Source organism: Lactuca saligna, chromosome 4, assembly GCF_052625555.1.
Source record: "Lactuca saligna cultivar CGN05327 chromosome 4, ASM5262555v1, whole genome shotgun sequence".
Taxonomy (NCBI): domain Eukaryota; kingdom Viridiplantae; phylum Streptophyta; class Magnoliopsida; order Asterales; family Asteraceae; genus Lactuca; species Lactuca saligna.
In genome coordinates this window covers 311,403,030-311,547,208 of record NC_136420.1, presented here as the reverse complement: position 1 = coordinate 311,547,208, position 144,179 = coordinate 311,403,030, and the positions used below count along the sequence as shown (strand labels likewise).

At 34.1% G+C, this 144,179-nt stretch overlaps 4 protein-coding genes and 2 long non-coding RNA genes across 22 annotated transcripts; 2 read left to right on the top strand and 4 right to left on the bottom strand.

Moving 5' to 3' along the window:
* Positions 1-26,363: 26,363 nt before the first annotated feature.
* Positions 26,364-27,416, bottom strand: LOC145040862 (uncharacterized). Its single transcript, XM_078988751.1, has 2 exons — positions 27,246-27,416; positions 26,364-27,173 (listed from the first exon to the last, which is right to left on the bottom strand). The coding sequence occupies exons 1-2, from the start codon at positions 27,414-27,416 to the stop codon at positions 26,364-26,366; spliced, it is 981 nt and encodes a 326-aa protein (XP_078844877.1).
* Positions 27,417-31,551: 4,135 nt separating this feature from the next.
* Positions 31,552-32,907, top strand: RTNLB13 (Reticulan like protein B13). Its single transcript, XM_078987547.1, has 4 exons — positions 31,552-31,911; positions 31,993-32,206; positions 32,276-32,487; positions 32,572-32,907. The coding sequence occupies exons 1-4, from the start codon at positions 31,830-31,832 to the stop codon at positions 32,766-32,768; spliced, it is 705 nt and encodes a 234-aa protein (XP_078843673.1). The 5' UTR covers positions 31,552-31,829; the 3' UTR covers positions 32,769-32,907.
* Positions 32,908-45,605: 12,698 nt separating this feature from the next.
* On the bottom strand, positions 45,606-50,847 carry LOC145043960 (uncharacterized). Of its 12 annotated transcripts, none has more exons than XR_013681174.1 (10): positions 49,836-50,846; positions 49,670-49,733; positions 49,457-49,552; positions 49,065-49,142; positions 48,504-48,724; positions 48,284-48,349; positions 47,700-47,777; positions 46,781-46,839; positions 46,069-46,331; positions 45,606-45,864 (listed from the first exon to the last, which is right to left on the bottom strand). It is a non-coding gene; the product is annotated as an uncharacterized LOC145043960 (long non-coding RNA). The 12 variants fall into 12 exon arrangements; XR_013681179.1 differs by having other exon boundaries at positions 45,606-45,877; positions 46,235-46,331; positions 49,836-50,845; XR_013681181.1 differs by having other exon boundaries at positions 46,235-46,331; positions 49,836-50,845.
* A 16,219-nt stretch (positions 50,848-67,066) lies between these two features.
* Positions 67,067-68,830, bottom strand: LOC145039497 (uncharacterized). Its single transcript, XR_013679818.1, has 3 exons — positions 68,658-68,830; positions 68,484-68,567; positions 67,067-67,208 (listed from the first exon to the last, which is right to left on the bottom strand). It is a non-coding gene; the product is annotated as an uncharacterized LOC145039497 (long non-coding RNA).
* A 15,905-nt stretch (positions 68,831-84,735) lies between these two features.
* Positions 84,736-97,509, top strand: LOC145043959 (putative disease resistance protein At5g66900). Of its 5 annotated transcripts, none has more exons than XM_078992743.1 (8): positions 84,736-84,916; positions 85,905-86,538; positions 86,607-87,007; positions 87,099-87,460; positions 87,557-87,768; positions 95,753-95,977; positions 96,063-96,244; positions 97,317-97,509. In XM_078992743.1, the coding sequence occupies exons 1-8, from the start codon at positions 84,893-84,895 to the stop codon at positions 97,380-97,382; spliced, it is 2,106 nt and encodes a 701-aa protein (XP_078848869.1). In that variant the 5' UTR covers positions 84,736-84,892; the 3' UTR covers positions 97,383-97,509. The 5 variants fall into 5 exon arrangements, with proteins under 5 accessions (XP_078848869.1, XP_078848870.1, XP_078848868.1 ...); XM_078992744.1 differs by lacking the exon at positions 97,317-97,509 and adding an exon at positions 96,700-97,103; XM_078992742.1 differs by lacking the exon at positions 97,317-97,509 and having other exon boundaries at positions 96,063-96,627.
* Positions 97,510-103,074: 5,565 nt separating this feature from the next.
* Positions 103,075-106,590, bottom strand: LOC145043958 (serine/threonine-protein kinase SRK2E-like). 2 transcript variants are annotated; one of them, XM_078992738.1, is made up of 10 exons: positions 106,058-106,195; positions 105,635-105,678; positions 105,459-105,533; positions 105,266-105,367; positions 105,114-105,167; positions 104,537-104,629; positions 104,342-104,434; positions 103,848-103,952; positions 103,657-103,755; positions 103,075-103,575 (listed from the first exon to the last, which is right to left on the bottom strand). In XM_078992738.1, the coding sequence occupies exons 2-10, from the start codon at positions 105,650-105,652 to the stop codon at positions 103,300-103,302; spliced, it is 915 nt and encodes a 304-aa protein (XP_078848864.1). In that variant the 5' UTR covers positions 105,653-105,678; positions 106,058-106,195; the 3' UTR covers positions 103,075-103,299. The 2 variants fall into 2 exon arrangements, with proteins under 2 accessions (XP_078848864.1, XP_078848863.1); XM_078992737.1 differs by lacking the exon at positions 105,635-105,678 and having other exon boundaries at positions 106,058-106,590.
* Positions 106,591-144,179: the final 37,589 nt, after the last annotated feature.

Sequence of the window (144,179 nt, the reverse complement as noted above, 5' to 3'; positions counted from 1 at the left end):
CGTATTTCTGCTAACGCCTTCGGTGCTGACTGTTTCTCTATGGTTTTGATCAATTGAAAGGTTCCTTATGAATTTCCACCCTGGGTAACGATGTGTCTTGGGAATTGAACTCCTCAATTCCTAAACTCGTATCTGGATAACTTTGGGTAATACTTCTCTTATCGTATTTCTTCCGTGGTTTGTTGTAGCTGCTCTCCTTGGTTTCCTTCTTACTACGAGGGTAGATAAGTAAGTCATTTGTAATGACGATGATGAGTTGATCCTAGTAAGAAGGGTACATCATATTTATTACGTTCATGACTCCAACGAGTGGTTTGGTCCTATCTGAGGGTTATCACTACGAACTTTCAGCGTTCTCATCGAAATTGGAGGATTGTTCTTGGATATCCTTCTTCCATACTCGTGACTGGTGATATTCAGATCTCAGGCCCAATTCCTGAAGGGTACCTCGTTTCTTGAGGTTGGTCGGCCTATTCGTCAATGCGAGGCAGATAGTAAGGGTTTCTATTAGAGATGTTGTCGGGGCCTCTGAAATCGATGGAACTGTGAGCAAATTTGTCTCTCTAATTTGAAGAATAAGACGAGGGCTTTTCAGGGTGGGAAACTTGGTTCTTCAATTTCATTGTCGAGTAGTTCGACAGGTTTGACCTGACAGCTCTTGTAGCTCGGTAGGAAGTATGTGGGTTGGGTTTACGTGACTAGGCCTTTTTGAATGGTAGGACATTCACTCGTCCTTCTAGGCAACCTTAGCCCGAAGCTCATGGCAGGACTCGTACCATATCTGTCCCAAGCTTCTATGCTTGAATCTTGTCTGATACATGTGTGACATTCCCGAAGGTCTCCTGCAAATACAAGTGATAAGGCTTCGGGAAGTATGACACTCCTCTGGTGCGTGTTTTGGAGCTCCACAGTGAGAGGTGACCCAAAGGTCCGTGCTGGGTGTTTACGAGAGACGATAGTTTCGATAATCAGGGGTTAGGCGAAAAGCCCCTTTTTATAGTCGTTTACTCAAGAAGACGAGGGCAATATCAATCAAAATTGGAATACGACAACACTATCTTTTTAGATAGCAGGAGATAAGTTGTATTCGAAGGAAGAGATCACTAGAGTGATAGAGTGTCCTGTATTTCTTTTCTGTGTGTTCCGTTTTGTTTAATGTTATGATTATTGTAGATGATTCATACCACAGTGTCTAGCACTGGTAGCGGGTGTGTTTTCGATAGCCAGTAATGATACTTGATATCATGACTCCTGGAAGGTCTCCTTACGATCGAGCGGTATATGATTGTCGTATGAAAATTGACATCGTGAAATTTGTCGAGTGGGTGACCCCACTCAACCCTTAATACTAGACATGGAATCGGAGCCAGGATGGAATTATCTATTTCAAGACTTTAGTATTTTGATTTTAATTTAACCCCGATGTATGGACTAGGTCATTACAACTTACAGGTAATGCTCCTAAGGTCACATATGAATGTCTTTGGTTTGATTTGTATGAGAGAGAAAATATTTTAGCTACTTTTTAGAAAGAAGGTTACTTTAGTAAGTGTACCAAATTCATTACAAACATATAGTACTTAAACGTTTTATCGTTGGGAACATTACAAAAGTCCTAACATGGTTCCCTTGCTGCTCCTGTTGGTGTGTCCATCACATTCCTACTGTTCCTTCGTCGTTCTTCTCAGTTGGACATTCTCTCTTGAAGTGTCCCGTTTCACCGCATAGGTAGCATACTGGGCCTACCTTGGTGCAGTTGATTGAAGGGAGGTGATGGGCCGAGGCCCTACAGAAACGAACGGTATGCCCTTTCCTGTTGCAGTTTTTTACAGTGCATCTCCCGGCAAGCCCCATGGTGATGAAAACCACATTTGTTGCACTTTGGGAGTGATCCCTTATATGGTCTGGCAGGCATTTGGGTGGCAGACCCCGAGGCTAGTGTCGAGGCATTTGTCATGACTGTTGTTGTAATGGTAGAGGCGGCCTTAGGCTGTTGTCTTTTAGTGTATCCCTTTGATTGGTGGCGCTTTTTCATGTCCCAAAACTTTCTCTTCTTGTTCGAAGGTTCGTGGCCTGATGAATTTTTGATGGTAGGTACCCATTGGTGTCCCTGATTGTTACCACAATTTGTATTGTAAGTATCGCTTCCACCCTTGTTGATGTTGTTAGTATTGAAATGCACCATGACGGCTGCCACGGCTGCCGTGACTGCAGCTTGAAATGTAGCAGCGTCTATCTGAAGTGTTGGTGTCTTGCTAGTTGGTTTGTTGCCTCTTGGTGGAGACATAGCTCTGTTTCATGACGAAAAACGACTTCGTTAGTGGAAATGATTGTCTTAAGTGCATCTTTACAATTTATATTTACGCATATAAATTTTTGCACATTACTGTACTATCCTTAGTGTCTCTGCTAACGCTCCCGAGATAGAGTTATGGCAGTAGGTAGGAGTAGGTTTCATACAGACGTTAAGCTTTACTCCTCTTAGAATCATGTTCGTCCGAACACCTTGGCTGAGGAATTTCGATGGGATTCCGGTGCATTAGCGCTGGTATGATAGCACCCATAGGTCTATGAAGAAGAAACTTCTCAACTAATGTTTAAAGGGTGAGACGATAATGAGTTTATAGAATGGCTATATGTCGCGAGTTTTCTAACTAAGTTTATCTCATATCGATTTGTATCAAAGCTCGGTTGTTTAGGGTGTTCTGAAAACAATTATAATGAGATTCTTTGTATAATAAACTCATGTATTTTAGTAGTTCGGTATTCAAGTGAAACCTTATACTTGACCCAAGCTAAGTCCTTATCACGACCTATTGATGTGTGCTTAGTTATATAATTAAGGCTAGTTAGTCCTTCGAGTCTGATAGGTACATCCTAAGCCCATCTTGTTAATATGACTCTAGAAATCATGGTTTCAGTGAAAATTTTTGACCTCAATGCAGGTCTACTTCACATTCGTGCATGGGCGGGTTTTGATAGAGGATAGATTTCTCGATTAGAATGACCACTTAATTTGTTGTGTCGCGATTTCACTTACAATAGAGTAGCACCATCACATACTTATGAAGTTAATTTACCAGGTCTGGTGAGCGGTACGAACTCTACTTACGATGATCCATCCCTTGTGATGCCTGAGGCAAGGTCGATGTAGTTTTGTAGCTTTGCCAATCAGCGCTTGGCTACAATCATCCTTTCTTTGAATGCTGTGTGTCCTACCCTTTTTCTCTCTTTCCTCTTCACGGGTGGTGATAAGGTTCTGGAAAGAGAGTTGGTCTCGGGAATAGTAGTATAATTCTGAGTCACCGGTACATGAGATGGTGGGGTTTATAGTGGCGCGCAGTTTTCTGAACTCAGATTGTAGTCTTCCTGTTTTGATCCCCGATGATCGCGATCTGCCGGGTCTTTGCCGGGAGGGCTCTGTCCGTCAGTCCCCCGTGGTTGAGGTCATAGCACCCTCGTTGGTCTCCACATGGTGGTTGTTGTCATTGTTGTCGACATTCAACTCTCGATCACGATTTCCCAACGGGTCACAGGTTCATTATAGTCGAAACGGTTCACGGAACCCTTGCTATGCATGGAGGATTGATTACCTCCGGTCCCGCTTATGATTCTTCTCATAATCGTTCACCATTCCTCGAGTTTGGATTAGAAAAGTAAGGGTCGTCCGGTAAGTAGGATTTTGCTATGCCGTATTTGCGAGAATAGGAGGGGAGGAGATAAGTACTATGCGTCTAACTCTATTATCAATTACTTATAGGGGTGATCCTTATTAGTTACTTCTATAATGACGTAGTGCATACTAATTACATATAACAAGATACGATAGACCTTTGAATAAGTGATCCCACTCTAAGTCCACATCCAAACAAGGAAAAGGAAGTAAAGTAATGACCACAAATTCTATGTCTATAATTTCTAAGTTATATAACCTTAAAGTATCCACTTAGGGACTATAGACCTATTATTAAGGATCTATTTAGTTTTCATATAAGTTATGATATTACAAAATACTCCTATAGTGTTTTAAACTCATGTTCTGTTCTACTGTTCTTATTGTGGTAGTGTTGGTAAGTTTTTAGACTTGTCGACATATCACAACTATTCTTGGGCATGTGCTAATCACTCCTCGGACCAGCATAGTTGATCAGGCTATGCCACTCCCAAGACTGACCATACATCCCCGAGCTTACCTGTGATATTCGACAATCATTACTTTTGTTTTGTTCTAGAGTGGTGCTGACCTTAGTATGTATGTATGCATGTATACCTTTAATAAGAAACTTTTTGTTTCTAAAAGTATAGTTGTTTTGAAACTTTAAATCAGAGACTTAGTCCCAATGCATTTATAGTTTGTATATCTTATGTGGTTTGATATACTGAGTTCACTATAAACAATGCTCTGATACCAATCTGTCGCACCCCCAAACCAAGGATGGCGGAAACGTCCGGGGGTGGAGGACTTCATGTAGAGTATCACAACAATGAGTATAATAGTGCTCAAAGTAAATACAACCAACACAAATATAATTGAAAACGTTACATCAAAGCACATGTTTACATGATTCACATCAATTACATTATAATACAAAATGAATTGTTTGACGATTTATCGTCCCATCCTCAAAACGTTGTTGATTTCCTGTTTTCACTGAATTCCTGAGAATACAAGTAGTTTTGAAAAGTGTCAACACAAAGGTTGGTGAGTTCATAAGAGATTTCGTTAGAAAAGTAAATCGTTTTCCTTGTAAAAGCGTCAGAATATGTATCCAGAAAATCCTATATTTTCTTTAAAATCTGTGTAAGGTAGTCTTATGACTGAAGACCAAAATGTATAAGTAATCTTTCTTATTAATAGAAAATGTTATGTATTTAAATGGACATGGACATGTTTGAACTAAATGAAATTTCTATATGTTCTCAGGTTTGTTAATACATTATATATACGTAGTCCTAAATTAGAGGACCGAGTAATAACAAGTATTGACCATACTTAAAAGTATAAATGTGGTTTCAAATGATGTGTAGTCGTAACTACCAAAACCAAAAGTGTACAGTAATATCTGTACTCATAGAGATAAAAAGGTAATTTTAAATCGACATAAAACTCATTTAGGTTTTAAAAATAAAATCCCGTAAACTTATGGATTGTTCCCTATGTGAGCCGTTGTAATCATACTATGACTATGTGAACCTGCCACGACGTTCTCAGTGTCGCGAAAAATAAAATGACATTTGTCACCCGTAGACCTGCAGGTCCAACTGTAGCTAGCAGCAAGGTGTGGGGTGTCAATCCCAATATAGATCTATATACAAGTATCACGTTCTCCCTCAAGGAGATTCTGATTATAACTACCAGGAATTATATTCCCGCACTCGGACGTACGGGGAGAGAGAGAGAGAGAGAGAGAGAGAGAGAGAGAGAGAAATAGAGAAACTCACAATATAGGATAACAAGTTTACGTTAAATGTGTGTGAATATAAATATTTCTTGTATGAATGTACCCTTCTTGTACGAGTGCGCAGAGTGATGTATCATAAACTATACCTATTATAGTTTATCTAAAATGTATGTAATATGTATGAATCCTTTTATGGAAATGTATTAGTGTTGTGAATTTATCAAACCATAGATTAACTTACGTGAAATGTGTGCGAATAGAAATCTTTCTTATATGAATGTACACTTCTGGTACGAGTGCGTAGAGTGATGTATCATAAACTATACCTATTATAGTTTATCTAAAATGTGTATAATATGTATGAACCCTTTTATGGAAATGTATTAGTGTTATAAATATATTCAAACTATACTTTTTATAGTTAAATAATACGTGTTCCAAAATGAATGGATAATATTTAGTATGAATGTCTTAGTTTCAGTTCATAATGATAAACTAACTAGGAAACACATTCAAACATTAAAACTTATGATTATACACTTTGCTCAACATAATACAAAGTGTTATGATATTTACATGCTGTTGGTAAAATTTAGCAATTCTGCCCTGTTTCGGAAAAATCATAGAAAAATCATACAAAGTCGAAAACTAGATCCGTAAATTCTGAGAGTTCACAAAATGTGTCTAGTTTGCTCATAATTTTTATCACAATTTATAATGACCTCTAACTTGGGTGAAAAAGTCCATAATCACAGACTGGTCCGGATTGTTGTTTGAAGTGATAGGCAGTTTTGTAAAAATCGCCATAAATTGTAGAAAAATCGTATGGAGATGTGCAAGTAGCCATTTTAAAGCTAAAAACTTGAACTATTTGCACCTTGTACAGTTTTGAAAAAAAAAAAAATATTTAAGATGCCCAAAACAGTCCGTGAATGGAGTTGAACTTTTCTGATGAAGGCTGTTAGAGAAATTTAGTTATGTTCTTAGTGTTTTAACTTGTATTCTCCCCCTGAAAACTTGAGAAAACATGAAAACGTAGGGGTATGAACTCACCTTGAGTGATTTCAGTAGATGATTGTTGAAGAATGGAAGTGTTTAATTCAAGAACACTTGGAGATGCCTTGAAGGTTTTCGAGAATCTAACATCATAGTTAGGGAGTTTGTGTAAGCAACCAAAGATTTGAGTAGAATGAAGTGAAATAATAATAGGGAGGATGAATTTTTACTTACTAAGTGTGGAAGAACACTTGAATCCAGCCTTGGATCTCGAAAATTTGTGTAGAAGAGTTTGAGAGAAAAAGTGATGTTTGTTACTTAGTGGAATGAGAGAAAATGAGGAGTGTGGTTGATTGTTCCAGCTCAAAAACGTGGGAGTGAGTGAAATTTGAGTGTAAGGGAACATTGAAGTAACATAGGTAAGGTGGGGAGGTATGGCTGGTCATAGAGTGGGTGTGGGGTGGTTGCTTGTGACTTGAATTTTTTTTTTTTTTTTTTTTTTTTAACTTGCAAGGCACAATGGAATATATTACTCCTATAAAGGAAATTGACTCAATCAAGGACGATTTCACAATTAAAGTTCGGATCATACGTCTTTGGACTCAAAAGTCAAGAACAATGTCTTATAATTGTCTATATCCCATTTTTAGTAATTTATTCTCAAAGAACAATGCTATAATCTGTAATTTATCATCTTTTAGTTTAATTTTCTAAATATATGTGTGGTTGTCTATGTGTGTGTATCTCTTTAAAAATTCTGCAATTTCATCATTTTATGACCCCCATTTGCGAAGTTGAGTATTTATTTCCAAAAATGCGAAACTCCAGGGACAATATTTGAAATCTTCTGTTTTCTTCCCCAATTCGCATTCTACTGTGAAATACTTCGCATCTTCATTCTTACACCCTTCGCATCCCTTCGCATTAATCACCTTCGCATTTTAACCTAATTAATCAAATGCGATTCACAAAATTTTTCATTCCAGATGCGAACACAGTTTAGTTGTTGAACTCTAAACTTGCGAAATCAAAATTTTCATATGTTGAACCCATATGCGAATATTAACCCAATTGACTTCAAATTGATTCATAGATGCGAACACTCGATTGTTTTACTTTCGCAAAATGAGCATCAACAACTCCACAATCGAGTTTTTAAATTCTTGCAAACAACAATTTCATAGTCATTGACTTCGTGTTTTTCTTCACGAATCATCCCTCAATCATCAATCCAATTGCGAATCAAAAACTCATATGTTCTTGCTTTATCGATTCATCGACTACACTCATACAAATGCGAACAATACTCAATTTCAAAATCGATTGAAACTTATAGCAAAGCTAAATCCAACTTCGCATTAATCACCTTCGCATTTTAACCTAATTAATCAAATGCGATTCACAAAATTTTTCATTCCAAATGCGAACACAGTTTAGTTCTTGATTAGTACGAAGGCTTAGGAAATTTTTAACACAAACTTTTCTCCTGTGATGTTTTCCCATTAACATAGCAAGTTATACAATACGAACATAACACTAACCCTAATACACAAGGTTAGTTGAGCTGACCGGTTTGACTCGTTGACTTTATTTGACTTTGAATTGACCAGAATTTGACGGTTGTCACACTAAGCTTCCTCGTTATACGAATTATCAGTAGAATATTCAATGTGAACCCTTTCCAATCTACTCAAGGTTTATATTGACAATTTTGTCGTGGGTGTCGTGTTCAGGTTGACGTGTCACAGGTTGGCGGGTTTGGAACATAAACTCATATATGACCTGTCAACCCATTTATTTATACGGATTCACAAGTCGGCGGGTTTGTGGCTCGGATTTGAGTTCGTGGGTCAGATTTGAGTTCGTGGAACATAAACTCATCCCATTTATATATATATATATATATATATATATATATATATATATATATATATATATATATATATATATATATATATATATATATAAACTAAGGAAATGCATCTTGTAATTGGAGACAAAAGAACAACTTAAGAAACATACCAGAAGATTGTATTGGCGACTCACATTCAGGGCTTCACCGCTTCAACCTTCAGGCGTCAATGTCGTTTGTGATTTTGATACATGATTTGATTTTGATAATTGATTTCGATCACAGAGTAACAGATGGGAGAGTGGGATTGTAGGAGACTGGGAGATTGCAAGTCTGGAAGAGGGAGATACGCTCATACGCAATTTGATTTTGAGATTAATTATTTAGGACAAATGGGCAAAATGGTTACAGACTTAGCCTTACAGGTTACGACTTACGACCTTAGGCCATCCACCACAAGTCAAAATGCCAAAACAGTCTGAATCAATGGTATATATTATATAATACTTATTAAATATTAATATCTGATACATAAATACATTTGAAAATAATATATATATTTTTATTAAAAATATAAACGGGTTGGTGGGTCAACCTTTTTATTTTTTGAGAAACCCATATATGACCCATTTAATAAATGGGTTTGCAGGTTAGCAGGTTGACGATTGAAAAACTCAAAACAAACTCATTTATTTCGTGTCGTGTCGCGGGTTGTGTCGAAAATTACCAGCCCTAGTGGGATGTCAATGTAATATCCTTGTGCTAATGATTTACAAATTTTTAATATCCTTGTGCAAATGTAGAATCTAAGCTTATATTGTAGAATTTAGGTTAATTTATATTAGGGATTTTGTTGTAAAATCTGTTGGTGATTTGTTATCATCAATATTATTTAAATATTAAACAAGTAATGTGTGGAGTACACACTTGTTTAAGTTTGATCAAGTTTCAAAGTACATTGTCGTTTAGGGTCGAAGCCCCTAAACGAACAGGGGTCCGGAGGCAGCGCCCCTGGGAGCGGGGTCCAAGGAGCGGCAACTCCTAGCGGTGTCCAAGGGGCCGAGCCCCTGGCTTAACCCTTATATTAAAAATGTATCAGGAAATCGGGTTTTCAGAGAATTGACCATTGGTTTTACCCTTATCCAAACTTCTGTTTTTTATGGTTTTATGATAGTATGAAACTATCATATGACAGTTTTCAGACAAAGATCAAAAAGTTGGTTTTGGTCTCTATTTTTTGGTACATAAGAAACTATCATCAAAACATTCTCTGTTCTTGTCTCTCTGAGTCTTATCTGATTAAAGAATATTGAGAGTATCATCCAAATACTTTAATATGAAAGTGTTTAACACAATTCTTATAATTTCCTAAACTTTCTATACCCCAAATTCCTAACAGAATCCGAGTTTATGTTGGGGCTTTTGTCGTAGAAAATGGATTTATGTCGGGATTTGTTGTACAATCTTTGATTTTGGATTCACCTCACTTATGAAGATGCAAACCATTATAATTTGTTGACTGCAAAGCTTTTGATACCATTCTAAAGCAAAATTGCTCTATTCACTAGGTTCCATATGGATTTGCTCTTCGTGGAATTATTGTTGGCGTGCTAGAAGCTCTTGATGATGAAAATATTTAACTAAATCCTGTGAAGAAGGATGTGATTGGCTTTGCTCTTAGTGACTTCTACACCTTCATGATGTAGACATAGTGTGGGAATATGGTTGATTTGTCTTTTTTAAAATAATAATAATAGAAAGGAGAAAATTTGCAAATTCCATAAGAGTCGTTAAGTTATATGAAAAATTCGATTTGACGTTATGTACTTTTTTGTTTCAAATCAGACACTCTCTTTTTCAATTTGCTTCAATATAGACCATTTAGCAGGTCATTTGGGAGCAAATTGACGTGACAATCTTTGATAACATGACAACTAATATGATATGTTGATATGATATTTTTTTGGTGACACGGCATTCTATGTGTCGAAGTTATATATAAAAAAAAAACTAAAATATAATTATTTTTGTAATAGTTATCCAGAATATGGTGATTTTTGTGAAATTTACCATATAATAAAATGGATACTAATACAAACATGTTTGGTAATTAATGTCATTTGTGGGTTGGATAAAAAGTATTTATGTTCTTTGTATCTAATTAGAATAATAATTAGAATAAGATAATATTACCTTAAATTAAACTCTTTATAAAATTGTTATCATTTTCAAATCGTTAATGACTAGATTAATTTTTTTAAATGACTACGAAAATTAACAATATTTAATCTAAAAAGAATCATACACCGTGAAATATACTCTAAATATCATTAAAAAACTTAAGGGTGATCATATTACCATGTTAACAATGTCTTATAAAACATGATTTTTTTTTTAAAACCAAAGGATAGTGATTGTAAAACGTATTTACCAAGTGATAATAAAAATAGAGGATCCCAACTTTTATTGAAAAAAAAAAAAAACAAATAAATAACCACCCTTTTTCCATTTAAATCAATGGAAAGCCCGTTGACCCATACCATTGTCTTCCTCCACCCACCTTCTCCAATTTCAATTGATCATCTCTTATTTCTTCTCAGACTTCTATTGCTCATCCTCTCATTCTCGACGGTTTACGTTCTACCTCCTATGAAAACTCACTGGATCTCTAACAATGAGCTCGAAACGTTAAAGGGCTTATATTTATTAAACAATTAATTATACAACATGAGAATAATCCATCAACAAAAGAAAATACGCACAACATTAAATTCAAATGCTAGTTTGCTGTCTACTGATGAAAAACGGGGTGCCTCTCAAAGACTCACAACAAATAGTTTTTTTTTTTTATTTTTTTTTTTATTTATTTTTTATTTATTTTTTATTTTTTTTAATTTTTTTTATTTTTAATCACAATATTTCAAAGAGCAAGGTGTTTCAATATTTCCAATAGAGTCTAAAATGTCTTGATAACTACCACATCAAACCACCTTTTTTGCAAAGCATCAAGAGAAGTCATTTTTGGGCCAAGAGACAAGCTAGAAACCGAGTGCACCACGGGGCACGAGACATTCCACCAAACGCCAATATTACTCCATAAAGACATGATTGCATGATTTATACTCTCCCATATTCCCTAATAAAAGGGCAAAGAATATAAGGAATATCAATACATGACGCAGTGCATATTGAAGACCTAGTAGAAGCCTACATGAAGAAATAAAAGAATGACAAACGGGGCTAAAAGAGGTCTAACTTAAAACAAACGTAACTTTTGATCTGTAAAGAATTTGGGGGCATGCGATATATCAACGGAAAGGTCTCGACAGGTCGATTGTCGATCTCTAGATTCCACTGATTAGACCTCTAAATCAAAATTTCCCCAACTCAGATTCCAAAATTTTGGTGATCCCGTTTTAATGACATAATATGTCATTTCTTGTTTTTCTTTAAATTTTCCTTATTTATTTGAATGTTTAATTTTAAGAATTGTTGTTAATTTCGATATTCCGAATTTGGCCATACCTGTCAAAGTTAGCTCACCCTATATATAGGGCCTATTTGTAAACTTATGGAGATATCTTGATTTCCGGTGATAAAAACGTACTTTGAGTATTCCTTATTCTTGCTTTGGTTCTGCGTCAATACCTTTATTGAGAAGGTTTAACCGAATAGAATCTGATTTAAAGAAATGCACCAAAGTAGGACATTTACTCTAATGGGAACGAAATTGTTCCATCTAGTAGAACTCCATTAAGGAGGAGGGTACCGTGGCGGCTTGAGGGTGGTACAGAATGTACCACCGGTTAACTGTTCCATCTTGAGAGGATTCAACGGATTCATTGGTTTAAAGCATGGAACCGAGTTCACGAACCCACTTACTTTTGACTAAATTTATTGACAATTGAAATTAAATACATGTGAAATTGAATGCATGTGCAGTATGTTGCATTGGAATTTCAAGAAAACTTGAATATAAGTTTGCATTTAAATTTATTAACAATATAAGTGGTGGTTGTCAAGACCAACAAAATAAATACCCTAAATATTACACACTAAAATAGTATATAGTGGTAAAAAGATCGTATCCACGAAGATTGGTTCAATTTAAATCTCTATATATATTACTTGTTCAAGTATTTGTAAACCAAGAGTAAAATTAAATTTTGGGGGGGGGGGGGGGGGGGGGGGATTGAATGTTTAAGAAAATTAGACTTAAGCTGTAACAACGTGAATTTTCAAAACAAATTTTTTATTTTTCAAACAATATAAACCATCATATAATATTCTCAAATCTCATGTTTAGCAAATGTCACCATAATAAAAATACATCCCAAGATCATAAAATGAATCTTCCGTCAGTGTGTACAAATCACGCCGGCGCCTTCCCACGGTCCTCGCTAGTATTTGAAACACATAACACAACAACGGTAAGCATAAATGCTTAGTGAGTTCCCCAAAATACCACCTACACACGTACGCCCTTCCAGGCTATGACCTTCCGGTCCATGTGACTCAGGGGACTTCCGTCCTAATCCGGTAAACCTTTCAGTCCTACCCGTGTCGACCTTCCGGTCCACATCACAAAGCCTTTCGGCCCATAACATAATGCCTTCCGGCCCATATCAAACATAGCATACATAGCACATACAAAACGGGTAACTAATCACATACAATATATATATATCATATAGCATATCCGACCTTCCGATCATACATAGGTACCCTTCCAGGTACAATATAGTGAGAAGACTCACCTCTGATATCTCGGTAAATCACTGACTCGGTAGAAATACGATCTAGCCTCCGCTTAAACCATAAAACAAATACTCCCATAAATATAACTATACTCCAACCTTTCTTAACATCCTCAGAAGGGTAAAAGACCATTTTACCCCTCTTTTGCCTCAAAAGGCCTCACTGCTAACCACACCCTAAAAGTCAACCAAAGTCAACGGTCAAACTTTGACCCGACTCGGCGAGTGCACTTGGGCAACTCGGCGAGTCCACCTGTGTCCACTTAACTCCTTAGTCCCATTTAACACGTCGAGTCCCTCCCTTTACTCGAAGAGTCCCCAGACAAGAATCACGAGGCTACCTTGACTCAACTCGTTGAGTCCCAAGAACAACTCGACGAGTACATGCCATGCACAAGTTCTATTGACCTCCTGAGGTCAGATCCGTTCCTCAAATCCATAGATCTGACCTTCCCAAGCAATATAATCACGTAAAGCTCGAAACTTGATGCTTATATATATATATATCTATATCTATACCATCTTCTAATGCATGCATATCAAATGTCTTAAATACAACATTTAAAACATGTTGTACAACAAACTAAGCCTAATGTCTTAAAATTCAAGGGGTTGAAATCGTGACCCTCCATTCTTATTCCAATGGCTAAAGATGGTAATCCATTTGATCGAAAGTTAACCAATCAAAATCAAAGGAAAAAATATACAGTTTTTGAAGACCAATGTACAAAATTTTAAGCACAAAGAAACACATATTAACCAAATTTTTGTTTACACGCCTCTCTCTTTCTCAAACCTTAAAGCGTCGCTCTCTTCTTCTACCTCCCCAAATCTCGATTCAAATTTTGAATTCAACACGCTCCTTTCCGGAAAAACCTAACGCAACGACATCACCTTTTTTCTTCACCACAATTGTCGATATTTTTTCACCCAAAGACCGACATATCCCAATTTTTGGGTTACCGGCATCCTGGCCTAATGCGGCTGCAATTCCGGTGGCTTGAGATCAGAATGGAAGTATCCAGACTGACAATTTTCACGGTTAGTGTTCTTCAAACTCTAAACACGTATATGATTGTCTGAGGTTTTTAGTGGTCACAAATCTCTATCAATCTCTCCCTTTCTCTCTTTTACAGAAACAGGGGACAAACACACTCATATTTGCCGAGAGGGGTTCGAAATGCGCAAAAACATGAAGTTTGTATGAAGCTTGAGAGGAAAGTTGGATCCAGTCATCGGGTATAGTTTTGATAACCTTTCTTCATCTTTTTGTCTCATTTTTTCTCCCTTTCTTTCTCTCCTCCTTCTTTAAACTTTGATGGCTAAAATATTAATGATGGAGCCGGTCTCTTGGTTCATGGGGTGGTTTGTTTTGAGCTAAAATCGTAAATGTAAAGTTTCAGAACTAATTTATGCTTCTGAATCTTGCAGTTTTTGGCACTCTCGCAGAAAACCCTAGAGCTTCAGAAATATGTTGATAAATTTCGTCCAGGTGAAACCTTTTTTGTTTTTTTTTAAAAAAAAATTACCTTTTGTATAAGAAGAATAATGCTCAGATCTTTGGCCATAAACAGCAAGAGAGGGATTCATGAAACTCCACAAACCATCAAACATCGACATACAAACCTTAGACCGCCATTTCATACAAACTCCATATCATTACACATCAGCCGACCTGGGTACAAGTATCCCACATATGTCCACCTGAAACCATAGCTACCGTAAACACCAACTCACGTATTCTATCAGTTGACCACCCATATCACTTCTAGCTGCTGGGGAAAACATAACTCTAAAAATCATAGCTGCCATGAATCAACCTGGATCCGCAATCACGCCTCTTCCATCGGCTCTCCAACCTCATCTCTTTTTTCCTTTTTTATTCATCTGGTTGTTTGAAATCCAAGGTTTCAGAGCAAGAAGACTTAACGGTGTGCAAAGGCTCGATTATGCATTCTCTTGATACCATTAGGCAATTATTAGTAACAAAGTAATTTGTGTTTATTTGTATATCAGTATGTACAAATCTATATAGAAACGTTTTTAAATATGTCTTTATGATATCCTATTTGCATATATGATATATTGGTCGTGGTGTTGGTTATATCATTTTGTTAAGATATATAATATTTTGGTCATGGCATTGTTTTTTGTTATCATCTTACTGTCGGGTTTTTTGGTAAAAGTAAAATGGCACTTATCATGTTGGTTGTTTGAAGGATTATAAAGAGTAATGAATATGTTGATTTTAATGGAGTATGTGGTGGCAAAACGCCTATATATTTTTGATAAAAGCACCACAACGGTTTCTATTTTATTGTTGAAGTACAATTTTACTGATATGTTGTATGATTTATATTTATGTTTTGTTGTTGAGATTCAATTTTACTTATTTGTTGTTTGGCTTATTTAAAATTTTGCTGTTTTTTTGTTTGTTTTATATGCGAGGATGAATTTTTGAAGAAGTGACAGATCTAATAGTCATACCACATGCAACACAAGAAACAAATAAAAAGCGGTTTAGGTATGCATTATGTTACCGGTTTTTGTATATGTTGTATGTTAAGATTGTTTATTTGTTATAATAATCATCCTAAAAATGAAAGTGAAAGTGTAGATGTTAAACATTTGCTTTGTTAATGAATGTGAAAATGTAAGTTGTCAAAAAATTGGTTTTTAACCGATTTTTTAGCTTTATTCTTAATTTGTAACATGTTCAGTATAACTCCCTAATGTTTTTGTTATTTAATTGATCAAAAACTTGGAAATAAAAACATTTTTGCATTTACCGGTTTTCATTTTTAAATCTTTATTATTTGTCAGATCAAGAGAGGTGATTATGACTAATCACAACAAATAATAAAGTTAGTGATACAGAACACAACTAAAAGTCTAAAACTTTTTAGTGAAATATAAATTGTTGATGATGTTAAAGAATATAATTTTTGAATAAATTCTTAATAGTGTTAGCACAGGTACTTTCAATTGCTATATAAATTGTTGATGATATTAAAGGAAATAATTTTTGAATAAATTGTTAATAGTGTTAGGAGTGACAAATAAGTACTTTCAATTGCTATCCCTATGGAAAGGACATCACAAGACTTAATAACTTTTCCAACAAAATCAATTTTCTTTGGAAACATAATCAATTTTATTGTTTACTTACGACACATTGTAAGTTTAACTACCCATCTATTTTTTATGACATGTATTATTTATTTAATAAGACCATATATAAACTACATCATCAAATATCCCAAAGAAAAAAAAAATATTGAACGAAACCAACAAATACAAACCACAAAATCAAAAACAAAAATTTTACTTTGAATTATATTTTACAACATGAATGTTTTCATATGACGTGTATATTTTTTTGCACTGTGTACTTTTTAGCATTTAACAAATACAACAATATAATTGTAAACCAAATGCCCTCAATCAAAACCATTTTTTTTCGTGAGAGTTACTACTATAATATTTGTGTGAATTAACATTTAATTGATAATAGACTTAATCATTACAAAAGAAAGAATGTATGATAATAGATTATTGTATAGTTCCAAGAATATATGTTGCAGGTAAAAGAATTAGATTTTTAGAGTTCCAAAAAAGAGGTAAGAGAAAAAAGATTAGACTACTCATCTCCACTATATAATCTAAACATGTACCATCTATCCTAAATATTAATTTTATATTATAAAAACTAATATTAATTACATTTAAATAATATAAAATTATAAATATAAATTTTAAATGTATATTTCATTTTTTTAACATTGCATTTTAACATAAACAATAAATTGGTAAACGTTAGTATATTGGATGTGATCATTTTTTAAATTAACAGATTGTTAACTACTATGTATAGAAATTGATATGTTAAAAACCGAAAACGTAAAAAAAAATATAGAAAACGAATATTTACATGTTTTTATCCATACGTGCAAAAAAAAATGGAAAATAAAATGGAAAGAAAAAGTTGTAACAACAAATTTATTAAGTAAAAACGGATAATATAGTTTGCTAAACTTGTTTTTCAATTATTGGTTGAATTATAATAGAAAAAATATTGTCAGCTTTCAAAACATTAGGTTGGAGGGAGTGGTACTGCACTCTCATTACTGCACTTCCAAAACTGCATGGAGGGGCGGTGTTTCAGTACCACATCAGCTGAAAACAACGTATATTTATTTTTCACCAAAATTATACTAATGTGTATATTATAGATATACTTGCCGATTCGTTACGTCCTTTTATATATTACATGATTTTAAATGAAAATAATAAATTATACATATGTATTCATTGACTTATTAATGTATGACGTAAGAAGAGTAATAGACGATAAATACTATTTGTTGTCCGTCAAAAGATAACTAATCGTCAAAAAGAGCAAATCGCTAGGATGAAACAAATGGAAATGAAACAAGTTGAAGCCAGTCGAAACCAAACTAATTTTCATCTAGAAATTAATCGTCGGAATAAAACAAATTGCCGCCGCTGCATCGCGCGGGTATCCCACTAGCATATATATATATATATATATATATATATATATATATATATATAAGGGCATCAAATGGTGATTTGGTCCCAAAAATGGCAACCTAAGTCCAATCACCCCACAAGGACTCATAAAGCTTAATGGATTGAAGTCTCTAGACCTCTTTAAGTCCGGATCCAAAGCATAGACTCGATAAGGGACCAATTGCTCCACATAAACATCCTCAAAAGAGGTTAGAAAACCCTAATCTCTAAGTTCAATACCAAAACTGAAGAAGGTCGAATGAATACCTCAAGTTGAAGTCTCTGGACTCTGAAACCACTTGAATCACACCTCCTTCAGCCTCCTCTTGCTCTTGATCACCTTCTTTTTGCCAAACCAAGGATAGAAAGATCAATTATGGCTTCTCCTTCCTCCCAAACGATATAGATCACTAAGGGTGCTCTCAAAGTGACTGGTAGCTGCAATGGAAGGCTAAGAGTGCCCTTAAATAGGCTCCAACCCCGGAGGATTAGGGTTTCATTAAACAACGTGGACTCGCCGAGTCCAATGCGAACCCGGATGCTCAACCACGACCTTACTCGGCGAGTCTACGCATCAACTCGCCGAGTTCCTTCACATAATCCAAAAATAAATATTTAAATAATATACCTGAGATTTCGGATGTTACATAAGCTAGAAGTTGATATGAAGAGTAAACAATTAGATGGTTTGATTAAATTCAATGAACTAAAGTTGGTTGATTTTGAAATACACCACATGGATGATATAGTTGACTTATCATTAGACTACATGGGACAACACTTGTAAATCAATTTAGCTTGGCCATAGCAATTCATAAGCACAAATTACCTCAACTCTTCTTTGTTATTAAAATGATTAGAGGAGCTCTTAACACATTTCATTAATTAAAGTCACAAAACCAATGGAGCATATAATCTTGTGAAAATCATTTAGCTTTAAGATTTAAGAGTTACCAAGCTCAAAAGATAATCAAATGCTTACATTTCATGATTTAAATGAAATGAAAACAAACATAGAAACCATTTGTTGCTTACTAATTTGAAGGTCCGTTACTTAACCAAGAAACTAGTCAACAAAATAAGTATTCATTCATCCAAGCTCATGATGAAAGATAAACAAACACAATAAGAATTTTGGCTAGAAATTTTTTTCATAAACTTCAAACACAAGATAGCATCAAGTCTTTAAAACAACCAATCATCCATGGGCTAAACCCTAATCAACCAAATATAAGTCTAGCCAAGCATGGCTAAAATAAAAGAAATACAATACAGTTTAGACGTACCAAACATGATTCAAGTTGCAAAATGAAATAAAGTTACTCTAATCTTCAAAATCTTCAAATTCCTCCAAAAAACCCTCTTGAGAGCAAAAAGTCTTGTTGTTCAATGTGTTCTCTTTTAGTTCTATTCAAAATCTCTATTAAAAAGAGGTCAATTTCCGGATTCAAAAGATGGCCAAAAGCACTCCACCAACCTTCCCAAAGAAAAGGTTCATGTCAAAAACCTGAGTCCTTCACAACACGATCCATGCGGATCGTTTGTGGATCCACGCAGACCACGTGGGTCTCGCTGAATGGGTCATTTGGCCCATTTAATTAGTATACCAACTCATTCTTCTCATAAATGATCCAGCCAATATGCACAAACTCTTGAGGGCCTAATTATACCCCCACAAGCCTTCAAAGGTGCTCTAATGCTCCTTTAATCTTCCATAGCTCGAGTCCTCGTCGTCTCGTCATCATTTTCGTCCAAAAGTTATGTCCAACTTGCTTTCTTGTTTATGTTGACACCAATCCCATCGCACCACTTCAAGTCCACAAGCAAAACGCAAGCCTCTAAAAGTCCAACACTCCTTTCCTACCTCCAATTAGGGTTGTGCAAAAGCCCGCACAAAACGCCTGCACCACATAATGCGGTTTAAAATTTCGTGGTGCGATTTGCGGTTCATCATTTTATCAAACCGCACTATGCGGTGTGGTTTGCGATTTGTATTTATAAAACTGTGGTTCAAACCACACCGCACCGCATGTTATATATATACTTTTTTTTCTTTACTTTGTTATAACTTCAAATCACGATTTAGAAACGATGTATATAAATATATTTCTTACAATAACCAAATATCTATAACGTAACATTAAATCACTATTAGATCAAGATCCTACGGTTTACAAGAATATAACATCTATAACGACAATATAAAGCAATAACAATGATACTTACAAAACTATAGTAGCATGAATCATAATTTATTAAAAACGATTTAACTCGAAAATTGTATTTGTTTTTATAAAATAAAAGCAATCAATTTTTTTTAACCTGGTCAGTTTTTTGGTTTTTTGATAGATTTAATGTTAAACAACTCATCAAATCGCACAAACAACGACCAAACCGCATAAACCGTCCGCATCAAACCGCACCGCATAACGCGATTATGAACATTTGTGGTGTGGTTGGCGGTTTCTAAAATATTCAAACCGCATATGTGATGCAGTTTGTGGTTTTGACTCTAAACCGCACCGCGCACACCCCTACCTCCAATGACGAAAAGTCTTCGGTAAATTTTGCAATTAAGCTTAAAATACTAGAAAGTACCCGATAAAAGTGAAAAATAACAAAAAAGGAAAATATACATAAATATTAACTAAAATAAGATGGAGTGAACTAAAAATAAACTAAGAAAAGAAGTAATAAAAGGAAACTATCAATAAGTTTGTATAAACTTGAATACTCATTTCACTCAGTTTTAGTTGTTTTTTGTAAAAAAAAAAAAGGAAATTATAATTTGCTCAATTTCTTCAGTTGCATTCAATAGATTCCCAGGGCAAATCTAAAAAAACTGGTTCTAGCTAAAAACGCAAATTCATATAAGGTGGTTCAAGTTAAGATATTCAATTTTTTCCTCCAAATCTTCAAAATCCAAACTATCAACAACACTAAAACTACTAACAAACCAAAACTACCAACAACAATATTTCCCGGTGCAACAATCTTACAACAAAAAATAGCACATGAATTGTGATATGTTGAAACCCACCACCAACTTCAGTTTGATCTTACTTATCACATTGAACATGTCTATATTCCAACTTTGGATAATAATTAGTTAATTTTAATTGTCATTTTAGGATTTAAATTACACTCCTTTATCGTGTATTTTTTTATTTGTAGTGTGGCTTTTTAGTTAAACGTTATTTTTAATATTATTTTAGATTTTTTTTTCTGTTTTGCATTAGCAAAATTTTATTTTTAAATGAAAAATGCGATGTTTTATTTTATTTTATATTTTCTAATTTAATTAAATAAAAAAGAATGATTTGAAAAGTGGGTTGAGTGAGTTGGGAAATATAAGGTTTTCATGTGTTGTGGGTTGGAAAAGATAGAAGAGATTAAAAAAAAAAAAAAAAAAAAACCGAGGTGGTAGTGGGTTTGAAGGGAAGGACTCCCTCCTCCCTTAGTGGTTAATTATCACCATCCAGGAAAAAGCATGGTGACACGTAAAAAACAACTGAAGTGTCCAAGTCCTAAACCAACTGTGTACTGCTCTATTGAAGCATTGTAATCACAATTTTGGGCAACTAACACTTTCCACTAGGTTACCTATAAACCTCCTCTCGACTCTTTCCACAACAACCCAAAAAAGCTAGTCATGATCCTTTTGTTCCAAGAGGAATAACCTCTCATCAAATTGTGACGACCCTTTTGTTCCAAGAGGAATAACCTCTCATCAGATTGTGACATTGTGAAGGGACTTTTGGCATATTAGCAAGCATATTCCATCTTAGCGTCCTCTGGCCCAACGTCTATACAAAGGATTGTGTATGGGCAATATTGAAACTGTCCTTTCCAGTAGTATTGGTGTTGTCTTTTTTGCAATATGGAAGCAATCTACAACGATGATGCCTTTATCCACATCTAGGGCATAGATTCTCGAAAGTTTGTCTTTAAGTGGAACATTTCCAAGCCATATCCATACAGAACTTAACATTCTTTCCATTGCAAACTTTGATGTTATATAAATCTTGTAGGTTTACCCCTTTTGAGTGAAGTTGTCTAATGGCTTGAACAAAGCCCTTGAGAATGCAAAGTAGCTTCAACTTGATAAAGTTATGCATTTGAGCCATGTATAGCTTCAGATCACACAAACCCAAAGAGTTTCTTCTGCTAAAATAATATCCACCTTCATGTTAACAAAAGAGCTCTATTGAACGAAAAAAAACTCCCACTCCAAAACCACCCACTTCTTACTCGACATAATCTTTTTCCGGTTAACCGAGTGAAATCGAGCCCTTAAGCACTCTAACAACTTCAAAACTGAGTTTGACACCTTAAAAATAGACATGTGGTAAATACTCAAACTTCCCAGCACCTCTTTCAATAAGGTAAGTCTCCCACGTACTGAAAGCATTTTTTTTTTCTTTCTAACAATTCAAAACAAATTTGTCCACAACCGGTTTCCATGAAGCAATATGATTCATGTTTTTACCCACCAGAACTCCAATGTAGATAAAGGGAGTCGCGTACCATTATAACCAATCATCCAAGCCACCTTATCCACTTGATTGTAAATGATCTAGGGCTGTAGACAAACTAAAGGAACATGAACAATGGTATGTTTATGTTCGTTTGTTTAAGTTAACGGAACAAGCGAACGAGTTTTCTTATTATTGTTCGTACGTTTAACAAATTATCTTGTTCCTGTTCTTTCGTTTATTTTTATGAACATACTAAACAAACAAAGATAAACAAACACAATTGAAAATACATGAACATAAATAAACATATAATATAGTAACGTCATAAAAAGACAATTGAACATTTATGAGCATAAATAAACTTAAACGAACATAAACGAATATAATAATTGAACATCAATGACCCTATAATATAGTAATGTCATCAAAACAATTGAACATATATGAACATAAATAAACTTAAATGAACAAACATAATAAATGAACATAAACGAACATATAATATAGCAACGTCATAAAAAACAATTGCATATATATATATGAACATAAATAAACTTAAACAAACGAACATAAACGAACGTTCACGAACATAAATAAATGAACGAAATCATTGTTCATGTTCGTTCATTTGAATAAACGAACGAAAAAAATGTATTAATGTTCGTTCATTTATTAAATAAACGTACATAAATAAACTTTTTTTTTTTTCAGTCCTTATTTAGGGTAGGGGTCAATTTAGGTCTGTAAATGAACCAACCGAACGTTCAACAAACTTTTTTTGTAAGTTAATTTTCAGTCCTTACGCCGAATGAAAACAAATGTTATTACGTAGGAATCGTCCCGCATTCTCCAAATTCTAATCACAAAGTGTCATAACGTCATCAGCGAGAGATTTCCAAATTAGAATCTCTTATATGAATCCCATGAAAAGCATTACCTAAAGTAGCATCTTGAATGCTACGTTCAACCCTTCCATGGCTATAATAAACGAAAAAGGAGGTAGCAGATCACCTTGGCAAAGACCTTGCTCAACAACAAACTCGTCGACTGTACACAGAAGCTCTAGAAGAAGATAGAACCGCTATGATCAATTTCTGAAGTTATGTTTTGGTTGGAACTTGGATATCAATTTATTTGTAAATTTTATATAATTAAATGGGTTTCTTACTGATTTATACATATATTAACTGATATTTTTTTGTAACGAATTCAAGCGTGTATGCATAAGTCAGTAAATGATCCACTATCTATCGTATAATTAAATGAAAACACTCATATTTATAAATAAGTCATTAACTTCGAAAAAAATAAAGGTTTCAAATCATATATAAGAAAAATAGAAGAATTGTCAAAACAAAATTATTGTGCACAACTACAACTTAAAGTTGTATAAATAAGTATAGTATTCTTATTAGACCGTAAGGTACTTTGGGTGAGAAGTTTCCCTCATTTTTTCCCTGTCATGTCATTTTTTTTCTTATTTTTCTTTCCCTCACTTAAACCCAAGAAATGTGTGGAAAGCTTTCCTTACTATTTGTTTTTTTTTTTTAAATAAAATTAATACATTTTTATGATTTATAATTTTTAAATTAATAATAAACATAAATTTTAATTTAAAAGTAAATGCATTTCATTAATTAAAATAAAAATTACAATAAACCTAAGATTTAAAAAATTAGAATATTAAAAAAGAAAACACAAACAAACCAACAACCACCTCTAGAAAATATTTTTTCAAAATTTTTTATCTTTTTTTTATCAAGAGCTCGAGAGCCGATCCCGAAAGATGGTCGATGTTTTCCATCAAGAACTTCATATCCTCTATTTATTGTCTCATCGTGCGCTCCTTCTTCTTTGCTTCTTATTCTTTGTCGAACGTCAAACATTTAACGAAATTAAGATTATATCGATCAAACGACGTTATTTTCCGCATTTCATCAAAGTCCATGTTGAAATCCAATGCACCCGAAGAAGTCCCTTTTCTCTTCCTCTTTGTTTTGTCCCTACCCATCGGTCGGACGATTTCTTCTAGCTCGAGTTCGTCCTCCTCATTTAAATATAGACCGAACCGAGCATCGGAGGAAGTTGTGTAACCACCACAAGAGCCCGTTTTCGTTTGCTTTGATTGTTGTATTCCAAAAATAAACTTTTGCTCGTATTTTTGCCACAGAGGACTTTTAATCAATATTTTCCAACAATCGTACCACTTGAATGGTTTTCCGATTTTCTCAAGGGAAAATTGCAAAGCTTTTTGGAGTATTTCTTCGTCGCATTGGCCGCTTCTTCGTTGGGTTTTTGGTTGTTATGCAACACGCTTATTTTTGAAACCCCCTTGCTATTTCTTGAAACTGCGAATTCATTTGGTGTTTCATATGGTAGTCGTCACCTTTTCCTTGCTCCTCCCGAAACCGATCTAAAATGCGAAGCCAAAAATGATCTCCTGGTTGTGCATTTCCCGTCTTCGAATCCTCATAAATGTCAACCCAAGCTTTTACCAAAACTAGCTCTTCTTGTGCAAACCATGGTATCAGCCTTTGTCTTCCTGGTTGTGCGGCACCCTTGTGAGCTTATTGTTTTCCTTTGCGTCGTTGTGGGGATGGTGTGGGTTGAGTTTCGCAAACCATCTCTTCTTCCTAGTCATCCAACTCACAAACAAGTTGGAATTTTTGTTGGGTTTGGGTTTGGGTTTGGGTTTGAGTTTGGGTTTGGGTTTGGGCTTTTAGGGTTAGGTTTGGATTTGAGGTTGATTTAGTAAATATTGATCGGCAAAAACAACAAAGTTTGAAAACATTTGCGGAGTAACAATTGGAACTTGGACCGGGTAATATTATCTAATATTTTGGTATTAAAATTGTAGTGGAGAGTGAATGTGAGTATTGAGTTGGGGACGATAAACTCCTTGTGATGAGAAATCGATATCAAAAATGTTTTGAGTAGGGGGTACTTGAACTCGAAACATGAGTTTTTTTTCCTTCTATCGGAGGTTGGGGTTTAATTGTTTTTTTTTTTTTTGAAGAAAATAGAAAAAAAATGATTGGAGGTAAATGGATATGAGTATTTATAGAGGTTGTAAAGGGGTAAAAAAATTACATTTTCAATGATACAGCCGTTGGAAATAAAAAAAGAAAAAAAAACAAATTTTATTGTTTTTTAACAGTTGTATTCAAAATAATAATAATAATAATACTACTACTACTACTACTAATAATAATAATAATAATAATAATAATCATTAATTAAATCTTCCTATCAAATCACTAGTGGAGCTAGAATGCGCCAACCCTTCCCCTTGGCTTCTTCCCGTGCAACGCTACCCGCAGCCACAAGGCGATGTTCGGCGGAACAGAACGCCCCGCGCCTCCTTCCCGCACCGACTCCTTCTGACCTTACTAGGGTAAAGTAATGTGCAGTTTCTCGCATAGTTTAACTTAGGGATGTGCGTTTGGACAGAATACCTGAACCGAAACCGAAACCCGGACCGGACCGACCCGAATTAGGACCGGATTATTTATTTGGGTCGGTTCTCAGGTATTTATTTGTCCCAATTCGGGTTTCGGGTTATTCGGTCCGGGTTACCCAAATAAAGAATTAATCGGGCCAAAAAGACCGGTCGAGAAAATGAATGGTCACTTAATCAGTTTGGTCGTGCGTATTGTGTATCAACTCATGTCAGTCGTGCAAATGCCGTATCTCGCTATCATCGGAGTTTCAAAAAAAAACTCCAGTTTGCCCTAGTCGATCAATCGATCATCATTCCCAGTTTCCACTTTTTCGATTAAGCAATTGAGTTCCATCGACTCATCGAGCGGCTTTGCAACACAAAAAAAAATAATAAAAAAATCCTCCACACCTACGATCGTTTACTGTGATCGATCACCAAAAAAAAATCAAGTCAAGCATTCAAGAAATCGACCTAAACTCAACTATCAAGAAATCGAATTCTAATCTTCATCTCCAAGGAATCATTCTAAATCATGAACAATTGGATTCCAAGTCAACAAACTCAAGGAAGCATCATTATCTTAATCTACTGTTATTCTTTTAATTGTTATTAAAGTTTTGAAAACAAGAATTCAAAACAAATAACCAAAATAACTCTTTGATTAATTGGAAAATCACTCAAAACAAATGTTTTTACAATCTGTTCTCATAATCATAAACTCGATTATGGACACGTATATATAGCCTAACATACCAACTTGTATTAGACTAGGAAACTTATGACCAACTTGTCATAAACTAAACTTTCCATAAATTAGATTGCTTGGACCCCAAGACTTAGGATTCCAATAATCACCCCGGAATCTCTAAGTCCTTCTAGAGAATTCTTCAACCCGATCCGTATTTAAAAAACGGATTCGTCACTATCGTCACGTTCCGAAAAATCACCGTCTTGTAATTTTTGGAGTCGTTCCGGACATTCAGAAGCAAAGTGACCCGGTTTGTCACACCGAAAACAAATCACCTTAGATCGATCCTTTTCCCTATTTTTCCGATTCTTGCCACAACAACAATTACAATTTTTGCAATCGGAATTAGAATTGGACAGTTTATTGGGCCGATTGCTTTGAGAAACCCTATTATTCCCTTTGGGCTCGCCTGACCCATATGACCCTCCAGACCCGGATCCACTCGACGCATTAGTCCCATTAAACTCATTCGCTTTATTAGACGCATTCGATCCTTTCCAGTTTCCCTTCGTTCCCGATGAGTTACCTCCACCAGTCGACGAGCTTCCTACTTCAGACGTCGATTTCACAAATAGCACCTTCGACTGATCTGCCTCGCTAATATCTTCTTCCCTTGTTCTTTCTTCGTATGCCTTTAATCGACCCACTACGTCTTCAAACCCTACCGATTTTAAATCTAGTACATGTTCAAGAGATGCAATGATGTGAATGAAGTTTCTGGGTAATGATTTGAGGAATTTCTTCACCAATTTTGATTCCTCAATCGTTTCTCCTAATGCCGACGATGTAGACGCGATTCCGGACAGCTTTCCGGTAAAGCTGTCGATTGTTTCTGACTCGAGCATCTTCAGGCGATCGAATTCCGACATCAAGGCTTGTAATCTCGCTTCTTTAACTCTATATGCGCCCACATTACGTGCTCTAATCGCATCCCACAATTTCTTGGCCGAATCCTGATCTCCAATCTATATTATGAGGTTTTCTGGTAGGGATTGATATAGCAAACCCATGGCAAGGCAGTCCTTTTCTTCATTGACATCGGTTCCTGGATCAATAACAGTCCAGGCTTTGTGGATGCGCAAGACAACCTTCATACGCATTGCCCACACGGTGTAGTTAGTGGATGTGAGCATCAGATGCGAAACTGAGGTTGTCCCAACCTCCTTCACTCTCACCAGAGCTTCTCCTTCTCCCCCTGTATTTGTCATGTTGACCTGAGTCGTCAACAAGTACAAATCGATCTCACAACTTCTCAACCTAAGCTCTGATACCAATTAAAGTTTTGAAAACAAGAATGCAAAACAAATAACCAAAATAACTCTTTGATTAATTGGAAAATTACTCAAAACCAATGTTTTTACTATCTGTTCTCATAATCATAAACTCGATTATGGACACGTATATATAGCCTAACATACCAACTTGTATTAGACTAGGAAACTTATGACCAACTTGTCATAAACTAAACTTTCCATAAATTAGATTGTTTGGACCCCAAGACTTAGGATTCCAACAGTTATGATGTTATTATTTCAAAGTGTTATCATTGATATTATATCATATTAAATATAATATGCTATGTTAATATTGTTAATCTATTTCAATGTATTATGTGATTATAAATCATTGTGTTATTGTAATTCAGATTAATGATTGTATTTCAATGATAAAGAACATATTTTTCTATTTGATGATATTAAAATCATTTTGTTATTGTGTTTTAGATTGATGATGAAGATGTTTTGGTTGATAACACTCAAATTGACAACAAAGACGGAAAATGTCAAACAACAAAGAAGAAGAAGAAATATGCCAAAACAACGGCTTGTTGGGCCGATTATGATGAACTTGAGGTTAACAACGTTCAACATAGCAAATGCAAATGGTGTGACACGTTGTTCAAAACCGAGTCCGACGAAAACGGTACATCTAGTATGATTAGACATACAAAAAGATGTAAACAAAACCCAAAAATTTTAGAAGAAAATTTAAAAAAACAAAGCACTTTAAATTTCAAAAAAAAAATGAAAATGAGGAGAATAGTATTGGCACTTGGAAGCATGATGAGAAAAGAATAAAAAAAGCTTTGTTAAACTTATTTGTAGTTGGAGAATTACCGTTTAAGTTTGTAGAGAATGAAACATTTATTGAGTATACCAATGCATTGAACGGGAAAGTGGTTTTGCCTTGTAGAACCACAGTTTCAAAAAGAGTTGTCGATTATTATGTTGAAGAAAAGGCAAAGTTGAATAAGTTCTTTAGTAATCCCCTACCGAATGTGCATTTGACCACCGATTGTTGGACAAGTTCATGTCAACGATCGAGCTATATGGTGGTCACGACCCACTTTATTGATAAAGATTGGGTCATGCACAAAAGAGTTATCAACTTTAAATCTTTAGATAGTCATAGGAGAGAAGATATTGGGCGCACGTTGTTGACTTATCTTGAAGAGTGGGGTATCAATAATGTAATGACCATAACCGTAGACAATGCTACTTCCAATGACAAAGCAATTGAATTTCTAATGAAAAAACTACCAAACTTATACGATGGGGGGAAACAATTACACGTAAGGTGTATGGCCCACATCCTAAACCTTATTGTTAATGATGAGTTTGATGAACACCAATCTAGTATTAAGTGCATGCAAAAGGCGGTTAGATATATTAGGAATTCCACTCAACGAATTCAAAGGTTCAAAGAATGCATGAAAGAGTTAAATATGAAATCCAAGAAGTTTTTGTGCAATGATTCCCCAACCCGATAGAACTCTACTTTGAACTGTCATATCTTCTTCATTATCTGTCCAATTTGCTGGATTTTTTTTCCAGCATGTAGATCACAATTTAACATTGAGTTTACACTATTTTTATGCTATTTTTGGTTGAATATTCAATGAGATATAGGCACTTAAACATGGGCTACTGAAGTCGTTTTTTGTGATTCAGCATGTATGCAGATTTTTATGTCCACTTTGAACTGCCATATCTTCTTCATCATCTGTCCAATTTGCTTGATTTTTTTCCAGCATGTAGATCACAATTCAACATTCAGTTTACAATATTTTTATGCTATTTTGGTTGAATATTCAATGAGATATAGGCACTCAAACATGGGGTATTGAAGCTGTTTTTTGTGATTCAGCATGTATGTAGATTTTTATGTCCACTTTGAACTGTCATATCTTCTTCATTATCTGTCTAATTTACCTGATTTTTTTTCCAGCATGTAGATCACAATTTAAGTATTTAACATTGAGTTTACACTATTTTTGTGCTATTTTTGGTTGTATATTCAATGAGATATAGGCTCTTAAACATGGGGTATCGAAGCTGTTTTTTGTGATTCAGCATGTTTGCTGATTTTTATGTCCACTTTGAACTGCCATATCTTCTTCATTATCTGTCCAATTTGCTTGATTTTTTTCCCAGCATGTAGATCACAATTTAACATTCATTTTACACTATTTTTATGCTATTTTGGTTGTATATTCAATGAGATATAGACTCTTAAACATGAGGGATGGAAGCTATGTTTTTTTTAACTAACACTTATTTTATTTTAATAGATCCTACATATGTTTGAGATGTTGTGTCCCCCGTAGAAGAAGATTTCAAAATTTGTAGAGCTATGATTGGATTTCTCGATAAATTCAATGTAATAACCGACATAATATCGACGTCAAAAAAACCTATGACACATCGGTTTTTTTTTTTTGGCAGAAATATGCGATGTGTACAACCACATTAGAGATTGGGTGTCAACTCCCCAATTTTGCTTGAACGGGATCAATATGATGCAGAAATATGAAAATTATTGGGGCGATCTTGAAAAATTAAATGACTTTTTGTACTTTATGATCGTATTAGATCCACGGTTGAAGTTTGAGTTTCTTCAACAAGCCTTTGAGAAGTTGATTAAGTTGAAGAATACTGGAGAACCTCCCATATTTAACTCGGAAAGTCACTTTGAAGGCTAAGGCCTTAATACGGGAAATGAAAAAATTTGAGAAATTTTTTAATTTTTACAAAGCAAAGTTCGACAATACCGAGTCTTCTCAAAGTCAAACATGTGCTCATGAAGATGCAATTATGCTTGATGACGAAAATGACTTTATGGGTGATTTAATAGTACAAGCGAATTACCCATCAGCATCTACAGAAACGGAGTTGACACAATACCTAAACGAGCGACCACTTAAATACAATAAAGATTTTGACATTCTACTTTGGTGTAAACAAAATGCATCTCTTTACCCTATTCTAGCTCGTATTGTGAAAGGTGTAACTTTATTTATTTGTATACTTTTTTTATAATTATATTTTAACACTTTCTTTCTTTATGTTGATAGATATTTTGGGATTAAAAATTTCTACTGTGGCGTCCGAGGCGGCTTTTAGTACAAGTGAGCGGATATTAGATCCATATCGAACAAATTTGTTCGCTAATATATTAGAGGCCTTGGTTTGCACCCAAGATTGGGTAAAGAAATCAAGAAATTCAGTTGTGGACAACATTGATGAAGTTTTGAAAGATGATGACGTCGCAAAAGGATTGGAAAACGCGATAAACAATGGAGGTGGAAAGGGAAAACAACCAATCAATATTCCCGAGGAATTAATTTGTATTTGGTCATTGTTATTTTGTAAAAAACTTAATATTCATATTTTAATTTGGGTGTTTAATGTTTAATGTTTAATCATGAATTATGGATTTTTGGACTATGAATTAGAGATTTTTGGACTATAATTATGAATTTTTGGAATATGAATTATCAATGTTTATTATTTATTTTCTTGACCAGAAATAGATTTTTTTTTATTTGGGTTATTCGTTATTTTGATCATTCCGGTTAATTTGGGTTATTTGGGTCAAAAATATAGTGTACATGTTTATTTGGGTTATTTCGGGTTAATAACCGAACCGAAACCTGTATTACCCGATCCGAACCGGTCTCGTATTAGTATAATCAATCCGGGTTTCGGTTCCCACTTTTCATCCAATTTGGGTTTTGGATTGTTTGGGTTCAGGTTGGTTCGGATCGGTCCGAAGCACATCCCTAGTTTAACTTTATAATCGTTCAAACAATTTAAATGTAATAGACTCATTATATACTTGAATCGAATCCATTCAATACTCGAAATCGATTTAATCTATTTCAAGTCGAGCTTAGCTTGCGCTCAAACTATTCGAATATATTATTGTTCGAAACTCAGATATTAAAATACTTGGTTCATGAAAACGTAACCTTAATAGACCTTAGTTAAATTATGTTTTTTTTTTTCTTTTCATTTATATGTATATAACTCTTTAGCTATGATTTGTGAATTTTCCAAATCCAACCAACCGTTTACAAAATAAAACCTCGTACCGAGCCCGGCCGATTTTGAAAGATAAGAACGAAAAAGAATAAAATCATCAGAAGAAGCATCGTCGGTGTGCATGAATGTCCTCCACGTATTACCCTATGTCTGCCACGTGTTATCTTCCTATGACACCTAGGCACTCTAGTTCTTCCCTTTTCATCTGCCTCTCTTCCATTCAGAATACAACCGAAGAAAGCTTCTATACCTTATACACCATACACAACTCAGAAATCGCTCCAACAATCTACGAAAATGGCAGAACCAACACACGATCCTCCTTCATCATCGGAAATGTCTGAAACAACAACTCACCCTCATTCTCATTCATCAACAGGTCTCTCTCTCTCTCTCTCTCTCTCTCTCTCTCTCTCTCTCTGTGTGTGTGTGTACATATCTAATCAATTAATTAATACAGACGAATTGCATCAAGATCATGGTAATTACTCCATGAAAGACGTAATAATGTGGAGGAAAAAGCGAGTTAGTTTAGGGGTGGTGACCACCGCGACGGTTTTATGGGTGGTGATGGAAGTTTACGGCTTCAATTTCATCACCGTCGCTTCATGGATTGGCATCTTTCTCGTGTCATCTCTTTTCACTTGGGCTAATGTTTATAAGCTCATTTACAAGTAAGTCATTTCATCGAACACTTGGCGTTCATGAATATCCCAGTTATAATTCTATTGGTTATTCCACAGAGAGGAGCCGAGTATGTCGGGGCTAGGGATATCGGAGAAGACAGTCACCGGAATTGCAAACTGGATAAGGGTTTCCGGCGAGGAGGCGATGAGGTGGGTGTTTAAAGTTGGTGCTCAAAGCGAGTGGTATGTTTTTGCGGCGGCGGTTGCTGGACTGTGGCTACTTTCCGTCATTGGCAGTTGTTCAGACCTACTTACTCTTCTATACATAGGTATGTAGCTATTTACCTTATGCCCACCAACTGTTTGATTTATTGTCGTTAGATGATGATGATATGAGTTGGTGTTGTGTGCAGGAACTATGGTGGGTATGAGTGCGCCTGTGATTTGGATGAAATATGATGATAAGATAAGGGAGCATGGGGAGAGGTTGCAGATGCAGAGTATGAAATTTTACAGTACGATGAAGAAGAATGTGCAGAATCTAATGGATAAAGTCAAAGACAAAGTCAACTCACCAGGAAAGGAGGCGAAGGAGAAGAAAGTTGAATAGATTAGAACTATTATGATTTATGACGATTGTCTAGTATGTTAAGTGTCGATGTTTTGCAATAATGTTGATGTGAATATATATAAAGTCCATATGCATGTCAATGAATTTGAGGTGTATTACGGATTACGTAACCAGGTAACCTGTAATATTTTGTCATTGAGGCATTTCATCGAACGGGTTGCTTGCGTCTTTGAGGAGTTCTTCACGCCCAGAAACAAAATCTCGGTCAGATATCCGATTTCTAACGATTTGTGTTGGGTTCTGTAGTTTAAATCCATCATATACAGTCGAATATAGACATGAATCCACACGAAATTCGACCAAAAGTTCAGGGTATTACCTCGGAAATTGCTTGAACTCAAAGTCGCTGCATCTCGAGGAACACCATTGACGAATCTTTGTGTTTATTAATCCTGGAAGAATTTGCGAAGTAAACTGATTGAAAAACCAAAGGTCCTTACTAGCGTGTGTACGCGGTAAAATGTAGTTCAGTTTCGTTGACAATTTTTGGTTTTGATTTTTATATTTTTAGAAAATGAAGTCTTTTTTTGTAATTATTTTTTCCCCGTTTAAATATAATTTCATACGACTTTTAAAATTTTAATTTTTGTTTTCATCTTATTCTTCTTTCTCTTATAAATAAAATAAATAAATAAATCTCCAAATAAATATTTTTAAAGAAAGTTTTCATTTTGATCCTTTTTAACTAGTCGGATCAGTTTACGAATTAGTCAAATTAATTTGTTTATCCTTATTTTGAAAATCAGAATATCGGAATTTGTTCTAAGAAAAACATGATAAATTTATCAAAGCATTTCCGAAGAAATGTATTTTATTGATGTCATTGTCAATACATAAATATAAGCATAAACTGACCTTACATTCATTTACAATATACGTTTCCTTAATCCCTTGGTGAATGTAGCTTCATATTGACATCTGCAATACAAATAAACTTGAGTGGGTTAAGTTGGGAAACCTGGTGAGTACATAGGGTTTTCAATAATATAATTATATTTAATCATTAAACAATCAACTCAGTTACATATCTTCATTATCTTCTTTATTTACTAAGGATCAACCCTAAGAATCATTTATCATTCGGTCCTAAGGATTGTCCTAAGGAGTAGGCACAAAGTCCATCGTTGCCAATGACACAGTTGTCAATATTATCTATTAAGCACAACTGTCAATATTATCATTTAGGCATAGCCGCCAGAATTGTGACATTCTCTATTAGGCGCAACTGCCGATATTGTCCTTTGGGCGCAACTGCCAGGGTTATAACGTTCTCTATTAGGCGCGAATGTCGATCAAAACATGTTAGGATGTTTAGAGTACATTGAAGATCAAAACATCTACAGGTTGTGGCACAGGTGCCAATGCTCATCTATAGGGTACTAAGTTCATTACTGTCATTGTTCACCTATAGAGCACTATGTCTATAACTGCCAATTTCCCTTTATATCAGCTTTCATTCCTTATCATTCATCTACTTATGTTTTACCCAACATATTTTGTAGATATAAAATACATATACAGTTTAAAGCATTTAAAACATGTATAAGATCGTACATCTATCATAGATATCAAGTAAACAGATAACATGCACACATAACATGTAATTTATATAGAATACTTCATATTTATGTGTAAGATGAAAGTAACTATGCATTCACTTGTGAAAGTGACGACTCGAAATTCAAGCAGCGCTTCGCTTCTTAACAATATGATTTCCTTCGACGAAACCTAGTATTATTACCACTAGATTTTAGTCTAATATTTATTGCGACCAATTATTACTCTAGATTCGTCATTAACGCAGAGTCTACTTCATGGTCTATCAAGTATGGAACAACCAGGTAGGATCATATCGGAGGTAGGGTCCGTTTGGTATATGAAGTATACTGTTTGGAAATCCCACTTTAAACACCTCACTAAATCACAACCTAGACATCATTCCTATAAGTAGATCAATCAGTATAATGACTTCGAATCGTTGATAAATCTTATTTATAGGTTCATAATAACGATATTATATTTAAACATAAGCTATATTTAAAGTAGGGTAGACATAACTCACTTATATTGGAGTCTAGCAAAGAACCGGGCTCTGCGCGGGCAGAACTTCTGAGCCGAAAGCTCTTCTTCCTAGGGCCTTTAGGCGCTTTGGGACTTGCTACTAACTCCTAAGAAAGGCTAGAGAAAAGCCTTGAGGCTTTGGGGATATTTGGGAGAGAATTTGAGAAAAGGTGTGGAGAAAAATGAGGAAAAACGCCTCTATTTATAGGCTGTCAGCGCCGAGTACGCTAAGCATACTCAAGAATTACGTTGAGCGTAATGGGCTTTTAAGGGTTACGCTAAACGTACTCAAAATTACGTTGGGCGTAATGTGCCATGTGTCGCGATCTCATGCAAATCCGTGAGGAAGAAGGTGCGGCTCAGATTGTGTCACGTGTCACTCACTGTTTACTCTAAAAACTAATTATCTTCTAAAATCCGTAATTTTGCATACGAGCTTCGTTTTTGACGTTCTTTATATCCACGCGTAGGTGAGACCATACTCTACAACTTTTATTAGACTCCGTTGGCTAATTTTGACTTTATTTTTAAAGTTATATTTTTAACAAGCCAGGACAGGAAAAGTCCATTAAAAATTCATAAGTTCTTCATCCAACATTCGTATACTAATATGCGAAATCTTAGAAAAATCATAACTTCCTCATACGAAGTCAGATTTTGACGTTCTTTTTATGCACACTCTCGGTTTAACATATAATACAATTTTCATTGAGATATGTAAGGCTAAAAAATATTTTATCAAAAATTTAGTTCTTACAATTCCCGGTGACGTGTCGGTTTTGCTGTAAAACTTCAACATGTCATAACTTCTGTGTTATAACTCGGATTTCGGTGTTCTTTATATGTACGGAAACTTTGTGACATATACTATAACTTGGTTAAGATTATTTATTCTAAATAATCTTCTATCAAAAATTCATTTTTGATGTTCATTGTCTCTAAATTGGCTAGCCCGAATTTGTAGGTGTTATAGTTATCTCCCCCTTAGGATGATTACGTCCTGGAATCATCAATAAAATAGGGCTTGTTATATGACTCCATATGTTATCTCTTAATACTAGGTGATAATCGTAACTTCTATGTTCCTTCGAATAAATATCTGTCTCTTGGACTTCTTATTACATACGGTGTTCAGTCTTACACCTGCTCTCTATCTCATGTTGGACTTTCAATCGTGACATTTAAGCCACAATCTCGATCCTTATTGGAGACTCCTTCTTCTTCTTAACAAACTTAAGATAATTTCTTTCCTTCGATTATTATAATAGACCGACAGGTCATGTTCTAATGACCTCTCATCGTATGATGCAACACTTAGACTCAGGTCTTTTAGAGTCCAATTCAAATATTAGAGTCCAATTCCCGTTCATCATATGAGGAAAAACGCCTCTATTTATAGGCTGTCAGCGCCGAGTAAACTAAGTGTACTCAAGAATTACGCTGAGCGTAATGGGTTTTTAAGGGTTACGTTAAGCGTACTTAAAATTAAGTTGGGCGTAATTCTCCATGTGTAGCGATCTCATGCAAAGTCATGGGGAAGAATGTGCGACTCAGATTGTGCCACGTGTTACTCGCTGGTTACTCTAAAAACTAATTATCTTCTAAATTTCAAAACTTTTGCATACGTGTTCAGTTTTTGACGTTCTTTATATCCACACGTAGGTGAGACCGTACTTTACAACTTTGATTTAGACTCCGTTGGCTAATCTTGACTTTATTTTTAAGTATATATTTTTAATAGGCCGGGACACGAAAAGTCCGTTAAAAATTCATAACTTCTTCATCCGACGTTCGTTTTCATCTGTCTTTTTACTGTTGAGTTACTATTAATGAGACCTTCGATTCTCGTGTAGGTTATTTCGGCTAAAAATCGTTCGATCTAATATTCGAATTTTAGTCTGTATACTGCTATGCGAAATCTTAGAATAATCATAACTTCCTCATACGAAGTCAGATTTTGACGTTCTTTTTATGCATGCTCTCGGTTTAACATATACTACAATTTTCATTCAGATATCTAAGGCTAAAAACATTTTATCAAAATTTCACTTTTTACGATTCTCGGTGCCTTGTTAGTTTTGCCGTAAAATTCAACAGGTCATAACTTCTTCGTTATAATTTAGATTTCGGCGTTCTTTATATGTACGGAAACTTTGTGACATATACTATAACTTGGTTAAGATTATTTATTCTAAATAATCTTCTATCAAAAAGTCATTTTTGACGCTCATGGTTTCTAAATTGACTAGCCCGAATTTGCGAGTTTACAAGACATTTATGCAAATAAAAATATTATGACTTTTCTATAAACAAAAATCTTATTATTATTAGGGTTAATGACCTATAAATGTAACGAACTTTGGTATTTGTCCACATTTAGGTAACCATATTTTTTTCGTTCACATTTGACCATTAAACTTGTTTGACCTGTTCAAAATAGGGTAATATGACCGATAATTAGTGGTAACATTACCCTATTATGAATATTAATAGGTCAAACAACTTTACTGGTCAAATTTGTACGAAAAAAACATACTTACCTAAATATGGACAAAAACCAAATTTCCTTACCTAGTTTAGTAATATTGGGTTCTGTTAAGTACAAGCTGAAACAACCCGTTATTTCAGGTCAATGTAATGTCTAAAAATCGAGTCTTGTAATCTCTTTGTGAAGTAATAAGAATGTCATCGAAAATGAAATGTTCAAAAAGCTCTGTTTGAGTACATTATGTGGTAGATATCGTGATAAGGTTTCCAAAAATATAAAGAACACTAAAATCCGAGTTATAACGCAGGAGTTATGACTAATCAAAGATTCATAACACTACCAGTAAAGCGTTGCTAAACATAAAACGAGAAATTTAAATAAAATACTTTTTAGCCTTAGATATCTAAATGAAAGTCGTAGATATCATTAAAACGTGAACATGCATAAAAAGAACGCCCAAATCTGACTTCGTATGAGGAAGTTATGAATTTTCGAAGTTTCTGACCTAGCAGTAGACAGCAAAAAACTCGAAATAGAGATTGAGTGGTCTTTATCCGACACAACCTAAACGAAAGTTGAAGACCCTGACAATAGGAGTACAATAGTAAAAAGTCTGACGAAAATAGACAACAGATGAAGGAGTTATGGGATTTAAACGGACTTTTCCAGGTCCGGCCTGTTGAAAATAATATGATAAAAATAAATTCAAATTAGCTGACAGATTCTAAACGAGAGTTGTAGAGCCTTTTCACACCTACGCGTACATATAAATAACGTCAAAATCGGAGCTCGTACGTGAAAGTTACAGATTTTACAAGTTCGGGACTCAAAACCCGAGGCTGACTCAGCCTCACGACGTGAGGGAACCATGCTCACGATGTGAGCTCGTGATTGATGGGTTCCAGAGTGTCAGACACATCAACTCGTCGAAAAGGATCATGCTGACTAAGCCTCATGACGTGAGAAATCCAAACTTAACGACGTGAGACCCCATATCAGCCCCTATAAATATAAGCCTAAGGGTGTTGGGTTTTGTGCTCACTTCTTTCCACCTAAGTATCGTTACTCTGCTTGATTACCTCGATAAGCCTTCCTGAAGCCCCAATTTTTCATACTCGAGTTCCGAAGGAAGTTCTACACTCCCGAGATCCCAGAGAATCCCGAGATTTCAACTCTCTCTTGTCGAAGTTCTGCTCAAGTCTTCTCTCGACTACTTCAAAACAACCACTTCAATCAAGTGAGTTCATACCCCTTTTATACATCTTCAAATACTTTATAATGTTCTTTAATAAATTTCGGGGGAGAATACAAGTGAACACCCGGTTAATCCCGAGTGAAAACGTGAAAACTCTTGTTATACCTTGCATGCATTAGATTTATACAAAATGCATAGTATCCAAAGTAGCCATCTTTGTTAAACCATTTTATGCACTCAATGAACTTATGATTTTATGCTTTGTCAAACATTGTGAAAGAGGATAAACATTGCATACAAAATTGTCACTTTAAATACAGACTTAATTGAGAATCCGTGAGACGATTACATATTCAATGCTACCTTTTTGTTAAAAGGTACTACTTAAAGTCCTGCCCATTATAACTAGAGTCTCCCGTTGGGAGAGCGTGTAAAATGTGTATAGATCTATACGGGACGTCATGATCTAGCGCCCTGACTGTTAGCTACAGTCCATTGGGTGACAGTTTTTCATAACGTTTCGACGCCTGATGTAACGACCCAAAATTTAAGACCAAAAATTTCTTTAATAAATCATTACTTAAAGTAAAGTCATCATTCCAAAACATAATATGAGTATAAGTTTTCAAAACACATGTTCGTTATCAGAGTAAACATTTCCAGGCTGTCTAATCTATGGTGTGTGCCATGCGATCACCCCGAACTCTTTCCTCCGCTACCGGAAGTACCTGAAACCAAAACTGAAAACCGTAAGCACGAAGCTTAGTGAGTTCCCCACCCTACCACATACCATGCAAAACCACATATTGCACATACTGGGCCACGCCCCCTATCTTGGGCCTCACCCCCTACCTCGGGCCTCGCCCGCTACAACGGCCCCGCCGCACCAGGCCCCGCCGCTCCAGGCCCCGCCTGGCTTCGAGCCCCGCTCGGATACATATCTGTTTTACTTAGGCCTCGCCTGTCACAGGGCCTCGCCCGTCAACAAATAATTACACATACACATTTCACAACACATAACTGACACATGCAACTAGTTCTATCCTAAGGCCTCGCCTATCCTGGGCCTCGCCCATGTCCTGCTACTGATGAGTCATGGAACCCCGTCCATGCTCCTAATGGTAGTGAGGTACGGGCCTAGACCACTCTCACTCCTGTTCTAGTTCGGGCCTCGCCCTTAATCTGCTACTAGTGAGATATGGAACCCCATCCACACTCTGCTATTGGTGAGATACGGGACCTCGCCCACACTCACCTCCCTACCAGGCACATACATGTATCACACAGACAACAAGTACAACTATCATATATAAACAATTCCTTGGGCACCCTCCCGCTATTACTGGACCTCGTCCTGCAAACAATACTAGCATACTATGCCTAGGGCTAACCCCCGGGTCTTCTACTCATAACTACATGGGCCGGCATTGTGGCCTTAGACCCATTCACACAAAGGGAAACTCACCTGCACTGGCTGAACTTGCTGATGCTCTCACTAGATGCTGCCCGAAAACTCACGGAACTCTTGCTCCTCTTGCTCCCCGAACTACCAATATCAATGCAACACTGAGTCTGACTGACCCCCGAAAGACAACCAAGTCCACCCTGGTCCAAAGTCAAATTCCTGGTCAAAGTCAACCTTCCAGGTCAACCCTACTCACCGAGTCACCCTACTGACTTGCTGAGTTCAAAATGGTCAGATTCCTTCCATTCCTGACTCGACTCGCCGAGTCAGTCCATGACTCGCCGAGTCTACCGATTTCTGAGTCCAAACCTGTCCAACTCACTGAGCCTCCACCCGACTCACTGATTCGAGTCTCAACTCGAAGGGTTTGGGGGTTTCGCGACCAGACTCGCCGAGTCCAAGGCAATCTTCATACGACTCGACGAGTTGCTCATCTCACTCGTCGAGTTTCTCCACAACTTCATGCTATTCGCCGAGTCCACTCAAAGGACTCGCCGAGTCCCTTCAGATCTCCTTACATGCAGAGGATTTTAGAGTCATGCATGGACTCCAAACTATAGATCCACCCTTCCCAAGCCTATTCCACACGTAAAGTTGCAAACTTTACGTGTAGAGAAGGAGATCTAGGCAAAATATGCCATAAACTAGGGTGTAAGGCCAAGGGGCTTCAAAATCGACTTAATGGCTGATACTTTATGCTTCCCCAGGCCCTAAAACACTTGGATCTGAAGTAGCAACTCCAGATCCGGCTTCTAACCCAAAATAATAACATTATGGCAAAAGAGCCTCAACAACCACACATAGATCTAGGTGCAAAAAGGGTCCAAGAACTAGTTTATTACCTCCAAGTGCTCAGAATGAACTCACAATCCCAGATCTATAGCTCCTTCTTGCTCCTCCAAGTTCCTTCTTCCTTATCCAAGATTTAATGCACCTTCCAAGGCTCAACTAGGAGATGTGACGGCTAGGGTTTGATATCCAGGGCTAAAGAGGCAGTAAGGAACCCTAGGAAGAAGATTAAGACATTTATATAGGCTCCAAGTCCCGAATTTAGGGTTTTCCACGCACAGACCAAACTCGGCGAGTCACCTTGACCGACTCGCCGAGTCGGTCGCTTACACCTCGACCCGGATCCCGCTCGGACTCGCCGAGTCGGCCCTTAATTTAGGGCTTTCCTTTCCTTTCATGGCCTTTGAAACTTTGGGTGTTACACCTAAAGACCGTCGCCACATGCATATTATGTTTAGTATGGTTATAAAACTCACCGGATAGACAATTATTATGGTAGTCTGATTTTATGAACGAGTAGCTATTAAAATTATTCTTCATCAAACGAGTGTGATCTTCTTATAGCTTTACTATATAAAACTATGCCTCAACCTTTAAGCATGTCAGTTGCTTGCGATTTTCAGTCTTGGACATTAGAGACTCCCTGTTACTTTAGGAAAATAAGGGATTTTCCTGTATCCAAAACAATCAACTAATAGGAAAATAAGGAATTTTCCTGGTGCAACTATTTACAATTCACAACACGAACATTCATACGCATTTCATACTTTATAAGGAAATAAGGGATTTTCTTGGAAAACGCACGCACTTTGGAATGGCATATATTTTTCTCAAAACCGCTTATGAACTCACCAACTTAATTGTTGACATTTTTTTTTCTTTGAAATAACTTGTATTCTCAGGGAACCGCTAAGCAGGTTTGGAAACCAACTTTTGGGGATTAACGCTCTGACGTTAATTACTGCTTTTGAAAGATGTTTATGTATTTATCTTTTGAGCATGTAACAAATACAATTATGTAAACATTTTGAAACCTTTATATGTATGGTGGTGTCTACTTTCCTTACTATGAACTGTTATGATACTGAATATGACGTCCTCCGCCCCCGAACGTTTCCGCCGTTCTGGTTTGGGGGTGTGACACAAGCAGTCATAAGATCCATTGATGTGAAATGAAATTAGGTTGTCCGGTCTTGTGTATGAGGAGAAGGTTAAGTCTTGGGCTAACCCAATTTAGGTCCAGCTAGTTAGGGGTTAGGTTGTATACGCTTAAAGATCTAGGTTGTATGTGTTTTAAAGACCGAGCAACACAGCTTAGCCCATGACTAATCGGGACTAAATTGGGTTATACCAAACCTAACCTAATTGTTCATTGATTGTTGGAGCCTGGTCCCAAGGCACACATTCCCTAAGACAGTTTTTGTCCAGTATTACCAAAACGGGAAAGAAACTTTCATTTTTGTCTGTATTTAGGTAACCATGTTTCTGCATACACATTTGACTAAGAAACTTGTTTGACATGTTCATAATAGGGTAATATTACCATAATTACAAGTTATATTACCCTATTTTGAACAGATCAAACAAGTTTAATGGTCAAACGTGAACGAAAAAAACATGATTACCTAAATGAGGACAAAGACAAAAATTTGTTACCTTTCTAGGTCATTAACCATTATATTATTATTATTATTATTATTATTATTATTATTATTATTGTTGTTGTTGTTGTTGTTGTTGTTGTTGTTAGTGGTGGTGGTGTTGTTGTTGTTGTTGTTGTTGTTATTATTACTATTATTATTATTATTATTATTATTATTATTATTATATTGTGTTTTTAATTTTCTTAATATTAATATTGTTAATAATATATATAAATACCTTAAATGAAAAAAAAATATTAAAGATATTTTTTTTAAGGATGGAAGTGGAAGGGATGGTGCTACTTTAAGCATTAAAATCATAAATGTTTGCTTGTGTATTCTCACTTTATATATTTCTATTTCATATTTGTTATTATTGTTTTTCAATTCAGAATATTAACATTTAACATTTTAAAATAAGTTACGTATTCGTAAAATTGTTTATATATAGTTTAAGGTAGAATGATTTCTCACTTTGTATACAAAATTGTTTAAGGTTGAAGGATTTCTTTTTAAATCCAACAGATTTAAAACAAACATCTACATAGGTAGCCTATATCAAAATTCAAAAGTATTAATTACAATATATTGTTTAATAAAAAATAATATGATATATTTTGCTTTATCACACTACATCTACTACGTTTTCAAAAAACCACATGAATAAAGTAATAAAAAAAAAACATGTTAGTAATTTAAATACTCATGCACACGATATATACCTATAGCTCACACTCACACACTAATACATGTGGTTGCAAACTCAATCATAATCTTGCATCGTTAAATATTAAACACACAACATATACACATAACACTGCTTATGAGCAATTTTAAAAATATACAACTTCTTTTAAATTGTTAAATATTAATATTCCTACTTAGACCGGAAGGAGTGGGAGGGAAGCTTCTCTCACTTTTGGTGGGTCATACCCCTCTTTCCCTCACTCTCCTTTCCCTCACCTAAAAGCCAAGGAGTGGGTGGGAAGCCCTTCCCTCACTTTTTTTTTTTTTTTTTTAAATAAAATTAATTTTTTTTGTTATGAATTATAATTTTTAAATTAATACTAAATATAAAACTTAATTAAAAATAAAAAGCATTTCATTAATTAAAATAAAACTTACATTAAACCTAAAATATAAAAAAGTAGAAAATTAAAAAAAACACACACACACACATAAACTAAAAATCAAACAAACCACCAACGACCTACGAAAAATATTTTTTCAAAATTTTTTTCCCTCTTCTTCATTACGAGCTCGAGAGACGGTCCTGAGAGATGATCGACGTTTTCCATCAAAAACTTCATGTCTTCCATTTTTTGTCTCTCCGCCCGCTCCTTTTTCCGTGTTTCTTCTTTTTCTTTGTTGAAAGCCAGACGTTCGGAGAAATTTAGATTATATCGATCAAACGACGATGTTATCTTCCGCATTTCGTCAATGTCCACACTGAAATCAGATGCACTCGAAGAAGTCTCTTTTCTCTTTCTCTTCGCTTTGTCCCTACCCATTGGGCGTTCAATTTCTTCTAGCTTGAGTTCGTCGTCCTGATTTAAATCTAGACTGACCCAAGTATCGGAGGAGGTTGTGTAACCACTAGAGCCCGTTTTTGTTCGCTTTGATTGTTGGACTCCAAAAATAAAATCCCGCTCGTATTTTTTCCACCTAGGACTTCGAACCAATAATTTCCAACAATCGTGCCACTTGAATGGTTTTCCGACTTCCTCAAGGTAAAACTGCAACACTTCTTGAAGTGTTTTTCGTCGCCTTGGCCACTTTTTCGTTGGGTTTTTAGGTTGGTGTACAACCCGTTAATTTTTGAAACCCCCTTTGCTATTTCTCGAAACTTCGAGTTAAGTTGATGTTTCGTACGGTAGTTGTCACATTTTCCTAACTCCTCTCGAAATCGTTCTAAAATGCGAAACCAAAAATGTTCTCCCGGTTGTGCGTTTCCCTTAATCAAATCTTCAGAAATATCAACCCAAGCTTTGACCAAAACTAGCTCTTCATGTGGAACCCATAGTGTCGACTTTTTTTCTTCCCAGCTGTGCGACACACTCGCGCACTTGTTTTTTCCCTTTAGCTCTTTGTGGTGGTGGTTGAGTTTCGGGAACCATATCTTCTTCTTCCGCATCATCCGATCGGGAACCATGTCTTCTTCTTCCGCATCATCCGATTCATCGACAAGTTGGTGGTGGTGTTGGGTTTGGGTTTGAGTTTCAGGTTGAGTTTGGGGTTGAGGTTGATTTGACGATTGTTGATCCAGAACTACAACAAAGTTTGAAAACATTTGCGACGGGACATTTGGAACTTGCATCGGGTAATATTGGCCAATATTTTGGTATTAGAATTGTAGTGGGGAATGAATGGGAGCATCGAGTTGGGGGTGGTAAACTCCTTGCTGGGATGAATCGATAGCAAAAAAGTTGCGAGTAAGGATATGTTTGCTTGTCGAACCATGACTTTTTTTCCGTCGATCGGAACTTGGTGTTTGCTTGTCGGGATTCCTTTTTTTTTTTGTTGATATAAAGTAGAAAGAATAGAGAATAGTGTGATATGTTTAAGAGTTATATGTATATATTTATACTAGTTGTAAAAGGATAAAAATAAATAAATAAATAATTAAAAAGAAAGTAGCCGTTATAGCCACCAAAAAAATCACTTTTTACCGTTAATCAACGATAGTTTTTCAAAAAAAAAAAAAAATAATAATAAGCCGATCACAGCAAGAGAGAGAGAGCGGGAGAGGCTCCCCTCTCTGTTTCCCGCACACACCTTCCCCGCGCCGACGGTGCGATGTTCCGCCGGGCGGAAAGCCTCCTGCTTCCTTTCTCCGCACCCGCTCCGTCCGGCCTTATCTTCTTACCAATGTGAAATAGTAACATGTGTCATATTTGAATAAGATTAATAATATTTTAGTGCACTTGTCATCAATTCAGATGGATAGGAAAATATATAGGAATAATAGTAGGAGGATAATTAATTTCTCTTCATTTAAATGTATTTATATGTATAATTAAAAATATTAATAATAACGAATTTAAAAAATAGTATATACTTATTTATAATAATAATAATAATAATAATAATAACTAGATGGTAACCCACGCGTTGCGCGGGACGGAAGGTGTTGGTTTTTTTTATAGCATTATACTTTTGAAGTACAATGTCATAGTTAGGAAAACTTTTAGTTATTTCAAAAAATATTTCATGCTTACAAAATGTTGAGTCGACGTGCTTTAAAATAACATTAGAAATGATTAGTCCCTAAAAAAACATAAATGACAACAATTTAAAAAAAAAGTTGCATAATAGTACAACAAAAAATCACCATACATCAATCTGGTGTATGCTGATTCCAACTTCAAATTTTGAATTCCTTCTGGTTTCCATCTTAATGAAATAAGGGAGTGATCATCGTATGAAATTGTGATCTGCAAAACCCAACTAAGAAATTTGAATGTATCAATATCAACAAAGGTCAGAAAAATAGCAAATTTTTAGTATTTTTAAAAAAATAAAAATCAATTTTTATAGTTTTAGGACTATATTCCCCTGAATAATGTTTTAATGTTAAAAAAAATTACATTTTTAGGACCATATTGCCCCTGCACACTTTTTATATTAATAAAATTAACCTGATTAATTTGATGTAACTTTTTTTTTGGAAAAAACTTCTGATTGCGTGTTCACAATTTTGTGATCATGACAGTCAACAATCTACTAATATTCTGCTCCTTTGTATCTAACCTACAACCAAATATTAAAATAAAATAATAAAACATGCACAAATCATTTTATTACTGATTGTTTGTTTTTGTAGAACCTTTCTTTTTTCCCTTTTGTTTATCATTCCTGAATCAGTTGTCGGGTACTCTTTATTCTCCGGTGGTGGCCACATCTAACAGATGACGAAAGAATCAAATAATTAACTATCAAACATTTAACATAAAGATAGTATATTAAAGCGAAATTTAGAAAAGAATCCAAAATATATAATAAAAAAGATATATGTTACCGGAATATGAAGAAAATATAAACATAATCAAATTTCATGAATATAGACAATGGATGAAAGTTGTTTGCAAATTGAAACAATATATACCCATGAAGTAACTGCAATATTTTCTTTTTCAGTAGTTCATATGAACGTTGGATTAAAAAATTGGTATTGTTGGTCGCACAAATCCAACTACATAAAGTGATTACCTGATAAAGTACACATGCAGATTTATTCCACATGAATGTATAATAAAATTTCTAACATAAGATCTCCATGTGAAAGAGGGTTCAAAACTAAATCATTCTAACCAAGAATAAGAACTAAGGTCCGACCAAGGAAATATTTACCTGATTAGATTAATGTAAGGAAATACACCATCGTTTGGAACCGACATCTACCTGAAAACCTATTCCAATAGAAAAATGTCGAAGGTAAAAAAAAAAATCCATAAACTGAAAAATTATATAAATGTGTTTGAATTGCAGTAATATATCAACATGCTTCCATTTATGTGGCATAAAAGAATTTTAAATAGATGAGCACCTTCCAGCACAGAAATATTATTAAAAATGTGTCGAAAAAGTTATTTTCGGTCAAAACTCTATGGTTTTCAAAAGTAAATCAAATCAGCTTGTAAGAAAAATTGGTTTCATTGTACATACACCTCTTTGAAATTGACAATGGTCAGCCTACAAAATGTGAAGATAATGTGTTAGATAATGTACAAAGAGCTTATGCAATTAATGAAACCATGTGTTCTGATGCTATTATGTTGGTGCGAACAAAAAAATCAATATTCATTGACCATTTTACCCTTGCATTCCGAAATAAAAAAATCCTTGAATTTCATCAATTATAAAGATACTTGTGATTTTTTTAGTGTGTGCAAAATGTTGGGTGAAAAAAAAGGCAAAGATAAAGGGTAAAATGGTCATTTCGTCTGATTAAGACCAGTTTATTATGGATTGAAATAGGAGATTATATTTACAACTTCCAGAATACATTGATCTCTAAATTCAAACATAATACGAACAATTTGATCTAAATTAAACAATTAATGCGAATATAAGCGGATTTCTACTACTTGGTTTTTAGAGTATGAAATTGACCCTGAAATTTATAATAAGAACATACATTCGTAATTAAATCAATTGTATTCCTCTCCATCTGTTGTGGAGGCTTTGAGAGCTCAAACTTTATAAGAAACCAGAAAATATATTTTTTTGGGGTTATAAAATAGAAGAAATCATATTGTGTGTTATATACCTGTAAATCCAGATAATAGTTACAACTGCTCCATATTTAGATCAATGCACGGGTTCTCGATGTGAATGCTTCCTTTTTCTGTGTGAAAAAATTAAAAACCGATGAGACATAATAGATAATTAACATTCAAGAAAATAATCAAAACGTACAACTATTCCAGTTCAAAGTTACGTCTAAAATTTAAGAAAAAAGGAAATAAGAAAAAGAAATTGGTGACAACTTTGTCATGAAATGATAATCAGAAGACCAATTTTTTTTTTTTTTTTTAACATGCCACACAATCTTGTGGGGAATGACTTTCACCCACTATAAAAAAATCTAATCTCAACAACACAACTTAGCAATGATGTCCAACTCCTTTAAATAATTTGTAAAAGCTTAAATATCCAATTTTCATCTTCTTCAAGTAAACATTATTAATAATTAATTTCTCTACATCAGTTATCGGTTCATACAAACCATACAGGAGTAAGTGGCAGCTGTTTACAAACCAATTAAATAAATTTAACGTATGTACTTTTACAAATTTTATAATTAAAAAAATAGTTACTTTTTTAGTGTTCAAATAAGTGCACGGGACTTACAAATTTGGTTAGAAGGGATCTGAATTCAAGATCTTCATCTGTTTCTTGTTAGGGAGTGTCTTGAAACTGTATCACCAATTATAATATATATATATTTTTTTTGTAAACAAACAGATACAATTTTCCATTAAATAAAATTTTTTAAAAAATCAAAAGAAAAGTAACGTGTAAACCCGGAAATAATAAAAAAGAAGATAATAACCACATATAATATTAATACCTTTCTATAACCTTTTGCTTGTGTAACTGAATTTGCATTTGGTTGATGACTCGTATCAAGAAACATGAACATTATTAAATCAACTGCATTTGATATGATAAATGAAAAGCCCATACCCAATCTGGAAGCTGATTAAAGGATAGAACTATGTATTCATGTAAACGACACTTTAACTCCTTATTGAAGTCGATTGAAATCGATCAAAGCGATAATCCATTTTTCTACAGGAGTAAATAAAGTAATTTAAATCAGACTCGGGAATCATGATGATATAAAGTTACTAATTAACAAACTTTAGCTGAGATAAAAGGTGAGAAGTTTCCGATAGACCCTTTAATGATGGTATAGATCTCCATTAAATTGGTTTTTTTTTTTTTTTTTTTAATTTGTGGCAAGATAAACAAATTTTTTAAAATATTGAAAAATAATATGTTAGTTAACTTTCCATTTTTTAAATTTAACAAAAATTGTATTATTGTTTTGTGAGATGACATCGTCGCATGAAATATTATGCAACTTTACTTACCATTATGTAGTGACAAATAAGTATTTGGTGCTAACCTTACCGATCTTTTAGCATCGTCAACAAATTCACTTAAGTTCTCACAGTGTACACGAAGATGGTCTCCAATCTCATATCTAAAAATTACACAAAAATAGTTTAATTTGGAATGATATAAGATAAAGTATAAACTATACGACTCTATGACAGTTTATGATGTACCTTATCTTAATTCGAAATTAAGATGATCAACAGATTTGAAGAGTTACGACTTAGGCAACGTCTGAGTTAGTCAAATCTTTATAATTAAAAAAACAAATATCGTTTATATAAACTCCATTTTTCTATTTATTAGATTCCATAATCCTTTAGGTTTCACTCAATCAAAAGCTATAAAGATAGTGAAACATCATACGAATATTGCGTACATTAGCTACAATCAGAAATATACCTACTTCTGTCTTCGATTCACTAATTCCACGACAGAGCTCAACATGTGATTTCTTCTTCATTCTGCCTTTCCCGATACACCAAAAAACGTGGTCTTCTATCACCAGGGACCAAAACAAAATAGGAAAGACATGAAAACCGAAATCATAAAATTCAGAATTCATCATATTTGAAGTAAAGTTAAAATTTGAAGTTTAAAACCTGAAAATCAAACCTTTTTGGGTATCTATTGGAATCCCGTAACCATTGGAGTACATCAGGAACACCTTTGTGGTAAGCTAGGACACAAAATGGAAACCGAGAAGCCCCTGGACAAATCAGGCGATGGAGGGGGAATCGGAGAGCAGGAACATATAGATAAAAAGGAGAAGTTGAAGTACCTGAATGGCCGGAGCTGGAGCAGTAAAGGTGTAGGTCGACACCTTTACTTCTATGGCGGAAGCGGGAGAGGTGTTGGCAACAGATACATAAAAGGAATACAATGAGAGATAGAGATATAGAGAGTAACATTTTGTGCAGGTTCGGTGTTGAAGAAGCAACTCATTTTGTTTGCGATCATCTTCTGTAAAAAAACAAAATGGTCAATTCAGAGAGAGAGAGAGTTATGAATAATCATAAAAGTGATAATATGATCATTTGTATTTACCTGTATAATGACCAAAAAAACCAACAAAACGATAAAAAAAAAAAAAAAAAAAAGTAGCTTATCTCAATCAAATGACCAATATCAAACATGGGTTCTTACAAATATTATGTTGATGATAAAACCTTATATCCATAAACCTATATCTAGAATCCAAGAAACCTGTAAAATTCATATTTTCATCAAAATCTAGATAGAGAGAGGCTGACCCTAGGGCTTTGACCAATACCTTTAAGTATCTCAAACCGATATAGTAATAAATAGTAGTTCTTCTGGTGATATCTGAATTAGAAAGACGAGAAAGGAAAAAAGACTTACATAAAAAGGAACACAAAAAAACCATTCACAAAATTTTTCTACATATGAGCACAAAACAAAACATATAAAACCGATGATAAATATAAATCAAAATAGGTAAAGCAACTTGTTTAAAAAAAAAAACCATTTTGCTAGGTCTCCCTAATCGATTTCTTGGATCTCACCTGAAAATCCAATTAAAATAGATTTCCATAGAAAATAGATTAGAAAAACCAAAAATGAATGGAACAACACAAAATAAGCACTAAAATAAATTGTATACTCATTTAGGGTTTAGCCAAAATTAATGTGTTGCAACAAATTCCGAGTATTCTTCTTCACTTGATGTTTCATATTTCATGGTCACAGATTTGGATTGAAGCATTAGAAACAGTAGTGATGCCAAAAGCTGGAAAACAAATTAGAGCTTCGAATAAGGGTGGTCATGGATGACGGAGAAGGTAGTAAGGGGGTACAATGATGTAGAGAGGTGACTTTTTTTTAAAAAATATTTGGGGATAATGACTTGAAAGGGTAACGAACTTTCGACTTTTGTCATATTTAGTCACTAAACTTTTTTTCGTTATCTATTTGCCATTGAACTATTGAAACTGTTCACATTTTACCCTTATGACCGGTTGTTGCCGGTCATAAGGGTAAAATGTGAACAGTTTCAATAGTTCAATGGCAAATAGATAACGAAAAAAAGTTTAGTGACTAAATATGAACAAAATCGAAAGTTTGTTTCCCACTAAAAAGTTCAATGACTAAATATGAACAAACTTCCTCTTGTATTATGTTTTAGCAAATTATTTATTTTTATTAAATTGTAACAACATTTGTTGATGAAGAAATCTATGAAATAGAAAAAAAACAAAAAAACAAAAAAACAAAACCCTGAAAATATATTTAAAAAAAACAAAAAACCAAAATCGAAATATAAAACCAATGGTTTGACATTTTCCAAAATAAAAAATCAAAATTTCCAATCTGATTTTGGTTTTACAAAAAAATGAACCATTCTCACTGATGTGAATTATAACCATTGGTTTGGCATGCGAAATTTGTGACATCCCATGAATATGTAGGTACAACATCGTCTGAACTCGTAATTCATAGTAAGGGGTTAGAGTATCATCGCATGAATACGTAGTTACAACATCGCCTGAACTCGTAATTCATCACCTACAGGTTATGGGCATGCTGGTGTTTCCATTGTGTTGTCTAGAATAGTCCGTGATCGCCATCTATACTTTGGTAGATGACTACATCGCCACATTGCTGATTAAGGTTATGGTATCTCCTTTCATCCTACATCACATATTCATCATCATCTATATACCTAATTATCATCACCTTTCTATCATCACATATCTCTAATCATTTTATTTCATCACACACCAACTATTTCATCTACTCATGTTTCATCCGCAACATATTTGTAGATATAAAATAAATATACCGTTTAAATCTTTTAAAACATGTATAAAATCATTCATCCAGCATGGACAGCAAGTATTCAAATAATATGCACACATAGCACGTAATTTATATAAAATACTTCATATCTATGTGTAAGATGAAAGTAACCATATCTACCATAAAAATCCCATAAATGCTTCCTAACTCCGAACCCCAAGGTTTACTCTACTAAAGCTTCATATTTTTGGCTCTCTGAACCTAGAAGGGTCCAGATCTATCACACCAAAAAGCTCAAGATAGCTCTTCCTCTCACTCTACACACTCAAGCTCGCTAGGGTTCTCACTTATGGGGAAGGTAGTGGCAATTGAAGGCCATAAGTGCCTTTAAATATGGCTCGGGCCCAAAGATTTAGGGTTTCTGCCGACAGCGCAGACTCGTCGAGTCGCCTCACCGACTTGTCGAGTCCATTCATTAATCTGAGTCATCAGTCGCGATCTTACTCAACGAGTTGAGGCGTCAACTCGCCGAGTCTCTCTTCTTAACTCAAAAGAAAAATACTTAAATTATGATACCTAGAAATCCGGATGTTGCATTTTGTTTTTTTATTTCATAGATTTCTTTATCAACAAATGTTGCTACAATTAAACAAAAATAAATAATTTTGCTAAAACATAATACAATAGGAAATTTGTTCACATTTAGTCATTGAACTTTTTAGAGGGAAACAAACTTTCGATTTTGTTTACATTTAGTCACTAAACTTTTTTTCGTTATCTATTTGCCACTAAACTATTGAAACTGTTAACATTTTACCCTTATGACCGGTAACAGCCGGTCATAAGGGTAAAATGTGAACAATTTCAATAGTTCAATGGCAAATATATAACGAAAAAAAGTTTAGTGACTAAATGTGACAAAAATCGAAAGTTCGTTACCCTTTTAAGTCATTATCCCAAAATATTTGTGTCGACAAATAGGGAAGATGAATGCTGCAGGAGCGAGATAATGGAAGATTGGGTCCGTGATTGGTGGTAGGATAAGAGTTAACATTTAAATTAATTGACGTTTTCTCTAAGCATTTATAAGAGTTACTATAAAAAATAATTGTCGTTTTCTCATAGCATTTTATCATTGTATTTGATGCTACATTAGTTGTACCTATTAAAATTTTCAAAAAACATCAAATATGCTTATATATATATATATATATATATATATATATATATATATATATATATATATATATATATATATATATATATATATATATAATAAGGTTTTAGTTTGCACAAAAATCATATATTTTTTTTACAAAATTTTTTTAATAATTTGGATCAATTTACGAAATAGTTTCAACTTAATTGGTTACCGGTTTCACCGGTCAAAAAGAAAACTTTTGCCGGCTTTTAAGGTTTTTCTATAAAAAAATTAATTTAAGATTAAAAGGTAATATGATCCAAAATTTTGAGACTTTAATGTAGATTTCCCGGAAAAAAAACTCATAAGTTTGCAAATGCTTTATGTCTCACCGCAATTATGTTTTTTTTTTCAATTTTAATTAATAATTTTCATGCAACTTAACTAATTACTGCGATGTATATACTATATCCTACCAAATTGATATTGTCATATTTATACATGCTTTTAGGATATATTTATTTATATTTTTATTAGTATTTTGGTTATTTGCATAGAATAATAATACTTATAAGCTTAATTTATATTTTTGTAGCCAAACAGAATCATTTTCGAATAAAGGGACCATAATTGTCAAAACATAGAACTTTGGAGGCTTGAAGAATGAAAGAATAAAAAACCCACGAAATCTGTTGTATTCACGTCGTGAATTGTCTACCTTCACGACGTGAGTTGGAGTATTCTAGAAGATAGGCACCCGGTGGAAGAGTCCTTGTTAAACACGTATATCTCGTATTCACATCGTGAGAGGTATTGGTTCACGACGTGGACTTTGAAAAATCAAAAACTATATATATATATATATATATATATATATATATATATATATATATATATATATATATATATATATATATATATATCCTTGTCCATTACGACTTGGAGGACTTTTGGCTGATTCAAGAGGCTCCAAGAGATGATTTTCAAAGAATAAGAAGGTCTGGAATAGGGTTTTCAACACAAAAGAAGAAGAAAGTATATAAATAGTTCAATAGTTTGGTACTTTTATCATGTATATTACTTTGATTTGTTTTAGTTTGATTTTGAGTATGAGTAGCTGAATTTAGTTACTCCTGTTTAGGTAGATGAAACTTCGACTTATAGTTTAGTTAATTTATTATGGATTTGATTAGTTGGTATTAAGCTTGTGTTTGATTGTTAATTCCTAGCATGTTACTATTCGATTCTTTAGTTACTTGAATTAATGTTCTGTGTAGCTTAGTGATAATTAAATTACATGAACTTGACACCTAGCGATTTAGTGAACATTAAATTGCTAGAGCTATGATCGACCAAATCTTAGGTAAGTAATCGAAGTAATTAAATTTAGTTGTGTTAGAGAACATATGTTATGACCATAATTATGTTTACCTAATAAATCTTACATAGCTTATTCATAATCATAACTAATTATGTGTTTGATTGTGTGTAACCATGCATAATTTTACATGAATAAGTTAAATATTGGTAAATTTAGATTTAAATCTACTATAATAAATAAAGGTTTTTTTGCCACATGTCATCTTCTTATTCATTTGGACACATAACATTTTCTAGAATTTTTAAATTTTCTATTTTCTACTTGTCTTTTTATTGTATTTTTCATTTTATTAAATTAAAATTCCACATTTAATGTGTAAGGTAATATATATGTAAGTATTTATTAGAAAAAGTTATATATATAATATATTCAATACATTAAAATCTCATTAATTTTAATTATTCAAAATTTTCTTATAATTCAAACTTTTTAAATTGTTAAAATTTTATATTTATTTTTTTTAATTAAACCCATTTAATACATGGATCTCACACCTAGTTACTAATATAATATAAAATTAGATAACCAATTTTGATAATCCATAATTGTTAGCTAACGAGAAAGAAGAAGTGGATTTGAACTAAATGGGAGTATTTTTAGTAATTGATTGAATTTGTGTTAAAGAGTTAAAGTTCATCTAAGCTTGCAAAATTAGATAAATTTCATTTCTTTGTTAATAATTAGGTTAATTTAGGAGTAGATAGATTAATTCGTCAAAACCATTCCCTGAGATCGACACCCGACTTACCCGATTATTCTATAATTTGATTAGGTACACTGCCTAGGTGCAATTTAGTTAGTTAAGTTAGTTAGGTTATAAATATAAAATTAGGTATAACTATTTGCACGCACCACAAATAAAAAAAAACTATATTTTTTATACCAAATCTTCTTTAATACAAATATTTACGGCATGATATTTTTATTTATAAAATATTCTCCTAAGAATTAAATTCCTATTCGGTTCTGTTTTATGTCACAAATTCATTTGATTTCTAGTAATTGACTATTTTATGAATTTAAATCATATATATTTATTAAAACCACATTAAAAGTTAATTGTTGTACAAATCAAGCCCAACCATTTAAAGAAAAAATACAAATTAAGACCTTCGGGAATTTCCCATCTCCCAAGCTCTATCAGATATTACCAAATTACTTTGAAAAAAAAAATCTTCGTTCTAGTCTTCTAGAGGAGATATTTGTTTATTTAGTAATTGACCATCTAACAATGGTACCAAATTACTTTCAATGAGAATCTTCTTCTGTAAGAACATGGGCGGACGCAGGAATAAGTAGTAGTAGGTGCACAAAAAACATTCCGATCAAATATAACAAAAAAAGTTACGAGTGCATTAAACAAAACAAATGTCTGTAAACAAACTTCGTGAAGAACAAACTGTTTTTTTCATGAGCAGGTTCCTGGTCCCGTGGAACTTGTTTCCGTTTTGGTCGTGGTCGTAAAAAGTTTTGAAGGCTTATTACCAAAATTTCATTCCGAATTAATGCATTTTTATAAGTTCAATTGTTTAGAGCAATATATATTATACAAATGCCAACTAATAAATGCATTTGTATAAGTTCGATACATTTTGCTTGACAAAACAAACAAATCAATTCAAAATGTAGAATGAGACATGAATTGAATTAACCTAAATTTTAATAATTATGAAGAGAAGCAGTTGTTTAGTTTAAAACATATGTAATGCATCTATACACATATGTGTGTAATGTGTATGAAACCTTACATAACATATTAAAATTACGTAGTTTCAATCCATGAATGTATCCACAAGTTAACGTTTTTTAAACATAAAACTATTCTCGCAAAATTTATCATATTATTGTATTATTGTTTTATCGAATTTTTTTTTATGTAAAAACTATTACGTCGAAATGAAATTAAATAGAAAATTATGAAAGGTCATGGGTCACAAAGAATTTGTATGCAGCTCTAACATATCCAATTGTGTGTAAAAATATATATTAAATATGAAGAATGTTGAAATGCTTTTGAGTTCTAGGGAGCATATGTTTGCTAATGAAAAAAAAATGATTTTTACTAGATGGTTGTCAAATTAATGAAAAAACAAACGATTAAGATATGAATTTTAAATGAGGAAAGTGATTTAATTGAGTTTTACTAAAAACGGCTTAAGTTTTAACAAGTTATATTCACCAACCCTTTTTGTTAGCTAGATATTTTTGGGGGCTAATAACAAATTCTTATATATATATATATATATATATATATATATATATATATATATATATATATATATATATATATATATATATATATATATATATATATATAAAAGGAGGATACTTTTTAGGAATAGTGAACTCGGCAAGTGTTTGGCAGAAATGGTCCCTTGATTATATTTTTTTCGTTTTGTTTTTTACCTGGGTATTTTATGTAAATATTTACATTCTTTTCTGCACGTGTCGATCATCGTTTGGGTTTATACGCTTCCGATCCTTCCCACCGCGTCCTTATCCAATATCTTCCGTTGAGGTTCTTGATTCTTCTGATTTTTCTGCTTCGTTCCCCCTACCCGCTTTCTCATCCACTAATATTCAGATGTGTTTCGCTTCCGTTTCAATAACAGAGAAGGACAAAGATGCCGCAACGATACCGCCAGCGTTTCTACCCTTCCCGACTCCACCGCATCATTACCGCCATAGCTTCTCTACCTCTGATCGGTGGCTTCCAACGGTGTCTTGATGTTCATTCTTCTTGAAGCTTCCACTGGACCAGAATCAACCATTGGTACACTGTGCGAGTTCATCAATCTATTTCAACCACATATAAAGTAGATGCTCACATCACACTTTCGGTCATCTGCCCTCACCTACTTCACTGATTTTGTTTCGTCCCTGCAACCTCTTTGTCCCAGTGGGTTTTTGAAGAGAAACATGCCTATAAGGTGTTCAATGAAATGTCTAATCCAGTTAAGGTATTCATTCCGGTTTACTTTAGCCCGATTCATTAGTTGATTATATTTGTTTGATCATTTTTTTTTCTTATTTTGTTCAGGTTTGCTTAGCGGGATACAATTACAACTTTTGACATGTAACCTAAGTTTGTTTCCCAGTTATTGGCAAATGAAAGAGTTATTCATTATAGCTATTAAAACTACTAACCTTTGAAAGGGGTAATATGATTTTGAGTATTTTAGTAATAAGATCAAGTAACCAGCTTAAACATGTTGTATGTGACGCTACTTGGCACCTAAATAGTCATATAGTCCGAAAAAAATTGATTTACCCATCCATTGAAGATTAATAAGAACAGCTTCATATTTTAGTTAACATTCATAAAAGTTACTCATTTTCATATTTAGAACCAATGCCAATTAAACTCAATTTTAATTCGTTTTTGTTGTTTCTGAGCAGATTGAAACACTCCAATTTTCATGTAAAGTGCATGTGTTATAACCTATCTTTTATTTCTCAACTCATGATAATTTGAAGTTGAAAAAGGTACTCTTTTTGATCTATTAGGAGTGTTCGGATGTACAATTGAAACAAATTTATATTTGTTTACAGGAACATATACATTATCTAGAAATGTTTTGGACCCAACTGCATTAAGTGAACCTATTCTAGAGTGCAAACAAGAAGAGGTACATAATAATGACAAGATTGTATATGTAATTTTTTTTAATATATAGTACCTTTTTTCCATTATAACAGTTGATGCAAAACAGACAAAAGTATGCAAAAAAAAAATGTGTTTAGCACACTTGCGGATTGCAGTAGATGTAAATACTTGCATCAGCAGATGCAAATACTTGTGGACAATTGATTTTTTTTTGTTTTCATACAAAAACACACACGTGAGAAAGCGAACTCATTAGGTCTGCTAAACACATTTTTTCATCACCGACTGCTCTTTTTACCATATCTAAACCGCTTCACTTGAATCTTATGGTTCAGGAGCTACTCATCGAGGTAAGCCTTAATTCTAATATGGCAATACTGATAAAGTACTTATCTTTTTTGCAGGGGAACCTTGCTCAGGTTTTCATGAGGTTAATCTGGTGAAAGAGGATGGTGTTTCTAATGAAATATGTAAATCTTTTCGTCGCTTCCAGGTTCAATATTTTCAAACTAACCAATTATCTCTCTTTTTCAGGATGTCTTCTTTAACATTAATCTAACATGTATACTAACCTTTCGTTCTGTCTTTAAGGTTCATCAATATTTAATCGATCGAAAGAATCCTAGGAAGTCAGCTAAATAAATCATACAACTCTCCCCTTTTCTCCCAAATATCACCATTAGGTACTACTTCTCTATTTGATTCCGAGTTTTTTAACTGGAATAGTCAATATAGTTCGCTTTTTCATGTGTGTGTTTTTGTATGAAAACAAAAAAAATCAATTGTTTGTTCAAACCTTGATTAATATATATTTTTCATTAAAATAGGCTGGAATATATGCAATTCCTGAAGGTTACACAAGGTATACATCTAATGTAGGTACCCATGAACTACGAACAACAATATGCAAGAAATTGAAGGGTAAGATCAAATGAAATTTGAATCCTTTTGAGTTTTCGGATATAAATGTTAATGATGATTCCTTAAATATTTTCCTTTTATTTCTTATAGAGGAGATTCATATTTGTTACACACCTGATGAAATTGTGGTCAGTAATGGGGCAAAACAAAGTTTACTATAAGCAGTTCTTGCTATTTGTTCCCGAGGAGACGAGGTCTGAGTATACATGTGTTTTGTTTTTTGTTTTTTATGAATTCTATAAGAGAAATTAAACATTTATTGGTTTACAAGTTATAATTCCAGCTCCATTTTTGGTAAGTTACCCTAAATTCCAACCCATGCAAACCAGGCTTAAATTTGTTAGTCAAAGTCTGTCAATAACCACCCGTTTGATCTTCACCAGCTTGCCTTTACAGGTTATAAGGACATCTCTCCTTTCGGTCATTCAGATTTTTCTTCCTCATTGAGTCAATAGAGTTCTACGTAGGTTAAAGTCGCTCCTTCTTCCTTCTGCAAGAGACCAATAGGAGTGTATGCAGTTCCAGATCAGACGTGGAACACCCGTTTGATCTTCACCAGCTTGCCTTTACTCTTTCACTTAATCAGATCCGACTAAAAGGAACAACTCTGAATTGTCTATATCTATTCCCGAGGTTCAACAAACATGGTAACTTTGTTAAATTATCAACTTCAATTTATGTTGGGAAGTGGGCAAGTTGGAATAGGCGACCCAAATTATGGAGCTAGCTACCAATTGATATTTGTTCTCTTTCTTCCTTCCCAGGTTCGAGTCTTATTTATTGATTTCATAGGTTCCAGTTTTTCCTATGTTGAATGGGTAAGCACCTTTCTATTCTAGATTAAATATGAATGTATGATGACATTGTAATTACCTAGTTTGAAAGGTTAATGTTTTCGACTTCAACATGTTTTTCTTTTTGAACAAATTTTCAATTAGATCCTTCTTCATTCTTCTTTTGAAAGTTAAAAATATTAATTTTAAGATTTTTGGATGAAACTGCCCCTGCATATTGTTTTAAACTTAAAAAAAATTGTTTGTAACAGTTTTAGACCAAACTGCCCCTGCATACTAATTTTATAGTTACTTTTTTTTTTTAATTTTAACAGTTTTGGATGAAAATACCCTTGCATAATGTTCTTGTACTTAAAAAAAAATTGAATTTAACAATTTTGGAGGACACAACTCTTGCATATCATTTTTATAGTTATTTTTTTTATTTCAACGATTTTGAACTCAGATTGATGTTGAATATATTTAAGTAGTAAATTGAGTAAATAGCGATATACTTTGCATTTTGTTTTTGTTCTTTTACCAAAAAACAAAGTACATTGTCATTTTTTGTTTTTCCATCTTTAGGTGCTAAATGCAATAAACAGCAACGAGCTTTGAATTCACACATTTTTTTCGTTTTTTTTTTTTTTTTTTTTTTTTTTTTTTTTGTAATTCTTTTTTCAAAAAACCAAACTACATTGCTTTTAGGTGCATTTTCCATTTTTACGAGTAAAATGACCCAAATGGCAACATACTTTCAGTTTATATGTACTTTTTTTTCCCCATTTTTACACGTGAAATGCCCCAAGTGCATTCTCATTTAGGAAAGAAGAACCATAGATAGACAAGCCTTCGGATTTAATCTCCGATTTCACAACTTCACCATTCTTTAAGGTAACTTCTATACCAGACGTATGCTATGTTTTTTTTTGTGTGTGAGATTATATTTTCTATTTATTTTTATTTTTTTATTGTTGCACACCAGCTGTTCGTTGGAATACCTACATGAATCTACATGTCAAGAATGAAGTTTTTTTTAGGTGAATTTGTCACCGCCATTTTTCGTTGATTTGTAGTATCACCATATAACTTTTGTTAATTTTTATGTTCCTTTTACTATGTTTAATATATAGATTGGTAATAAAATGAATGAACATTAATAGATCATGCATTTGGGAAATTGAATTTATGACAATATTTTTTTTTAAGGGGTAGTTGTTGCCTGGAAAGCTGCAAATGTGAAAACTGGAACTACAGTGGTCGTATTTGGACTAGGTGCAGTTGCGCAAATTGTATGATTCTTATGAACTTATATAAATTATTCTTATGAACTTATATAAAGATACAACTTTAAAATGGCCCATAACAGTAAAATGGGACGGTGTATGTTTTTTAAATTGACTTGCCCCATAACAATACTCAAAGTATAAACAAATAGTTAATCAAATGATATTTACAAAAAACAAACAACGGAAAAAATTATCGCATCCGATCCCCGCAACGCGGGGGTCCCCACCTAGTTGTACATCAAAGTAGAAGTAAATGTAAAAATAAATTAAAAAAAATTATGTGGGCAAGGAAAAGTGAATGAAATAATAAAAAAACACTTCTTTTGGGCAGGATTCGAACTTGAGCCATTTCACAAAGGACAACTTTAATCTGTGTTTTTGACCAACTGAGTTATCCTAACTTTTGATAATATGCATGAATTGCAATAGTAATAAACTTGTTTCTTTATAGGTGCATAATAATAAAAAAAGTTTTTTTTTTTATATTAATACGAAAAAATCTAGTAGTTGCCGATGCAACACCATGCACCATTATAGATCCGCCCCTGTGTAAGAAACATGTCTTATTTTAAGTAATGTCAATCATATACATTGTATTAGTTTTGACCATTGTTTTTATCATATACAATTATACATTGTGGTTATTATATACACTGTGTTAATTACCTAAAGTTGCATGAAAATTATGAGGTAAAACTTAAAAAATATATCTATGGGAAATCGTAAAAATTCTACAAACATAACAATATTTTTGGGAGTTTTACTTTAGGAAAATATATAAATTTGTAAAAAGGTAAATAAAGAAATATAAATTAAAAGCTTGCGTAAAATAGAAAATGTCAAATTTCAGAAAGAAAAATAGTATCCATTTAGAAAATGTCAAATTTCATTAAAAAAATCTCTTGCAATTATCCATATAAGAAATGTCAAATTTCAAGAAAAAAATATGTATTTTATGTGTATATATGATATATTTTGTAAATATTTTACAAAATTATTTAATAACTATTTGTATTATTTTAATTGTTATTTACTTATTAAAATAAGTTATTATCTAATAAATATTTGTATGGAAACGTTCAAGTCCGATCTGATGGATATAATCCAAATCAATTTATTATTTTACTATAAAAGGAATTTGTAATGAATTTTCAGATAAAAATAAAAATATTAAAAATAATTCTAAAATTTTTCCTTCATAGATGACATAAGCTTATTATTATTATTATTATTATTATTATTATTATTATTATTATTATTATTATAATAGCTTTAAAGGTCACATCATAAAGATTACTAGATTATATTATATTTCTATTTCGTTGTTGTCCACAATATTTAGGGTTAATGACCTAGAAAGGTAATGAACTTTGACTTTTGTCCATATTTAGGTAACCGTGTTTTTTTCGTTCACATTTAATCATTAAACTTGTTTGATTTATTCAAAATAGGGTAATATGACCGGTAATTAGCGGTAACATTACCCTATTATCAACAGGTCAAACAAGTTTACTGGTCAAATGTGTACAAAAAATACATGGTTACCTAAATATGGACAAAAACCAAAGTTCCTTACCTCTTTTGGTAATATTAGGTCCTTTATGTTAAGTACAAGTAGTCATAAGATTCATCGATGTGAAATGAAATTGGGTTGTCCGGTCTTGTGTATGAGGAGATGGTTAAGTCTTGGGCCAACCGAGTTTAAGCCAAACTAGTTAGGGGTTAGGTTGTATACGCTTAAGGGGATAGGTTGTATGTGTTTTAAAGACCGAGCAACACAACTTAGCCCATGACTAACCAGGACTAAACTGGGTTAGACCAAGTCTAACCCTAATTGTTCATTGATTGTCGGAGCCTGATCCCAGGGCACACATTCCCTAACACGGTTCTTGTCCAGTATTACAAAAACAGGAAAGAAACTTTGGTTTTTGTTCGTATTTAGGTAACCATGTTTTTTCGTACACATTTGACCAATAAACATGTTTGACATGTTCATAATATGGTAATATTACCGTAATTACCGATCATATTACCCTATTTTGAACAGGTCAAACGTGAACAAAAAAAACATGGTTACTTAAATGTGGACAAAGACAAAAATTCGTCATCTTACTAGGTCATTAACCCCAATATTTATGGTAAAGGTTGATCCCATATACCATAATAGATAAAAATACATTTCAAAATTATCTAGTACATCCATTCCATGCTTGCATTTGTTCTAGATTGTGATTTTAGACTAACATATTCTGGTTTATTAATCTTTATGTGGGTTTAGATTTTATCTTGATAATTTTAGTATTATCAACATATTTTGGTGTAACTAATATATATATATATATATATATATATATATATATATATATATATATATATATATATATATATATATGCTTAGGTTATTCTATTCAAACTAAGTATTGTGTTATTGTATGCATAATTGTGGCCCAATCATTTTACCTAATTTTGGAAAGTAAATAATACATATTATTAAATTAAATATAATTAAAAAATACCAACTAATTTCATTCTAAGAATATTTTAGTCAATTAACATAAATTTAAAAAAGGAAAACTACATATTTTAAGGAAAATAGATTCTATTGATTTTAAAAATCTGATTGTATGGATGATAATTCTCCTAATTCAAAAATTCTGATGGAATATGTTTATCAATATATTGAAAAATAACAATATGATTGAACCATACAATAATTACACATTCTGACATAATATATATTTGATTTAATGAACTTCTTGAAGAATAACAAAATTTTGGATACAAGTTAAAAAAAATTCATTACATTCTAAGAAAAGAATATATATATATATATATATATATATATATATATATATATATATATATATATATATATATATATATATATACTATTCTATTCGAATGTTACACTTATTAATGTCTCACCCCAAAACCGAGAACGGCGGAAACGTTCTAGGGCGGATGACGTCATGTAAAGTATCACAACACAGTAAAAGTAAACAAGCAAGCAACATCATCCATTGCATTAAATATATAATTTTAATACAAGCGTGTTCTTTACAGTTATAGACACCAAAATAATGTGAATCAAAATAATAAGATGAGTCTTGGATGTGCTCCATCTTCTCAAAAGCTGGCATCGGTACATGTCTACTGACGACTTGAGAATACAAGTTATTTTGAAAGAGTTTATCAGCATTAAGCTGGTAAGTTCATAAGTATTTTAGTGTCAATGTTTGTATCAAAACGTTTGAACATCGTTTTAAACATAAGTTGTAAGCATTGGTGATATAAGTATGTAAATGTTTGTACATGGTTGTAAACGTTTGAATCTCCTAGAAAAACCTATATTTTCTATTTAAAAGTAGCCTTCTACCAAGGCGTAACTGTTTTGTACATTTGTTTATCGTAAAAGTGTGTAATTTTACCAAGTGTAACTATCATTAACCAAATATAGTTTGTACATTTATGTTTAAGTGAAATGACCACTAAATGTATATAAAGGACAAATTATTGTAGTATTATAGTGTTGTATTATAGGAACTACTGCTGTACTAACTACCTTAAACCGGATTTATATTAAGGTATCATGTGATTAATTGCACTATACTATTGACTAGCAACAACGACATACAAATGGTCGTAAAACGGAATGACATTTGGCACCCGCAGACCTGCAGGTCCGGCTGTAGCTAGCAGCAAGGTGTAGGATAGTCAATCCAGTATAGATCTATACGCAAACTCATGCTCTCCCTCCAAGAGAATTCTGGCTACAACTCGGGCCATGACATTTAAGGCATGCTCCGATACAGTGGATCACAATTGTTAACGTATTCATGTATATGTAATGTAATTTTACTTGTTCTTGTATTGTTGTATATGTTCTCTTCCTAGTATAGTTGTATATGTTCTTCTCTAGTATAGTTGTATATGTTCTTCTCTACTATAGTTTTATATGTTCTTCTCTAGTATAATTGTATATGTTCTCATAGTAGTAAGTATTGACTCATGAATGAACTGACTCATTGATCTAGAAATTGTAGTAGTATGATCCTGTGTTACCCCGATGGTAACTTACTAATGATGTAACTAATACGCATGAATATGGAAGTACTTTTATGTCTATATATGTACACTTGATATATAATTAATATTAAAACAACCTTCGGACGGCTACCCGAAATCCCACCAGACCACATCTCAAGCGCGAAAAGGAAATAGGGTGGATGGCCTTCCTAAGCCCTTTAAACATTGCTTATATATCTATACATATATGGGCATGTAATTTATAAGGAGTATAACAAAGTTTAAATAAAAGCATTTGATAAGTAAAAGAGTTTGTAAAGCAGTTTGAAGTAAAACAATTTGAACAGTAATAAAATCATTGGTTTTATAGTTATTAATCACATGTGATTGATGTAATAACTATAAGTATTTAACTTGTATCCCCCCCCCCCCCCCCTAAAAGCATTCAAAACATTTAAAAGTATTTCAAAGGTTAATTAAAGGGGTATGAACTTACTTGTGGTGAGTGGATTGGATTGAAGTGTCGGATATTGTGCTAGGTGGCAAACGGAGACTTGTTCACACGCACGAGCCTAGTTATCATATAATGAGCATATATATATATATATATATATATATATATATATATATATATATATATATATATATATATAACTAATTAGCCAAATAATAACTAATGAAATAAGTTGGGACACTCTAGAACATGTAAACACTTTGTATAAGTGTTATAAGTCCTAAGGGTTGCTTCTAGGTTGTTGTGGGACAAGGCTAAAGGGGTTTAAAGTTTCCAAGGACCTTGTATATGTGTTTACTCCTCAATAAACTCCACACAAGGAGTTTACGGTCGTAAACCTTTGAGTTTATGGCCGTGAACTCCCAAACTTGATGGCATTTGGTGTTTTGAAGTGTTATTTGATTTCTAGAGTAAGTTCTACTTGTTGGTTTAGTTCTTTGGGTAGTTTAGGACATAGAAATACTCCTTTGAGGAGTTTACGGCCCCAAGGCCAATTCCCTTAGAGTTTACGGCCGTAGACTCTCATGGGATGGGTGTTTTTATGTTTTCAATCCCCAAGCACAAGTAGGATAGTTTCTAGGCATTTGTTTTAAGCTAATGAAGGTCCTAGGCACACTTTGGTGCCCTTGTTTTATGTTCACGGACCAAGAACATTACCAGGGCCGTAAACTCTCTTTGGGGATGTGTCTTTGATGTTTTAATGTCCACAAATTAGCTAGGATCAAATAGGGTTAAATGTCCAAGGCTTTAGGAGTGATTAACACACTCTTTGGCCCTTGATTTTGGAGTTCACCATAATCTTAGAACTTCTTGGGCCGTGAACACCCTAATCTTGGTGTTTTTGATTGTTTTCTAGTCCTAAATACACTTACAAATAAGCCTAAGTCCGTCACTTATCAAGGGGAAAAGACTAGGTAGCATTTAAGCCTTATTTTGGAGTTTACTCTCCAAGAACGTTCTTGGGTGGTAAACTCCCGAATCTCACAGATTTGATATGTAATCTATGTTATTAAGCACATAATAAGCATTATAAGACAACTAGAGAAGTGTACTCACGATTTGGGAAGAAAACCCGAAGATCCGTGAGAGAGAAAATGGCTTTTCTCTAGTTGGAAATGCGAATAATGAATGAATTTGGTTCAGAATTCTATTTATAGTCCTGAGATGTTTTCGACAGAAAATATTTTTATTCCTGAAATGATTTCTAATATAACAGAGTGTTAAAATAACAGTGTTGCACAAAACCATAGTGCATCCACTCTCCTGATATTTACTGAAGTGTAAACCCTGAATTACTCCAACTTATACGAAAGAGTCTGAAAATTGACTATGACTGTTATAACTTCTATTGAAGTGATATTGTTTGTAAAGAATGGAATTTTCGGATTGTCACAATTAATAACACAAAAAACACAATATATGAATCATTATACCAAAATATACTATTATATATATATATATATATATATATATATATATATATATATATATATATATATATATATATATATATTCATTATATTGTATATTATTCCGGTAGAATAATCCATGTGTAGTATCATAACAACAAGTATAATATTAATCAAAGCAAATACAACCATCATCAATATAATTGAAAAAGTTACATCATAGTATGTGATTACATGTTTCAACATCGATTACATTATGATGATAAAAATGAAAAGTTTGACTTCTTAACGTCCCATCCTCAAAAGCTGTTGATTACCTGTTTCACTGATTTCCTGAGAATACAAGTAGTTTAAAAAAAAATGCGTCAACAATTAAATTGGCGAGTTCATAAGCTTTTTTCTAGAGTTGAAAAGCCTTTGCTTGTAATAGTATTGTATAACCAAGAAAATCCAATATCTTCCTTAAAAAGTGTTATGTAGTCTTAAATCCCAAGACCGAATGTAAGTGTAAGTTTTGTCCTAGTAATGATATGTGTAGTTTTAAATAAATGAAACCCAGTTTCAATGTAGCATTTCCCCGTAAACTTTATGTTTCGTTAACTCCTCATGTGAGTCGTTATAACCATACTATGACTAACTGAACCTGTTACGACGTTTTTCAAGCGTCGGAAAGATATGACATTTGTCACTCCTGGCCTAGCGACCGGACTGTTGTGAACAACTGGAGTGTCGGGTGTCAGTCCCAATATAGATCTATACACAAACTTATCACGTTCTCCCTACAAGAGACTCTGGTTATAACTGTCAGAAATTTTAACTTGTACTCTAAGAGTACTATGAAGAATGTCTCACAATTTACGTTAACGCATTTACGTTTTGTGTGTGAATGTAAAACCTTTTTTGTGGAAATAAAACCTTCCGTGATATGTTTGTTGTATGAATGAAACATAAACTATTCCTATAATATCTTATCAAAAGCGTTTTGTTATGGTCAAAATCCTTTTTATAACTGATGCAAACCTTTATATTAAGATAAATGAGATGTAATATAAACAACATGTATTTATATATAATAATACACACCTTTCTCAACAAGTTACAAGGTGTAAATGAGTTATTAAAAATTTGCTAGTTTTATCATTTCTATTTTTGTTCTTGTAATAATTATAGAAAAATCATACGGAGACGAAAACTGAAACTGTATATTCTGAGAGTTTAGAAATTGTGTCTAGTTTGTTCATCATTTTTATTATGATTTTTAGTAACCTCTAACTTGTATGAAAATATCCATATTCACAGATTGGTCCGAAGTGTTTCTGAAATGATAGGCAGTTTTGTAAAAATCACCATAAATTGTAGAAAAATCTTATGGAGATGTGTAAGTAGTCATTTTAAAGGTATAAACCTGAACTCTTCGCATATAAAACAATTTTAAAAGATATTGAGTTTAAGATGATCAAAATAGTCCATGAATAGAACTCAACTTTTCTGTGAAAAGCTGATGAATATGTTTATCTTATGTTAAGGTGATTTAACTTGTATTCCCCCCCCCCCCCCCCCCCCCCTAAAACTTGAAGAGAACATGAAAAAGTAGGGGTATGAACTCACCTTGACTGATTTCTTGGGATGGATGATGAAGAAAAGAAGTTTCCAAGTCAAGAACACTTGGAAGATGTTTGAAGATTTGAAGATCTGGGAACAAATATGATGATATTTGTGTAAGAATACCATGATTTGGGTGAAAGATTATAGAATATTCAAGTGTAGGAGGAAGATACTTACCAAATGTGGAGGAAAAGCTCAAGATCAGCCTTGAAATCTCAAGTTTTGAGAGAGAGATATGTTTGCTTTTGGTGAAAGAGTGAATATCTTGGAGGAGAAGCTTGAAGTGAAGAAAATGAATAAAGGATAGGCCATTTTGGCCGTGAATTAGAAGGAAGGGGGAAAGAGGTTGGGTGGGGTGGGTGGAATGAGTTATGAGGGGTGATAATGGGGGAACATGATTTTAATTAAAGGTGTTCTACTTTTAGGGTTTGTATAAGTGCATAGATGTGTCTTGTTTATGTTGGAGGAACATAGTATTAACTAGTGATTTTCTATAAAAAAAGTCAACCCTTTATAATTTCTTGATATTTTTATAAAAATGGTGGTGTTTTATAAAATAAATATGGTATAAAGGATGTATAAAATATTTAATTTGAATTATAAATATTCAAACTATTATAACAAGCATTATCATCAAAATAATAATATATTATATGAAAGTTAGGTTGAATTTCCAAATTTTGGCTCGTTAAAAGTTTATGTTTGTAGCATTTGCTATGATTTTTGCCCCATAGTGTTAGGTTTATAAACCCTACTACATTGTGTTATGAGTATTATTTATTCTCAAATAGTATATAACTGAATTATCAAGTTTTACGTTACTAACCCTAACTAGGGTTTATATTTGATAATTGGTAAAAAAGATAGATACTTTGTATTATAACTGCAAGTTGTACATTAGGAACATTAAGAAAACATAGTGCTTATCCTAAAATCTTAATACTAGTTGTGTTGACTTGGTTGACTTGTTGACTTTGTTTGACACAAAGTTGACAATTGTCACACTCGGGTATATATTTCTATATATACTTAGGAGCTAACGGGAAATGTTGTCGTTTTTTTTTAAACGGTCAATCATGTAATACACATTCACATATGAGGTAAAGTATTCAAAAAATGGGTTTAGAAGCCTAACTTTGTGAATACTCTATCCGATTGAGCGGTTAAGGACTTAATTTATTTGGTGGTTTGATAGTTTGTAAAATTGTTAATGACTTAATACATTTACTTTGTAGGATCTAGATGTTAACGCTTTTCTCCAATACTCGGCGTTTGTGACGGCAATTAGAGATATTATCCGCTCATTTAAGAACCAAGTCAACAATGCAGACAATAATGACAAGGGAAACAACGACAGGGAAGACGAAGACACATAATATTTCTTGTTTTATGTTATGGATGATGTTATTTTGGATTTTATTAGATAGTTTATGGATGGTATATTTGATGTTTATTTTGGATTAGTTTATGTAATGTAGTATATTTGATATTTTATGTAATGTGGTATGTATTGATTTCTATAATTTTATAAAATCTGCATTTTATAATATATAAACTAATATCATATATAAAGTGTTAAAAAAAAAAAAGAATTAGTGGTGACAACTCATGACATGTACCAATTGCGATGACACATGTCTCCGGGAAGCTTTGCTAGAAAAAATTCCGACCGATGGCCTGAAAATTAATAGAGGCGACACTAATAGCGATGACACCTATTAGAGACGACACTAATTGGGACGACATTTGAGCATTAGCTACGTGGTAATCGTGGTGATCCTTTAGCGACGACATGTCGTCGCGAAAAGGTATTAGCGACGATTTTAGGCATCAATTGCGATGCTATTTGTCGTCGCTAAATGTGAGGTCTTTTGTTGTGAAGTTTATTATATTATGGACACCTTCATTCTGTATTTAAGACAAAGTTTCTCCATTCCCACTTTTGTTTTTACATTGTGAACGAAACATATAAGTTAGAGACAACATATCCACAACACCACAAGCTTTTCACCAAGTGGAGTGCGTGACAATAACTTAGAAATCTTGTTATCTTTATAAGTGCTTTTTGTATTATAGTACTATTAGAGACGGAACCCATGATAAATCTCGAAAGAAAAATTAGGGATCGTACAAATTTTTTAGATGTTGCACTATTAGAAAAAAAACCTTATTCCGTCAGTAGTTTCTGTCACAAAATTTGTTAAGTGTTCTCCCGATGGATTTATACTAAATTTACACTTATCGGATTTTCGATGGATTCATGACAGATTCTGACATGTTCCAACAGATGTGACGGATTCCGATGGATGTACACGTAATTTATATGGAAAATGTAAGCAGTTGCTCATACAAATATATAGTGGGTCCACCCATGGACAAAACAGATAAAACATCTTCAAAATTGTAAAAATAAACAGCACGAGTGCACCACAAGTATTTGTAAAAAGTTCGACATTTCTATAACGTTTTAAGAAAAAATCACAAAAAATATGGTTTCATCCACACTATTGAACAAAGATCAAATTACATCTGATATTTTATGTTCCATTGGGTCAAAAAAGTTGTTACAAGAGATAATGATCTCTTTAAGAACACGTCATAATTAATCATCATCAAAGGAAAACCAAGTCTTACGATATCTATGTCGTGCGATTAAGAGGTTTATGATTATGTCTATGTTTTATATTTGTTTAACAATTGACAGAAATTTCTTCTAATTGTCGTTTCTGACAAATCTAAAACATGCATTAAGATTTTAAAGATTTGTATGGTTTTTGACTTGGTCTATTTCGTATTATAAATGATCTTAGCAATTGAATGTGTAAAACATTATCCAGCTTTCCACCTTTTCCTTCAATTGACATTTCAGATTTTTCGTTGTATTTTAAAGACCATAGGACACAGTATTTAAAACTGATATAATTTTATAAGTCTTACAAATAGTCTAAAGTTGATGACTAGTTCCACCGAATAACATAACCTCTAATTATGCGTCTAATGTATAACATACGCTGCTTTATTATATTAAATCCACATTCCACATATCATTTGTGTTATGTCATATTGAGTATATTAATTATTAATTATATCTTAATTTCTTGTACGAAAAGAGAATTAGGATCATCAGTCTTTTATTATTAATTTTTACTTTCTTGTATGATAAGAAAACGATCTTACATTGCTTTGGAGATAGATATATACTGTCATACTGATGAGATCACATATCCATATGTTATTAATTATAGAGTTTTTCTCTCGAATTTCATCTACCAACTTGACTGCGTGAAGGCATGTCTACTGCTTTTAATTATAATGTATTTTGTTAAACCAAAAGTCGTAATAATTAACATTTTAATATTTAGTGGATTTGGTCTAGAATGTTGGAAACAAAATTAAATGATAATGTTTATTTAAACTTTAGTATTTACTCATGTTATTATGGAATTAAAAATTGTTGTGTTATTAATATTATTGGTGTCAAGTTGATGAATGTTTTATTATTTGAATGCGTTATTGTATTAGTGCAAAGAGAATTTATATATATATATATATATATATATATATATATATATATATATATATATATATATATATATATATATATATATATATATATATATATATATATATATATATATATATATATATATATATATATAAAAGAAGAAGAAGAAGTCAACTTTCATGTCCAAGAAGATGTTAGCTTTGCATGCATGCATATGGAATCTTATGAAGATTCTATTCCATCATTTTTAATGATCATGTTCACTAGTCCGAGAGACTTGCAACATCCTTTTTAAACAGATTAATGACGTGAACTTGTAAAAGATTCGATCAAAACAGAATTGTGACTTGAATTTCACTACAAGAAATATCGCTATTAGCGGTGACACCTTTAGCGGCAACATCTAATTGACGCGTTACATGTCGCCGCTAATAAGTGGTGTCGCCGCTAATGATGCTACAGCGTCGATCCGCGACAAATCAGCCATGTTCGTTCGATCTGCTTTTCATCCAACGGAGGAAAATGAGGAAAAAGGGCGTTGTGTTTTCCCTCTAGGGGTGTCGCCGCTAATAACCTATTGTCGCCGCTAAAACCCTGCGTCGCTGCTAATACTCGTTGCAGATAACCCCCCACTGCATCACTTTCCTGTTCATTCCGCTTCCTTTCACTCCTCCAACGATTATCGGCGACTGCACCTCCGACGATGACCTCGTTTGCGCCACAGGACTCGTCTCTGGCAGCCATTACCGCTGGCCACTAGTGAAGCTCCATTATTACCGGCGACCACACTCATTTCCGGCGACAAAAGTTCGATTTAAGGTCCGATTTCTTCCCTATTTTCTATTCAACTTCTGTTTTAGAGTTTTCTTTACTGGTTTTAAGTGTTTAATTTAATGTTTTTTGAACCCTTGTCGGAAAATCTACTTCTGCCAAATCTGTTGACGAAAAAACTGGATTTCTTACGGGAAAATCGCTAAATTACACTACCACAGGTTCCTTTTCATGACTTTTGAAATTATATATTTGATTTGTATGTTTTTGTATGTTATTTGTATGGTTATTATTTGGAATTTGGAATGAATTGTCACCAGAATTCTGTTTGTGTGTTATTTGTATGTTTTTGTGTGTGTTTTTTTAGGTTGCTATAATAAAAAAATAAGTATGATGCTATAATGAATATTTGTAGGAAAATGTTTATATGTATTTGTATGTATAGTGTGTGTATCTATGTATGTAATGTGTGAAAAACAAAGTGTGTATATTACAAAGAGTAATTTTCAAATCAAATTTAATATTTATGTGGTATTTTAGTTTTAAAATTATTCATAATCATAAATTGCTTTGTAAAACTATTAAATTAAATTTTCTATTATTAATTTAGATATTAAATATAGTTATAAGAAATATAGTTATTTATTATCATAAATTGTTTTGTAACTAACTTTTATTCATATTGTAGTTCTATATTGTACATCTTTTAATTTTACAGGTTACAAATAAGGTATACATGGACGATATTCTTTGTTATGATGGCCGATATTATGGGCCTTGGTCATGGAGGTGATGGAGCTGGGGATTCACCATCTCCAGGAGGCTTTGGTCGCGGGTGACATGAACAGGATGATAAGTTTTATTATGATATATTTATTAGCTATTTTAATTAATTTATTATAAGTTATCGTGACTAATATTTTTAATTGTATTATTTTAGTCGAGCTTCCAAAGAAAAGAAGGGGCTTGTCAAAGAAAATAGAGTTAGGAAAGTGGATAAGGGCAAACAAGGGAAAGACTGTGGATTTGAATTTTGACAAGGAGATCACATATTCCCCTGTCGGGAAGCCTGCCAATTGGTTCACACATGAAATTGGAAGGTATTTGTGGAATAACGCCCCTTTAAACGTATCTGGTTGGGACAATGTTTCCCCCGCGTTAAGGAATGCGACAGTTATGCATCTAAAGGTAACTTGAATAATATTTGAAGTTTCGTTGTGATTGTTATTTAATTAACTAACTTTTTAGTATTTGTAGAATAAGTTTGATTTGGATAAGGTTAACTTGGATCCGGAGCGTGCACAATTGTTGCGGAGCATTGATTTGAGTCTTGCAAAAGTTTACAGAGGCCGAAAAAGTAAAGCTCATTCTTATTTTAAGGATATCGGGGGCCTGCAGATATCCCAATGACACTAAACAACCACCCCAATGGTATGTCACCAGAAAATTGGGCGAATGCAGTCAAACATTTTTAATCGCCCGAATTTTTAAGTCGTTCGGTGTCAAACAAAGAAGTCCGCGCAAAACAACTAGTTGTAAACAGAGGGGGGTCGAGCTCGTGCAGTAATGCATGCTTCAAAGAAGTAAGTTATGATATATTTAAATGTTTATTTAAACTATAATAAATCTCTCTCTCTCTCTCTCTCTCTCTCTATATATATATATATATATATATATATATATATATATATATATATATATATATGTTAAATAGGATATCACTGGAATCGAAGCATTCTGTAAGGCTAATTCCAATCGCCAAGAGGTGTTTTATAGTCCTGCAGTCGAGCAAGAATACGTAAGTGATTAATTTGTATTTTCATATACGTGTTTATATCGTCATGGGTATTTAGTAATCTACTTTTATGATGTTTATCATTTTTTGAAAATACAAAATGCTATACTTCAGGAGATCAATCAACAAACCCAAGCTTCTTCTTCAGCAAGCGGTCTAACGCCAAGTGATACAAGAAAATGTTTTTAAAAAATATTGGGTGTTCGACACGGACATATTAGAGGCATTGGGCGTAAACCCCCTACCGTTGTGTCTATGTACGATCAAGAACAACCGATGACACAAGAACCACCACAATCACAGGTAATTGTTTGTTTAAGTTGAAAAGTATAATGCTATAATGCTATAATGATATGTTGGTAGTTTTTGAAAAATATAATACTATTATGATATATTGGTAATATATTTTGATTTCTTTGTAGATGGAAATGCTGCAAACGATACTGAAGGACCTGACATGTTATGCGGCATTAGAAGAATGGTTTCGTTCATTGTCACCACCAAATAATGAAGAAAATGATGGCGAGGAGTAGGAATTTTAGGATTTTATGAAATGTTTGTTTAGAAGAATACGTTAATTAGATTGTATAGACTAATATTTTTGATTGTGGATTAATATTTTATAATTGTTCTATTGTTTTTGGTTGTGTATGGGTTAAATATAACTGATTTTATAAAATTGTAGATTTATATTCCATAAAATTGTAACAAATAAAAAAATGAAAAGAGTCTTTTGCAGCGACGCTTTTAGCAACGATATATAAGTATTAGCAGCGACGGTTAAGTATTAACGACAGTTTTTTAGCAGTAACATGTAAGTATTAGCGGCGACAAGAAGGGCATTAGCGACGACGTATTTGCGGCGACGTGTCGCTGCTAATACTTTTAGCGACGACAAACCTACTCTTTTGCGGCGACGGCTGTCGCCGCTAATACCCGTATTTCTTGTAGTGCTTGTATATTTTGATGGTGAAGCTAGTATGGAATATAAATTAACGGATATGTTGTACAAGCTTTCAAAATGTAGTTATAGCTTTGTGGAGTTGTACATTAGGATGCAAAACTTCTAAAATATAAAAGTTCTAAGTTGAAATTAATGTATAACTAAGTAATGCACCTATAAATTAATTAGTATGTAATGGACGTCACAACGATATGCTTTGGTTCCGAATTAAAATAGTCAATATAAGTTCGGATTGATCGATGCAATATTGGGTTGAGCTTGCGTGATGTTACTGGTGCAAGTTTTGGAAAAGTGTCGCGAAAATAGGACCAACCCTCCCTGTTCAGAAAATCACCGCCTCAAATGTAATGTGAACTTGGAAATCGTATTTTACCTCATGTGAACGGTTGTGTTAGACGCGACAGTAGTGCATGGAGTTCATTGTCGAATTTAATGCCAAAGAAAAATTTGTATGTTGTGAACATATAACATATTGTGCCCTTACAAGACACTTAAGTTTGCATTAGTGAATCCTTCTGCCTTCTAAGGCAACATTATGTAAGATAATAGATTGATTGATTATTAGTGAATGTTAAACTTCATATAAACATGGATACATAAGGGCCTTTGGCTAACCTAAACCATAATCGTCTTGAACCTAAACCTTAAATACTAACATACTAACACCTTTTTCTTTCTGAAACTCAATGCTACGTCCGAAGTTCCTTTCAACAAGCATAACGGCTCCTTGACTCCTTCCCATTTCTCATTCCTTGGGTTTGACATAAATTTGCTAACAACTCTCACCGTATGAACAATGTATGGTCGAGTGCATATCATCACATACATTAGTATACGAATCGTTGAGGTGTAAGGAATTTGAGCCATTTGTTTTTTTTTATGTTCTTCCATCTTTTGGGATTGTATCTTTGATTATCTAAAGTGATTCACCGAAGGTGTGTTTCTGACCTTAACATATGTCATGCTAAACTTCTTTAAATATTTTTTGAATGTGATTTTGTTAGGAAAGTTTAGGAGTCCCTGCAAACTTCACTCAAACTATGCTCATGCCAAGAATCATCTTAGCAACTCCCAACTCCTTCATTCCGAACTCTTTGACCAACTGTTTCTTCAGCTTGTTGATTTCCAGTATGTCGGGTCTAGGTACTAACACGTCATCAACATATAACAAGAGGGTGACATAAGAGGATTTGAACCTTTTTAGGTTGCAATAATGATCAATCTCACTTCTCATGTACTCATTAATCTTCATCAAATCGTCACTTTAAGTACCTTTGTCTTGGAGAGTAATTCGATTTTATGTCCTATATGGGATAAGGAGGTGGAGAACATCATTAACTTGTTCTTTGAGTGTAGTGTGGTTTAGGATTTATTGTGTTTAATAGGCAGATGATGGAAGTTTTGAGTCCCTACTCTCCCAACTTCTCGAGACTAGATTGATTGGTTTGCTTCATTACGCATGGCTAACGTGTCAAAGAAGTTTCCTACACCTTGTAGTTGTCTATTTGGTGCTTTTGTAATTCATCTTCATTAGGATTTATTTTAAGATTATGTTATAAATGAAAATATTTTATTTTTATGTGAATGTAATGGTTTTTCATTTCATATTAATATATCATAAACATGCATTTCCCATAGATAAAGCCGCCATGCGTGATGAATTTAATGCAATTATTGCTAATGAGACTTGGGAAGTTGTATCTCGTCAACCTAATATGAATGTGATCAGATGTATGTGGATTCTTAAGCACAAGCTAACCTCCGACGGTCACCTTGAGTTGTACAAGGCCCGTTTTGTTTGTGATGGCAGGCCTAAATAGGTTGGCGTTGACTGTGGCGACACTTTTAGTTGGGTAGTTAAACCGGCTACTATACGGATTGTGCTCACTTTAGCCTTGGGTCATTATTGGTCTATCCATCAACTAGACGTCCAAAACTTTTCTTCATGGCACACTCGTAGAAATTGTTTACATGCATCAACCTTGTGGTTTTGGGGATCCTTCCCATCCGAATCTTGTGTTTCGTCTACGAAAGTCTTTATACGGTCTGAAACACCCCCCCCCCCCCCCCCCCCCCCCCGAGCATGGTATCAACACTTCACTGGCTTTATGTCTTATATGTGTTTCAATCACAACTAGTGTGATAACTCATTATTTAATTACTACAAAGGCGATGACATGGATTTCATTCTTGTATACGTTGACGACATCCTCCTCATCACATCATCTGGCATTCTTCGTTCAGCCATCATGCAACAAATATCCGAATAATTCGCAATGAAAGATCTCGGTCGCTTAAGTCATTTCCTCGACATCTCCGTCGCTCACACTCCAACCGACCTATTTTTCTCTCAACAAAAATAGGCTTCAGATATCCTTGAACGAGCTGACCTATAATCATGCAAGTCAACCCTCACCCTTATTGATGTTAATGGTAAACTAAGTGAAAACGACGGAGACCTCATGGACAACCCCACATTATATCACAACCTGACCGAGGGCCTCCAATACTTAACTTTCACTCGACCAGACGTAACCAATGTTGTTCCACAGGTTTGCATGTTCATGCACGCACCTCACATTCCCTACTTCAAGGCACCATCTCATTTGGTCTTCACATGACAAAACCTAGTATCATGTCTCTCATTGGCTACACGGACGCCGATTGGGCTGGTTGTCCAGACACACAAAGATCCACATTAGGTTATTGTCTATACTTTGGGGATAACCTCATATCATGGTCATCCAAAAAGCAAATCACCATATCCAGGACTAGTCCGGAAGCCGAGTACCGAGGGTAGCTAACATTGTCTCCGAGTTGTGTTGGGTTTGCAATCTGCTTCTAGAACTCCATCACCCTCCGCTTAAAGCCTCTATTGTTTACTGTGACAACTTTAGCGCTATCGATTTTTCCGACAACCCAATTGAACATCAGCGGACCAAACATGTTGAAATTGACATACATTTTATTCGGAAGAAAACCGCCAAGGACAAGTTTGTGTTTTACATGTTTCCTCTCGGTTCCAAATCGCATATATCTTTACAAAGGGGCTACCATACGTTCTGTTCGAGGATTTTAGGTTCGGTCTTAACCTTCGGCTACGACTGTGGGGGTGTATTAGATATCGCGTATTTCAACATGTATATCCTATAGAATCATTCAAATATTGTAAATATATTGTAGATTATATTTTCCTAATTTGTAGGCACTCTCCAATTGTATTTAGTAATAAGATAATGAGAGGATAAGCAATGATTCCAAAACCTCTTCTTTTATTAACAAACGTTTGTTTGTTTTGTTTTTTGTTTTTTTTTTTTTTTTTTTTTTTTTTTTTTTTAATAACTAGGGAACACATGTGAACCATATAAAGATGGACGATTTGGAGCATTTACCTTAGGGAATGGAGGTATTGATAATTGGCAACCCTGGGTTCTTTTAAATCTAACATTTATTTATAATACTTTTATCTATTTTTTGTTCGTTTTTTTAACCTTTATGTTTAGCAAATGTTGTCATTTGACTCATGCACCATGTAAAATTCTCCGAATCCTCCCCTTTATTTGTTTCTTAGGATTGACATTTAAAACAAAATAGTGGTACATAATGAAGAACCAAAGAAGTCTCTAAAGACTTATTAAAACCACTACATTGCTTGTGCAAACATGTTTACGAGTAAACATAAGAAAGTCTCAACCAAAATTTGTACACTACGAGTAAACTATGTTATCTTATAACTCAAATCCTAAAAAGAACATATGTCAAACAAACTATACATGACTTTATATGAAATAATAGTATATAACTATATATGAAATGGTATACAAATAGAAGTAGTCAAGGCGCTTGAATATAATATTGTCGATGCATGATGTGGCAATGAATTTTCTATCTTAGGTGTTGTTTGTTTTTTTTTTTAAAAAAAAATCTCTTCAGACTACTTTTTGCTGCGTGGCGTAGCATATGCGTAACATTTGGTTTGTTTTTTGGAAGACTTCAGAGTACAAAACTTCTATGCGTGTTCAGCACGATGCAACACTTGATTTGTCTTTTTAAACTTCTTCAACTTTCATTTTTTCCATATATATATATATATATATATATATATATATATATATATATATATATATATATATATATATATATATATATATATATATATATATATATATATATATATATATATATATATATATATAGATTTGATAAAATTTCTTTTTATAGTTTCCACATTTTTTTATAACTTGATTTAAAAAAAAAAAAAACTTTAATTTTTTTAATTTCTTTTTTACCTTTTTTGTTAATAATATTTTCAGTTTCGGTTGCAGCTTTTTTAACATGTGTAATTCTTTTACGAACTTTTTCTTAAATTTTTTATTATTTTTTTTATGTTTTTTAAAATTAGTTTTTTTCTAAAATAAAAATGATAGCTTCTTTTTTATGTTCTTTTTTGGAAATTTTATATTTTTATTTTTTCACATGTTTTTTTGGTGTTCTTTCAATGTTTTAACACTAAAATTATTAAAATTTCAATAAAAAATTATAAAATTAGTTTATTTAAATTTCAATTTATTACAGCAGTCAGTAAATGTTTGAAAACAAACATGTTTCTTATTACGGACTGCAACCGTTTGGTCTACCTCTTTACTGTAGAGCATTGCACAGGTGGTCCACAGATTTGCATGAATTTCCTTTTGGATTAAAAAAAAACACCACCTTAGTTATTTTCAACTCCAAGGTCTGTACTTTGTAGAAAGTCCAAAGTTCACCCAAAATGCAATAACATATGGTTACTGGAAAACGGAGGCGTGTAATTTAATATTAAAATTGCTAAAACAAATTAAACAATCACACCCGAGAAACGTTTTATGTCATTGAGGCATTTCATCGAATAGGTTATCGCCTCAACAAAAACAGCCATGATTTTTCATACGCAGATATCATTATATCGCAAGAGCGAGTATTCCTGGCTTGAATCTCACCAAGCAACTTACGCAGACATGTACGTGCTCACGTTTTCTGCTATATATGAGTGTTTCGTGGGTGTTTTAGTTCAAGTAAGTCCTCCATTATGGGTTATTCTTTTAAAGATTCATGGCAACTCATACTTAGAATTAGTTGACAAAATCACATTTTTACTCAGAATTCACTACATGTATATGATTAGCATGCAGAAACCCAAAACAAATCCCCAATGTTTTAAATCCCTAACCAATCAAAAGTCATGATTCTTACCTCAGCACTCAGAAGATGCCTGAATTCAAGTTGTTGGGAATGATGAAAAGCTCGTGATATTATTCGCTAAGATGCATGTGAGTGGGATTCGGTTTCAGAAATTACGAAGCAAAGCGATCGAAACCCGAAAGCAATAGTCGGATACAACCTTCTGATGTGAGTCCGCGTTAACGAGTTGTTATTTTGTCATTCAGGTCTTATTTGCAATTATTTATTTGTCCATTTTGGCCATTTATGTTTAGACATTATTGCCATTTGACCCTTGTAACAACTTTTTAACGACAAAATGTACTAATGCAGTTGTCTAATATCTACCATGTCAAAAAACAAGTTTGGTTGAGTTGAATATTTTCTTGTCTAAGTTTTATTATTAAGAATTTGTGTTTAATATAATAAAAGACCATATTATTAAAATAATAATATAAAATTTCTAACTAAAAGCTTTGGGATATTGTATGGAGTATATATCTAATCTGATCGTTAATCGATTTATTTATAAGTGAGTGAGTTTCAACTATTATGTCATATTTCTTGTAATTAACTTTGTCTACCTAAAGGATGGATCTAATAACTTTGCTTTAAAGTAAGCATAAATATGTTTCTTTCATTTGAATAAGTTAAAACAAGGTAAAATATCATAATTCCAATGCAAAACACAAGCAAGAAACAACCTAAAACAACATATGAATGGAAATATCGAAAGTCCAATATTAACACAGATATTGATAGTACATTTCAATTTTCTTCATAGATAGTTCTATTCTATTTTGACTATGAAACTTTTGTTTAATTTTTTATGGATCGCAGTTTAAGAATAGTATTTCGTATTTGAATATGTTCAACGATTTTTATTAGTTTTTATTTAAAATTTTGTATGACTATATCAAGCTGAAGAGTAACCATCACATATGTCCTTACTTTCAAGTAATGTCTCGTATACGAAATAACAAGTATACATTTAAAATAGTGACACTTTTCGCGTGAAGTGATAAGGTACCATAAATATATGTTACACCTAAATTGTGATAACGTGTTGATTCAAATTAGCATAAAGATAATTTAAAGTGTTAGAAATATCTCCGACATTAGAAGTTCATCTGAACTACACATCATCTTGAAGAATTGCGCTTGTTTATATATAAATTTTGTATAATCTTTCATGTATAATACTATATAAATTCATGAATTTATTATACAATACATAAATGAGAGCACTCAAATGTATCTTTGATATATGCATGAAATTATTAGTAGTTTATAACCAAGAAATCTCAAATGACTCCTTCTTTTTCATCCCAAATGTGATTTTTCAATATCTTAAACGTGTTTGGTTATGGTGTTTTTATCGAGTTTGGCATTGAGTCATTTTTATGTTTAGAAGTCCCCTCCTACTTCATATCATTCTATATATTACCTTTTTTTGTTAACCTTTTGCCCGAATCCAACCATTCCATAATTAGTTACAATTTCTTGACATTTTCACATGAATTTCTTCTATATTTAATTGCTTGCAAATTTAAGAAAATGATGGGACCTGATATTTAAATATTTGTACGAATATATGAAAAGTCCTTGTAGCAAATTTAAAAAGACTAGAAGAAGTTGAAGTGTATTTCGGTTTTAAACTATTCCTTGAAGTAATGTATCGTAAATTTCGATCTAAACATGAATATATTCCTTGGAATTCGGTAAGGAGTGAAACAAGTACATATGAACTATTTTAGCGAGTGGAATCAAATAATCTTTTATGACTTACTCGTCAAATCAAAATTTGTATAATGCATAACGATTTTTCTTTTCACAAAACACCATTTTTTTTAACAAAGTATTATCATAAGGTAAACAACCTCAACTTTTTGTTTGTAAAATATCCTTATTTTAATGGTTTTATGGTATATTGTGAACAAAATGTTCTCCTTGTTTTCCTTGTGGTGATACTTTTTAAAAACTTATTATTCATTTATAACATTAACACTTTGTTTTATGTTTATCTTACTTGTAAAGTTATGTTAAAGTACTTAGTCTAACGTTCACTTTTCTATGTATTAATTCTTCTTTTGATTAGGTGTCTACGTGTCGTATATGATAAGTGAGTCTTTTAATTAATACATATATTTATCTCTCAATATAGAATAATTATACAAATATAAATAAATACAAATAAATAAAATTGTTCAAGTAGTTTTCGATAAACATAAGAAAGTTTCAACCATTTAGAACGACTAGAGTCAGAGAGACAGATGCAACTGAAATTGCAGTTAAATTACAACAAATCTTGTGTGAAATATGAACATCGAAATTACAGTTAAATGACAATTTATACCACATGACACACTTCTTGGATTATTCATAATAATATCAAGTACAGATATAGAGTGTAAAGACTACAAGGGACATAATGTGTACGCTATAAAGTAAACTGTAAACAGTTTTACCAAATAACTAAAATTCTTAAAACACCTATGTCAACCAAATTACATGATTTTATGCAATGTTATTTCCTATGTGAAAGGGTATAATATTACAAATATATAAATATATCACTTTTGCATTTTTTTTTTTTTTTTTTTTTTTTTTTGAAAATTCAACAAGATAAAATATAAAGTGATTAAAGTCCACCCAAAATGCAATAAACGTTGGGTAGGCATGTAAATAAGAAACAAACTATTGCCAATCGCCACATAAAGAAAAAACATAATTAAATTTTCAATTTTTAAATTCAAATGTAATATGTCTGTATGAGACAGCTAAAAATTATCGAAATTATCACCCTCAAAAACATTGTTTCATTCGAATAGGTTGTTGCCTCAATAGAATCGCCATTATTTTTCACACCCAAAGATAGAGTATTATTTTTTTGCTTAAATATCACTGAACAACTTAGCATTCATGTAATCATATCCCTGCTCATTTTTTGAGCATGGGTTATTTTTTTAGAAACATTACATTGGTATTTCGGATTCAAATATGTTCTACATTAGTCGTTATATATTCTTGAAAAGATTTACGACAATTCATACTCTGAAATATATTTTGATGATCACAAGCTCAATCATTTGAAATTTGCATGCTTTTGCGTAGCATGCATATGCAAGACAACATTGCCTTCAATTCAGCTTGCAGGGATGATACTGATGATTAATCTCATGATTATTATTGGTCAAGATGTATTCAGCTTGTAGGTCTTTTTTTGTCTCAAAAAATGCAGCATGTGATGATGTGACTTAGCTTAAACTTCGATAAAGATGTTTATATGTTAGCTATGTATTCATTTTTGTATATAAGAACATCTAGCCGATTAAATTTGAGATCCGACCCCGTTACTACTTGAATACACAACAGACAAATGTTCACTTGTGTTGTGGGTAATATGGGATAGTCATAACTACAAATAAGAGCTCAAATAAATCGAGACAAGTGTATATATATTCACTCTATTTATAGACCAAAATAATTAAATACGTACACTTATGTTTACATTGTTAGCTTGCATTACATGAAAAAGTATGTTTGCATTGTTAGCTTGCGTTACATAGAAAAATTTGTTTACGTTGTTAACACAAACTACATATAAATGGTCCTTGTGGTTGTGGTATATATGGGGTAATAGACACTTCCAATATAAGTTAAAAAGTAGAAAAACTCAATTTTTGCGTATGGTCAATATCGAGGAGATGACATTTTCACATAATACTTCCGTTAAATTTGTATAAATGGCTTTTTTACCATTTGTTTTCTTTTTAATATTTTAATATTTTGTTATTATTTTCTTTTTAATATCCACATACCATAAGGATTGAGCTGTCCATTTTTTAAAATTGTACTAGAAGTGCCTACTACTCTATACCATAAGGACCATTTATGTAATTTTGTCATTTTATAATGAGTAATAATGAAAGTATGAAACGAAGACGTAGCCAGGTAGTCTCAATTGCTCCGCTCTATATATAGCTTCATATTCATAATGCAAATACCGAATTCTCAATAATATTCCAAGTTTGAACTAGCATTATAGTATTGTGAGAAACCTTTGCTATTTCGAGTGATTCGTTTTGTTTGAGTGATTAACAATAGAGGCAAACCACATTCGTTTTCTACCTCAAGAGTTAAACCTAAAGGTTATCGATTGAAGTTGTATCTATACAATGCCTGCACGATTCGAGCAAATGGTATGGATTGTATTTTTAATGTGTTTATGGTATGGACCTCTCACAATTTTCATTGTCAATCATAAGAGCATCCACCTTCATTACTAGCAATGTTGCTTGCCTCTTTTAGACATCCGAACAACTGCAAATACTTATTCTTTCTTAAAATTTATGGTGATCGATGTAAATCCTAATTATTTCTGGGGTTGGTTAAAAAACATCTTATTTTTTCATTTAGACATCATATTTGATTTTAAAGGTTTTTTTATTTGTTGAATATTCAAAGTGATACAACATAAAGTGATACAACATAGTTGACCTAAAAATTGTTTTTTCAATCGGGTTTTTTTTAGGTTTATAGATATTTTAAAGTAAATGTTTAATGATTTTGAGTATAAGTTTATATCAATAATGCCAGATTACTTTTCTGATAGCTATTTTTCTTATAATTACAATTTTAAGAATTATGACTCGGACCTCTTACTTTAAAATATATTTTTCATAATTAAAAAAAAAAAAATCGACATAAAAAATATTTTTTGTCATTTAAAAATAGATATATATATGGAAGAATTACTCGTCAAATTGTTAACAATTCCTTTTCACTTTCCAACAAATTAAAAAGCGGTTGAACGAACCGTCCTCCCATCATCCTCCCCGGCTCAGCAACGTTCCCTCCACCTCTATCGATGTTACAGAGGAAGACGTCGTGTTCTTACATCTGTTACAAGCTAGTGGTGAATCCACACGCATACGCGCTAATTGATTCTTAAATTTTATCAATTTCGAAGTGTCGAGGTATTTTCAATTTTGTGAATCTGTTCCTGTACTCTGTACTCGATGTTCTAATCAATAAATATTCTTCTCCTTGGAATTATAAACCCGCGGAGGATCATGAGTTTTTGCCGCTTTACATTATTGAATTTGAATTTAAGTCGAAATCTGATTGCTAGGGTTTTTATTTTACTTCGTTGTGTAAATTGTAAATTTGTAATTGTGGTTTTTACAGATGATTGCGCCAAACGCTAATGAAGCAGCTCTACGAACAGTAATGGTGGAGCTACTGAATACTGTGGTATTCGAAACCAAAAGAACTGCCAAATTCAGAACTCTACTCAAGCGCATCGAGAGAACATTAAAGAACATTGAACCGATTTTTTATGGATATGAGAGGTTGAGAAAAGTGTTGTATCGACCTGAAGACGAGACCAAAATGTTCATATATTATGTGGCAAATGGAAAAGAAGTAGTCATGGAGTGCTCAGAGATCAAATGCTGGAATGTATACAAGAAATTTCATCACGCCAACAAGCTGATTGGATTGGACAACATGCTTTTGAGTTTCTTTCAGAGTGAATTGCAGGATAATTTGAGCTCTAGCAGGAGGAGTTTGTTTGAGCTTTATGCTTTGGGAGACAAATTGGATCAAGTCCTAGCAGCTGTTACCAAACAGACAGGTGGATTTTCTGATTCTTGCAGTGTTCCAGGGCTTCCAGATGTCATCATTGGATTGGATTTTCATCTTCAAGAATTGAAACGAATGCTGCTCAAAGATGAAACCCAAATTGTAACAGTTTCAGCTCCTGGAGGATGTGGGAAGACTACATTAGTAAAGATGCTTTGTCATGATAATGAAATCAAAGGTACATAAACTATTGAGCTTTTCGTCTATCCATTTATTCATGATCTCATTGGTAACTGTTTTGTTCAGGGATTTTTGGGGACAACATCTTTTATGTTACTGTTTCTAGAACAACCTCCATTAAGACAATCATCCAGAAACTATTTGCACATTTTCATGTGAATCATTGTGAGTTACAAACTGATGAAGAGGCAAAGAACCAATTAGAGAACTTTATGAGACAAATGGGATCAAAGAACATATTGCTGGTGCTGGATGACGTGTGGTCAGAATCCGAATCACTAATTCAAGATCTTAAGTTTCCAATATCAGGATACAAAATCTTGGTGACATCAAGATTCTTGTTTTCAAGATTCGGTTCCACATATGAACTAACTTTGTTAAACGATCAAGATGCAAAGACCCTTTTTTGCTCTTCTGCATTTCATAACATGAATTCCGTAAATGTTCCAGATGATCTTGTGAACAAGGTAAAGTTTTTCTTAATCTTTTAGAATAATACCTTTTTTACATATGATTACACTGGAATTCAACTTTTTTTGTTCATGGTTATCATTTTAGATGGTTAAATACTGCAAGGGATTTCCATTGGCGCTTACTGTAATTGGTGCATCATTATGTGGTCAAAATGTGGTCAAATGGAGGTCAACCTTGAAGAAATGGTCAGAAGGTCAATCTATCTTTCATTCAAGCAGCCAATTGTTGCTTAGTCTTCAGTCAAGTGTTGATGCACTTGAAGATTTGCCAATATTGAAAGACTGTTTTCTAGATTTGGGTTTGTTTCCAGAAGATGAAAAAATTACAGCCTCTGCTTTAATGGACATGTGGGTAGAATCATATAACTTAGATGATGAAGGAATGTATACAAGTGAATACCTTCTTGAACTCTCTTCAAGAAACCTTCTCAATCTTGTTGTCACAAGGTAAAAGTTTGTTATATCAAATACTCATAATAATACACAAAGATTAATTTTGTTATTTCTCCAGTGATTAATCGATTTTTGTTTGATTTTTTTCAGGAAAGATGGTAGTGAACTCGAAGGGTATTGCAACGAGCACTATGTCACACAGCATGATTTGTTAAGAGATTTAGGCATCCATTTGAGTAGCCAAGATCCAATATCTCAAAGAACAAGATTGTTGATTGAAATTTACAAGAATCAAATACCCACATGGTGGATTCAACAAAAGCAAGAACCTATGGCTGCACGTCTCTTGTCTATCACAACAGGTTTCATTTCTTCCCATTCTCCTTTTCTTTATGTGCAAAAAATAGCAACATACTTTTGTGTATTAGTATCACAACATCCTATTTTCATTTCTTTCTATTATATTTTCTTTATCCCAAAATTTGATTATTTTTCTTAAATGGGTAGAATTTTCAAAGTAAATTGTTAAAATGGGAATGCATAAAAGTTATAAAAAAAAAATCGTGCCCTATCGATGGATCCATCATGTGGGTAAATTGCGGAGCGCCTTGTTCAAAAACCGTGGGTCTTCCTTTTGGAACTGTGCACATCAACCACTAGGCTCCAACTGTAATTCAAGTATGATGCTATAATAAACAAAGCAACAAAATTATGTTGCTATCTCTTGTAATTAACCTTTTCTTTAACAAAACCAATGTAAAATGTCCATTTTCTTTCTGCAGACGAATCATTCTCGTCGATTTGGTATGATCTAAACGCGCCAAACGTTGAAGTTTTGGTATTAAACATTCGAAGCCGAAAATACGAAATCCCCTCATTCATCAAAAAAATGAATAAATTAAAAGTTTTAATCATCACAAGTTATGGGACGTTTCCTTGCGAGTTACATGAACTTCAATTCGTTAGTTCTCTAACAAATCTAAAAAGAATAAGACTCGAACATCTCTCACTTTCTCACTCAATCCAATCCATTTTGGACTTGTACGAATTAAAGAAGCTTTCAATTATCATGTGTGAGATTGGTAGTGCATTAGCGAGTTGTAGAAATGTTACGCTTCCGAATCTCTTAGAGCTTGAAATCGACCGTTGTTATGATTTGATGGAAATACCCTCAGAATTTTGTAGTCTTAAAAATGTCAAGAAACTAAGCATTACAAATTGCCATGAGATTGACTCTCTTCCTAAAGAGTTGGGTAGTTTGTCGAGTTTGGAGGTTTTAAGGATTCATTCTTGTACGAGGTTAGTTCGATTGCCCGATTCGATTAGGTTCCTTAGTAATTTGGTGTTCCTTGATATATCGGATTGTTTGAGTATAAGTATGTTGCCTCATCAGATTGGGGAGTTGAATGGTCTTAGAGTGATTAAGATGAGTGGTTGTCGGGGATTAGAAGAGTTACCGGATTCGGTGATTGATTTGTGTTTGTTGGAGGATGTGATTTGTGATGAAGAGACTTCGTATTTATGGAGTTATTATGAAGAGGATCTTTGTGATTTGAATATAAATACAGTTGAAGATGACCGGTTTGCAAACTTCATGAAAATAGTTTCACATTAGTGGGTAGCAGGCTGATGGCCCGCTCTTGGTTGGAGTTAGTCTGCTCTTATTTGGAGCGGGCCTTTCTGCCTGGGCTAGCCCAGCCTCTTTCTCTGGTTGAATGATCAGCCAGAGTACCAAGTGTGGTAACTTTGGGTCTCAAAGCCTCTCTAGCCCAAGCCCAATTGATAGGGACAGTTATGATGGTTTCAAAATCCTTTTTAAAATATAATTCTACTATATGATGTATAAATAGTAAGTTTGTATCAATAAATGTATTGCATACTGTGTAAGTTGTAATGTTTTATGTCTACATACCTAAGATGTGTTTGACTTTTATTTTGGTGTTTTGGAAGTTTACGTTGTTATAAATAGTAAATTGTGTATGACATATAGCAAGAAAGAATACATAAAATATACATGGAAGCTTTTGATGGTTATCTAATGTTTGATCATCCAAAACACGATCACTTTGCTATACACAAACAATAAGAGTGTCTATAATGCATAGTTTAGTGGGATGGTTGAATGATGTAAACTTTGATTCGCATTTTATGGATTAAACTCAATCATAATGTGATGTCATATTTGCATTAAGTGGATATTAATTTCAATGACCATTGAATTGGTCAATAGGAAAAAGGAAACATTTTGATATAAAATGATCCCATTAGGTAAAGTTAAGGAAAATGTAATGTTGTATGTGTAAAGTGGCTGAACGGGGTAATAATATTTATATTAATAAATGTTATTGTCAAAGTTTGTTTCATTGTTTCCTAGTATCTTGTATTTTACATTACTCCTTATTTATTAGAGATAGATTCTAACATACGTTTTCTCGGTTAGTAATTTCAATTATTTAATATTTGAAAGCTGTTTAATTAAGGGGTTTTGGATGTGGCGGCGTGACTCATTAAGTGTCCCGGTGTGACCAGCTCGTGACACGCCATTGACGACTTTTAATGAAGTTTGTGGCATGAGGGGTCTGCTTGGCTAAACCTCAAAGGCCTCAATATTTGAGCCTATTTAATGGCTCTAACCCTTAGGTTGAGAGAACCCCTGAGCAACAAGGCTATTGTGTCATCAAATGGTGGCTTGTTTAATAACACGGTTGAACATGTCATCAAAATCAAGACCATGAAGTTGAGAGAACCCCTGAGCAACAAGGCGACCTTTGTAGCGGTTAAGGGTAGGGGTTGGGTGGTAAGAGGGTAGAGGGGTAGAGCCATATGACGAAGAGGTAGGAGAAGAGGAGTTGGGGATTTGACTGCTTGTTGTGGTAGAAATGGTTGAAGAGGGAATTACCGAAGGAGCGGGAGGAGGAATGCTATCATCAGTGAAGAGGGTGTCATCATTAGAGGCATATTGTGTTACATGGAAGTTAGAGAAGGGAGAATGGTCCTCATCAAAAATGACATGACGAAAGATGATGACATGTCGCGTTATGAGGTTATGACACTGGTAACTACGATGGTCAGAAGAAAGACCAAGATAAACACATGTAGAAGATCTGGACGCTAGTTTATGTTGACCTGTAGAATAGAGGTTTGGATATCAAATACATGAAGATGGTCATATGACATTAAGTGCCAAAAAGAAGCTCAAAAAGAGTTTGGAGGTCAAGAGTGGTGGTGGAAAGGAGATTGAGAGTGTGGACAACAATAAGACGAGCTTCAACCCAAAACTTGGGCGGAAGAGAAGCTTGGAATAAGATGTGAATGATATTATTTATTATCCGAATACCACGTTCAATGTTCCCATTTTGTTAAGACGTATAAGGGCATGAAAATTGTAACATCCCAAATTTCCAATAAATTTTTTCATTTTGTAAGTAACGAAATCATTTTCATAAAATATAAAATTCCAATCACATTTGTTTTCGAAATGCATAACATCAAACAATTTATTCATAATATCAGAGTGCCCCCAATAAAAACGGTAGAGAATGCATGTAACACCCAGAATTAGAAAGACCAAGAAAGGAAATGAAAACCCTAAGTCAAAGGGGGGTCAACTCGTCGAGTCCATAGGTGAACTTGACGAGTTGGAGCGGGATCCGGGTTATGGAATAAGTGACCGACTCGACGAGTCGGAAAGTGGACTCGGCAAGTCTGGTCTGATCGAGGAAAGCCCTAATCCGAGGGTTTGCACCTTATTTAAAGGACCTTAAGTCCTCTCCTTAGTCCCCCTTGTTAGCTAGAAGCTGCTATACACAATTCCAAAACCTAGTTGAGTGAGAGAAGGAAGGAAGTGGGTTTGGGGCTTTTGCAAGAGGAAGGTTTGGAGGATTTGACCACTAATAAGTTGGAGGATCCAACCCTTTTGTTGTGAGCATCAGTTTGAAGGTAACAATCTGTCACCTTGCCTTTGTTGCTTCTAGATCTTCTCATGGATGATGTTTTGGGGCCATTTTTGTATGATAAGGAGCCTTTTTGAGTTAGAAGTCCAGATCTGAGGTTGCTACTTCAGATCTAGGTGTGTCTTGGCCTAGAGATCCATAAAGTATCAGTTTTTGGTGTGTTGGTTAAGCATGTTTGCCCCAAACCCTAGCCCTAGAGTGTTTTAAGCCCATATCTCTTTGGTTTCACATAACGTTTGCAACTTTACGTGAGGAATAGACTTGGAAAGGGGTGATCGCATGGCACACATCATTGATTAGTCAGCCTGAGATGTTTTACTCTGATAATGGAATATGTTTTGGAATTAATACTCTGAATTTATGTTATGACTTATGATATGTTTTTATGAATATGGCTTTGAAAACGATTTAAAGAAAAATTGTTGGTACGGATTTTTGGGATGTTACAAGTTGGTATCAGAGCCTTGGTTTGAGGGATTCAGACATACTCTCGGGTGTGTCTGAACTCAAATTAAGGGATTGGTCTAAAAGTTTTCCAAATGAAAAGACAATTTTGTAAAAAGATTTTTTAGAAATGAAACAGTTTTAGAAAAGCGAAAAGAATTTAGAAAGAAAAAGAATTTTGATAAGAGAAAAGAGTGTGGTTCATGCAATCAGCCGAGCTCAAGTAAGTACCCCAAAATACCCATACAAGTTTATGTTATGATTATCAGTTAGTTGAGTAGCATGATAGATTAGAACTAAGGATCTAGGGAGGATGCCTTATGTGTTTGTTATATGTGCTTTGGGTGCATGATAGTGCCAATTAGATAGTAGTAGGATAGCTTGTTTAGGTTATGCCTGAGTTTATGAGCTTATGCCGCATGCTAGTGCAGATTCTTGATATGAGATTATGATTGTTGAGTATGTTATGGTTAGATATTTCCCTTGTCCGAATGTTGCTTGCTTTGTGCATTGTGGGATTCTGAGTGATGGGAGTTAGCCATTAGGTGAATATGTCACGTCACATGTGATCAGAGTTGAATAATCTCAGAGTGCTGGATTTGACCCTATTGTGTAGCTCTTGTCTGAGTCCAACCGTTCTAGGGACGAGTCTTCTACTCGAAGGATTATTTGAGCCTCGTCACATGTGATGGTACTCAGGTGATAGCTAATTAGCATCACAAGGAGGCCTTCGGCAGCTGGGGACTGGTTTGAGTTGAGTCAGAGGTTTCCCTAGGGTAAGCCTAGGATGAGATAATGTTGGGAGCAGTAGTAGTAGAAAAAGGGACCTGGTGGAGTCGAAGCAGTTCTTGAGGAAAGTGCGGATAGATGTGGAAGGTAGTATGGGCCCGTACTACTGAAAGCAGAGGATCCGTACTCGATTCGAGAAAGGCCGAGATGAGACCGTGAAACTTGTAGTGTGTGCGTATGATCCCTCAGCAGTGATGAGTATTCTGATAGTTATTGCGATATGTCTTCAGCATGGTGACATTGCGAGAGAGACCAATGGGCGGATCAGGCACCGGAGAGGGATCATGCTCGGGTTCAAGGGCCGAGCAACTCGAGGAGCGGATGAGGGAATTGATATCAGCGGAGGTTACGCACAGTATCCTAGATCAGACTCCTATAATCTTTGGCACGGTCAAGGAGGGTATATTGAAGATCTTGGATGAGAGGCTGGGAGCCTTTCGTACCAAGATAATGGCTTTGATAGGAGCACTTACTATGACATTCCGAGAGTTTAGAGCTTGCGGAGCGCCAGATTATCATGGGGCTAGGGACCCCATCGCTAGCAGCAGGTGGTTGGCCGATGTTGCGAACGCATTCCGTACGAGCCGGTGTCCCGAAGGGGGACAAGGTCAGACTCGCCTCCTGTCTTCTGAAGGATGGAGCGAGGGATTGGTGGGAGGAGGTTGATCATGCCATTGGTGACGATGCCGCATTGGACGCGATGACATGGAGCGATTTCTCGGCCAGGTTTAGGGCTGAGTTTTCACCGATTATTGAGGTGCAGCAGTTGGCACGAGAGTTTCAGGATTTGACACAAACTACTGAGACTGTGGCGGAGATCACCGCCAAGTTCAGGGAGAGGGCTCTCCTTGTTCCGTAATATGTCGCGGACGAGGAGATGAAGAAGGCCCAATATCACGAGATGTTGAGGGCTGACATTAGGGAGTTCGTGAGCAGGTCCGGCTGTAAGATGCTGGAAGATATGATTTCTTGAGCTAGAGAGAGAGAGATTGATTTGGAGCAAATCCGGAAGAGGAAGCCGGATGAGGTTCAAGTAGCCACATGTTCAGGCAAAAGGCCCAAGGGGTCAGATTCGAGATCGAGGGATTAGCATAGTCGCGGCCGATGCGGGAGGTGCGGCAGGATGCACGAGGGTGCGTGTCGGACTGGTCATCTTAGCAGGGGATGTACTGCTACCACCATACAGGGATCAGACTTGATATGTTTCCACTATAGTCAGCGGGGCCACAAAAAGGCCTAGTGCCCCAGTTTGTTTTCGGCAGGACGGGTGATAGCACCTGCCCCTGCAACTCTGAGGATCACAGACGGCCGTCAGGGCCGAGCAGAGGTGCCTGCAGTAGGAGGCAGGGCTTTTCAGATGACTACCATGGAGACGCGAGCAACGCCGGACGTCGCAGGTATGCGACTTCCGTTTTCAGTTTCCTTCATTCATGATTATATTGTTAAGGTTTTGCATCGTTATTGGTATAAGTATTTTAGAATTGTGTGGCTTGCTTGTGATTTAGTTATATGCCATCTACATACCTTGGGTATTAAAATGGTAGTTAGGGGTCGTTCCCTATGGAAGCAGGTTACTTAGGATCCAGTAACTATAGCATGCTTATGTGGGACTCAGTAGTGTCCCACTAGATTCAGGAAGGTGTCATCGAGTAATGGATCGGTTAGATCCCTAGCTATGGCAAACTTGGTTCTTCAGCAGATTGATTGCGGCATAGCAGAGAAGATTGAGAATTCTTCTCAAGCATTGAGCAGTGAGGTATAAGCAGGATCAAAGTGGAGGAGAACCCTCCGAGTACACAAGGGTAAGAGCACGCAGGTCTAGAATAATTATTTTTATAAAAAATACTAATATTTTTCAAAATTGTAAACAGTTGAACAAGTTCGTGTTGTCATTGAAAACTAAACCCCTGTTGTTTCCTGATCTTTGCACCCAACTATTTGAAGGGTCGACCTCAACTTGCTTTCAAAGTTGGGAGCCATCTTCTACACTCCCTCGTCCTGTAGAGGAGTTTAGTGCCCATGATTTTGATGATGATATTTCAATGGAAACCTCAACACAACACGTAGGTGCAAGTGAAGAATCTTCGGGACGTTCAAAAAATACGGAAGTTGGTGGAAACAAAAAAGTTGGTGGAAAAAAAGAGAGATGCAAGGGCATTAGAAGTTGAAGAGGAGATTGTCAAGCTTGCAAGGTCGTTAGTGGAAAAAAATGAAAGAATTGAAAAAAGTGAAATGGATAAGGATGTTGATGCGTGTATGGAGAAATTAAACAAAATGGAATGGGGAGAAGAAGATGAAAGACACAAAACTGCTCTTTTGCTATTTGGTGAAAGTGTCGATGTTAGGAAAGTTTGGTTACGACTTTCGCATACTAGTTGTGAGTCGTGGGTGATGGGTGCAGGTAGGAAGTATGGTTACCTTTGATGATGTTTACTATGTTTTTGTTGCATGACTTTTTGTTATTTGCATGACTTTTGAATCCTATGTTTGATGACTTTTTTGGATGTTACTTTGGATGATGTGTAATAGTTTTTTTTTGTTATGTGACTTTTGTTACTTTGGATGATATTTGGATAGTGAATATGACTTTTGTTATTTACTAGTTTTTTGTTATATGACGTTTATTATATGACTTTTGTTACTTTAACATGTTGCCTAATTGTTTGTTACTTTAACATGGTTTCTGATGGTGAAGTTGTAGCTTTTCTTTTACTTGTGTTTCATTGGTTGAGGTTAAACCGGTGTATTCTAATCAGAATTCATAGAATTAGAGATAACAATTCAAGCGGGTATGCGTATACGCAAGATTTGATGTATGGAGACCCTACACAATGTTTCGATATGATGTGTCTTACACAAGAAGCATTTGCTTTATTATGCAACCACTTTACCCTAAAAAATTGGTTGCAAGCTAGTAGGACAATAAGCATTAAAGAGAAGATGGCTATATTCTTACATGTTATAGGACATAATGAACATTTTCACGCCGTTAAGGGAACATTTCATAACTCCACACAAACGATTCATCAATGTTTTCATGAGGTCTTAACAACAGTGATGTGTTTTTCAAAAGAAATTATAGTACAAACAACTCCTAATCCAACAAGACATAACTCAGAACGACATAGACGGTTAAAAAATATTTTTTCCGGAGCAATAGGTGCATTAGATGGAACTCTTGTACATGCGGTTGTACCTTTTGATCAACAAACTCGTTATAGAGGAAGAGGAAAAGGAGAATGTTTTCAAAATGTAATAAGAATCTGTGATTTTGATATGATATTCACCTTTGTTTGGGCTGGATGGGAAGGTATAGCACATGATTCAAGAGTTTTGAAAGAAGTTACATTCAATTCGACTTCTGGATTTCCATTTCCACCACCAGGTTTGGAATCTTTATATAATTTTTATTATCTATCTTCTTTATATAATATGTGTCATTATATAATATGTTTCACATTCATTTGCAGATAAATATTACCTTTGTGATGCCGCATATACAAACACTCGTGGGTTTATGGCTCCATACTGCAATACTAGGTATTGGTTAGCCGATTTTCGAAGAGGCGGACCTTTAACTAGAGAAGAAAGGTTCAATTATGCTCATGCACAACTTAGAAATGTTATTGAGCGTGTATATGGTGTTTTGAAGGTGAGATTCCTAATCTTAAAACAAATGGCTCCTTATCCTTTTACAGTGCAAAGATACATAGTCATTGCTTGTGTTGAGGTCCATAATTTTATAAGGAAATACAATATAGAAGATGACTTGTTTAGAAATTGTGAGGAGGACACTATGGTTACTCCTGAAGTCCAAGGTGGGGGAATTGATAGAGAAAACATACAAGGCATAGAATGAGGTCCAGAACCCGTTGAATGTATGTGTGTTTTGCGTGATCAGATTGCAAATCAACTACTTTCACCTACTTTACGTTAAATTATTGTGTTATTTTGAATTTCATTATGTTTTTATTTGGATATTAAATGATTTATGTTTAATTTACATTTTGAATGACATTTTTTGTTTGTGTGTAATTTACATTTTGTATGACAGTATATATGTTTTTATAATTATTCAGCAACTTAATCCATCACTATGTATAACAGAAGGGTAAAATGGTCATTTTCATCACTCAGCACATTCAGTCAGATGTATAATCAAACATCAGAATTTCTTACTCAGTTAGAATTTCTTATCCAAACAGACATTTCGCAGTCAGCACTTTCTCAGTCAACAATTATCAAACGGGCCCTTACCCATGTGGTGATTTATGTGTGACCGGAGGGTCTTATTCATGTTATTAACCAGAGGGTCTTAATTACATTGTAGACCGGAGGGTCTTAGTACATTGTAGATCGGAGGGTCTTAGTACATTATTGACCGGAGGGTCTTATTTGTTTATAAAGTGATATGTGTTATTGTGCATACTGTCTTTGTGACTTATGTTGTTATAGTACTCTATGTATATGCTGATCTTATGTGCTTATACTGAGACGTGTGATATCATGTATTATGTCTTGTAACTATGCTATATATTATCATGTGCATTGTTGAGATAGGACCAGAGGGTCCACCCGAGTTGTGGGACCGGAGGGTTCCACTGAGACACATTGACTGGAGGGTCTTATTCGAGATATAGCCATGAGAGGCTAATGAGATGTGTGTAGTAGTTTGGGGACTCACTAAGCTCCATGCTTACCGTGTTATTTGTTATGTGTTTCAGGTAGTTCTTAGGATCACGGGAAGACGTCGGCTCAATTGTACACCCGAGATGGAGTTCTGTTTCTGAGGATCCTTGATTTTATTTAAACCACTATGAACATTTGTTTTTGATAATTTCGATATTTTTGTTAATTTGTGACATGTGCTGATGAAATTTATGTGATTTTAAAATATAAAAGAAGGTTGCTTGAAAATTTACAGTGTTACACAAAAAGTAAAACCAAGCAATGTGTATGATCACGAATTCCTGCACATAATAACAAAAACCTTCCCGACAAATGACATGATATCAATGAAAAAAAATTAAAACAAATAACGAATAATCAAACAAACTAAATTAATTGAAAACTGTTCCCCGGCAATAATGCCAAAAACTTGATGTGTATATTTAACGCACTAGATTTTTTATTTATAATTCCTAGTTTTTTGCATCTAAACCACACCTTACAGGCAGTGAACCTGATCAAGTATAATATGTTTTGATAAGCAAGGGTGTCGAACTCAATGGGAACGATAGTGAATTAATTTAGAATGTTTGATTATAGGTTACACAAAACACATAATAGCAATAAAAAGAGAGGTTTTATTAAATCTCAACAAATTACTAATTAGCAAATCTCGATAAACTAATTGGAAAACAAATCTCTTTTGGTACTTTGGTTTAGACAAATTGCATCTTGAAAATCATGGATAATTGCACAAACATATTTATTTATTCATGTTCACCGATTTCTAATATGATTATGTTCATGTTCACTATTACTAATCCTTTAGCAAAAAATTCAATTCAAGCAATGATCAGTTGATTAAACTAATAAGTTTCCTAGTGTTCAATTCATATCAAGCAAGACTTGTAATAATAGTTAATCATATTGATTGATTCAATTAACTCATATGTGGTTGGTTATCACACATGCTCACCTATTAACTTATTTATTTTCTAGTTAACCCTAGGTTCATGTTTATTAATATTAGGCATACAATATAGTTTTCACAAAACTATAAGATTCAAGCAATCAAGAAGATGTTCATATAACTCAATATACTTGGTTATTAACAGAAAATAATTGTCATTAATACATGAAAATCTTTTAACAAGCTTCACAAGATAAATTAAACACGAATAAAACAATCTAAAGCAATTAATCCATAAATCAAGGTTTCATCTAATCATAAACACAAAACAAAGGGTTTTAACACCCACATCGGAAAGTAATTGCATATAGAATCATAATGGAATGCTAAACATGTTCATGTTAACAAACTACATGATTACCAACATGAATCTGCTCTCCAATCCTTCAGATCTTCGCTCCATATCAGCTTAACGGCCTTTCGGCCGCCTTCTAGACCCTCAGCTTCTTGGGGGTTTATAATCGTAGGAATCAATCTAGGGTGTAAGGTCTCTCATTAGGGATAATTTTAAACTTTATTTATATTTTTCAGCATCAACTCGACGAGTTTGGACACCAACTCGGCGAGTTCTTCATTAAAATCTCGTATTCCCCAAGTCAGCGTCAAGAATCGCGAAGCTTCTAATCAACTCGTCGAGTTGGAGGACCCAACTCGACGATTTCGTTTGGAATCAACATTTTATCAAAACACGCAAGTCTTCCAAAATTGTGTCTAGTTTTCAGAACATTTTGAATCTCGTCAATCGGAGTTACGAGTCATGAGATATGGTCAAAACACTGACAAGGGGTCAAGTTGTCCAGCAACATCCTTTTTGCGTCTTTTTAGCTCCTTTCTCCTCCTTTTACATTCCAACTCCCATTCCAACTGTAATTTAAGATTTCAAAGTGTATTAAATATCTTTTAGTTCTAAATAGCATAAAAACTTATGTATAAAGTAATAAGAAAACGTCATAAATATATGCATAAAATAGACGTTATCAAACTACCCCACACTTGCCTTTTGCTTACCCCCAAGCAAAACTAATTTATTATTATCATATCAAGAGTTTAGCTACCAACATCGCATAAAACAATCCATTTTGAGCCTCTCCATTACTCCAAGACCTCAATGCATGTATTTGTGTCTACATTTTTCCTAAGAACCTCCTCAATCCTAAATACTCACAATATTCATAAACACTTGGCCACTTCTTTCGAACAATACTCATTTTATGCATCCTTCCGAATCCATCCCAAAAAATCTTTCTTAACCTCAAGGTAATTTTTGATTAAGCTCCTAAGCACACATATAGAAAAATAACCTAGAAAAATAAATTATAATAAATAATTACTTGGAAAATTGGCTTCTTTCTTCACTTTCTTCAAGATCTTAATCATTTGATAGTTCTTATTCACTCAACAACTTTTTTTTCAACTTTTTTTTACATAACTCACTTTTTTCACTCAAAACTAAAAACCTAAGAAAAATATATGTTTAAGCAAAGGAATTTAATCTTCAACCTTTATTGATTAGAAATATTAGTCTATTGTGCAATGACTACTTAAGCTCTTATGGATACATTTTTGGTACACGGTGCTAAACATATTGCGGCCCTTCAACTAAGAAAGGTTGTGTTTTTGTTCTATGATTTCACTAGGACCGGGAAGCCACAAATACACTATAACATATATTGGCTCAAATAAACATTACAACTCGCATCAGATCGTCCCACACAACGCTGGCAACCTAGATCTCAACACAACAATTTTTTTCACTAGATTCAATTTTAGATTATTGTTTCAAATCTTTCTAATAATTTTTAAATCCTAGTCATTTTTCAAAATTTTAATTATGAGTAAGCTTGTATTCCTATATTCGACCCCTATCCCACACTTATTTGATGCAATGTCCTCATTGCATGCTGAAACAATTAAAGAACATAAATTAAAGAGAGAGAGAGAGAGAGAGAAAGAGAGAGAATCGGACAAGACTCCCCTGGGGTAGTAGTGGCGAGATTGAATGATGCTGCTAAAAGTTGCTCCATAAATTGCTGGAAAACTGGAAACTAGAATTGTAAAATCTGAATTCCCGGTACTTATTTTATTCTAACTTTAATATGTTTAATTCACTAAAAATCGGAAAATCAATCTGGGCTTTTTTAAACAATAGGCACCGGGGCACCATTTATTCGGCGAGAAGTGCCCATGAGCATGGAATGAATGACTTTTAGGATTTTTGGGACTATATAATCCACTTTAATGCCTAGAGTTTGTTATTTTTCAGCCTCCGTCAGTTCTGAAAAAAACGGCCAGTGTTTGATGCCCATGTTCTGGAAAAAAAAATGTCGAAAATAGCAATGAACTTCATTAAAACGGACATATGTGATTTTTTTGTATGGCGCGATGCTCCCAAGTCTTGACGCGGCACATCCATGACGTATTTTCCAAGAATCCTTATCAGATGTGGTTATCTTGCCTATAAATATCTTCTATGTCTTCCATTCTAAACAAAGATTTTTAGAGAACCCTTTCAGATGAATTTTTGGTGATCTCTACCATTTTCTAGCGGTTTACGAAGACCTGAAGATTGTGGATTGACTGTTTCAATTAGTTTAGTAAGATTTTATTGTTTAGTTTCGTTTTTATTGTTTTAGATTGTTTTTAACCTCGCTAAAAAACCCTAGTTTTCAGTTCTGCAAAGACTTCGATTTTTTATGTGATTAATCATTAAATTTGGTTTGTAATTTGTGCTTTTATCTAGTGGTTTCGAATTTATTTTTTTTGCTTAACTTTTAGTTGTATTTAAATTGGTCATTTGATTAGGATTAAATCATTCTAGTTAATCAATTATTGAAATTCATAATTGTTTTTTCACATATACAAGTCAGTACATGCTTGTACATTACGTATTTGTATATTTACATATGAACCATGCAAATGTTATTTTTAGCCTTTTACCCAAGATTTCCTCTAAAATGGACAATCTAACTACAATTTCCTCTCATGATAATATCAAAGTGTGAAAATAAAAGGTATTTTCCAAAATTTCATGTTTTTATACTTTGGGTCCATGAACCGAAATTGGGGCCAAATCATAGCCCAAGAGAGGAAATAACAGCTAGAGCGTGTGAAATCATAGTTGCGAGGAAGTTAGTGGTTATTTTCGGAAAAACATTAATTTTTTGCAATTTTTTAAAAAGTAATAAAGAGATTTGGGCTGTAATTTTTTCTATTTATATTTATTATGAGTTAATAGTTGATTGAATTGATGGTATGGTTTTACTTAAGATTTAAATGAGCGTTTTTAATAAGATGCACCCTCACTAGGACTGTGCATGGGTCGGTTTGGATCCCAACCCAACCCAACCCGTAAATGATCGGTTTCTGGTTTTCAGAACCCAATAGGATCGGTTTCTGGTCGGTTCAGTTTCTCGAGTTCTAATATCAGTTTGGACGGTTTCTCGGTTTCTTGAGTTCAATCCATACACTTACGGTTTCCTGCCATTCCAAAATCAACATCAAAATGACAGAATCCATAATCAAACAACTAAAATCAGTGTAATAATTTCATAATCAAAAAAGTTATGTTTAGGTTGCTGTAGAGCACTCGACATTTTCATAAATTGAACAGATATTTCAGCAAAGCAACATCAACACTTGGCTGTTTGGGGATGAAAATGTAATGTAATAGCAGCAAAGCAACGAACAGATTGGCAGTTGCAACCAAGAAGTGAGAAACTGAAAAGCTAGAAGGGAGAACTTGAAAACGAACCTGAGAAGCGAGAAGGAATCGTTGGAGGCGTAGCGGGCTAGCAGCTTTGGAACTTGGAAGGGTGGTGTCGGCGGTTTGGGAACAAGGTTGAGCTCGTCGGAGCTCCTGCTACTGGAGTGTACTTGCGTTGTCGACTTTGATCGGGGAAGGTGAGATGAGAAACGGCGTTGCCGCTAAGTGAGAAAATGAGAGCTGAATGCGATTTACAGATTAGTCGCCACATTTACTCATTTAGGGTTGTAATATTAAATATTGTGTTTTTTTTAATATGTACATGGTTTGGTTTTATGGGTTTAGTGGGTCAGTTTTATGGGTTTAGATATGGGTCGGTTTTACGGGTTTAGTGGGTCGGTTTCTATGTAAAAACCGAAACCAAACCCGATTTTTCGGTTTTTAAAAAATTTAAACCCTAACCATCAATTTTGCTTTGGTTTCGGTTTTTTCAGTTTCGGTTTTGGTTTTAGTCGGTTTTTCGGTTTCTTGGTTTGGGTTTGCTCACCTCTAACCCTCACGAATCGGAAGACCCTTGTAAAAGATTGGTCATCATGTCATTGTAAAAGATTTAGCTTCCAAAATATGTTCATTTAAGCAAATTGCTCAAACATTATTTATAAAACATTTTCCCTAAATTCAAATGTTTAACGAATATATGAATACACACCCCCTCTCACTTAAATCTTTACTTTCGATTTTGTTTGTCAAAAAAAACATGAATACACACCCGATGAAACTAAACAACAATGCCACACATTGCCCAGAATTCGGCATTCCTATTTATGGAAATTCCCAAAAGGGTTAGCGTCATAAATAATAACAAACTATTTGTATTTTTGTACTACATGTCCTAGAAAAATATCATAAATAGGTAATTCACAAAATACCATTAAAATAATGGTATTTTATGAACTAATTTTGTTGTTTCCTACATTCTATATCAATAGTCCTTTTTTTTTACGAAAAAAAAATTGTTACGCTTTATATTATGACATTAACCTTCCAAATAAGGGTGGAATAACATAAATAATCCATGCAATTAAAATTATACATGGCTTCGATTTCATCATTTTGTAACAAAAAAAAAAAAAAAAAAAAAAAAAAAAAGGTCATAGTTGATTTCCATTGGTATTTAAAAAAGGCCAGATCTTCCCTAAACCAGACACACCAAAACCCCGGGCAACAATACAACCGCCCGGGATTTTGCCCACACTGCCCGGAAAAGACCCGACCCAAAATACAAAAAAAACTCCCGTGACAACATCTAAACACAACCCACAAGTGATTCTACATACGCAAACCTTGTCATATATAAATTTAATCATCAAATTGCATATATCACCTCACCACTGCTGTCAATATCAAGTTCATCTGGATCAGAGTCAAAGTCATCCAAATCATCATCCATCATATCAAGATCATAAAGACCAACAGGTGGAATAGTGGCTTCTGATATTATTTGCATAATCACATCAACACTTTGCATCGGTTGATCCGGTTCTTCAAAGTGATTTGTCATCATTTTGTCTTCATCCATGAGATTTTCCGGAAGGTTCTTTAGAAACCATTTGTGTTGTTTTATCTCCGCCATCGTTATTCTCTGTTCCATAAACGGGTAAATTCGTAAATATCTGTTAAGTTGTTCTTTCTGTATTAAGTCAAAAAAAAAAAAAAAACGGACCTGTGTGGGGTCTCCAACAAATATTCTTGAAATGAGGTGCCAACATTCGGGGGAAAGTTGAATATTTTCTGGGATTGAATATTGGACATGTAGGATTCTCTGTAGATAACGAAAGTAGATTGATATAAGTGAAAAAAAATATATCATAATATCGTGACAATGAAGTTGAAATATATTTATATGTCGTATACATGTATTGTCTTTCGAAAATCTTTTGGTTCGTTTGGATCCTCAAAAGGGTAGCCACCAACGAGCATTACATATAACGTCACCCCGCATGACCAAACATCCGCTATCTGAAAAAAAAATGATCAGAATATCAGTCTGGGTTTCAGTCCGATGCATGTCAAATGCTTTACAACATGTTCTATCATGTCATGTTCAACTGTTTTGTCATGTCATGTCAAATACAGTGCGAACAACATATTTAGTCATGTCGTGTCACAAACAATGCAACTTGTTCTGTCATGTCATGTACAACTGTTATGTCATGTCATGTCAAATACAGTGCAAACAACATATTTAGTCATGTTATGTCACAAAAAATACAACTTGTTCTGTTATGTCATGAGTACAACATGTCTAGTCAAGTCATGTGACTCATGTCCTGTGTGACAAACAAACAATACAACCTGTTTTGTCATGCCTTCTCCTGCTGTGTCAGGTCAAGTGCAGTACAACCTACCTTTCCATCATATTCTTGTCTAAGCAACACTTCGGGTGCGATATATGCTGGTGTACCGACAGTAGATTTTGGTTGTGAATGCAACACCGAAGACTGCAAATATAAAATCAAGAAAATAATATAATTTCTTTTTTTTTTTTTATCAAAAGTACAAAAACACACGAACCAAATAAAACAAGTGGGAAAAATTGCTACCTTTGAGTAACCAAAATCACAAATCTTTAAACGGGGAGCAGGGCTTCCATCTAACAGCGTATTTTCTAGCTTCAAATCACGGTGACAAACTTGCTTCAATGATGAAAAAAAAATGAAATGATTAGCCTATACATAAATAATAATAAAAAGCAAAACTATTTTCATTAAATGGTAATCAAATTTAAAACTTGTTCCACTTATTACCACTAATTTTCGAAAGCTTTCTTTAACCACCCAACTTGCAATTTTATTCTATTATTATGAAATTTTGTATTTCTTGTTTCATTGTTATAAACTTTCGTTTTTTTGTCGATGTGGGAGGTTTATTGAAACAATTTCATTATATAGTTTCAATAAACATGCCACGTTATCACTTTAATGTTTCTGTCATTTTCACAAAATCGGAATAAAACTTAAACTTTGTTAGTATTTAACGATTTTTGTTTCCATAAACTTCCACATTCAATAAACAAATACAAAATTTCATAACAATGAAACAAAATCGTAAGTTGAGTAGTTAAATCTCTTGAAAAAAGTTTAATAAACTTATTTGAACAAATGTAAAAGTTTAATTTACCATAGAGTGACAATAGCTGACACCAGATATGAGTTGTTGAAAGAAGAATCGAGCCTGTTCATAATCAACACAATTAAATTTTTTTCAAGAAAAAAAAAAACAACAAAAGATTTCATATAAAATTTATTAAAAAAAAAAGAAAAAAAAAGAACCTCATCTTCGTTAAACCTCCCTGCATTGCAAATTCGATCAAAAAGTTCTCCACCAGAAGCATATTCCATCACAATTGCCAAATGGGTTGGGGTCAATATGAGCTAAAATATATTTTTTTTTAAAATGAAATTAGTAATTAATTTGTTATTAAAAATGATAATTTAAGTAAGAAAATAGAGAAAATGATCGCACCTCTCTGAACCTAACGATATTAGGATGTCTTAAAGATCTGTGATTGATGATTTCCCTTTGAACATTTTCGTCTATCTGAAAACAAATATCAAATTTAATTAGAACGATGATCAAATTATCGAGTTATCAATGAGCTTCACAATTCCCACATAATTTTTTAAGGAAAAAACTTATACTCTTGATGCTAAGAACATGGAGAAGCTTGTGCTCCAATTTCAAGCTGCAGTCGTAGAAATATGAGGTCTTGTCAACTCATTGATGTGAATTTTATCGCTAATTTAGGGAAAGAATTAAATTTCATGGTTTTAATTTCCCCCAAATGTTCATCCTACAATCTTTGCTCCTCGTTATTTGTTTAATTTTAACATGGATTCTAATTGTTAATTGGTAATTGGTAATTGCTAAAGCAATCGCGAAGAAAGTGAAAGATCCATAAATGGAAACAAAATATAAGTCCCTTAAATTAGACAGTTTGAAGTGAAATTAAGACTACCCAAAAAGGATCGATCAAAATCCAATAGTGGTATTTCATCAATCAATCAAAAGAATACCAAAAACAGATACAGATTAAATCAAAAGAATGAAAAGCCCCAACTGACCTTTTCACCTCTTTCGATATACTTAACAGCGACAAGCTCTTTAGTCTGTTTATCTCTCATAAGCCTAGCAACTCCAAAATTACCCGACCCAATATCTTTAACCAAATCGTACCGGTCACTATCGTGCATGATCGGTAAATCAATACCGGAACTCGCCGCTGCCATCGACCGATCCATTCTCCGGCGTCAAAAGTCAAACCCAAATAACATTCCAGTTAACCAAACGACAAAAAATCAATCAATTCCACAACAGTATATGATCACCGGCGGCTGATTAACTTGAACAAAAGATCCCGGAAACCACTTCTTCTTCCCTAAGATGCCGGTTATGTGGGTGATTATAATAATAAAGATTATCACGAAACAGATAGAGAGAAGGGCCCAGATTTCTCTAAAGTCGGTTGCTTTTGGGAAGAATTCGAGGGAAGGGGTGAGATATTTTTGTTGTGGTCGGCGAGTGGGGGGATTGGATTGAATTTGTTTAATATATCTTGAATCTTTGATGCTGTGAGAGGAGATCAGTGGTTGGAGAAGTGATGGTGACGAAGGTGGGGTGGAGTGGGGTGATGGAAGAAAGGGACAAATTTCGTCAAATGGATATGTAATACGACGGCGTTTTGGTTTGTTTTTTCCCTTTCACTGTCGTCTTCTTTGTTATGGTAGATGGTTTTTGGGATCATGGGATGGATAATGTGGGGGATGTAATCGGGTATTCGGGTTAAAAACAGATCTATCATATTGAATTAAAAAACATGTCATGGCTCCAAATTAGGAATGACCAAAAGGATCGAACCGGTCGGAACCGGCCTGAACAGGACCCGATTCGAGAACCGGCTTCGGCCAAAATTAAGAACCGAACCGGTCCGATGGTTCTACCGGTTTTTATCGTGTCTTCAAATGTTGAAACCAATCCTTGAAAAATAGCATCATACGGTTTCAGTTTTGTCGGTTCTATCGATTCCGGTTATATTGGTTTCGGTTCCTGGTTCCAAAAATCCACAAAAATAACGTCCCTATCTTGGTCCGATCGGTTCCATCGGGTTCCGGTTCCGGTGCTGGTACCGGTTCCGGCCGGTTCCCCGGTCCATATGCTCATCCCTACTCCAAAGCTTGTATTTACTGTCAAGATTTGATAAAATGACGCCTTAAGTCATATATATATATATGTGTATATATATATATATATATATATATATATATATATATATATATATATATATATATATTAGATGAGATGTTTCTTGAAAATTAAGAGGTACAACCATTATAACACCATGTACAATCTTATTAAACTTGCAATACACGACCCTCTCATTTGTAGCATCGTCTTATATTTCCTTATGTAGAAAACATTAAAATTAACTACACGTCTTCATCATCATTTCTGCCATATCTCTTTTGTCTCCCTCCTTACTCTCTTCAATCTCTGGTAGACCTCCGTAACCACCAGCCTCCAACACCCTTGCTACCTCCACCCTCTTGATCCCATCGTTACCTCCACTGACGCCCCTCTAACAGGCCTCTATAACCACCAACCTCTTGATTGCAACGTCATCTGCTTTTAGGTCCCTACTTTAAATGTTGATCGAATATACATTCACCTGTGTATAATAAATAATCAAAACAATTTCACCCTGAAAATAAGATAACAGTTTTGGTATTAAATTTGTCTATACCCTTCTATTGAGTGGAGAATGATGTTTTTACAATAATGGAGAATACATAGTGATACTAGTAGGTTGTCGGTTTTATGCTTCTCATTATGTTTCTTTGCTATCTCGGCCACATTTTCCTTCTCAATTCTTAGTTATTTCATTTACGTTGATGTCTCTCAATTTGTTTTTCTATGTTTTTTTAAAGAAGTTTATTTCTCTATGTTAATTATTAAGATGATGGTTTTTGTTAATTTGTAAGGCATTAACTGGATGATAGTTTTTGTCAATCAAATTTGTGACACCATAGCCATCCTGGTTTGTATCTGATTATGGGATACATGAATCGTGCACCACTAAAATGGGTTTTATCTTTCTATTATAAATGAAATCGGTACATACATACACATAGTTGTATATATGTTATGTGCCGGTTTGTGAAACTTTCCTATGTTATTCAATTGTATAGAAGTTCAAGATTCGTTAACAATAAGAGACAATCATCTGGAGATGCAAGAGTAGATGGCCAGTGTACTTTTATAATTTCATTTATCTTTTGTGTTGGTTGTATATGTCTTCTCTTATCTCTAGCTACACATTTTGTGCTCAGATGTATTTGAAATTTGAATTATTATACATTTTGTGGTTATCTAAAATTAGCTATCGGCAGATATTACTGGAAGAAAGCCTCATCCCAAAGCATAAAAACTAGTTAAATTTCACTCAAGTGTTGTCAAAATGATTGATATTAACTACCTAAACATCCTCTTGTAATGGTTGGATAATCCATGGTTCAAGGTAAACTTAGTCAACTAAACTTGTAAGGAAATCCTTAGCATGAAAGTACAACTAATAAACCAAAGGTTCCGCAAAATTTTGATGGTGTGATCTACTTTTTCATGAATGGATTTTTTATGGCAAATTTGTTGCATCAAATTATGCTCATTGCACAACCTTCTTAGAGCATTATCTTTTTATGTTACAAGATGTCCCTGTACTACTTTGTATTTCTTAATAGTAAATCTTTATTTATTTAACAAAATTAGTTTCTGTAAAATCATTATTTTTTATCATATTTGTTTCAAATTTTTTGGAGTGAATGTTTATGATGTTAGAGTTACTGTGACAACACCTACAGGACATGAGGAGCAAACATTGAACTTTTGGAAGTTATGTGGAATGTTTATTTCCTCTTTATTTTCAAATTTATTTAATATTTGCATTTTTTTAGTGTTGTCGGTCATATAATTTTGTGTTGATTTAGGTGTTAAATCTGAAACCAAGTCAGATGATACTTCTTTACCCTAAAAGATAAATTTTTTGAGTAGTTATGTGATAAAAGATATTTTTTTTTCTTTTCACCTTTATGTGATAAACAATGACTTTTTCTCATCTTTATGATATCAAAGATGAAATTTTTCATCTGTATGTGATAAAAGATGAAAATCTCCTTTTTTACATGATAAAAGTTGATTTTATTTTCAATCTTTATGTGATAAAAATTTCACATTATATTATTTATTTATTGTATAGTTTAATTATAATAGTAATTATTTTCTAAAAAAGTAAAAACAACCCCGTTCTTTTTTTTTTTTTTTGTTAACTTAATGTTATTTAAGAGATTAATGAGATCTGAAATTACTATTGATATGAGATATTTAAAATTGACCTTTATCAAAATAAAAGGTTTACATATTTTTAGAAGATTACCGGAGAGTTCGACTCGGTTAAATCTATATTTTTACTGCTTAAAATATATGAAAAGACAATGATGTTATTATCTATCTATTTATCTATCTATCTATCTATCTATATCTATATCTATTTATATGTATATCTATATCTTTATTCTAATCTTCCTATACTAATAAAAGAGTAGTTTTGTTGTCATGTGTCACTATATTAGACATCTTAATCAATGTGTTGCCATATGTCAATCTATTAGTTCTCCATTTTAAATTTATTAGACCTCCTCATTAATGTGATGTTATTTTCAATGTATTTATTCTTTATTTTAAATTAAATTTTAACTTTTCATATTATTGTTTTCATTAATTCACAAAAAAGTCTAATATATATTAAAAATTATTTTTATATATTTATTTGAATCAACAATTATAATTTCACATAACTAATAAAAATATCTCTTAATCAGTAATTTATATAAAATAATTGATTAATAATTTTGATTTTTTTATTATACAAGTTTAATTATTTTTATAACTGTGGTTCCTACGGGTTATAAACTAGTAAAAGAATAAGTTTAATCTTCTATTGACAAGTGGCGTACAATTAGAACTCCTCATTAATGTTATATATCATCTATCATGATACTTGTCAACCTATTATTTATCCATTTTAAATTTCACTCTAATTACATTAAATTAATAATTGATTATCCATTTCAAATTTTAAATATTACACTCTAATTACATTAAATTAATAATTGATTATTGATTTTAAATTTTCCCACTCTAATTATATTTAATTAATAACATTACATTGAAAAATAAAATAAATTTAATACAAATTATAAGGCGATATAACTTCACGTATTTATTTTAATCAACGATTATAATTTTATATAACTAAAAAACATATCCCTTAATTAAAATAATTGTTTAATAATTTTAATTTTTTAATATGAAATTTTAATTAATTTTATAACTGTGCTTCTCACGGGTTATAAACTAGTATCTTATAAAACTAGCATTTTTCCTTGAACCTCATGCATTGGAAACTCCGAAGACCATTATTCCTTGAACCTCATGCATTTAAAACTCCCAAGACTATTCAACTTGTATAAATTAATTTATGATTAATTGAAATATCATGATTTATAACTCTTAAAACTCTTCAAATCATGTTATTAAATCTATAAGTTAAATGAAATATTTAGTCTATATAAGAAATTTGTAGATTACATATTGCATGTATGTCAAGACAAAATGATAGATTATATTTGTAGGGTTTGAAGAGTTACGCGAGTGGTTTCATGGATGTAAGAAAGCAATTACAACTTTTCCAAATATAAATTCATGTAAGCTCAAGATGATGAAGCGGGATTGATAAATCGACATACGCTTTATATATAATTTCCTCAACTTAAAATGTTCTATAAAATCATCAAAAGTTGTAGTATTTATTTTTTCATACTACTTTTTTTTATATATATACATAGAAATCAATATATGTTTGATATATAATTTACAAAACATAAAACAACATATAAAATCATGAATTTAATAGTGGAAATAACTAATGGTATAAATTTATTAAAATTATTAAGACTAATATGGTAACTATAGAGTTTATTTTGCTATTAACATTGGTTTTACATGTATAAATATTAAATCACAATTTGTTAAGCTGTTATTATTTTAATTAAATAATTATATTCACGCACAACGCGCATGGATTCGACTAGTAATATAATAAACTTATGCGCATATCTTGGAATGACCTAAATTTCATTGAAGTTCTAACTTATCTTAATTAAATGGTGGAGATCTCGATGAATGAAAAGAAAAGAGAAAATGATAATTTATAAATGAATGGGAAGAAGTTAGACATTAGAAGATGATTTATTATGTTTATCCTTAATCTTTTATGATATATTTTTATTATACCATTATTCTATTGGTAGATATTAGAATAATTAGACATGTACTTCATTTTAGAAGGTAACGTTTTTGTAAAAGAAACATATGTTAGAAAAAATTATTCCCCACTGCCGCTTTGAGTGGGTACACCATTAGTGTGTGTGTGTGTATATATATATATATACACACACACACACACATTAATGGTGTACCCACTTAAAGCGGCGGTGTAGAAAAATATATAAAATTATTGGTTATATACAAAATAGCTGTCTTAATTCACGCTTTACGAACGACGTGATTCTACGACAAAAAAATTATGACTTGAACATTGGTAATAACTAAGTTTATGTCTTATTATAATAATAATAATAATAATAATAATAATAATAAACAAACTAAAATCAATTAGATAAAAGAAACTTCAAAAACCAGAAAAAAATTATTTTTAAAGATTTTAATCGATACTTAAACTAATTATAACCGATCCTTATTAGATTTGTTGGTTTTTCGATCCAAACTGATTTCTCCATACACATATTTGTATGTGTCAACCTATAATTTGAACAATGCAATAATAGATAAGTTAATGAATATACGTGTGTATGTGTGGAAAAAAACATAAAAAATAAGAAAAACACATTGATGTATACATTAAGGCCCTATTTGGTAAATTAATCTCAAAGCTAAATGTTAGCTAATAAGCTACCTTATCAATTAAGTGTTTGTTAAAAATAGTTGACAATATGAATTTCAAATGTGAAATGATATAAATGAACATTTAGATATATATAACTATAAACTAAACGTATATATAATTACGGGTATATGTAGAATATTTATAAAAAAATAAAAAAATAAATAAGGAATCCATAAGCTTTTCAAAAGTTATTTTAAAATAGTTTATCAAAAGTTAACTTATAACCTAATCTATAAGCTACAATAAGTTATTTTGTGGTTTTACCAAACAACAAATACAATGAACTAGTTTCTAAGTTAAACTTATTCTTCCCAAACATAATCTAATTGTCGTATATTAGAGGAAGTATCCACGAATATCTGTCTAATATAACATACGATGGTAATTTTTTGAAGAAAAATTTGAAACTCTCTAAAATATTATGTTTTATATTTGTAAAACATTTTATTAATCAAACTTGTAGAACTCATTAAAAATAAAAACTTTTGTGAAAATATATTACAGTTATAATTTTTTTTTTGGGAAATAAAGTTCATGAACATTTATAATGGAAATTGATAATTTGAGAGCATTTATACATGTTTTACAACATATTAAGTCTTGTATTTTGTATTTTATGTAACAAATGGGGTTAAATAATTGTTAGTAAGATAAATTCATTTGTGAGTTATTAATTGTGACTTAAAAATTGATGATCTTAACGGATATCGACCAGAGCAAAGTAAAAAAAACATTGACACCTTGATACCAACAAAATAAGTGTTTGGAGGGGGATAAGTATGAACCTGTATTTATATGTGTAGCTGAGTCGACCATGTTCTAGTTAGGGTTATGCTTTGAAATTTGTTTATATAATAAGACTGATACCTATGCCATTTTTTTACTATCATTTCCAAGCTTTGTGAGTGTGTTTTACTCCTGTTTGTCACGACGTGTGGTATCAAATCTATAGTTGTTCTGTCAATTGAAGAGATGTTGTCCCACAAGTTGATTTGGATACATTCAATGGTTTAGAAGATTTCACTTTGTTAATGGAGAAGATTTCACTTTGTTAATGGAGAAGATGATGACTCTTTGTTGAGAAAAATGTGGTTAATCCTTTTAATGATATTGAGATGAATGCAGAACTAATGGATCTTTTAATGAAGCTCAACAATAAATTAAATGTGTAATAATAAGGAAGAGATATAGCAACAAGTTTACTTAAAATATAAGTAAGTAAATAACACAGTTGAATCGTAACAAGACTTGCATTCAAGACTAGGTTAGTAAATGATGAACTACTAAATATGAAAGATAATCTAATTAAGAGACTTATGTATTAATATAACAATTACACAGAAAAGATATTGGAAGTGGAGATCTTAATAGAATGATCAACAAGATCATCTATTTGTAAGATAAAATAGTACATATTAAAATATAAACTAAGAGTAGCTTGGGCGGTCCTACTGCCCATGCCCATGACTGTTTTTTATAGTCTACCATGAAATGTCAATATAAAGTTGATCATTGTTTTATCAGTGAAAAGACAGAACAACATCTTTATAATTAGGTAGACTTTTCCTCTTCGGTATAGCTTAAAAATTGACAAGGCTCTTCAGTAAGCCTTATTTCCTCTCCGGTTCCTTTGAATCATCAACTCTACGGTATGGATCATACACTTCAGCTGCTGAGGGTCACTTTATGTCTTAACAATTTCCCCCTAAGTGACCTTGCAGCTTTCACCTTTTACTTGCTGAGCTTGAAGAACATGATCAAGATCCACCAAAAACTCTAACATGGAATATCTAGTTGATTCTTCTTTGAATTTCATGTTTGACTTCATCAGTTATGTGTTTGGATTTTTCGGTCAGTAGAAGAATGTCTTCTAGCTATTTCTTGCTACCATGATGGAAGGATCGACCAGGGAGAAAATTCTTTGGAGTTCCCTTGGTTGTACGAAAAACAATGTTGAGGTCTGGATTGTTGGTGGCTCCTAGACTTAGTTCTTGTATAGTGGCAAAGTCACCAAGAAGGGACCGAAAATAGGTGCAAACACTTAGGTAAGGAGTCTTTATTTTCTAATGTTTTCCAGTTTTATGACTGAAGACTTTTGCAATTAAGAATAGCTCTTCGGGATTCATCTTCAGAAAATCAGCTTGTATTGTGTAATACTCTTTTCCAAAGTGCACCAGAGTATATTGGAAGTATTGAGCTTTGAGAAATGATCTTGTTTTTTAGTTGGTGACAGCCTCCAATGTGTCATTTGACCAGATCTCGTTTACAAGTGCTTTCTCATGCTTGTTGTGAAAAAGTGTTAATCTCTCGAACTCTATGGGTAGTCTTCTATGATTAGGAATACATAGATCCAAGTCTTCAAGCATCTTATAGAATTTCCCATTGGGGGACAAAGGAATGTCCCAATACATGTTTTCGTTGGGGGGAGAGTAGGTGAGATAAGGAACATAGTGTTCATCTAGAAGTCTACGATATGGATTTATCCATTAATTGATTAATGATTCATCAAAGGTTGCGTCGACTCCCTGAGCATGTCATATATCTTCACCTAGTTTGGTAGCTCTCTGGTCTCTTTTCTTTTGCCTTGTGGCTGGGGAGTCATTTGAGTGACCAGGGGACATAATCTCTTCTTCATTTGGCTTTTTAGGGAATTTTGGAGGAGATTGAACTAGGGATTTATGTCTTCGGAGAAAAGGGAATTTAGAGCTTTCTTCATTAATGGTGATTTCAACTATCTTTGATTTTCCCCCTTTTGAGGAAGAAGGTTTCTCTTTCTCCTCAAACTAAGCTTTCAATTCGTCCAGTTTAAAGAGGACCCTGGCAAATTGGAACATTTCTTTCCCGTTAACATCATTTGTTGCCATTAGAGATGGGTTCTTGATGTACTGATATCTTTGCGGACAGTAAGAGTTTCAGTTAATGTTTCCTTTGTTGTGACCAAGCGTCGAAGACCTCTGATTGTTTCTTGAAGTTCTACATATCCTGCTTCATAGGCATCATGAGTTGCATTAATCAGATGAGTGGTCTTCTATTGTTGCTCTTTGGTCACCTTTTGACATCATAATGTAATTTACATTTTGGAAACATGTAATGCATACAATGTTGTGACTTTTTCAATTACGTATATGATAGTTGCGTTTACTTTCTTTACTATTCGATTGTTATGATACTGCACATGACGTCATCTGCCTCCGAACGTTTCTGCCGTTCAGGTTTGGGGGTGTGATATTGTATCTTGAAGAAAATCTGGTATATTGATGAAAGACTGAACTTTATCATAGATGTTTTGGAAGAATAAAAGGTTTCCATTCAAAGATACATACCAAGAAGAACCTGGTTGATATGTTGACAAAGTCGTTGGCCACAGAGAAGTTCAAACATTAGTTGGAATTGGTAGATATCGCTAGAGGTATGTCCAAGGAAAAAAATGGTAGTGGGAGCGGATATTCTTGGTTTATGGTGTTTAGAGTATACTCAAGTAAAGATAGCGATTGTTACATGTAACTTGTAAAATGATGTCCAAATGAATATTGACCCAACCGAGCAAAGTAAATAAACTCGACACCCAACAAGATGGATGTGCATTGATCTGTGTAGCTGGATATTTTCTAGTTGGTAGCGGAGATAGGATCAAAACACATTTTTCCGACATGATATATAATATATGGTAGTCCATATTTTTTACCGGGGTAGCACCACGATATAAAAAAATATTGCTAAAAACATTATGTTTGTAGACGAAATTTGAGAGGTTGCATGAACTATCTCGTGTATGTAAATCCGCACTGGTTCTAATTAACGTTATGTTTTTTATATATAACTTGTTTATAACCGGTGAGAACCACAGTTACAAAATTAATTAAACTTTATAGTAAAAACTCAAAATTATTAATCAGTTATTGTGAATAAATTATTAATTAAGCGATTTTTTAGTTATATAAATTTATAGTCATTGATTTAAATTAATATGTGAAATTATATCACTTTATAATTTGTATTAATTTTTATTTTAATGTTATTAATTTAATATAATTAGAATGAGAAATTTAAAATTTGAAATTTGAAATGGAAAATCAATAGGTTGACAAGTGATATTGATTAGTTAGGAGACATAATAAAACGATGTATGGCAAAAGGATAATAAAATATGCATTAATTAAGAGGCCTAGTAGAGTGACACGTGTAATAAAAAATAACACTATTTTTTTATTAGAATATGGATATGAATTGTAGCTAGAATTTCCAACGGTTTTAACCATCATAACATAATTACAATGAACATTGAATGTAAAACTAAAATATAACAAGGGTTAATTACTAATCTAGCCAAATTAAGGGGGTAATTAGCATTTTTAGCCATAAATTAGTAGATGACCAAAAATAGCCCACGAAACCGTAGGTTTCTAGATTCACCTACTGTTTCGCCATTTCGTCTACTTTTTCGTGTTTCCAATAAAAAAATCATTTTTGACATACAAAACCGTAGGTATTATATAACCTACGGTTTTCTCTCTAATACCTATAGTTCCCAAACCGTAGTCTACGGTTTTGTGGGAAAAAACTACGGTTTTATGTTTTTTTTATCTACTATTTTGGGGGGTTTATCTACTATTTTGTGCAAAAAACTATTGTTTTTTTTATCTACTATTTTGTCCAAAAAACTACGTTTTGTTTTTTTTTTTTAAATTTTTCTTTAATTTTATTTTATTTTTTAAATACAGAGTATAAAAAAGAGTATTTATAACATGTACAATAACTTTAAAAACTATTTTATTTAAATTTTAACAATTATTTGGTTTGAATTTGACTATTTTTTCGGTAAACTTGAATACTTTGTTGTTAATTTGATTACATTTTTTTTTAATTTGAATACTGTTTTGTTAAATTTGACTACTTTTTCATCAGAGTTGACTACATTTTCGTCAGAGTTGACTACTATTTTCAACCTACCTAATTTATATATATATATATATATATATATATATATATATATATATATATATATATATATATATATATATATATTAAGTATTTTATATTTTTTGAAATATTTCATGTTTTGTAAAGTTTCTTCACTCTAACTTTTTTATTCTCAAAATTAAGATAATGAGTTGTAAAGAGTATTTTGTATTGCTCATTACGGATGGAAGATGGAAGTTTGTTAATTCCCAATTATCATATGTTTGGCCACCAGGATACAATCCGAGAATGTTTTATATCGGTGTGCAAGATGGGTACACCGAATTTGTTTATTTGGTGAAGTGCAAGATGGGTCTTCCCAAAGAATCAAAAGTCAGTCTGGCATATCAACATCGAGAACAACTCTATTATTGTGGTATTGTTGATGATGGTTGAAGAAGGCGTATCGCGTAACGAAGTGGATGATAGAGGAAAGGCATCCGCATCTAATTTATCAAGTGGAAAAAGGGAGCAGCACCCTAATAGGTAATTTTAAAAGTCCAAGTAAAAGTCAATATCATAGTTGTGACAACCGTCAATTTTCGGTCAAGTCAGAGTCAACTAAAGTCAACAAATCAAACCGTTCGACTCAATTTGCCCGTGAGTACTAGAGTTACATTATGTAAATACTATACAACTCGTTATTCTAATAAGAGATCATAAATCAAAAAGTGCGAACATCTAGATCTCCTTAACCTAAAACTATGGTACGTAGCGAGCCAAACCGATAAAACAATGTTGCATACTCATCGGGAGTGTGTAAGATCCTTAATCAAGGCTTAACAGGGTTTACAGACCTTGCGTGGCGAAGCCGGACACTCACAAATGCCACACACGAAACCTCTCTCAATCGTTTTCACTCTATCTCTCTCTATTTAGAATCTCTCCCAAATCTCTCCATGTATGTCAAATCTCTCCCAAATCTCTCCAAGAATGTGAAATCTCTCCCAAATCTCTCTTTGTATGAGAAATCTCTCCAAGAATGTGAAATCTCTCCAAAAACTCTCTTTGTATGAGAAATCTCTCCAAGAATGTGAAATCTCTCTTAAAAGTTCCCTAAACTTTTTATAGTCTCTCGGGCCATCCCGACCCTTAACCGGGTCAAAAACGGCTTAAAACGGGGTAAAAACGAGAAAAACAGACTTAAGGAGCCGAAACCTCTCTCAAGGAACCGAAACCCTCTCAAGGAACCGAAACCTCTTAGAAGCCGAGACCAAGACCGAGACCTAGAAGCTGAAACCAAGAAAGAACCAAAACCCTAAGCAGCCGAAACCGAGATCTGGAAACCGAAACCGAGACCTGGAGCCAAGACCTGAGAACCGAGACCGAGTCTCGGTCTTCCTTCCGCCTTCGCACTTTCGGTCCTCCGTCGCAACCGAGCCTCGCTTTCTGTCCTTCTTCTCTTCTACTCTCGGTTCCTTCCCCTCTCTCGGTCCTTCTCTTCCACCTTCGGTTCCAAGCATCAGAGGGCCAAACCTCCGGCCAGACTTCGGATTTTTGATGCTTTTCACCCATTTTCAATATTTTTAACATTTTAAGCTTGTTTTTCGAGATTTTAACGCGAGATTTTCACTCAAACTCGTATTTTAACATAATAAACCCTAAATATTCATAATTTAATCATATTTTCATGAAAATCTTTATTTAAATAATAAAATCTAGTGGGTGAATAATTAAGGTGGAGTGTTGACTTTGCTTTATTCTATGACACAAGCAACCACCCATACCCACTCATGTCACTATTCCCCATCAGCCCTTACCTAGTCACTTCATTGTACTTTTCCCACCTTTTTCCAACCTCACAATTGGTCAAAGGCTAGAAAAGTCTCCTCTCTCCTCACACTTCTCTCATTTTCTTATTCTTCCACTAAAGATCAAACATATCTTCTCTCACACTTCCTCTCTCTAAAAATTCAAGATTCAAGGCTATACTCCAAACTTTTCTTCTACTTTTCTTCTACATAATAAAGAAAATATTGGATTTTCTGGATACATATTCTAACGCTTTTACAAGGAAAACGATTTACTTATCTAACGAAATCTCTTATGAACTCACCAACCTTTGTGTTGACACTTTTTCAAAACTACTTGTATTCTCAGGAATTCAGTGAAACAGGAAATCAACAACGTTTTGAGGATGGGACGATAATTCATCAAACAGTTCATTTTGTATCATAATGTAATTGATGTGAATCATGTAAACATATACTTTGGTGTAATTTTTTTCAATTATATATGTGATGGTTGTATTTACTTTGAGCACTATTGTAGTCGTTGTTGTGATACTCTACATGAAGTCCTCCACCCCCGGACATTTCCGCCATCCTTGGTTTGGGAGTGTGACAGATTGGTATCAGAGCATTGTTTATATTGAACTAAGTATATCGAACCACATAAGATATACACACTATAAATGCATTAGGACTAAGTTCTTTGATTTAAAGTTTTCAAAACAACTATACTTTTAGAAATAAATAGTTTCTTATTAAAAGTATACATGCGTACATACATACTAAGGTCAGCATCATTCTAGAACAAAACAAAAGTAATGATTGTTGGATATCACAGGTAAACTCGGGGATGTATGGTCAGTCTTGGGAGTGACATAGCCTGATCAACTATGCTGGTCCGAGGAGTGATTAGCACATGCCCAAGAATAGTTGTGATATGGCAACAAATCTAAAAACTTACCAACACTACCACAATGAGAACATTAGAACAGAACATGAGTTTAAAATACTATAGGAGTATTTTGTAATATCATAACTTATATGAAAACTAAATAGATCCTTAATAATAGGTCTATAGTCCCTAAGTAGATACTTTAAGGTTATATATAACTTAGAAATCATAGACTTAGAATTTGTGGTCATTACCTTACTTCCTTTTCCTTGTTTGGATGTGGACCTAGGGTGGGATCACTTATTCGAAGGTCTATCGTATCTTGTTATATGTAATTAATATGCCCTATAAGTAATTGATTATAGAGTTAGACGCCTAGTAATTATCTCTTCCGCCCTTATTTTCGCTAGTACAACATAGCAAGATCCTACTTACTGGACGACCCTTACTTTCCTAATCCGAACCCGAGGAATGGTGAATGGTGATGAGAAGAATCAGAAGCGGAACCAGAGGTAATCGATCCTCCATGCATAGCAAGGGTTCCGCAAACCGTTTCGACTATATCAAACCTGTGCCCCGTTGGGCAATCGTAATTGAGGGTCGAATGTCGACAACAATGACAACAACCACCATGTGGAGACCAACGAGGGTGCAATGACCTCAACCACGGGGGACCGACTGACAGAGCCCTCCCGACGAAGACCCGGCGAATCGCGAACATCGGGGATTAAAACAGGAAGACTACAATCCGAGATTAGAAAAATTGCGCGCTACTACGGGTCCTACTATCTCATGTACCCGTGACTCAGAATTAGACTACTATTCCCGAGACCAACTCTATTTTTAGGACCTTATCGCCGCTCGTGAAGAGGAAAGACATGACAGGGTAGACACACGACATTCAAAGAAAGGATGATTGCAGCCAAGTGTTGATTGGCAAAGCTACAAGATTACATCGACCTTGTCTTAGGCATCACAAGGGATGGATCGTCGTGAGTAGAGTTCATACCGCTCACCAGACCTGGTAAATTAGGTTCATGAGTATGCGTTGGTACTACTCTATTATAGGTAAAAGCACGACACTACAAATTAAGTGGTCATACTAATCGAGAGATCTAGTTACTATCAAAACCCGTCCATGCACAAATGTGAGGTAGACCTGCATCGAGGTCAAAATTTTCACTGAAACCATGATTACTAAAGTCATATTAACAAGATGGGCTTAGGATGTACCAAACAGACTCGAAGGTCTATTTAGCCTTAATTATATAACTAATCATACATCAATAGGTCATGATAAGGACCTAGCTTGGGTCAAGTATAAGGTTTCACTCGGATACAGAACTACTAATATACATGAGTTTACCATATAAAGAATCTCGTTATAAATTGTTTTCAGAACACCCTCAACAACCGAATTACGTTACAAATCGATATGAGATAAACTTATTTAGAAAACTCGCGACATATAGTCATTCTAAAAACTCATTATCGTCTCACCTTTAAACATTTTGTTGAGAAGTTTCTTCTTCATAGACCTATGGAGTGCGAACGTTCAGGCACTAATACACCTAGTCCCATTAAAACTCCTCATCCAAGCGTGTTCGGACAATCATGATTCTAAGATGAGTAAAGCTTAACGCCCGTATGAAACCTACTCCTACCTACTGCCATAACTCCATCTCAGGAGCGTTAGTGGAAACACTAGGAATAGTACAGTAATGTGCAAAAATTTATATGCGTAAATATAAATTGTAAGGATGCACTTAAGATAATCATTTCCACTAACGAAGTTGTTTTTCGTCATGAAACAGAGCTATGTCTTCACCAAGAGGCAACCAACCAACTAGCAAGGCGCCAACACTGCAGATAAACGCTGCTACTTTTCAGGCTGCAGTCACGGCAGCCGTGACAGCCGTCATGGCGCAATTCAATCCTAACACCGCATGTAGAGGTGGAAGCGGTACTAACAATACAAATTGTGGTAACAATCAAGAACACCAACGGGTGTCTATCGACGAAAATACCTCAGGCCACAAACCTACGAACAAGAAGAGAAAGTTTTGGAACATGAAAAAGCGCCACCAATCTCAAAGATCCACTAAAAGACAACAACCTATGGCCACCTCTACCATTACAACAACAGTCACGACACATGCCTCGACACTAGCCATGGGGTATGCCACCCAAACGCCGGCCAGACCATATGAGGGATCACTCCCAAAGTGAAACCAATGTGGCTTTCATCACAATGGGGCTTGCTGGGAGATGCATTGTAAAAACTGCAACAGGAAAGGGCATACCGTCCGTTTCTGTAAGGCCCCGACCCAACACCTCCCTTCAATCACCTGCACCAAGGTAGGCCCAGTATGCTACCTATGCGGTGAAACGGTACACTTCAAGAAAGAATGTCCAACTGAGAAGAATGACGAAGGAGCAGGAGGAGTGTGATGAACACACCAACAGGAACAGCAAGGGAACCATATTAGGACTTTTGTAATGTTTCCAATGACAAAAACGTTTAAGTACTATATGTTTGTAATGAATTTAGTATGCTTGCTAAAGTCACCGTCTTTCTAAAAAGTAGTTAAAATACTCTCTCTCATACAAATCAAACCAAAGACATTCATATATGACCTTAGGATCATTACCTGTAAGATGTGATGACTTCGTACATACATCGGGGTTAATTATAATCAAAATACTGAAGTCTTGAAACAAATAATTCCATCCTGACTCCTATTCCATGTCTAGTAGTAGGAATTGAGTGGGGCCACCCACTCGACGATTTCACCAACATCAACTTACATACGATGTTCATATACTGCTCGATCGTAAGGAGACCTGTCAGGGATCATGATATCAAGTATCACTATTGGCTATCGAAACACACCCACTACCAGTGCTAGACACTCTGGTATGAATCATCTATAGTAATCATAACATCAAACAAAACGTAACACACAGAAAAGAAACACAAGATACTCTATCACTCTAAGTGATCTCTTCTTACGAATACAGCTTATCTCATGTTATCTAAAAAGATATTGTTGTCATCATCCAATTTTAATTTATATAGCCCTCATCTTCCCGATTGAACGATTACAAAAGGACCCTTCGCCTACCCCCCCTAAATATCGAAACCTTTGTCTCTCACAAACATCCAACACGGACCACTGGGCCATCTCTCGCTATGAAACCCCAAAAACGCGCACCAGATGAGTGTTATACTTCCCGAAACCTTATCACAAGTATTTACAGGAGACCTTTTGGGAATGTCATGCATACAACAGACAAGGTTCAAGCACGGAAGCTTGAGACAGATACAACCGGGTGCGAGTCCTACCATGAACTTCGGGCTAAGGTCGCCCATGAGGACGAGTGAATGTCCTACCATCTGAAAAGGCCTAGTCACGTAAACCAAACCCACATGCTTCCTACCGAGCTACAAGAAATGTCAGGTCAAACATGTCGAACTACTCAACAATGAAATTGAAGAACCAAGCTTCTCAACCTGGAATGCTCCGGTTTTGTTCTTCAAATAGAAAGGCAAATTGCTTGTAGTTCCATCGACCTCAGAGGCCCCAACAATATCTCCAATAGAAAACATTACTATCTGCCTCGCATAGACGAATAGGCCGACCAACCGCAAGGAACGATATCACGAGTCGTGAGCATTGGAGAAGGATGTCCGAGGACAATCTTCCAAGTTTGATGCGGACGCTGCAAGTTCGTAGTGATACCCTTCGGATAGAACCAACCCACTCGCAGTATTCATAAACGTAATAAATAGGATATGCCATTATTACTAGGATCAGTTCGTCATTGTCATTGTAAATGACTTGCTTATCTACCCTCGTAGTAAGAAGGAAACCAAGGAGAGCAGCTACAACAAACCGCGGAAGCAATACGATCAGAGAAGCATTACCCGAAGTTCTCTAAATACGATCTTTGGAATTGAGGAGTCGAATCCCTAAGACACATCATTATCGATTTGGAAATTCTTAAGGACCCTTTCAATTAATCAAAACCGTTGAGAAACAGTCAGCACCAAAGGCGTCAACAGGAATACGCCAAAATTCTAGGCCTCGTTGACCTACCATCTTAGTTCCTTTGGAACTTCTCGTAAAATACGGAACCCCCTCCCAACTTTGACCCTGAAGGGAGCAACCCTTGACTGGGAAGAGAAGCAAGAGGGAGAAACCTTTAGAACTCCAAAATAAGAGACCAAATTCCTGTGGAAGCCTCACTCTGGGAAGGCTTAGTACGCTTCGGAAAGCATGGAAAGCCAATACCCCAGATAATTATGCCTTTCGAGACTCTTGTCAGAATCAGACCTGTAACTCACTACTTCAATCTACTCCCGTGAGCTTGGTAAAGTACATTCTACCCGACACGTCCCAAACTTACAAAAAGTATCTATCCGACGAGACTCTTGCAATTCCCCTCGACGAGATCGAGTTCCACAAGAGCCTCACCTTCTTGGAAGAACCGTAGTGACCATGGACCGAGGTCAAGCGGATGAAACAATGCCGCTTCCCATTAGTGAAAGTTCATTGGAATACTAACCAAGGACCTGAAGTCAGTTGGGAGCACGAGAATCAGTTGATTAGGAAATATCCCCACTTCTTGGCTCGATTATTCGTGCCTACTCCTTGCCTAAATTCAAATTTCGGGACGAAATTCCCTCTAACAGGGGGATGATGTGACAACCGTCAATTTTCGGTCAAGTCAAAGTCAACTAAAGTCAACAAATCAAACCGTTCGACTCAATTTGCCCGTGAGTACTAGAGTTACATTATGTAAATCCTATATAACTCGCTATTCTAATGAGAGATCATAAATCAAAAAGTGCGAACATCTAGATCTCCTTAACCTAAAATTGTGGTACGTGGCGAGCTAAACCGATAAAACAATGTTGCATACTCATCGGGAGTGTGTAAGATCCTTAAACAAGGCTTAACAGGGTTTACGGGCCTTACGTGGCGAAGCCGGACACTCACAAATACCACACACGAAACCTCTCTCAATCATTTTCACTCTATCTCTCTTTATTTAGAATCTCTCCCAAATCTCTCCACGTATGTCAAATCTCTCCCAAATCTCTCCAATAATGTTAAATCTCTCCCAAATCTCTCTTTGTATGAGAAATCTCTCCAAGAATGTGAATGTGACATCCCCAAAATCACGGCCAGAAAAGGCCGATTTTGTTTATGCTTTATAAAAATCAGAGTACTTCATTTTATAAAAAGGTTGCAGAATTTGTTCCCAGAAAAACATGATAAATACGTTATTAAAACATTTTCGAAGAAACATATTTTTATTCATCTTAAAACGTTTGGGATGTCATCGTTAATACAGAAACATAAGCATAAACAGAACTTACAATTATTTACACTAGTGATCTACATCTCTTTAAATCTCTCAGTGTAATGTCACTTCATATCGCCACCTGTGATGTAAATAAACTGAGTGGGTCAGGTTGGGAAACCTGGTGAGTACATAGGGTTTTCAACCCACAATAATATAGTTATTATGTTTAAACAATCAAACAATCAACCCAATTACCCATCCCCATTATCTTCTTTTAGTCTTCCCTAAAGATATTATCTCAAGGGTCATCTCCTATATCATATTTACTTCTCATCTCCTTACATCATATTTCCTTATATGATTGTTCCTACGAACTTTACCTAAGGATCATCGCCTATTGCATAGACAATACTGATCCGGGGATTACTCCCTCAATATGTGTCTAGCAAGAGTTAGGGTATCATCGCATGATTACACATCCAAAACATCGCCTGGACTTGTAAATCATGATAAGGGTTAGTCTATCATCGCATGAATACGTAGCCACAACATCGCCTGGACTCGTACTTCATAATAAGGGTTAGACTATCATCCCATGAATATGTAGTTACAACATCGCCTGAACTCGTAATTCATCACCTACAGGTTACTAGCCTGCTGGTGTTTCCACGGGGTTGTCTATAATAGTCCGTGGTCGCCATCTATACTCTGGTAGATGACTACATCTCCATATTGTCGGACAAGGTTGTAGTATCCTACATCACCGATTCATAATCACCTATCTATCATCACCTTCCTATCATCACCTATCTCTCATTATTTTATTTCATCACTCACCAACTATTTCATCTACCCATGTTTTATCCCAACATATTTGTAGATATAAAATAAATATACAGTTTAAATCATTTAAAACATGTATAAATCATTCATCCAACATAGACAACAAGTATTCAAACAATATGCACACATAGCATGTAATTTATATTAAAATACTTCATATCTATGTGTAAGATGAAAGGGACCATGCACTCACCTGATAGGTGGTGACTCAACACTCGGACAACGCTTCGATACTCTCAACACAATTTCCTTCGATAAAACCTAGTATCAACACCACTATGGTTTAGTCTAACGATAACCGCGACTAATTAATAGTATAGCTATTATTATTATTATATAAGCGTTAAATAACACTCAATATAACTCATAATAATAACCCAAACAATTATTTTAAGGTCCTAATAATGTTACCGTAATTAATTAGAAGCTATATTAAAACTAGCGTAGGCGTATCTCACTTACAGCGGGTTTTTCGCAAAACCGGGCTTCGCTGGAGCAGCGTTTCCTGAGCCGAAAGGCTCTTTTCTCAGAGCTGTCGGGCGCTTCGGAGCTTCCGCCTCGTGCTAGGGAGTTATCCTAGGCTTTAGGGGGTTAGGGAGCCTTAGAGAGAGAGTTTAGAGAGAGAAAGAAGGTTTGGGAGGTGTGAGAATGAATGGAACCCGACACCTCTATTTATAGGGGAGAAATATGATGGAATCGTCGAGTCTGAGTCATGACTCGTCGAGTTGGTCCATGTGGTGGCCTTCTGGTGGTGCCACGTGTCCAATTCTGGTGGTGCCACGTCATCCCCTATCGCGTATCAGCCTTCAAACTTAGAAAAATCATAACTTTTGCATACGAGCTCCGTTTTCGACGTTCTTTATATCCACGCGTAGGTAAAATCAAGATCTACAACTTTTGTTTAGACTCCATTGGCTAATTCTCGACCGATCTCAAATTTAACAGTAGGAGGCGTTTAGACTGTTAAATGACCGCGAAGATATCATAACTCCTTCATACGGACTCCGTTTTCGTCTGTCTTTTTACCGTTGAGTTCCTATTAATGACACATTCAACTCTCATTTAGTTCGCGTAAGCCAAAAACGACTCGAACTAAAATTCGAGTTTCGGGCTGTACACTACTAAGCCGAATCTTAGAAAAATCATAACTTCCTCATACGAAGTCAGATTTGGGGGTTCTTTTTATCGATGCTCTTAGTTTAACATATTCTATGACTTTCGTTTAGATTGCTAAGGATAAATCTCGCTCTATCGTAAATTCACTATTTACGCTTCCCGATGTCGTGCCGGTTCCGTCGCGAAACTTCGACGGGCCATAACTTCTTCGTTATAACTCGGATTTCGGCGTTCTTTATATGTACGGAAACCTTGTGAAATATTCTACAACTTGGTTAAGACTATTTATTCTAAATAATCTTTTGTCGAAAAGTCATTTTTGACCCCTATTGCCTCTAAATTGACTAGCCCGGGTCTGCGGGCGTTACAGTGAAATCTCTCCCAAAGCTCTCTTTGTATGAGAAATCTCTCCAAGAATGTGAAAATCTCTCCCAAATCTCTCTCAAAAGTTCCTTAAACTTTTTATAGTCTGTCGGGCCATCCCGACCCTTAACCGGGTCAAAAACGGCTTAAAACGGGGTAAAAACGAGAAAAACAGACTTAAGGAGCCGAAACCCCTCTCAAGGAACCGAAACCTCTTAGAAGCTGAGACCGAGACCGAGACCTACAAGCTGAAACCAAGAAAGAACCGAAACCCTAAGCAGCCGAAACCGAGATCTGGGAACCGAAACCAAGAAGGAACCGAAACCGAGACCTGGAGCTAAGACCTGAGAATCGAGACCGAGTCTCGGTCTTCCTTCCGCCTTCGCACTATCGGTCCTCCGTCATAATCGAGCCTCGCTTTCTGTCATTCTTCTCTTCTACTCTCGGTTCCTTCCCCTCTCTCGGTCCTTATCTTCCACCTTCGGTTCCAAGCATCAAATGGCCGAACCTCCGACCAGACTTCGGATTTTTGATGCTTTTCACCCATTTTCAATATTTTTAACATTTTAAGCTCGTTTTTCGAGATTTTAACGTGGGATTTTCACTCAAACTCGTATTTTAACATAATAAACCCTAAATATTCATAATTTAATCATATTTTCATGAAAATCCTTATTTAAATAATAAAATCTAGTGGATGAATAATTGAGGTGGAGTGTTGACTTTGCTTTATTCTATGACACAAGCAACCACCCATACCTAATCATGTCATTATTCCCCATCAGCCCTTACTTAGTCACTTCATTGTACTTTTCCCACCTTTTTCCAACCTCACAATTGGTCAAAGGCTAGAAAAGTCTCCTCTCTCCTCACACTTCTCTCATTTTCTCATTCTTCCACTAAAGATCAAACATATCTTCTCTCTCACTTCCTCTCTCTAAAAATTCAAGATTCAAGGCTATACTCCAAACTTTTCTTCTACTTTTGGTAAGTATTAGCATCCTACTTGTGATTATTACACATCATTCTACTCAAATCATTGATTTCTTACACAAATATCATCATATTGGTGTTAGATCTCCGAATCTTCAAGCAATCTCCCAAAGTGTTCTTGAGTTGAACACTTCTTTTCTCCATCATCCATCTACTAAAATCACATAAGGTGAGTTCATACCCCTACATTTTAATGTTTTCTCAAGTTTTTAGGGGGGGGGGGGGGGAGGGGGGGAATACAAGTTAAAACACCAAGAACATAACTAAACTTTTCTAACAGCCTTCATTAGAAAAGTTCAACTCCATTCACGGACTGTTTTGGGAAACTTAAACATTTTTGTTTTCAAAACTGTACGAGGTGCAAGTAGTTAAAGTTCTTAGATTTAAAATGACTACTTGAAAATCTCCATATGGTGTTTCTACAATTTATGGTGATATTTACAAATCTGCCTATCATTTCAAACACCAATCCGGACCAGTATGTGATTATGGACTTTTTCACCTAAGTTGGAGGTCATTAAAAATCATGATAAAAAATTATGAGTAAACTAGACACATTTTTTGAACTCTCAGAATTTACAGATTTTGTTTTTGACTTCGTATAATTTTTCTATGACTTTTCTAAAACAATGCAGAAAGGTTCAATTTAGTTAACAGCATATAAATTTCATAACACTTTGTATTATGTTGAGCAAAGTGTATAACCATAAGTTATAAATATTGAATGTGTTTCCTTGTTATTTTATCATCATAAACTGAAACTTAGTCATTCATGATAAGATTATTCATTCATTTAGAACACGTATATTAAGCTATAATATGCATAGTTTATGGATTCATAACACTAATGCATTTTCATAAAAGAGTTCTTATATATTACAAACGTTTTGGATAAACTATAATAGGTATAGTTTATGATTCATCACATAACATACTCGTACAAAAAGGGTACATTCATACAAAAAGGTTTTACACTCACGCACACCACACGTAAACTTGTTAACCTAAATTGTGTGACAATCTATTTCCGTACGTCCGAGTGCGGGATCTAAATTCCTGGTAGTTATAATCAGAGTCTCCTGGAGGGAGAACGTGATAGTTGTGTATAGATCTATATTGGTTTTGACACCCACACCTTGCTGCTAGCTACAGTGGGACCTGCAGGTCTACGGGTGACAAATGTCATTTCAGTTTCACGACGCCTGAGAAACGTCGTGGCAGGTTCATTCAGTCATAGTATGGTTATAGCGAATCACATAGGGAGATAACAATACATAAAGTTTAAGGGATTTTTATAAAACCTAAAGGGGTTTTATGTCGATTTACAATCACTTTTTATGTCAATAAGTACAGATATTACTGTACACTTTCGGTTTTGGTATTTATGACTACACATCATTTAAAACCACTTTTATATCTTTAAGTATGGTCAATACTTGTTATTTCTCGGTCCTGGGATTTGGGACTACATATACATAATAAATAAAATATTGGATTTTCTGGATACATATTCTAACGCTTTTACAAGGAAAACGGTTTACTTCTCTAACGAAATCTCTTATGAACTCACCAACCTTTGTGTTGACACTTTTTCAAAACTACTTGTATTCTCAGGAATTCAGTGAAATAGGAAATCAACAACGTTTTGAGGATGGGATGATAATTCGTCAAACAGTTCATTTTGTATCATAATGTAATTGATGTGAATCATGTAAACATATACTTTGGTGTAACTTTTTCAATTATATTTGTGATGGTTGTATTTACTTTGAGCACTATTATACTCATTGTTGTGATACTTTACGTGAAGTCCTCCACCCCCGAACGTTTCCGCCATCCTTGGTTTGGGGGTGTGACAATAGTGTTGCTGAAAATGAAAATGTATTGCCAGAACCGATTATGTATGTTACACCGGAGAATTATAAGTGTATAGGTGATAATGATGTTGGTACATATGTTAATTATGTTGGTGTAAATCATAACTTTGACAAAAAAAAACACTAGATGTGGTGGATAAGGTTGGTAATGAATCTGGAAAACAAGAAGTTCCATTTTTGCATGATGTTGAACTAAAAGGTTTTGATGAGTTTGCGGATTGTGACAAGTTGGATATACCCGGCCTAGAGAGTGATTATAATGGAGAAGAATTTGATGATGAACCTAAACTTATTTATTCAGATACCATGTTTCATGGTAAGCCCCCATTGCCTTCGTGTCCTGTAAATGATAATGTGAACATTCAATGTCAGAGGTTGGATATAAATGAAAAGATTAAGGTTTTAGACATTTTTGATGACAAAGAGTCGCTCAAGCTTGCAATTGGAAGACAATGCATGGAACAAGGTAAGTAGTATAAGACTACCAGATCGAGCAAAGAAAGGTTCGAGGTGGTTTGTTTGGTAGAAAATTGTTCTTAGATGGTTAGAGCAAGGGGAATTAAATCTACTACTGCTTTCCAAGTCACAAAAGTTGTTGACAAACACACACATTGTGCAACAAACTTGGAGTCTAATCATCGACAATCAAAGAAAAAGGTACTCGGCCACTTTATGCTGAAGTATTGGCCAAAGATTATAATAGAGTTTATCTGGGTAATGAAATTGTAAGGGACATCAATTCGAAATTTTCAATCAATATCTCATACCAAACAAGCATAGCGGGCAAAACAATATGTGTTGTTGATGTTAAGAGGTAGCAAAGAGGATTCATTCACCAAACTACCAGCGTATCTGCACAACTTGGTCAAGCCTAATCCAAGAACTGTTACTCAGATAAGAACAAACGTTGATGATCAATTTGAGGTTGTGTATATCGTGCTGGGTTGCTCGGTAAGTATTGATAATTTTTTATAACAAATATAACATATGATTCTCAATTTGTATTTGTTAATGCAATAAAAAATAATTGTAGGTACAAGCACTCATCAAATAGTATAGGTCGATGCTAATAATTGATGGTGGTCACCTAAAGGGTGAATTCAAGGGTACGATGTTGCTCGTAGTGACAATGGACGGTCAAAATCAGATTTTGCCTGTTGCTTATGCCATATGCAAAAGTGAATGTACGGAGACATGGTCCTGGTTTCTTCGAAAACTACGTGAATGTATAGGTAACATGGAAGACCTTACATTCATATCTAATAGGGCTCCATCCATAGCGACGTCAATTGCAAATATATTTCCTCACGCCCATCATGGAATATGTGGTATCCATTTGTATTTCAAAATTTCAGCAAAATTTGGAAGCAGCGATACAATACATGCATTTATTTTGGGAGACTTGCAAAGCGTATACTATTAAAAAAATTGATAATGGGATGAAAAAAATTAAAAAGGTAAATGTTTGTGTATGGGAATACCTACAAAACATCAATCCAGAAAGATGGGCCAGGGGAAATTTTCCTAGGAATCGGTATTTTCTTATGACATCAAATAGTGCGGAGTCGAAAAATGCAATGTCAAGATTTGCAAGAAAGATGCCAATATTGATGTTGATTGAGTATTTTCGTGCAATAATGCAACAATAGAGTTTTCAGATACGTAGTATAGTAGGTACTTATGTTTTATATCTAATAGTACTTGAAATGTTATTTTACTACTCATATGATATTATTAAAATATGTCTATTTTTTTAGCTGAAGTAAAAACGACACTCACCCCATGGGCTGAAACGCACCCTATCTTAAATAGTAGATTTGAAGTGAAATGCTATACTCACTAAAGTGTCATTGTTGATTTCCAACAAAGAACCTGTACATGTAGGCGATGACAAATAGATGGCTTACCTTGTGGCCATGTCATAAAAGTGCTCACAATGAACCGTTATGAAGATTGTTCGGAATTTGCTTTCAAAGCTTACTTTACAGAGACGCTTAGGAAAACTTACGAGGAGTCTGTAAACCCCTTACCAAGTCCATCTGAGTGGGAGATTCCCGATGATTTGATGATACCCATAATGGAGAGACGTCAGCCGGGTAGGCCAAGAAACACTGGTCGTATTCCATCTCAAGGTGAGCGTCCTATACGACAAGAATGTTCTGCATGCGGTCATTTTGGACTCACGAGGAATGATTGTACGGGTAGGGAATCGGGCAGCAGATCTGGGGGTAGGAAAAAATCGACAAAAAAGGGCATAATGACTGATGAATTCGTATCCGGGAGCGGGTCACAGAACGAAAGCGTGTACCCTACTTTTGATTTGAACATCACATTTGATTTGAATTGTCCTTAGATTAATTTAGGAAAGTAATGAATTCCCGTATCTATGATTTGTATTGTTGTATTAAACTGCACTTCTGAGATTATTAATTAAATGTAGTACTACACTTATTATCTCATTTATTCCATGAAAAAAAACACAAACATAAAACATTATAGAAAGCGAGATACACCCTTACAAAACATTACATAAGACATTTCACATAAAAGAGCCTTCTACATGAAATATTTGTTATTTTTAAGTAGGATTCATGCATCCTCATACTCGAAGTCACTTCCCTCATGCTCCAAAATGTAATGATCTTTAACCATTTCTAAAAGATCTTCGCCGTTGTTTGGATAACGATACATGTTTTTAAGATGATGATACCATCGATTAAACCATGTGACTTTTCCCTTAAAATCCAACCACTTACCAATAATATCTTCTTGTGTTCCTTCTCTCAACGAGAGGTTAAACGTGGCTATTATGTAGGTCCAATCATGACTTTCAAAGCAATCAGGGTTAACCATGGTTACATCATCGTAAATGTTCATCCAACAACGTGTTACCACCATTACCTCTCTTGTCGTCCATGGATGTGGAGTATTGGACGGAGCAATTGCGTTGGAACTCTCGGCATGATTGGAGGCCATTTTATTAAATTTGTTTGTTAGTTTGTTATAATTTTATAGGAGTACTTTAATAAGAAAAAAGAAAGCAAATAAGTTGTAGCCATAGTCTATGAAACTGTAGTCAAATAATGAAAATAAATAGTCTAATCGTCAGATACCTTACACGGAGATATTATTTGAAACGACAAATATACTGTTCTAAAAGACAATACATTATGCAGGATACAAAGTAGTAGTCAAAGTCTATGAAACCGTAGTCAAATAATGTCAAAGAGTAGTCCGATTATCATATACCTTACACGGAGATACTGTTTGAAACGACAAATATACTGTTCGAAAAGACAATACATTATGCAGGCTACAAAGTAGTAGTCAAAGTCTATGAAACCGTAGTCTAATGTCAAAGAGTAGTCCGATTGTCAGATACCTTACATGGAGATACTGTTTGAAATGACAAATATACTGTTCGAAAAGACAATACATTATGCAGGCTACAAAGTAGTAGTCAAAGTCTATGAAACCGTAGTCAAATAATGTCAAAGAGTAGTCCGATTGTAAGAAACCTTACACAGAGATACTGTTTGAAATGACAAATATACTTTTCGAAAAGACAATACATTATGGAACTTGCCTTTCCAGGTCCTACATACAAATGTGTCCGCATGTGGTAACCTCCTTACCTCCACAACCTTAGGCACACTTAATAATTTGTAATTGTCTCTTGTAATTGATTCGAAATGAGTTTCTCTGACAGTGAGCATCAATAAAGCTTTTACAACTTGCCTGTTTACCTTCATAACCTAAGGCGAACCAACCCGCATACTCACACTCAGATCAAAACTGATTTGATTGATCGTTTCCAATGTTGTTTTCTGGCTATTGGATGGGTGATATATTTGTTTTCCAAATTTATATTGTTTCTTTACATTTGATAATGTTTCTACATTTAAACTAATTGGTTTGCACTATAAAAAAACAAAGGTCCATGTATTCATAAACTATTTCGTGCCTGCAATCTTCATCAGTAGTGTATGTCTTCGAGGGAATTACCTCAAAACAATGTATGTAGTGGTTGCTAAAGACGGGAAAAATCTCACTTTACCTATTGCATTTGGTATGGTGGTTGAAAATAACATGGTAAGGTTTACCTGGTTCCTGATGAGGTTAAAAGAATGTCTTGGACAGGGTAAGGAAGTAGCGTTCATATCCAATATGGACGATATCATTAGTTTTTGCATAGATAATGTTTTCACTGATTCTTATCATGGTTACACCTGTAAGAGCGTCCACAAATATTTACGTACAAGTGTAACGACCAAAAATTTCAATAAATTTTAAACTTTTCAAAGCATCCCAATTTCTTTAAGTTTTTACAAAAAGGTTTTCAAAACATTTATTATCAGAGTATTCCCAGAACCATAACATAAATCATAAACACGAGGAGCGGTACGATCACGCCTTTGCCTTGCCACGGTCTCCTGAAGAACCTGAAAAACATTAAACCACAATTGTAAGCCCGAAAGCTTAGTGAGATACCCCCAAAATACCAACCACATATACCATACACATAACATGCTATATCATAACAAATCACAGAACAACCATGCATATCGGGTCTACTGTGTGATTGGTCCGCCGTATTGGGCCTTCAGTCCACCTGGTCCACCCTCCGAGTCTAGTCATGTCCCTTGAGTCTACAATGTGGTTGGTCCGCCCGTACTGGGCCTTCAACCCACCCGGTCCACTCTCTGCGTCTACAGTATGACTGGTCCGCCCGCATCGGGCCTTCAGTTGGCCTGGTCCACTCTCCGAGCCTCGGCACGTCTGGTCCACCCTCGTGGGGCCTACAGCCTATTCGGACCGCTCGCTGGGCCTTCGTAATAACCGGTCTGCCCTGGGTATGTTGACCTACAACACAAAGCAAGTCCCGCCTCAACCCAACCCCAGTCAAACAACCATGTGCACACAAACATACAATCATATAACAATTCACATTCAATCAAACCGATCTAGCAGATCACGTAACACAACATACTCTAAGCAGGATACCAACCTAACCGGTCACTAGCATAGCATCACCCTATATACCACGATACCAACCTTAACCAGGTCTCTAACATATACCATCCTAACTCCTAGGATGCAAACATAGCAAAACATCAACATAACAACAATACCCGGATTACAATCCGATAAAGGACCGGCCTTGGTACCTTAGACCCTGTTGATATAGTGAGGATCACTCACCTTGCAACTGCTGACTGAAAAGATAAGATCACACTGCTCCAACCTCCGACACGAACTCCACCCCTGATAAAGCCGAAAGAGTAAACCCAATAAATACCACAAAATACCAAAATGCCCTTAGAAGTCAACTGGTCAACTCTTGATCAAAGTCAAAGTCAAAGTCAACCTCCTAGCTGACTCTACTTGCTGAGTCAGCCTGCTGACTTGCCGAGTCCCCCAACACTGAAAGGTCCCATCTCGACTCACTGAGTCATCCCTTGACTCACCGATTCTTAGCTTAACCAGGAAAGGCTAAGACCTCAAGACCAGACTCGCCGAGTCCAAGGCTATCTTCAACTAACTCGTCGAGTTGTTCTTTCAACTCGTTGAGTTCCTGCCCACCTTCAAGCAACTCGCCGAGTACACCCTTGTGACTCGCCGAGTACCACTAGCTCTTAACCCATACAGAAGCCTTCTAGGCCATACAGTCGATCCAAAACGTAGATCTACCCTTCTATAACCCATCCATCACATAAAGTGGCAAACTTTACATGAATCCAAAGAGATCTAGGCATTTTACACTCTAGGGCTAGGGTTTGGGACAAGATGACTTCACCAAACACTCAAGAACAGGGACTTTAATGCACTTTAGACCTTCTCCATTCCAGATCTGAGGTAGCAACCTCAGATCTAACCTTCAAACTCGAAATACCACAAGCTAAACTTTCCACACATTCCAAGATGATGAATCTAGATGAATAATAGCCCAAGAAACGAAGTAATACCTCAAAAGGAAGCCCCAACAGAAGAGAAATCCGCTTCTTAGCAAAGCCCCTTGCTCCAAGCCACCTATCTCTCCAAGATCTCCTCTAAAATCTCTTCTCCAAGATTTAAATGCACTCAAATCCCTCACAATCACGTCTTAGGGTTTTCTGGACTTAATAGAGGGTAAAGAGGCTGGGGAGAGGGTATAATGTCCTTTATATAGGGCTCATTCCCTGAATTTAGGGTTTTCTCCACTCAGCGCCTACTCGCCGAGTCCAGCCTCCGACTCGCCGAGTAGGCCACTTAACACGCGACCAGAGTCGCGACCCTACTCGCCGTGTCCACCCATGGACTCGCCGAGTTGCCCTTTCATATTTCCACTTTGAACCCTGGACTTGCACTCCTGAACTTGGGATGTTACAACAAATTAGGCTCTAGAAGATCATTCAAAACTTTGTACTGGAGAACATTAAAATCCTACACCGTGTCTATTTTCGAACAAAATTTTTCCAGGCTAAGCCGTGATGCTCGTGAAGTGCTTATGAATATCGGTCATCCGAAATGGGCAAGAGCGTATTTCCCTATCATCCATTGGAATGCACTCGACATGGAAGTTCCTCAATATTTTTCAGAATTATCGCTCCATCAACATAATGTACCAATAATAACGCTTATCGAGGGAATTCGTGAGTACATGCAAAATACTTTTGTTGAACGAAATATAATGGGAGGTAAATTATCGGGTGCAATGAAAAAGTATTAAATAAACAATACAACAACCTTTTATAACCATATTTAATTTTCAAGGAGTTTTTCTAATGTACTAACACCATATGCTGAAATGGTGCTTCAAAGAAGAATGCAAAAGTCTGTTGGTTGGCAAGCAACATAAATCCCCAAACAGATGTCGCCTACCTTGCCGACATATGTTTATCTAGTTTCTGATTTTAATACAACTTGTGTTATAGACCTTAACGGTCATACTTGTTCATGTGGAAAATGGCGCAGTCTCGGTATACCGTGTGGTCATGCTATCACAGCAGCACATCATTCAAACATGCATGAATTACTTAATATGGTTCAAGTATATTACCATGCAGATGTATTTCAACTCATCTACTAGACACAAACCGTTCACCCTCTTCTCCCACCATCTGAATGGGAAACACCAGACCCTTTGTTGGCTGTTTTATTGCCAATGTAACTTTTATTTCTGTTAAATAATGATGTTTGTAATATATTTATCATTGTCTATGTAATATATTTGCTATTGTGTTTGTAATATATTAGGTTTGTAATATATTTGACATTGTGTTTGATATATATTAGAAATATATTATGTTTATAATATATTTTCCATTGTCTTTGTAATATCTTTTCCAGTTGTCTGTGGTGTTAAAAACGACATAAAATAACATAAGTTGCCGTTTTCAGGTTACCATAAAAGTATGTTTTTAATGCTTATTTTCATGTTTTATATGTTGGTTACCTTCTTTGTACATAGTTGTTCGTCGGAAAATATCCGGATTTCAAATCCGATATCATTACCTTATTAGTTTTACCCTCCAAAGTATGCTTCGTGGTGTTAAAAACGACATAAAATAACATAAGTTGCTCTTTTCAGGTTAAAGTAAGTTTTTAATGCTTATTTTTATGTTTTATATGTTGGTTACCTTCTTTGTACATAGTTGTTTGTCAAAAAATATACGGATTTCAAATCCGATATCACTACCTCATTGGTTTTACCCTCCAAAATATGCTTCGTGCTGTTAAAAACGACATAAAATAACATAAGTTGCTGTTTTCAGGTTACCATAAAAGTATGTTTTTAATGCTTATTCTTATGTTTTATATGTTGGTTATCTTTTTTGTACATATTTGTTCGTCGGAAAATATTCGGATTTCAAATCTGATATCATTACCTCATTGGTTTTACCCTCCAAAGTATGCTTCGTGGTGTTAAAAACGACATAAAATTACATAAATTGTCGTTTTCAGATTATCATAAAAGTATGTTTTTAATGCTTATTTTTATGTTTTGTATGTTGGTTACCTTCTTTGTACATAGTTGTTCGTCGGAAAATATCCGGATTTCAAATCTAATATCATTACCTCATTGGTTTTACCCTCCAAAGTATGCTTCGTGGTGTTAAAAACGACTTAATGATTGTGAAAGAGTTACGATTAGTTTTTTGAAGATTATGAAAGAATATTGGTAGGTTTGAAAAACGTTTTTTGTATACCTCATTGAATCCACTCATTTTTCCAATTCGTAAGTCTCAATGAATTAGGTGTCCACTATAAATGGATTTCATTTCAAATTGGATGTAGGGGTAATTATTCGTTTTTAGAGTAGACATTTCGAAAAGACAATACATTATGCATGCTACAAAGTAGTCAAAGTATGTAAAACAGTAGTCGAATATTGGCAAATAGTATTCAATTTGTCATACAACTTACACAAAAATACGGTTTGAAATGACAAGTGTACTATTCAAAAAGATAATATATTATGCAGGTTAGAAAATAGTAGTCAAAATCTATAAAACTGTAGTCAAATAATGCCAGTGTAGTTTTTGTTAAAAAAAAGTAGGTGTTGCATTTATATAAATAAAACTTTAAAAAATAAAGTAAATTCTTTTGTAAGGTTGGGTTTTCTAAGATGGAGTCAAACACCGAAGTGAGATGATTTCATTCTCAATTTTCGAATGTTGTAGTGTATCACTTTTAAGATGTGTGTTGTAAAGTTCTAATGTATCATGTTTAAGATGTATGTTCATTCGTTGCATATTTATAATGGGAAACAGGCATAAAAGTACTGATTGAAAGAAGCAATTTATTGTTCAGAACGATAAAATATTATGCACAGTTGAAACTAGCAGTCAAAATTCATTACGAAGGAGAGAATTTCGCTTAACATAGAAATGTTCATCACGAAGTGCAATTTCGCTTAAAAACAAAACAGTTACAAGTTTCAAATATTATATGCTTACATAGGGTCTTAAAACCACAATCTTAGGTTACTCCACATCTACTTAAAAAGATAAGTAGTAGCAAATAATAGTCAAGTAGGATTACATAGGGATTAAAACGACCATCAATGGCTCTGGTATTTCCCATTCAGATGAAGGTGGAACAATGTTCACATTTCTAGTATACCAAATTTAGCATTGTATTTTCAAAATGGTGTGACAGTAACATATTTTATAACAAACCCGAAAGTAGCAAAACACAATGTTATTTTATCAATACAGTGTACTTCAAAGTTTCTACAAATTATAAAAATAAAAACATTTTCAAATCAATAGTACATTGCTAATGTATGCTATAATTGAGACATAGAAAATAACACCATTTTAAAAAACATGCAAAGATTTGAATCATAACATACATACAAGGGGATACAATCCTTAAAAATACGTTTAAAAATAACTTTCTTTTGAAGAATAATGATATATATATATATATATATATATATATATATATATATATATATATATATATATATATATATATATAACATAGGTTTTATGAAACCTATGATTTTTTTTGCCAACAAAAAATCATAAAATACATAAAAGGGGATACAAATGTTTATTAGTTATTTTAAAAAAAATTACGAAACCGTAGGTGTACAAGTGTTTACTGCACAAAATGTGCAGTAAATGCTTGTACACCGTAGGTTTCCATAAAACCTACAGTTTCGGTTTTTTTTTTTAAACTATACGACTACGAAATTAACATAATTCCGATCCAATTGAATTGATTTAAAAAAAAACGAAAAAAAACAAATTTCCATACGATTCATACGAAACCGTAGGTGTACAAGTCGACAATGCACAATCTGTGCATTGGGCAATTGTACACCGTAGGTTTCGTATGAAACCTACGGTTTTATATTTTTTTTTCGATTTTTTTCAAAAAAATTTAACCACATATATAAAACCTACTCCTAATCATAAATACGGTAAAATTTTGATGAAAAAATAGACAAACTTGGTTGTTCTTCGGGTGCTCCATTGAGAGAAAAAAGTAGTCAAAACGAAAAAAAAAAAAAAACAATAAACAAAATGACCTAATCTGAAAAAAAAATTCATTATATACTTTGAACTAATGGGCCATAAAAAGGTAAACATGCTCGTGACTAGCTTATTTGCACAAAACAATAGTTTTCTCAATAAAATAGCAATTAACGGCATTGACCGTAGTCAACCTTAAGTTGACTACAGTTTTGTGGGTTATTTTTGGCTAAGTGGTATTTTTTTTTTTACTATTTTCTGATAAATAATTAAGGAAAAAAAAACTAGATTGGTAATTTGCCCATATAACAATAATTAAGAAAAAAACTAAATATTCTTTTATTTGTTTTTAAATAATCAAATGATAACACATAATAGAGTCTAACGCAATTCGTACACTATAAAATTTCATTCAATTTCCCAACCTTATCCATACCACCTAAATACTCCCCGATAACGTCGCCATTTTCGAACAAAAAATATTTTATTTTCTATTTTTTCATTTTGATGACAGCAAATGGGCTTATCACGTATCAGCTGGTACACGGTTTTTTGGTTTCTGTGGATTTCTTATTCAGTTGGCGTATTGGCCCCACGACTACGCTGAGATAACTTTTTGATCAAATTGGAAACAAACATTGGACAGCTTGTTTATATATTGAAGTCTATGAGATATTTTCTTATTATTTTATTGCCATCAAATAAGAAGATGGCCAAAGATATTTTCATATTATTTAGTTATTTAAAATATAGAGTAAATTATACGAAAGGTCCTTATGAATTAATGTAATTTATGCGTTTAATTTTTAATTTATTTTTTTAACTCGGAAGATTCTTATTGTTCGTTTTTGTTACACGCTTAGTTGCTAAACATCCCTGTGTTATCTAAAAAATCTATTTTGTCATTGATTTTTTAATTTATTTTAATAAACACATCCCAATCCCACCTCTCACCTTACCTTACTTACTCCACCATTTTTTCATATTTAAATAATAATCTTTTTAAGTAAGATAATGATCAAACGCGTAACAAAAACAAATAATATGAACCAAACGCATACAAAAACAAATAATAATAACATTCCGAATTAAAAAAATTAATTAGAAACCAAACATATAAATTACTTTAAATCATTGGAACCGTTTGTATAATTTACTCTTTAATACATGGAGAGACTATGGATTGCTTCCAATAAGGGAAAGACATGCTACGTCTTTTGTAACTAAAATAATAAGTAATAATTAATTTTTCCAATGCTATCATTTATTCGAGAGTATGATATATTTTAGCATTTGTATATAAGTTTTTATTTATTTATTTATTTATTATATTTATATGTTTTAGCACTTTTATTAACTATAATAGTATAACGGATAAGGACAACCCTTGCCAGCGAATATCAAGATCCCATTTATACTTACTCGCAAAGTATTTTTATTTTTACAACGCATCAAAATAATCTCACGCATTCAAATAATCTCAAGACAACGTATCATAACGATGGATCAAGGTAAAGAGGTATTTAAATAATTTATCCTACTTCAATAAGTCAACGTCTTAACCAGCAAAATCAGTTGTTTATATATATATATATATATATATATATATATATATATATATATATATACACACTAAGTAAAACGAAATTTTTCTTGAAAATTTCACTTCCGAATAAAATTCAAGGGGCATACCGAGTTACCCCATGATCCCCTTGGATCCGCCCATGAAGACCATATGCTCTCAAAGTCAATTTTAAAGACTAGAAGGTTTTTTCAATAAGCTTTATACCAACTCATAACTTCATTCAAACATTGAAGGGCCGTCTAAAATTTGACGACATTTGATAAACATGGATTGTTCGGTGTATTAACCATCTTTTCAATCACACCACGTAACTAATTAGCCAAAGTTTTAATAGTTTTATATTCACATCTTATAACACTAATTAACCAAAGCTTCTAACTCTTTTCCATGTCAATCTCATATGTTCAATCTCATATGTTCAACCTCACATGTCATATAATCATAAAGTGAGAAATGTCATAAATGTCTAACATGGTTTTCATGGGAATGAATCCAAATAAAGAAGGCCTGTATGCCAAACATTGTAAGGGACTCCTAAGTTATAGCTAGAATAATGTGTCAACTCACAAAATCCACATATAAGTATATAGCTTTGCATGCAAGTGTGACATTGTCTAAAGCACCGTCACATAGTTATTTGACACTTTTGGTCATAGGTCATCATTGTAGTCATTTACCATAAATTTTTGGTTAGACAAACTCAAGACATTCTAATCCTAGCATGAACATGTGCACAAATTTATGAGGAAAATTCATTTAAATCGTCATAGTCATTTAGTATTAAAAACATAATCTAAGAACATACCATTTCATGAATGCATACATAGATACATATTATATTTCACATTACAAGCAATAGGGGTGAGCAAACCCGAACCGAAAAACCGAGAAACCGACCAAAACCGACAAAACCGAAACCGAAGCAAACCGACAGTTAGGGTTTGAAATTTTTAAAAACTGAAAAATCGGTTTCGGTTTCGGTTTTTACCCAGAAACTGACCCAACCAAACCGACAAACTGACGCATACATGAAATCGACAAACCGACCCAGCAAAATCGAAAAACCGATGCTATTTACTGATTATTTTATTTTATATATATATATATATATATATATATATATATATATATATATATATGTTATAAAATATGATCAAATAACAAGATAAATTATAAAGTAAAGAAAGACATGAGAGTAGAGAGAACTTTTATTTCAATACTTGTGATGAAATCATCAAGTGCTTAATACATATGGCTCACTATTTATACTATTCAAATAAGATGAAAGATGAGCTATAATATGAATGCACATTATGATGGTGTATTATTACATTCATAAAACACATTGAAATGGTTGTTACTAATGCTAAATAATGATGGGGAGTTATGGGAGAAATTGAGAATCCAATGGTCATTCACAAACTAATATTTCATAACACTCCCCCTTGAATGACGATTATATCATGCCTCGTTAAAACCTTAATAGGTAAAACCTCATGGGAAAAACCATTTGTTAAGGAAAAAGAGTACATGATTAATAATAGATATTTGGAACAATTGACTCGTTAAAAACCTTGCTAAGAAAACCCAATGGGAAAAACATAGTTAAGGAAAAGAGTACAATGTGTTTCCAACTCCCCCTGATCATCACATCACTTGATTTCCTTAAAGCGTCACATTCCAATATTTTGTACCATGTTTTCAAATTTGGATGTAGGGAGCGCTTTAGTGAACAAATCTGCCAAGTTGTTACTCGATTGAATTTTCTGGATGTTGATGCCACGCTCTTTTTGAAGATCATGAGTAAAAAAACTTTGGTGATATATGTTTGGTTCTGTCTCCTTTGATAAACCCTTCCTTGAATTGGGCTATACAAGCCGCATTATCTTCATATAGTATGGTTGGAGCGTCACTGTTAGAAGTTAGACCACAACTCTCACGAATGTGATGGGTTAAATTTCTTAACCAAATACATTCACGGCTTACCTCATGAATTGCTATAATCTCTGCATGGTCACAAGAAGAAGCAACTAAAGTTTGTTTAACAGAACGCCAAGAGATTGTGGTACCTCCACAAGTGAATAAATAACATGTTTGGGATCGAGCTTTGTGTGGATCAGACAAATATCCAGCATCTGGATAACCAATTAACTCCGCATTTGATGAATTTCAATAATATAAGCCCATATCCATTGTACCTCGAAGATATCGAAGAATGTGTTTGACTCCATTCCAATGTCTTCTTGTTGGGCAAGAACTATATCTTGCTAATAAGTTTACAGCAAAAGATATATCAGGTCTCGTATTATTAGCAAGATACATCAATGCACCAATATCACTAAGATATGGTACTTCGGGACCAAGAAGTTTTTCATGTTTTTCACAAGGCCGAAACTGGTCCTTTTTGGCATCTAAATGCCTTACTACCATCGGGGTACTCAATGGATGTGAGTTATCCATATAAAACTTTTTAAGCACATTTTCTAGATAACTAGATTGATGTACAAAAACTCCATTTTTGGTGTGCTCAAT

Coding starts and splice junctions, on each gene's coding strand:
- LOC145043958 (XM_078992737.1), bottom strand. CDS start 106,234: ATGGATCGGTCGATGGCAGCGGCGAGTTCCGGTATTGATTTACCGATC. Junction 104,630..105,113: donor TCAGCTATTGTCACTCTATG/GTAAATTAAACT, acceptor TCATCATTGAAG/CAAGTTTGTCACCGTGATTT. Junction 103,576..103,656: donor TTGTTGGAGACCCCACACAG/GTCCGTTTTTTT, acceptor TTTATGGAACAG/AGAATAACGATGGCGGAGAT.
- RTNLB13 (XM_078987547.1), top strand. CDS start 31,830: ATGGCAGAACCAACACACGATCCTCCTTCATCATCGGAAATGTCTGAA. Junction 31,912..31,992: donor TCATTCTCATTCATCAACAG/GTCTCTCTCTCT, acceptor TAATTAATACAG/ACGAATTGCATCAAGATCAT. Junction 32,207..32,275: donor GTTTATAAGCTCATTTACAA/GTAAGTCATTTC, acceptor GTTATTCCACAG/AGAGGAGCCGAGTATGTCGG.
- LOC145040862 (XM_078988751.1), bottom strand. CDS start 27,416: ATGACAAATACAGGGGGAGAAGGAGAAGCTCTGGTGAGAGTGAAGGAG. Junction 27,174..27,245: donor TTATTGATCCAGGAACCGAT/GTCAATGAAGAA, acceptor CTCATAATATAG/ATTGGAGATCAGGATTCGGC.
- LOC145043959 (XM_078992740.1), top strand. CDS start 84,893: ATGCCTGCACGATTCGAGCAAATG. Junction 84,917..85,904: donor CTGCACGATTCGAGCAAATG/GTATGGATTGTA, acceptor TGGTTTTTACAG/ATGATTGCGCCAAACGCTAA. Junction 87,008..87,098: donor CAGATGATCTTGTGAACAAG/GTAAAGTTTTTC, acceptor TTATCATTTTAG/ATGGTTAAATACTGCAAGGG.